The 143,770-nt window shown below is 44.9% G+C and overlaps 5 protein-coding genes, 1 non-coding gene and 1 pseudogene across 14 annotated transcripts in view; 3 read left to right on the forward strand and 4 right to left on the reverse strand.

Moving 5' to 3' along the window:
* Positions 1-5,523: 5,523 nt before the first annotated feature.
* Positions 5,524-95,872, forward strand: mnat1 (MNAT1 component of CDK activating kinase). 5 transcript variants are annotated; one of them, XM_046366968.1, is made up of 10 exons: positions 5,524-6,301; positions 15,945-16,048; positions 37,648-37,738; positions 41,745-41,897; positions 42,189-42,262; positions 42,728-42,831; positions 43,016-43,156; positions 46,499-46,627; positions 55,492-55,613; positions 95,545-95,872. In XM_046366968.1, exons 3-10 carry the CDS (start codon positions 37,650-37,652, stop codon positions 95,663-95,665), a joined length of 933 nt encoding a protein of 310 aa, XP_046222924.1. In that variant the 5' UTR covers positions 5,524-6,301; positions 15,945-16,048; positions 37,648-37,649; the 3' UTR covers positions 95,666-95,872. The 5 variants fall into 5 exon arrangements, with proteins under 5 accessions (XP_046222924.1, XP_046222922.1, XP_046222921.1 ...); XM_046366966.1 differs by lacking the exons at positions 5,524-6,301; positions 15,945-16,048 and adding an exon at positions 34,270-34,406; XM_046366965.1 differs by lacking the exons at positions 5,524-6,301; positions 15,945-16,048 and adding an exon at positions 35,941-35,984.
* On the reverse strand, positions 21,463-23,639 carry six1a (SIX homeobox 1a). The gene is made up of 2 exons (XM_046366969.1): positions 22,846-23,639; positions 21,463-22,130 (listed from the first exon to the last, which is right to left on the reverse strand). Exons 1-2 carry the CDS (start codon positions 23,403-23,405, stop codon positions 21,836-21,838), a joined length of 855 nt encoding a protein of 284 aa, XP_046222925.1. The 5' UTR covers positions 23,406-23,639; the 3' UTR covers positions 21,463-21,835.
* On the reverse strand, positions 31,746-36,993 carry six4a (SIX homeobox 4a). 2 transcript variants are annotated; one of them, XM_046366962.1, is made up of 4 exons: positions 36,074-36,993; positions 34,074-34,269; positions 33,590-33,998; positions 31,746-32,531 (listed from the first exon to the last, which is right to left on the reverse strand). In XM_046366962.1, exons 1-4 carry the CDS (start codon positions 36,799-36,801, stop codon positions 31,903-31,905), a joined length of 1,962 nt encoding a protein of 653 aa, XP_046222918.1. In that variant the 5' UTR covers positions 36,802-36,993; the 3' UTR covers positions 31,746-31,902. The 2 variants fall into 2 exon arrangements, with proteins under 2 accessions (XP_046222918.1, XP_046222917.1); XM_046366961.1 differs by having other exon boundaries at positions 33,590-34,269; positions 36,074-36,991.
* LOC124046937 lies at positions 95,270-98,441 on the reverse strand (annotated as a pseudogene).
* A 280-nt stretch (positions 98,442-98,721) lies between these two features.
* Positions 98,722-111,470, forward strand: slc38a6 (solute carrier family 38 member 6). The gene is made up of 16 exons (XM_046366963.1): positions 98,722-99,040; positions 100,495-100,625; positions 100,739-100,812; positions 101,147-101,199; positions 101,403-101,442; positions 105,410-105,488; positions 107,449-107,534; positions 107,627-107,685; positions 107,769-107,834; positions 108,348-108,398; positions 109,102-109,181; positions 109,634-109,734; positions 109,992-110,116; positions 110,334-110,478; positions 110,719-110,813; positions 111,050-111,470. Exons 1-16 carry the CDS (start codon positions 98,948-98,950, stop codon positions 111,131-111,133), a joined length of 1,362 nt encoding a protein of 453 aa, XP_046222919.1. The 5' UTR covers positions 98,722-98,947; the 3' UTR covers positions 111,134-111,470.
* A 9,857-nt stretch (positions 111,471-121,327) lies between these two features.
* Positions 121,328-121,403, reverse strand: trnat-ugu. Its single transcript has one exon. It is a non-coding gene; the product is annotated as a tRNA-Thr (tRNA).
* A 7,851-nt stretch (positions 121,404-129,254) lies between these two features.
* prkcha (protein kinase C, eta, a) overlaps positions 129,255-143,770 on the forward strand; it is a 62,387-nt gene continuing 47,871 nt past the window's right edge. For 2 of the 4 annotated variants that reach the window (XR_006841024.1, XM_046366972.1), the window contains exon 1: positions 129,255-130,191. Coding sequence is in view for 3 of the 4 variants with exons in the window: in XM_046366972.1 (XP_046222928.1) it covers positions 129,841-130,191 (351 nt within the window). In the remaining variant the exon portion in view is untranslated. The remainder of the gene's footprint in view (positions 130,192-143,770) is intronic. The other 2 variants (XM_046366971.1, XM_046366970.1) reach the window with 2 other exon arrangements.

Raw genomic sequence — 143,770 nt, forward strand, 5'->3', positions numbered from 1 at the left:
TCCAACTACGAGCGCTATCAATGGCTCACAGGCTCAGAGAAGCACTGCAAACTACTGCTGGGAATGCCTATTATTTGCAAGTGATCGATTTTGGTGTTTGGAGCCACACTGGCTTGGAGCAACCAAGGCAGCAACGAGACACCAAAGTATGTCTGGGCACTTACAAGCAATGATGCTGTTGAAAACTTTTGGGGACACCCAAGTTCATCTTCAGCTCAACGAACAAGCGTGCAGGGCAACGGAGCTGCACAATGAAAAGGTGAAGAAAAATAGGGATATATTGAAAAGACTCATTGATTGTGTCATGTTTTTGGGTAAACAGGAACTTTCATTTAGGGAACATGATGAAAGTGCTGACTCTTTTTTTTTGGACATAAAGCTCCAAGTTTGTGGACCAGAAATGGATAGAAGAAGAATATTAATATAACTCTGTTGCACTCGACTATGTTCTTGTCTATTAGTTGAACTGTACTGTATTGTACTCTTCCCCTGCAATTCTCTGAATAAAAATGTAAATTTCAAGGTGACGCAACGCCTGGTTATACTGCATTTCTGTCTAAATGTATAGTGTCTACAGCCATGGCATCATAATGATGGTAATAAGAGGTGGATTAATTCGGGTGGGACTGTGTAGGACCTCACTGAAGGCCCAGGCCCACGGCACGCCACTGGTATATATATGTACTGTATATATATATATATTACAATAAACACATATTTGACAATAAACAGAAACATACATAGACAATAAGAACAGACATTCCAAATGAATTCTACAGAACAGAACACTTTCTCAAGTGTTGTAGAAGTATGTCTTAAAGAATTCAGTTTTCCAAGTCCACCCTTTCATCATGCTGTAAATTGTGCTTTTTACATTGCTCCAGACAGATCAATAGTTTGTGTCTGCCTTGTCCCTCTTGCCTCACTCACAGTCTCACATTTGTTACAAGAAACAATTCAGAAATATGGAGTTATTATCTGACTGGTGCCTATGTAGTGAAGTCAATCAATGTGCATATCATCAAGATTCTCTGTGCACACAAAGGGCCTAATGTGAACTTGGATCTTCTGTCAACTTCCTTGCCTCAAACAATTATTAGAAATAAGTGGATATTGTTTTGACAATCGCTGGTGAGAGTTTTGTTAAATTAATAGGGGTTAAAATGTGTAAAAGGGAAAAAATGGGAAGAACACATGCAGTGTTCTAGTATCAATGGTCAAAACCGGGAAAACTAGGAAACAGGAACTAGAAAAAGACAGGAGCAAGGGGAAAAATGCTGGTAGGCTTGTCGAACAAAACAAACTGTCAACAGACAAACATTGAACACAGGTATAAATACACTGGGGATAATGGGGAAGATGGGCGATACCTGGAGGGGGGGTGGAGACAAACACAAAGACAGGTGAAAGATCAGAGTGGAACAGTACCCCTTCAGGACAGCCTCACTGTGTATGCCGGTTGGCCGGCTGATAACCCAGGGAACACTGATAACCCAGGGAACACTCAAAGGGCGAGAGACCCGCGGAGACGTCAGGCCACCAAAAGCGTTTTCGCACAAAGGCTAGTGTCCGACGGTGGCAGGCAAGCTTGGTGGAGTGGGCCCACTCCAGAACCGAGGAGCGGAGAGCGTCAGGAACAAACATCCGGTTATTTGCGCCCTCCCCCCCAGGGTTCGGCTGGAACCTGCTTCCTTATTACCCAGCTGAGTGCCGTCGCCAGGCATGAGGTGGGAAGGATGGTCTCGGGTTCCGGGGGTGTAGCCACGGGTCTATAGCGCGTGACAGCGCATTCGGCTTAACATTCTTAGATCCCAGTCGGTATGAGAGGCAGAAGTTGAACCGGCTGAAAAGCAGGGCCCACCTAGCTTGCCAGGAATTGAGACGCTTGGTGGTGTGGAGATATTCCAGGGTCTTGTGGTCGGTCCACACAATGAACGGATTATCTGCCCCCTCCAGCCAGTGCCTCCACTCTTCCAACACCACCTTCACCGCGAGAAGCTCACAATTTCCCACATCATAGTTCCTCTCCATGGCATTGAGGCGATGGGAGAAGAAGGCCAGCCTCCATTCCGACATCCGAAGCATCGACCTCCACCAATGACTGGCAGGATGGGTCAGGATGAACCAAGATGGGAGCTGTGGTTAAAAAATGTTTGAGATCCTGGAACGCCCGGTCAGCAGCTGGGGACCATGTGAACGGAACCTTGGGAGAGGTGAGTGCAGACAGAGGTAAGCCAGGGCGCTGTAACCCCAGATAAAGCGGTGATAAAAGCTGACAATGTTGGAAATGTTGCATTTGCACTCTGGAAGTAGGCTGGGGCCAATCCACCACCACTCTTACCTTCCCATAATTAATCTGTACACTCCCTGCAGCAATGATGTAACCCAGAAAGGGATGGTAGAGCGATGAAATTCACGGATAGCAGTTCTTCCTTGTGATGTTGTTGAGGCCCCGGGTAGTTGATGCTGGCGGGGGAGGCAGGAGGACAGATAAACTCTGCAGCTAGGGAGTCCACAATATAGGTCTCCACAACCTTGGTCTCTGGACCCGACAGAGAGTACAGCCGTCCCCGGAGTAGAGTGGTGCCTGGGAGAAGGTCGATCCCGCAGTCATAGGGTTGGTACGGTGGAAGCGAAGTCTCCTGGGCCTTACTGAACACCCCCCGGAGGTCCTGGTACTCCGCGGGAATGGTGGAGCGGTCCGGGGCAACTTCCGAGCCCCCAGGAAGACTTCCTGGGAAGGCTGCGCTGACCTCAGGCAATGAGCGTGGCAGAACGGGCTTCAGGCCACGATGGCACCAGCAGACCAGTCAATAAGGGGATTGTGTCGCTGGAGCCAAGAGGATCCCAATACCACGGGAACCTGAGGAGACTTACTAAGCGTGAATTGGATCATCTCGCTGTGGTTCTCTGACACATGTACAGTAGGTTAATGGGGGTGGTATTGTGGGTGATCCAGCCTATAGAGCCGCCCGTCCAGAGCTCTTAACGGCCATGGGAATGGAGAAGGGCTGAGTGGGGTGCCCAGCTCGGACGCCAGGGTAGTGTCCATAAAGCTCTCATTGGTCACAGAGTCGATAAGTACCCAGAAAGTTTTCAACTGGTTCCCCCACAGCAAGATGGCATAAAAAGGTGTGGGTAAGGGGAGAGGAAAAGTTGTCCGTATGGCCCACCGGAGTACTCGCTCCTACCGATGAGCCTGGTCTTTTAGTGGACAGGTGGCCATGAAATGACCAGTAGTCCCACAATGCAGGCAACTCTTCATGTGAAGCCTGTATAGCCGTTTGCCTGGGGACAGCCTAGCTCTGCCTAGTTGCGTCAACTCAGGAGGAGGTGAAATGGTAGACTTCGGAGACTCTCGGGGGAACTCGGGTAGCCTCGGGTTCTCTCGGCAACGGAGCCATCAGGGACTTCCGGGATGTCTTGGAGACGAGGTGGAAGCCTTGGGCGGGTGAGTGAAATTGAACCTCCTCTCCTTCCTTTGCTTCCGTCAAGGCGATGAGCGAGTCGAGAGCCGTCTGTAGTTCCCGGGCTGCAAGCTCGTAGTTTACTTCCTCCGATACTCCTTGCAGGAACATGTCGAACAACACTTCCGGGTTCCAGGTACTCTCAACTGCCAATGTGCAGAAATCCACTGCATAGTCTGCCACACTACGGGAGTCTTGCCGAATCTGGATTAGCTTCTGGGCAAACTCTCTCCCAAACAATGAAGCATCGAAAATTTTCTTCACCTCCGACACAAACTCCTCCAGACTGAAGCATACTGTTGTTCCCATACTGCCTTAGCCCAGGCTAGAGCCCTCCGGGACATCAGCATGATGAGGTATGCTATCTTAGAGAGCTCTGAGGGGAAGGAGGAGAGCTGCAGCTCAAGGATGAGGGAACACTGAGCAAGGAACGCCCGACAGGTGCCTGACTCTCCATTGAAGCTTTCTGGGGGATGTAAGCGTGGTTCCTGGGAAATCGTGGTGGCCAGAGAGGCGGCGCTGCGTGCAGCCGGGGCTGGAAGGTTACCATCGTGGTAGGCTGCCTAACAGACAAGCTGCAGAATTGTACCAGCAATGTGGTCAACGCTCGGTCATGGCGTTTGGCCAAGGTCTGGAATCCTTCCATAAGACCATGAAGCAACTCCTTGTGCCTTCCAATGGTGGCTCCTTGGGAGGAGATGGCGTTGCGGAGCTGGTCCAAGTCTGCTGGGTCAGTCAAGGCCAGTTTGTACTATCACGTTTCAGGAGAAGACCCAGATGCAGACAGTATTGAAGTAACACAAGTTTATTACTAAAACAGGGTACAGGCAAAACGACATGTCAAGGGCAGGCAGAGGTCAGTAATTCAGGGTAGTGTGACAAGGTACAGAACGTCAGGCAGGCTCAGGGTCAGGGCAGTCAGAATGGTCATAACCAGGAAAACTAGAAAAAAGGAACTAGAAAAAGACAGGAGCAAGGGGAAAAACGCTGGTAGGCTTGTCGAACCAAGCAAACTGGCAACAGACAAACAAACAGAGAACACAGTATAAATACACTGGGGATAATGGGGACGATGGGCGGGGGGTGGAGACAAGCACAAAGACAGGTGAAACAGATCAGGGTGTGACACGCTGGTTGATTGAGGTCAGTTTGCCGACAGCAAAGTCATAGACTTTAATCTGTAAAACATCTCTAAATGTTGATGCATGACTGTTTATTCCAAACCAAGCATGCTGCACATTGTTATGAAAAATGAAGTGTATTTCTTGTGTTAAGTAAAGAATAGGTATTACAGTTTTTTCTTACATACGGTGCATTTGGAAAGTATTCAGACTCCACCCCCTCCCTTGACTTTTTCCACATTTTGTCAGATTACAGCCTTATTCTAAAACTGATTCAATTGTTTCCCCCCTCATCAATCTACACACAATACCCCATAATGACTAAGCAAAAACAGACAGGTCAAGAGTCCTTTAGGTGCCTTTTAGAAAACTCCAAGCGGGCTGTCATGTGCATTTTTACTGAGGAGTGGCTTCTGTCTGGCCACTCCACCATAAAGGCCTGATTGTCCTTGTGGAAGGTTCTCCCATCTCCACAGAGGAACTCTGGAGCTCTGTTAGAGTGATCACCAGGTTCTTTGTCACCTCCCTGACCAAGGCCCTTCTCCCTTGATTGTTCAATTTGGCTGCAGACTTTTTTTGGCACCCTTCCCCAGATCTGTGCCTTGATACAATCATGTCTCGAACTCTACGGACATTTCCTTCAACCTCATGGCTTGGTTTTTGCTCTGACAACTGTGGCACCTTATATAGACTAGGGATGCACGATATATCGGTGAAAATATCGAAATCGGACGATATTAGCTAAAAATGCCAACATCGACGTCGGCCCGTTGTCCAGTTTACCAGCGATGTGCAAAACCGATGTCAAAGCTGACGTGCCTACCTATATGATGTAGTTACATGACGTAATGACGCCACGCAAATGTTGTGCTACACGCGCAACACAGCATCCCTAAAAACACACACACATCATCCCTAACCTAGACCACAATGCCTGCGGTGTGGATCGAGCAGTCAACAAGTTGAGCAGTCATTTGAAAGAGTAAGAACATATCAGTGAGACAACGCAAAGGTGAAATCCATTAACGGCAAGATAATGGAATTCATTGCCCTCGACAATCAACAGTTCTTTGTTGTGGGTGATGTTGGCTTTCGCCGACTGGTTGAGCACCGCTACACATGACCAAGTGCGTATTTTTCAGATGTTGCCCTACCGGAGTTACACAGTAATAGCATCACTGCTATTAGCTTCACGACTGACATTTGGACCAGTGATATCAGCCCCATGAGCATGCTGAGTCTGACAGCATAGTGGGTCGAGGATTTCGTTCTGAGGAAAGTCGTATTTCACGCACATGAATGTGCTGGTTGTCATACCACTTCTGCCATTTCAATGGCATTTGAGAACATGTTTGAAACATGAACACACCAGCTAGCTCCATTCAAACAACTCGAGAAATAATTGAAACGCCTCTCAACAAAACTGCTGACACAGGCTGTGAACAAGCGATTCGGTGGCATTCTCTTTTTACTGTGTCACCACCATGCTCGATGCTAAGTACAAGGACCGCTACTTCGATGCAGGCAAGAAACAGGGTTAACGTGAAATGTTACATACACAGCTGGACAGGATGGAAACAGACAGTGACAGTGGGCACCGAGGAAGAGAGGCCACAGACAGACAGAGCTGAAACTTCACTGCTTGACATGTATGATGAAATCCTGGTTGGGAATGAAATGACTGAACAAATGAACAACAAAACAGCACAGCAAGTAAGTGAAAGAAATAGGTTTTGATTATGTTTTACTGGTAAAGGGGATATACATTACTGTTCAAAAGTTTGGGGTCACTTAGAAATGTCCTTATTTATGAAAGAAAAGCACATCTGAATGTCTAGTTTGAGAAACAGATTCCTCACAAGTCCTCAACTGGCAGCTTCGTTAAATGGTAACCGCAAAACACCAGTCTCAACGTCAACAGTGAAGAGCATCCTGTTTCTCCAGGATGCTGGCATTCTGTTCCTATGTCCAGTATCTGTGTTCTTTTGCCCATCTTAATCTTTTATTGGCCAGTCTGAGATATGGCTTTTTCTTTGCAACTCTGCCTAGAAAGACAGCATCCCGGAGTCGCCTCATCACTGTTGACTTTGATTTTGTTTTGCAGGTACTATTTAATGACGCTGCCATTTTCAGACTTGTGAGGCATCTGTTTCTCAAACTAGACACTTTAATGTACTTTTCCTCTTGCTCAGTTGTGCACCTGGGCCTCCCACTCCTCTTTCTATTTTGGTTAGGGCCAGTTTGCGCTGTTCTGTGAAGGGAATAGTAAACAGCGTTGCACGAGATCGTCAGTTTCTTTGCAATTTCTCGCATGGAATAGCCTTCATTTCTCAGAAAAATAATTGACAAGTTTCAGAAGAAAGGACTTTGTTTCTGGCCCTTTTGAGCCTGTAATCGAACCCACAAATGCTGATGCTCCAGATACTCAACTAGTCTAAAGAAGGCCAGTTTTATTGCTTCTTTAAAAGGAAAAACAGTTTTCAGCTGTGCTAACATAATTGCAAAAGGGTTTTCTAATGATCAATTATCCTTTTAAAATGATAAACTTGGATTAACTAACACAAGTGCCATTGGAACACAGGTGTGATGGTTGCTGATAATGGGCCTCTGTACGCCTATGTAGATGTTCCATAAAAAATCATCCGTTTCCAGCTACAATAGTAGTTACAACATTAACCATGTCTACAATGTATTTCTGATCAATTTGATGTTATTGTAATGGACAGAGAAAAATGTGCTTTTCTTTCAAAAACAAGGAGATTTCTAAGTGACCCCAAACTTTTGAATGGTAGTGTACGTAAATTCCAACAAAATAACTTTTTGGTCAGTGTGGTGTATGTGTGTGTGTAACCTTTATTTAACTAGGCAAGTCAGTTAAGAACAAATTATTATTTACAATGACTGCCTACCCGGACGACCCTGGGTCAATTGTGCGCTGCCCTATGGGACTCCCAATCACGGCCGGATGTGATACAGCCTGGATTCGAACCAGGGACTGTAGTGACGCCTCTTGCAATGGGATGCAGTGCCTTAGACCGATGCGTTTGTGTGTGTTAACTATTTACCTGTACTAGAATGCTTAATTGGCCGCAAAAATGTTAAATATTGGTTATCGGTATCAGGTTTCTTTTGGCATGGAAATCGGTATAGGCCAAAAATGTCATATCGGTGCATCACTACAATAGACGTGTGTGCCTTTCCAAATCATGACCAATCAATTGAATTTACTACAGGTGGACTCCAATAGCTCAAGGATGATCAATGAAAACAGGATGCGCCTGAGCTCAATTTCGAGTCTCGTAGCAAAGGGTCTGAATATTTATGTAAATAAGGTATTTCTGTTTTATATTTTAATACATTTGCTAAAACTTCTATAAACCTGTTTTTGCTTTGTCATTGTGGGTTATTGTGTGTAGATTGAAGAGGGGGAAAAACGATTTAATCTATTTTAAAATAAGGCTGTAACATAACAAAATGTGGAAAAAGTCAAGGGGTTAAGCGAGCAGTGTGTCAAGAAGCAGTGTGGCTTTGCATGGGCGTGTTTCGGAGGACACATGGCTCTTGACCTTCGCCTCTCTCTAGTCCATAGGGGAGTTGCAGCGATGGGACAAGACTGTAACTACCAATTGGATGTCACAAAATTGGGGAGAAAAGGGCTAAAAGGACACACACAAAAAAAGACTTAGACCATGAGGAACAAGATTCTCTGGTCTGATGAAACCAAGATGGAACTCTGGTCTGAATGTCAAGCGTCACGTTTGGAGGAAACCTGGCCCCATCCCTACAGTGAAGCATGGTGGTGGCAGCATCATTCTGTGGGGATGTCAGTGGCAGGGACTGGGAGGCTAGTCAGCATTGAGGGAAAGATGAACAGAGCAAAGTACAGAGAGATCCTTGATGAAAACCTGCTCCAGAGCGATCAGTACCACAGACTGGGGCGAAGGTTCACCTTTCAACAGGACAACGACCCTAAGCTCACAACCAAGACAACACAGGATTGGCTTCGGGACTAATGTTAATGTCCTTGAGTGGCCCAGCCAGAGCCTGGACTTGAACCCAATCAAACATCTCTGCAGAGAGCTGAAAATAGCTGTGCAGTGACTCTCCACATCCAACCTGGCAGAGCTTGAGAGGATCTGCAGAGAAGAATGGGAAAAACTCTCCAAATACATGTGTGCCAAGCTTGTAGCGTCTTACCCAAGAAGACTCAAGGCTGTAATCACTGTCAAATGTACTTCAATAAAGTACTGAGTAAAGGACATTAATACATGTACATGTATTTTATTTGTAATACATTTGCAAACATTTCTAAAAACCTGTTTTTGCTTTGTCATTATGGGGTATTGTGTGTAGTTTGATGAGGGGGGGAAAACAATTTAATCCATTTTAGAATAAGGCTGTAACATAACAAGGGGTCTGAATACTTTCTGAATGCACTGTATAACAGACATGACCTCATCCGTAACTTAAGGCTGGTCTGACGTCCAATCAGGTTATCCTCCTGAAACAATGCTGTTATTTAGATCAAACATACAGTTACGTTGACTTATTACATCTGCTACAGTTCAAAGTTCAAGATCAGGGATTATACTTAATTTTACCAAAAAAACTGCATTTACATATATTTAAAGTGCTCCAGTTTATTATCTCCTACTCTCCACATCCACTAAAATTACCACACACAAGGCATGATAGACATTAATCATTTTGATGATATAACTTGAGTATGTGACATCAAGGTTAGAATTAAGGGCATATATAAACTGCAAAATGGCAGTTTAGATTCCATGATTCATTAAAGAATGCATAAATTTATCCTTTGAAACGAGAGTAGAACAAAGGCTCGTGTGAAATATTATCACCCACTAGATGGAGACTGTGACTATAAATATGCATCAAAGAGAACATGCTTTGTTCCAGTAAATAGCCTAACAGTGACATCACTGATTCAGGTTCAGATTCAGAAAACTTTAATGTCCTTAGAGAGTCAATTTATTTTGCAGCGGTCATAAAACACATCACATATAAACATTTCAAATAAATAGCAGCGGATATTTTCAAGCAAATAGGCAGGGTACGTGCAGTTTCATAGCGCAAGTGTTAAGTGCAATTAGTCCAACATTTTGTTGAATTGCAGAAGTAGGTGTCCTTAACTAATTTCCAGTATTCTCTGTATTACTTATTATTTGTTCCCACTGAGCACAGATGTAATTTCAACGTCAATTATATGTTGGTTCAAGGTCATTTCATTGAAATGACATGGAGACAACGTTGATTCAACCAGTGTGTGCCCAGTGGGTTGTTTTTTTAGCACTTTTTTTCTGTCAATAAAGTCTCTGTCAATAAAGCATGGATTTCAGAAAAAAGGGTGTGTCAATCACTGTGTCATCATGGTGTGTCACTGAGCTCACACTTGTGCACATCTTGATGAGTACACGACTCCACTCATCTTGAATTAAACACTATGTATGGGTATGTTAAGTGTGGGACAGGCCACATGAGCTCTCCATGTTTTAGGTAGTCCACCTCATCTCACATTGTCCAGTAAAAACGTCTTATCTTGCAGTATTCAACATTGCCACATGGTGGCGAAAAAGACCAGTGTTATATGTCCTAACTCAGTCAGGGATGAGGGCTGCAGTGCCTGCTGGTTCTCTCTTCCCCATTACACTTTATTGATCCATTCATGTCACTTATTGTTCAGAAAGTGCACACACATGGTTTTCCAGTCATTGATTTGAAGGAAATAACCAAAACCAGCAGACTCTGTGGCGCCCAAGGATTAGAGTTGCCCAAAATCATAGTTTGAAACTATTTTTACCCCTTTTTCATGATATCCAATTGGTAGTTACAGTCTTGTCCCTTCGCTCAACTCTCCTACTGACTGGGGAGAAGCGAAGGTCAAGAGCCATGCGTCCTCTGAAACACAACCCTGCCAAGCCGCACTTGCTTCTTGACACACTGCTCACTTAACCCGGAAGCCAGCCGCACCAATGTGTTGGAGAAAACACAGTCTAGCTGGCAACCGGATGTCCGCTTGCATGCACCTGGTCTGCCACAAGGAGTGGCTAGAGCGCAATGGGACAAGGAAATCCCAGCTGGCCAAACCCTCCCCTAACCCGGACAATGCTGGGCCAATTGCACGCCACCTCATGAATCTCCCGGTCACAGCCATCTGTGTCACAGCCTGGGATTGAACCCGGGTCTGTAGTGACACCTCAAGCGCTGCGATGCAGTGGCTTAGACCCCTGCACCACTCGAGAGGCCTGCCATTGCAGATTTAGTCTATTTTGTCTATTACCCTCGTGGCGTCAACCAGCTGTGTGGGGCCATATTGGGCATGATTCACATGGCCATATCTCATAAATAATTGGTACATACAGCCCAATGATGGCTTAAAATGTTTGAGGGGGTCTGGAAAACACTGTTTTCATGGCTAGTGTAAACACTCTAAAAGTTATAGAAATGTGGCAGGAATCCTGCCCTGTACACCTCACTTTCTGTGAAATCCCATAGGAATGCATTATGTCCAGCAGAGCGAACAGTAACACATTTTAACCAAATAGTTTTATGATGAGACCTTTCAGCCTTTACACAAAGTAAGTAACATTCAAAATAAAGATGTCAAGCTATAGTGCCATTGCAGATTGAACCTATTGTACTCTAAATGACTAGTTTTCCAAAATGACTTCCAGCTCCATAGGGCCATGTTGGGCAGGATTCACATATCTCCATAAATAGTTGGTACATAGAGCCCAATGAGGGCTTAAAATGTTTGAGGGAGATCTAGAGAACACAATAAAATGGCCCTGGTCAGCCATATGTATGTGTCCTTAAAGATTTGGTAGAAAAGTGGCAAAAAAGTACCCAGAAACCTACCGAAATTCTGATTCTTGAACACACTTTCATCCTAATTTTCAGTATTTTACATTTAAGTACTTTTAGAAAAGAAAGAAAGAAAAAACAACGGTGAAATGGGTGTTCCCTAAAGTCTACTAATTACAATGATATATAATATTATATTCTGTATTTCATCCATTTCTAGAAATATGACAAGAAACCTTCCCTGTACTTACTTCCTTGTACTTAGAATGTTGAAAAAGGAACCACAGACAAAGCCATTCCTATTTATGCAATCATTGGGCTGTATGTACCAATTATTTATGGATATATGGAGCTTCGGATCCTGTACAATTATAACCAATGTAGCTGGTTGATGATGATTTTGAAAAACTGGTCCTTTAGAGTATAATTGGTGAAATCTGCAATGGCGCTAAATCTAGACCTCTGTATTTGGACTTTTACTAACTTTATGTAGCCTGAAAGGTCTCATCATACAATTCTGTCAAAATGGGTTACCTGGAGCCTCCCGAGTGGCACAGCGGTCTAAGGCACTGCATCGCAGTGCTAGAGCCTTCACACAGGCTATGTCGCAGCCGGCCGTGACTTGGAGACCCATGAGGTGGCGCACAATTGGCCCGTCCCCTTCCAGGTTAGGGGAGGGTTTGGCTGGCCGGGATGTCCTTGTCCCATTGTGCTCTAGCGCCTCCTTGTGGTGGGCCAGGCGCATGTACGCTGACTTCAGTCTCCAGCTGTACGGTGTTTCCTCTGACACATTGGTGCGGCTGGCTTCTGGGTTAAACGAGCAGTGTGTCAAGAAGCAGCGTGGCTTGGCGGGGTCGTGTTTCAGAGGACGCATGCCTCTCACGGGAGTTACAGCGATGGGACAAGACTGTACCTACCAATCGGGGAGAAAAATGGGTACAAAGTATTGGGTTACCTGCCTCTCTGCTGAACATAATGCATTCCTATGTGATTTTACAGAAAGTGACGTATACTGGGCAAATTTCCTGTCACATTTCTTAAAATTGGCACAAAACAGAAAATCACGTTATGTATCATTGCAATCAGTAGACACTCATATAATTTCTTAGAGCATTTACATGTAAACTATTGGAAAATTGCCATTAAAACATTTAAGGAAAACAATAATTTGGCACTCATTTTCACCACCGTTCTACTTAACAGGATATGTACATATGGCATATTTTGGCAATTTTGTTGTGTTTTCCAGACCCCCATACAACATTTTAAGCCATTATTGGGTTATATATACCAATTATCTATGGAAATGTGGCCAAGTGAATCGTGTCCAATATGGCCCCATGCCGCTTTTTGGGGGCCATATTGGAAATAGCCACCATAGGGGTAGTGGACAAAAACTGTGAGGGCAATATAGCCACAAATAACGTACGTCTTTAGACATGCCGTAACTGTGTGTGAAATTTGGTGGCTCTATCACAAAGTGCACCATATATTTTACGTAGCAGCTCGACTATGCTCAAAATGATCTCAAGACAAGCCCCATGAAGGTCTTAAGAGTACAGAATTACCGTCTACATTATCTGCTGGGTTTATTTAGTGGGTAGTTAATATTACAGTCATTTTGATATTGTTTGGAATGATTTTACACTATTTTCTTCTCACAGGAAATCCAAATGGCAGCGGTATGATTAAAATGGCCATCCTGGTTGACTGACAGGCTTCCAGACTGCCGCCAAATGTTTGAAATGTTCCTTATAGTATTTCGTATTAGTGTACCAAGATTGATAATTGTATTATAAAATGCATGACTATTTCACCTGCTGGTGGACTAATCCATGTAATCTTATTCATGCACTATAAGATCAGCACGCCTACTCTGAGACGCTTTATTCATATGGGCCCTGCATTTCAAATTTAAAATCTAGTTATGAATATGAGGCAAAAGTACAGAATGTCACCTTTAGCTGGACGTAGTTTTATGCTTTTTTTTCTTAATTGAGCTTTCTTTCATAAGTATTTGGACATCAGTTTAAAATAAATGTATGTACTACAAAGCTTAGTATTTGGTTGCAAATCCCTTGCCAAAATAACTGCACCAAGCCTGGCTGCAACCCATTTACTTTACGGAGGGCTTGTGACGTATATGATCATCATGTCATGATATTAGATCTCGTAGCAACACCTAGCTTCACAAATCATGATGTTGAAAGATGGAACTGTTTCAAGACTACCAGATTGTCCCGAGAAGTACATAACACTAAGGAGCGAGTCAGGGCTACCTCATCTGTGTGTCTCTGTCTTTTGTGTGGATTACTGTGTGGATTACTGTCTGCATGTCTGTATAGGGTAAAGCAGGTGTGTTTGCATATGCCATTGTGTCGATGTCTGAAGTCATGCATCACTGCATGATAGTACTCTATGTCAATAAATATGGTGCTTTACTATCGAGCAGCACACTACAGTAGATTATGATTATTATTGAGTGAATTATTGAGTTTTAATGTATGACTGCTTAGCCTATATCACTGTGTGCACTGTATCATGGTAGTGGGTGTGAATATCAATGTGTAAATAAGTGTGTTGAGAAGTGCAAGTGCTCCAGTTGGGGTTCTATATTTAAACACTTTGGTCTCTAGTTTCTGCAGCTGTCACCAAGTTTAAGCTCAGCACCTTTAGCTTTTCTCAGACTGCTCTTGAGTTAGAGTTATACACCTGCCAAACCTTTAAGAGAGAGTGACAGTGAGGGACTCTCTTACCCTTGAGGCGGTGGCGGTGCCCCCTCAGCAGAACATCCCTGTTGAACATGTCATCCCCCTGTGCACAAGTGACTCCCATCACACACAGCTGCTGCCGCGAACCACCAGTTCTGTCAGCTAGTTGTACCCAGCTTTAAGTCATTGAATAAAGTTGCATTAATACCACTTAGTTACATGCAGTGTGATCGATTAATGAATGTATCTGTCTGCAGAACATGCATGTAAGCCTACTTAATTCTCTGACTCTCAACTACATATTGGAACTGGTTATTGTAAGTAGGTAATTCATTTGACCAGGGACAATAGCTAGACATTCTAGTAAGAGCGGTGTCTAACACATACCGTAGACAACTCTTTCTTACCTGATCACTGTAGTCACCTTTCAGGGAAGGGTAGAATAATGCACCCGGATGAGGATGAGGATGAGGATGAGGAAAAGTGGCGTGGGTGTTTACAGAGCGTTCACATTTGATTGGACTTAAGTTTCTTTAGAATGTGAATGAGACTGTCTTCAGGTGAACACAACATAATCATGCGCACACAATGTGTATTCATTTGTAATCTCTGTTTATTTATGTTGAGATGTTTATTTTCCATTTAAGCCTAATCTAATAGATTTAGCAGCATCCTTCTCAAACTTGGGAGTGGCTTTACTGTCTGGGGCGTTGGTAAAACAAATGTAAACACCGCACCTGTTGTTTGCGCATCAGCATTTGTTTCACAGCCATTAGAAATCTTGACCCAATGCCCGTGCTTGCCTAGGAGTCATATTAACAACACTAGGTGTGCAGGTACGTTTCCTTATTATCTACCCATCAGGGCTGTGTTGTAGGATGTAATTCTGTGTCTGTTTACCCCTCTGTTTCCCCATTGGCACACACACACACACACACACACACATATGTTGATTTTACTATCCAAGTGGAGAACAATTGCTTTTTCATTGAAAATCATATTGTCCCTAACTCTAACATTAACCCTACATCTAACCCTTAACCCTTAACACTAACACTAATCTTAACCCTTAACCCTAACCTTAACCTCAAACCCTAACCCTAAAACTAACCCTAATCCTACACCTAACCCTAATTGTAAACCTAACCCTAATCCTAAAACAGGACTTTTCCTTTTGGAGACACGTGAAATGTCCCCACTTGTCAAATTGACCTTGTTTTCCTAAAAGGATAGTAAAGTTAAACCACATATACACACACACACACACAAAGCCTAGGTCAATTATATTTTCATTCGGTTAGTTTTATGGTTAGGCTTGGCTAGGTCATGATGACAGCAACAGTTCCTTTCTGCTGATCTCCACTGTGTCACAGATATGCTGTAGTGCATACCCAAAGGAGTGACATTGTCTGTTTTTGAGCCTTTGAGCACATAACAAATATCTGCATCTAGTGGTAGACCTATAAACCAATGCTCTGTAAGGGGGGTCTTCAGTCCCTCTGGCTGCTGTAAGTGGGGGGGGGGGGGTAACCCATGGAGAGCACTGTAATTACCCATGGCCACTGTCACAATGCAGCGAATGCACAGGACATCACAACCAGGACATTTTTAACCCCTTCTCATCCCTCTGCCTTTATGTCCTTATCAATGAGGCTGAGCTGTTGGTTACATTGGTGAAGTGTATTATACTCCCAACCGTATACCTAGCCATGCCTGATCATATATGTATCCCTCTACCTAAGGTGGCATGCTGTCAATAGCAATCTAGCAATGTTGTCTGCCTTTAAAGATGCTCATAAGGATTCCGTCTTCTGTTACAGGTTGAGAGGTCCATGTTCCATCTGTGAGGTCAGGGAAGGGTGCAGAGGAGCTTGCCACAGATATCAGGAGAGTAGCAAGACAGATGAGGTGGGAGTGGTCAGAGGTAAGAGGGGAATGCATACATTTATCTCTGTTCTTGAAAGAGGTCTTTCTCTCTCGTGCATGTACACAATCACACACCCACAAACACACACAGAAACACACAGTAGGTTAACATAATATTTTCTCTCTCTCTCTCTCTTCTGGACTCACTTAACTAGAGCATAACCAGTGAACCTCTTATGAATGACGAGCCACAAAGGCATTCCCACAAGAGAGGCTTACTGGTGATATAGGACAGGAATGAGAAGTTTATATTCCTTAGTGCACGCATATCTGCGGCATAGGGGTCCTGTGTCCAAAGTACTGGTAACTGTTTCCATCCCCCTCTATCCCTTTCCTTCCCTCTCCCACACAATATTATTTTCTCTCCTGTCTCTCCTTATTTGTATTATTTCTTACGTCTTCTCACCACCTCTTTCTCTGAATCTTTCTTTCTCTGCACTTCACCTTTTCCTCTGTTTTTGCACTCTGTTTCTGTCCCTCATTCTCTCTTGCTCCCTCCCTCTCTCTCTCTCTCCCTCCCTCTCTCTGTCCCTCCTTCTCTCTGTCTCTCCCTCCCTCCCATTCCGTCTCTCCCTCTGTCATCTGCAAGCTAAAATAGCCTGAGCTGATTTTTTTCTCCCTTTTGTTCCTTCTCAGGGAGATGTTTGGCACACAGACGATCGTGTTCCAACTTTCATTTCCTTAAATATTTTTTGGAGAACCCAACAAGGGTATTTTATCCTGTGCTGGCATATGGGAATGAGGGGCGAGGGGAGCGGGGAACTGGATGGAATCTAGATTTCTGGGACTTGTCTCTCTCATGTCACCAAACAAACACAAACTACATTTTGCACCGGAATCTGGGGGGGAAGGGGTGTGATTTAGGGCTGGGGGGGTCACATAAGCTGTTTGTGAACCTCTGGGGTAGGTGCGTGACGGCCCATGGGACAGTGGGGTATATTTCATTATCCCATATCCCATAACACTTCCTCCTGTTGTGTCTGCCTGTGCCCCTTACGCCCCGGGGCCATTGCATGCAGCCAGGTAACATTAGCTCCATCAGGCCTCTCTAGGGATGGATGGTTTACTAAGGATAGTAATATTTGTAGTATTTTTATTGTGGAATAATGTTATTGCTTTTTAGTTTCATGCTTTTCTTTAGTTTAGTTTAGAATAATGTGTGGTGCATGTGTATATGTACATGTATTTGTATGTGTGTGCGTATACCTTCTCTGAGGCACATCACAGTACTGTGCTCAAACGAGATTTGGCACAGGATAACAAGAGCTGTCAACTTGTGGAAATATTCAGTTCCAACATCCCAGACTGAAGTCACTTTCTTGTGTTCAAAATTCAATATTAGAAAAAAATATCTACGTATCGCTTTTCCTACTAAGGTCCCAAAATACCGATATCTGATTCTGTGAAACCTAGCTTTGTCTCTGTGAGGGTCGGTTACATGAGCCCAGGCCTTCCAGCTATATTTCTCTTTACAAGCTTTTTTCAAAGGCGTCAGAATCGAGTTCCATCTTGTCCTCCACCTTTTCTATTTGTAAAGATATTAAAATTCCCATTCATTGTCTGCTCTACTTGACACATTTCATTTGACACACAACATGCTATCTTACACAATAATAGCTTGGGTTCATAGTCTGTGCTCCTCCTTGTCTTTGAACTCTGGGTCATGCATCACTCAGCATAGTGAGATAGAGATAAATATTTCTTTCACCGACGCTACTAGGAGCTTCCTGTTGTACCAGAGGCTTCCTGCTGGACCACTCTGAGAAGAGACTTTCTATGGCGCTCACTGTTTGCATTGAACAACACACACACAATATTTACCTAGAAACACTACGGAGAACAGCTGTTTAAAGGTTATAGCACTGTATTATAGTACACACTTTCTCTCTCTCTTACACACACACACAAACACACATGTTTGTTCTACTATCCTTGTGGGGACCAAACAATTGATTCACATTCAAAATACCATAACCCCTAACCATAACCTTAACCCCAAACCCCTAAACCCAACCCTAACTCCTAAACCATAATCCCTAACTCTAATTCTAACTCTAACCTGCAATTGTAACCCTAACCCTAAACCTATCTCCTAAGCCTAAAATAGCCTTTTTCCTTGTGTGGAACAGCAAAATGTCCCCACTTTGTCCTTGCTTTACTGTCTTTGTGGAGATGTCTGGTCCCCACAAGGAATGTAAAACCAAAAACACACAAACACACACACACACAGTCTTAGTCTGCCTCTGGGGCAGGCCAGGCCAGGCTGGAGCGTTGTCAGATCCATGCATCATTGGTAAGAAAATCTCCCCACAAGCCCGTCAACCCCCGCCCCACCTCCCTCTCTGCGGCAGACCTGAAAAGATCCTTTTGTCCCTCATCACCCCCCTTCTACCCCCATCTCCCCAAGCCCACACCCCTCATACAGTCTGTGGTTATGGATACCTGGAATTGTCTCACATGATGCTCCCATGTGGGGGTAAGGTTATACCTGCAGGCACTAGACCTGAGAAAGCCAACCCGAGACCAAGTTCCTTACCTTTGGCTTTTGTCCTCATTGCATATGATTGTTTTACTCACTCTGAGTTCTTACCAAAAAAAGACATACCAGACCCCTCTCCCACGCTCTATAGCAGACTGTGTACATACATGTACTCTTCTTGATGTTTATTTACACCTGAAAAGGCCTTTCCTGACATTGATTTAATGAGACTGCAAGTTATATCCATGAAGAACAAAATGCCCTTGTGACTTCTCTACTGTCCATTAGCAGCTGTTGTTACTGACACCAGTCAGCTCACAGTAGACCTGATGCCACATCCCATCCAGGCCTAGTGCAGAAGGAGCCCAGTGGCTAAGGCTGAGGCCAAGGCTACTCCTCCTAGACATGCTGCACTGCTGCACTTGTGGAATTCTCTGTGTGCCAGATAGAGTAGACTGACATTTTCTGTGTGTCTGTCTTAACTGTCCAGTGTAAATGCACAGTGTGTTCAGTTGGAATCGGAAGTGTGGGATTCAGGCGTAATTAAAAGCCTTGTCCGAGTTTCCGCAAGGGATTGAATTGATATTCTATTTATACCCCCTGTAGAGGTGACATTGATGGCTGCATTCCTGTATGGCACATAGTAATCTCCTGTGTATCCGTCCTTTACCGGACATATTGCCCTTAGACTTAACTTGCATGTCTGCTTTGGTCCCTTTGTTATTACCTGTTAGCCAATTACCTGTTAGTTTTTCTCTGCCTGCAGCCACATGGGAGATTTCGTGTAATTTGGTCTGAAGTATCTATTTTGTTAGTCAAAGGTTTGCTGCACATTGCTTGTGGGTGGGAGTTAGTGCAGAATATTCCAAACCTTTTTTTTGAGTCACTTAAACTTTTTTAAGACATAAACTTGTTTATGTGTCTACTGTGAATCAAATACACTGGGGTTCCTTTTTTTGGAGTTCAAACGAGGTCCAAACATTATTTCTTATAAGATTTAAAGGATACATGGGAATCCTGAGGCATTGTGTCAAGTTGCCTTTTGTAGTAGGGTAGACCTAGGGCTAGTATAACATAAAATGGGGCACACTCTTTTCATAGATTATAGATTAGATAGATAGATTAGATTTTTGTAGCAGGTTAAGAGAGCATTTTTGCTAACCCTAATCCTTTTCCTAACCTTAACCTCAAGTCTCCTACCCTGCTACATGATTTTTCCTAACCTGCTGCGTAAAATCTCCTAACCTGCAACAAAAAAGTCTCTTCCATATCGAAGTGGCATGAAAAAGAGTGTTTCTCAACATATTATTGGAAAACTACTCAAAATCTAACAACCGCATCACTTCACAATATGAAATACGTAGCTGCAAGTGGTAAATATTCACTCCACTGTAGAATACATTTGTTAATCATAACTGAGAAACAGTCCCAAATGACAACTTCCTCCGGGATGCAAACTGCCCCGGGCCAGGGTTCCTCATGCTACAGAGGGGCATAGACCTGCAATCTTCACAATCAGGCTCTAAAGCTAGCAACAACTGGTTCAGATTAGGCTCAGGAAATCCTTGGTGCTCTATGTTCAAAACAATTCACCCTGACATAAGCCGAATGGGTAGGGGTTGGGGGACGGAAGAGGTTACCAGAATCTTTTCTAGTGCAAGTGAGAAAATCAGTTTCAAAATATGAGCAGATATTTAGTTCAGGCAGTAGGCTATAAATGTTATTGTCCATTGACGATTGCCATATGGGCTAACTCACGCTACTTTAGGCCCTAGTAATACCCTATACAAATCAGCCTTGCAGCAATAATTCTTAATATTATTCTAGTAGTGTTATTATTAGTATATTATTAGTATTATTGTTAGACAAATATAGTAATATGCTAATAACTAATAACAACAACAAAATTCAGATTAAGCTACTGTTGTTATTCTTGTTGGTGATGGTGGTGTTATAATTAACCATTCAATTTCCACAATTATTATAGGACATTTAGACTTTAACAAGAGTGATACCAGGCTTATACCAGGGTTCAATAGTAATTGTATTGTAATTCTAACATTTGTGCATGATGTTGAACATATCTGTGTAAGAATGAGATATTACAAAAATATACATGTATTTGTTCTTCTTGATAGGCCACAGATTCATGTAAGATCATCGCGTGAGCACGCCTTTCACAGATGGTGTGGCTTTCCCGTGGCCCAGAACCGACAGAACAAACACCTGGAGAGAGCAAAGTAAACACGGCAACACAGACGTAATGATCCGCAGCGCTCATGGACCACGGGCGAGAACTAGGCTTCGCCTTAGGCAAAACATGGCTTTAAATATCCTCAACAAAACTGCTCTGTTGTGCATACCTCATGTCATGGCCCTTTTTACCGATGAGATTTTGGGCCCACATTTTAGACGTTCCCAATCCGGATGTTTTCTAACGTTAGTTATTCTGGATTGCTCATGTGTTTGGTTTCAAAGCCTTTAGCATCTCTGAAATCCCACGACATTGAGTGAAAATTAAAGCAACAATTTCCACGAAATATGAAATATGTAGTTTTGGTGCAGAGAGTTGAACAGAGAACTTCATCCAGAGTGACACACACCAATTCTTCACTATCTCACTCATGTAGTCAGTGATCAGTGACAAGTGACATTGACGCCTAAGTAACAGCATTTGCTTTTCGAATAACTCTGTCTACAAAAGTTTAACATATATAATTTTTTATTGTTTCCTGCCATGGCTGTGCGTAACTGTAGAGGCATCAAGGCTACAAAATGGAAGAAAACCTAACCAATATGTTTTGGTTTATTTTAGCCCATATTTTTTGCATGCCCTAAATATATTTGAGGAATGAATTCATATATAGTATATGAATATATAATACTATTTATTTTATTGAGTGGATATACAAATAACACACATGAAACAAATGTGACGTCTTTTTTGTTTTATTGGAAACTCATTATTATGATTCTAATGAAAACGTTGTTTCTTAGTTTCCATAGCAGGAAGTTGCTATACATTTAATCCGAACAAAAATATCATAAATTAAGCAAAGGGCAGTCCAGTTTAAGTGTCTCGTTGATTTAAGAGTTCGTAAAGGGGGTTGATTGTATATTGACGGGCAGGAGGGTACCTCCTAAATCGGATAAGCGCATAAAGGAATTGCGTTATAGTTGTAACCAAATTTAACGACAGACAAAAGTCAGTCTAGTTATAAGTTACCACAGTTTAATTTCATAATATGTAGGCCTATTCAATCTGGTAGAGTTATCAGTCTTTTCAAAGATAGTATCAGTTTGCCTTTAGGAGCCTAGATCCACAAGGCTCGACGTTAGAGGTCCCAGCAACGAGTCTTGGAGTTGGTGCGGGTGTCCGTGCATTCCATGCAGCGGCTGTGCGCCACCGAGGCCGGTCATAGGGTAAGAGGAGACGCCGGGGTGACTCATATTTCCCTGGAGCAAAAGCAAAGAGTTCTGATCAGGGCTTTGTGGTGGAGAGAACTCATCTTCCGAGCTGGACATGAGCGACTTGCCGCCGTCGAGGGGAGACAGCTGGTTCTGTTTGTTGTTGCCGGAGTTATTGTTTTCGCTGTTCTCTCTGAGAAGGGAAGATATGTCAAAATTAGTGATGAAGGCCTTTTGGACACAGGTTTACAGAATCTATAGTCGTATAGGCTAAAAACAAGCCATACATTTCAATAATAAGACAACAACAATCCAATACAATATTGGTTTAAACTTTAGGAGAAAGCAATTTAGAAAATATTAAATCCGTTTGAATTATTTGTACATTTCAATTGCAAAATGTAAACCTTTGGTCACATATTTTTTATTATTCCATTAGAATAATATATCTTATCGTACTGATTCCATTTATTGACGACTTAAACGCGTGACCTGTAGCTCCAATTGTATATGTAACATTATCTAAATAGCTATAACTTCTTCAGATGCCAGAAATGTTTAGAACACTATCGAAATAATGATAGTCAATAGGCTGTCATTAGTTCCATTTCAAATGTTTGCAGGCCATAGGCTTTGTTTAGGGTTATCACACTAAATGTTGGAAATGTAATTTACTGTGGATAAACTTACAATGGACAAATCATTCAGCATACATTTACTTAGTACTATTATTTGGGCCATCTAAAAAGCAGCATAAGGACATGTCACTGGAAATGAATTAGAAAGTTGGGAGTTTATTCAACGAAATTCCACCTGGGAGATTACGCATGTGATGATGTTCCGTTTATTATATTCTACTATTAACTTAGGCCTATATGGCAACATTTTACTTTTTGATGTAAGCATACCTTTCTTTAGCTTCTGCGGCTCTGTCTCTCTGGCGTCTGTTTTTGAACCAATTGCTGACCTGCGTAGTGGTCAGTCCCGTGGCCTCGGCCAGCTCCCTTTTCTCTCGCGGGGAGGGATAGGGGTTATGCGTGTACCACTCTCTCAGAACACCCCTTGACTTCTCCTTAAAGCAATAACTGGTCTCCTCGCCGTCCCAGATCGTGCGGGGCAGAGGGAATTTCCTGCGGACCCTATACTTCCCCACGGCTCCAAGCGGTCGGCCGCGCAATTTCTCCGCCTCCACGTAGTGCGCTTTCAGCCACAGCTGCTGCAGCTTGGGATGGTTGTGCGGGGAAAACTGGTGGCTCTCCAGGATCTTGTATAGCTCTCTGAAGTTCCCTCGGTGGAAGGCGACCACCGCCTTTGCTTTCAGTACACTTTCATTCTTGTGGAGGTGGTCACACGCTGGGAGAGACCAGAGAAAACGACCGAGCCTCTCCAGATTCCCCCCTTGTTGCAGGACCTCGCAGACGCAGGCTACTTGCTCCTGGGTAAACCCAAACGAAGGTAGTATTGACATGATGTCCGGTCTCCAGCCCAATCCAGAAGGATGATGAGAGTCAAAATATTCTTCACTGTTATTGTGTTCCAGAACCCTGTACAATCCGCCCGGGCAATATCCACTCAACCCCCGATGCGCACGGGAGATTCGGATGTTGATTGTTGGGACAATTTGTTCCTGTTGGAGATATGTCAGGCTTAAAGAGAGCGCTGCGCGATTCGTTGATTGGCTCTTCCACTGCCCTATACCCTGGCAGCCGAGCAGAACTGAGTTTGCAGCTCCGTTTCCTCCCTGGAGGGAATACGTCAGGGGCTGAAATTGGAGCCCCCCCCCCCCCCCCACCCCCACCCTGTACTCCTCTCCAGCGTTAGCGGAGGGAGCAGAGGTACCTAAATGCTAATCAATTATTACAGACCGCTTAAAGGGCATTTTTATCATGTCCTCGCCATGTTTTTGGAGAGTTTCAGACAGGGCTTGAAGTTAAGTAAGAGATCGATGGATATAGCTTAAGTAATTTATTGCATCACCATGCATGATTCATTATTGTCACTGTCAACCCCCCCTCATCTTGCATTCGCGTTCATAGCACGCAGATTGTGTAATTCCCTGCTATTTTTCATAGTCTATTAATTACAAGTAGTTTATTTTATGTGGTGATATAATTTTGGAACTTCTTATACTAGTTATACGTGTCATGAGTGCCTGCCACAAAGGTTGGGGCTTTCAGATAGGAAAGAAAGTTAAAGAAGCATCCCACTGGGCAAAAACTGGTTGAACCAACGTTGTTTCTACGTCATTTAACCCCAAAAAACTTTGTGATGACGTTGAATCAACGTGGAACACTTATTGGACTTATCAACTTACAGGCATTTTAACTTAGATCCAATGACATGGTGAAAGTTTTTTGTTGATTTCAAGTTGAATTCACGTTAGTTAAAAACAGCCAAAATGTACATAATACCTAGACGTTGAAATGGCATCTATGCCCAGTGGGGTGCAACATTGTAAAGATATTGTAAATAAACTGGCATGGGTTTAAAGCACCAATGCTATCCCATTTCAAAAATAACTTAGGATAGTTATTTGAAAGGCCTCTGTATGTAAATATTGCATGATGATCTATTGATTAAAGAAACCTATAGGCATATACCTTATAATGTAGAATAGTAGCCTTCTTACATGTTATTTCACTGAGTTTACAACGGACATTCTCCAAAAATAATAATGTGGTATAGATTATGGAATACATTTCCTCTCCTTTTATTTAACGTCCAAATAATAGCCCTAATAAACCCAACGTTATGCTATTCTGTTTGTACATCAGTATTAAAGTAGGCTATTGCATTATATTTTACTGTTGTGACTCGACTCCTCTCTATGCACCAATGCATAGGCCTACCTGACTGGCTGAACCTAAAAATGTGTTAGCACATTGATGGAAATGTACATTGATACTTTATGTATTTGAGTTTTTTTGCAACTTGTCTAATTCTTTCAATTTCCAAAAGCCTTGCCTACATCATTAGGCTCATATGTAATCATTAGGATATTCTGTTATATCTGGTTTTTAATGTTGTTTCGTTTCAATTCGCATTAGTCAATTTTAGACTGGCCTACTATATTGCACTAATTGTTAATTTATTATGGTGTGAAAACTTTATATTTCTAGGAAATTATGTACATTTATATTCCGGGCTCTCCCAAGGTTATTTTCTTGGAAATCGTCTTTCCCCTGCTGTCCTCAATGTTGTGGCGTGAAACATAACACCTATCCATTAGTACATTAGTGATGTGAGTCACAGGCTCTTGGTCGTTGAGTCGTTATTTTGAAGGATAGATCAAATTCCTTATCTTTCCCAGGTTTTGCAACGTGACTCTCGGGCAACACGTTGAGAACTAGACACCCGAAAGGAGCATTTCGAGGGCAGCCAATATTATTTCTGCTGTCCTTTAGGCTACATATTTAACCAATATGTGATATTGCTAATGAAATATAGTCTAATTTACTGGTAACATATTTGGTATTCCATACACCACTGCCAGTTAAGGTTTAATCGAGCGTTGGTTTTATCAATTGTTTTTGTGGTGGCAGACACCTGCGAAAACAAACTGTAGGCTAACCTCGTGCTTCATCAGTCTGGAAATAATGCCTATTACCATAAAGATTATAATATTGACTTAGGTGCACTTTTTGTAAATTAACCTTCCATCATACAATCTAATTAACAAGGGTATGCAATGAATGAAGTTTAAGACTCAAAGCTTTGCTGAGAACGTTTTATGATCTCAACATAACTGCCTCCTGATGAATTTATGGCCAGATATAATTACTCGACCTTCCCAGTTGTACTGATTATAAAGGAAAACAAAATCAAACGAGCATAACAAGTAGCCTAACGTCGTTTAAGAGATGTGCATTCTGCCATGCAAATCAGACAGTACAATAAGTTATGAATTAATGTGGGATAGGCTACAATCGAAAACAAAGGACCCATCATTTTGCATTTAAAAAAGGTGCATAATGTGCGGTTGGCCTGCCGGTCCTCGACATTAGGCCTACCTATGGGGTGCGCTCCGCTCAGTTCTCTAACCCCATGCACCAGCAAATGAGCCACTCGCAGGTTTCTCTAATATCTCTACCACATTGCGCCGCGCCTCCTCCTTTAACCAGAGAAGCCAGGGGGACGTGCTCGATCTCAGGTCGTGATTATTTCAAGATGTGGACACCCCTCCAATGCCCATGAGAAACGATGACGACTGGCCAAGTCTCTGCACACAACGAGAGGGAGAAAGAAACCGAGCCACAAAAACATAAACCACTTCATAAAAACGTCACCATATTTCATATCAAACCGTCTATATGTGGCGTTTTGTGAGTGAAGCTTTTTCTTCATTAAAAGGGGAGAGAGTAAAATCATGAAAGTCCAGCAAAGCCGGCTTAACACAAACAATAGGCTAGCAGATGGGTTTCGCTAAATCAAAACTGCTATTTCAGCTGTTGAATGGAACAATGCTGATACTGTTCAAATTGGCAGAAAAATATGGAATGTATATAGTCCAGTGGCTTTCCTTAAGATATCCAGCCTACTTGGATAAATCTAAATAGTTCGAGACATAGACCTATAGCCCAGGCCTAATAATTACTGTAAAACGTTTTTCAATTAAAAAGTGGGCCTATAATATTTGCCACCCCGTACAATTCGTTGCATAGGCCTATATATATTCAACCTATGCAAAGTATGCAACAAGCATTCTTCAACAAACATGTCTTTTGTTAGGTTACATCAAATCTGTTTTAGATTGTCTATATTTTTATAACCCAATATAGGCTTAGGCAAATGTCGTGTCTGTATAAACGACAATCTTGTATTATTGTTATTTTTTAAATATATAATTGATCATTTAACTCACTCACCTGTGACTAAAATATGTGATTCATTAATTACCACGACTTGGATTTGATTTATATTCTGTTAGTTTGTAATGGCCTATAGGCTCAGCCCTACATAGGGCCTATATAGTAAAAATACAAGCCTATTCATCACTTTTAGTGCAATACTCCGAATTAGTTACTGCTTTCTCAAAACACAACCGTTGACATGAATGAGTAAATCAAATTGCAGCCAAAATTATCATCGTAACATAGGATCCTATCATGTTAGAAAATGAGGCATTTTATAAGAGCACTGTGGTCACCCCCAATCAAAATCATTACGGCTCACTTTCCTCGCAGGGCCAGCGCATAGGCTACAAAAGGTTATTATACAGCAGGTCAGTAAACAGGCTTGTTAAAATATAATTCGATTAAGAGGCTTAAACCGTAGGCCTGTACGAGTTCTATGTATTAAAATAACCACAATATTTTGTCGTGTTGTCTAAACCATTTGAAACCATTGGTTTCAGACAACGTGTAAGGTTGTTGGCAGGGAGGGGGCGCCAGCTTATAAACGACAATCCAATTGCCTTATGCACAGATCGAGATGTGATATATTCACAATGCCTAAAACGAAGCCCCCGTTGAATTAGGCTACTTGGAGAGTAGCTTATCTTCAGTGTCAATGTGCTAAATTATATTTTAAATGAATTTAAAATGCCTGTGAGTGTTGGAAACACAACTAATAAAACATATATTGGGCAGGTGACATTCGGCATGGCGAAAGAAGCTGTCATGCTTTAATGGCTTTGAGACGAAATCTAACTCCTCAATAGTCATATGAGTCTTATCTGCGTCGCTCCTGTTACAAAGTGGTGTGTTTCCCTGGGAAATACCATCTGACCCGTGTGGTGTGGAGATGATGCGGCCTCTCAGCTGTTGCCTCTCTCTCAACATATTACTGTTCAGTGGCGAACAACGTGTGTGTGTGTGTGTGTGTGTGTGTGTGTGTGTGTGTGTGTGTGTGTGTGTGTGTGTGTGTGTGTGTGTGTGTGTGTGTGTGTGTGTGTGTGTGTGTGTGTGTGTGTGTGTGTGTGTGTGTGAGTGAGTGAGTGAGGGGGAGAAAGAGAGAGATATAGAGATGGATGGAAACACACGGGCACGTGTAATCAGGGGACGTTTACTAGTGCACGTTTGGACCGTTTTCACGCATATGTTATTCGTTGCCCTTATAGTGCAGAACCGACCATTAAATCGCCCCAGGTCGCACCTTTCCCCTTCTCTTTGATTGTGGATGATGGACTGAACATGTGCAGATATTTTCTCACGCCTGATAACTCTATTATCTGAAGTCGAAGTTAAAAACTGCGTTGTCGTTTTGATGGTGAAAACAACTAGCCTAACCTCTGTCATTCCCAATGGATTTTACGCACAGACACATCTCACATCGTAAACGCCGTAGAATGCCCGTTTTTCACCAATGATGCATCATTTTACATATATTTACTAACTTTACTTTCATTTATTTACTTCTCTCTTTCGGAATCAACAAATGAATCTCAGTGGGGAAAGTATTGGTGGTGGGTCTGTTGGAGCTGTGCGGCACCCAGCGACCCCTGGCCTCTCATTAGTGAGTGGGACGTGGATCAGCGCAGTACCGCGCTCCCCAGGTCATGTTACATATGGCTTGCAGTCTGCTGCACCGCATTAAATGTCATCTTTGAAACTATCCAAGAGATCAGAGGTCACCGTTTTTAATAAGGCCTCGGTTCTGGGGGGTTTCCCTTCTTTTACTGCTCGCCCTTGCATGTTTTACAGTGCACGTTTTAAATTGCGGAAAAAATGATAGGCCTACATATTTTTTATTCTACTTTTTGGTAACATTATGTCGTTGGATTGGAGTGTACTTGATCGTAAACGATAGCTGCTGGATGCATTTTATACAAACAAGTGTGTAATTTTAAAAGTGAAATATTTATGGAAAAATAAAATATGCAATACATCTAACAAGGTTGCCTTGTAGGCTACTGTAATTAAAATAAAATAGCAATATTACAAACAGATGTGACATGTTCTTCAAAATAATGATTAGTCTTCCATAAAATGGACTGAATGTGGTGTTCATTTTTTTCCTATTCTACAGGCACAATAAAAATGTGCAATTTCGATCTTTCTGGGGGCCCCACCCCGTGAGACCAACAGAACATGGGCTCCCATTGCCAATGGGACATTGTTCAGGGCTTCAACAAAGCCTTCTTCAATATTACAGGAGGCGTTACCTGATACCTAACAATCAGCTAATCCAATGCCTGTGGCAAGGTCACCTGTGCACCGGTAACCATACACCTGCCTCTCCAGCTCCTTTTCTCCCACTCTCTCCCCCGTCTCTGTCCGGACCTCATCACCATTGAGTGAGCAGAGACAAACACCTTCTGTTTATTTGGGTCATCTGCATAGAACCCATAAAAAGGATCCACAAAGAGCATAAGGCCAATAGTTCGGTCTCTAAACCACTATAATTTGCCCATCTACCCATCCACAACGCCCCCACCCCCACCACCATCTTACTTATCCTTACTTGGGATCCGATGGAGTGAATCAGAATTGGGTGGAAGATCATGTAAAATCCCCCTAAGCCATGTGAGCAGTTCAGGCTTTCTCTGTGCTGACACACAGTGCTTGTGAGTGACAGCACTTCAGACTCATTCGTCCACTTGTGGGTTGACTGAGTGAGCCAGGCAGGGCTTGCTCTGGGCTAGCCCAGGGAGAGGGCCCTGGGACAGGGTGTTTTGGAGCTGTAGACCCCCCACCCCTAAGAGCAGTACCTCTGGAAATCTCATTGCTGTTTATTTGAATTACGGGGGCTGAGATGAGAAAAGGAGGGCTAATGAACTCCAGGTTGCCAGGCATGTGCAAATGATCACTGCAGGTTTGCAGAGCGAGGTTGTAGGCTTGTTGGATTAGGGCACGACTGTTATACCCCTATCCTCACAGAGTTTGGCTTTTTAAGTCTTTTAAATATATAGAAGATATATGCTTCCTGTCTCGAGAATTTAGGTCCACTGTAGACATAACATTAAACACGAACCCAACTCACATGTTTAATCAAAAACCAATCGAGAAAAATTTTTGAAAAAAGTGTAACAGTTTTATATTTTTATAAATATAAACTTTTAATGAAGTATGTAGATTTAAAAAAATACATCCAGATCATTTGAGATTACAAATGTACAGTTCAAGATCAAATAAAAAACAATCTCTTTCTACCATATGCCTATGGCTCATTTTTGGTATGTGACATCAGAGCAAGTAGACAAAGTTGTTCTGTAATGTCATCTTTACGTCAGTTTGCAGTCTGTTCATAGCACTACTCTGAATGGGGGTTTAGGTCATGGAACCTGACAAAGGAAAATGTACGGGCCACTCTATGTACATGGATCTGTGTCTTACTGTTATGTGTAAATGACATCTGCTGGTCATGGCATATAATGATTTTGTGTTGTGTGTCTGTGTGCTCCACATGTATTTGTTGACTGATGATGTCCACTTACTATCTACATTAATATAACAGGATATGTCTTCCTTATGCCCCTATCTGACAAAACCAGGAGGAAATTACCCAAGGTGGAATAGCTAAGCTTTATCAGAAACCCATTAATGCATTGCATGTGTCACACTCTGCACCTGCACATCAATCATAAAGTGTAGAGAACGTGTTAGCCACAGTCAATCGTTTTTACAAATAACAATTAAATGTAAAAGGCACTAGTATTAAGACATTCTAATATTGTTAACTCAGTTTGCCATGCAAAGGGACACAATAGAAATCCCTCTCCATATAAAACACATCAGACTGCATGTGGTTCTCCTCCATCAAACACAATACCCCCCTCCCAGTTTCTCATACAAACACACCAACAGGCACACCGGTCTTACTTTGTAGAAAAATATTTTGGATGTATTTTTTCACAGAGACAGTTTAGGAGACATTTAGAAATGAATGATGGGACATACTGTTGCCAAACAGCATATAGAGATTTTACTATGTTCATTTAGACACAGACTGGACTGTGTAACAGCCCTTTTAGGCCCCCACCCTGTCTCCAATAATGGTTGAAGCTTGAAATATATGAAGCTTGAAATATGTTTTACACATTATAACAAATGTCACAGTATTGATTTGCTAATGTTTCCCCCAGAGGACAAAGTATGTTCTTTGAAGCTACAATCTTATGTTTTGATGCTATAGTGCAAATTGGAAGAGGTCAGTGAATAATAATTTGGGGGGGGGGGGTCTTATATTTGTCCTGTTACACGTGTGTGTAATGGAAATGTGGTTCTTGCATATCCCAACTCCCCAGAGACACCCACAGGGAGTGGGGTCACGACCAGGGTCACCATTGTCCAGCGCCCCTGGGGTTAAGTGCCTTGCTCAAAGGCATAGAGACAGAATTTTCACATTGTCAGCCCCAGGATTCGAACCGGATCGGTTATTTGCCCAACGCTCTAACCTTGAGGCTACCTGCCACCCATTTGAAGTCTGACATTTTACGAGGCAGAAATGTACATTCATTTCTTATTGAAGGACTAAATTGCATGAATCCGCAACTGCTGTGCACAGTGGTTTCCTGTTATTCGTATGTGGTTTCATGTGGGGTTTTCAGTGCAGCGTTAGTGGTTTTAATGAACCTTTTCACAGAGACGCTACCTCTGCCCATACTAAATTACCTTTTTGGTTTCACCCAGATGATGCACTTAGTTTGGAGGAACATCCTGGTCACATGACCAGGGCCATTCCAACACCTGTTCTGCAGATCAAGTCCACTCAACAGGAAGTAGCAGGTGTTGTCTTTTAAAAAATGCACACTTAAAATGTGGTTCAAATGCATGCAAGGGACTTCGAAAATAACAGCTAGTCATGCCTTTCTGCAAGGCATAGAGAAAATATTTAATTAGGATGACTTCATGGTGCCACTCCAAGGGGGTTGTATCTGAATAGAGTTTATTGTAAGGTAAAATGAACACAACATTAGCAAATAATTTAACAGTTAGAGGAAATTAATGGTAAAAAAAGAGTAAAAAGATTCACCACATCACTGCTTGGGCAGATATGAATGCTTATGAAAGGTCATAGGTTACAGGTTAAACGTCAACCATGTCCTCGTCCATCTGCACTGTCTGTAATTTGGCCAGCTCCTTCTCCTCCCCCGGCTCCATTTCCCCACACATGACCCGCACCATCTCATTCACCCCACCGCCCCTCGCATCCACCTTACTCTCCGACACAGACATGTAGTTGTTGTTCATGCCAGGGCCCAGAAGGTGTGAGGTGGGGACAGGTTGTGGGTTGTGGCCCCTGAGGTACTCCCCAGGCTGGAGTTGGTGTCCGTTAGGGTCTGTTTGGGCCATCAGAGGGGTGCTGACGGTGAGGCTGGTGTAGACCTCAGGCTCTGGACTGGAGGAGCTGACGGTGGTTACGTCAGAGGAGGAGCCCCGGCTGGAGGGGACCTCCTCTGACGTTAGTGGGTCTGAGGAGTAGCGGAGCTGCCCACTGGGGTCCAGGTGAAGGCCATGGTGGTAGGAGTACACCCCTCCACCCCCACCACCCTCCTGGGGCTCCTTCTTGATGGAGGTCTGTCCAGCGTTGTCCATGCTGTAGAGCACCGTGCTGGGGTGCATGGGGGCCATGGCCAGCTTGTCCTGATGGTGCTGTTGGTGGTAGGAGTCCTCACTAGAAGAACTGACTGCTACATTGTTCATTTGGATTGTACCTGGGATATTCAAATGACAGATTATTAGACTAAACATTTTATACTTCCTTCATCTAACAGTACTTTATATTCTAATCTCTGAACCACTAGAACATCCTCTCCTCCTTGACTATAACATAGTTCTGTAAATCTTTGGCTTCACTCTTACTGTCCCTCACTCTTACTCTAACTTGCAACAGAATTCCATCTGAAATCTCTGCTGTGTCTCTCTCACAACTCCTGGTTTTGGAAGCTGGCCCTGTGAGACCCAGGAGAGTCGTATTGCTGTAAAAGCCTGCTAGGGGCCAACAAGAAGGCTTTTTTCTTTCCATTTTACTTTCCTGTTGTCCTGGTATGAGTTCTCTGCTTTGTGTCAAATTAAGTGCTGTAATGACTCTCTCCTCGTTAGTATGTTTTTTCAGTCCTGTGATTGTCTTAAACAGATTATCCTCCTCTCTCCCCCTGAGGTCAGGAGTGTGCAGTGATGATGACTGATGATGACTTCAGAACCTGTGTTCCATTCATCTCTATCATTTTCCAGGACCACCATATCACCACACAAGAAAATATGGATGTGTGTGTGTGTGTGTGTGTCTGTGTGTGGCCTTTGCATCCAGCCCCAACTCATTGCAGTGTAGTAAAAAGCATCTGCTAAGACAGCTCAGACGTATTGAATGCATAACAAAGCTGGTGACTACACCCATTTCCATTTCAATCCAGGACTCTATTTTTTTTTAAGGGGAGTGGGGTTAAGTTGCTCTAATATTTTAGATGTTTGAAAGGATAGGGTCAACCACCACCATGTTACTGTAATGCACTCTCTCTTTCTCTATTAGCAGTTGGAAGAGCACCTAAAATGCTATAATACTATATATAGAACAGTCATTAGTTGTCACCAATACCTCGGAAACTGCTACCAGCAAAACTTCAATGTGGATTTTTTGTTTTCAATGTAGAATAGAATAAAATACAACATTGTTGTCCATTGGTTAGAAGGGAAATGTGTCTTCTGCCTTTCCCAACACCCCCTGATACACACACACCACCACATAGACAGATATGAGGTAAAGTCAACCCACCTTGTGAGAGTGATGAAGAGTCAGAGGGGAGCTGCAGAGGAGGAAGACCCAAGTTGCTGTTGAGCAGTGACGTCCCTTCGCCATTGGATACGCCGCTGGGCACGTGGACCAGACTGTAACCGCCCAGCTGGAGCGCCCCTGAAGACGAGCTGAACGTGAGGACAGACGAGCCGCCGTTTTGAGCTGCCATGCTGTAAACCCCCTCCAGCTTCACCTCTGCTCCATTTACACAACCAGAATAAGAGGCGTAGTCCACACTGGAGCCGCCCAGCCCCTTCTCCTGGCCTGCCTGCATCTGCATGTCCACACCAGAGCCCCCCATCAAGACCCCCCCAGAGGGCCGCAGGGAGTTGAAGGCCAAGGGCTGGATGCCCATGTTGAGCCCATTGAACAGGATGTTGCTGGGGGCCTGGAGGTAAGACGAGCCACCGTTATGAAAGACAGTTGAGGGGTTACTTGTCACTAGGTTTCCGTTGAAGAGCACCTCGCTGCTGGATCCAGGGGGTATCTTGATGTCTCCAATCTGTTGGATGATTACACCACTGTCCAGAGACCCTGTCTGCAGGGGGAGGACCCCATGGGTCATCGTCCCGTCAGATGAATTGGAGAGGGGGCGTGGAGAGAGCTCCCCCTGCCCTTTACTAGACTCATCCTCTGTGCTGTGGTTGCCATCAGATTCACTGTGGAAAAAATGCAGGGGGGAGAAGAGAGTGAGACATCGAAAGCAGCTCAGGGACTGTCTGAAGAAAATATATCCTCTTAACTCTTGGTAGACTTTAATGATGGAATTGTGTGAGGAAGATTTGAGCTCAGCGAAGTAAGTTGTCCTACTGGTTTGACTTATGTTGTTGTCATTGGTGAGTGCACAGGTTGAGTCTTACTACTGACTGGGTGAGTGACAGACAGATTTTGAAACTGAAATAAGGATAGAAAGACATGATTTGCATACAAAGAAATATGGCTGATATGTCAAAGCAACTTTGTCCATACCTCAACTCTCTTAGCCTATGAAAACAATGATACAACCACATTGCACAGGCTATATAATTTTATTGGCACACAATATTTGTGGGCAGTGGTGATCAATGGAGATCTCTCAAACATGGCGTTAATGAGGGAAGTCGACTACCAAACGTTTTACCCCATGGAGAGTAAATTGGATTATAGCCCTCCTTTAGTTATACTCATTCAGGTCTACCATTTGGCGTAATAAATTCCGGGGTGACAAATGCAAGCGGTCGCAGCGTGACAACACATGGTCAAATACCTTTATTTTTATTTTCTTATGTGGTCATTTGCATATAACGTCTTTTTATTTTATGTTTACATAGCTTCACTTTTAAGTTAATGTTAGTAAAATATTAGGAAATCGAACAATGCCATCTGAATCGTATTTTTCATCATGAGCGAGTGACTGAAAAAGCTGCATTTGACTTGCTACAAAAAAGACGTGCTCTCTGAACTAAAGAGAAACGTATTCTTCATCGTCCTGAGGCCTGCATGCCAATTAATGAAGAAGCATAAATCCTATTAATCTTCTCCATAAATTAGCTCAGGCTTATAATCACTTATTTTGTCACTCAAAGCACAATAATGTTTAGTCAGTGGCAATATAATTATTGGCCCCCACAAACTGGAATGAAGTGGATTGCAAAAGCAAATGCCTTTGATCAATTTATAGCATTATTTTGGGGAAGTTTGTGGTGAGAGAGAGAGTACCCACTGGGCACAGACCTCAATTCAAAGTCTATTCCACGCTGGTTCAATGTAATTCCGTTGAAATGACGTGAAAACAACGTTGATTCAACCAATGTCTGCAGGGTGGGTAAGAGGTCACCTCCACCAGGTGCGCGCGAGAAGAAAACATCAAAAGAAGGGAATAATATCTCTGTCTATGGGATTTTCTAATGGAGGGAGGTGTTCTAATTCCCCTGGTTTGATAAGAGAGAAAGAAAATTGCCAAAGTGATTTATGTGGTGAGAATTGGATTCAGTTCATTGTGAACCCTAACACACGAACGGAGACTAGTCATATGTATAGGCTACATTTATAAAAGCAACTTATTTATAACACAATTTAGAGTATAAAAGTTATATTTGGAATAGAGTAGGCTTATGTTGGACTGGGGTCCATGCTCTTAGTGCCCTAACACGCAAATGAAACCTGATCTGGATGGCAACAGCCTCATATTTCAAAACATTAGCGGCGTGTAAGCTACCCTGCACCATTTTTTTGTGCCTATATTATACTGTTAATGATTTACGCTGTCAACTCGCACACCAAGCTCTATGAGCGATTACCATGCAATAGTCAGAGGCTTCAGTCAAGTGTGCATGTACCATACAAGGCAAGCCTGCTCGACCTTGCCAGCAATAATCTCTCAAAATGACTCCTGGTAATGCATTTCTGAGTTTAATTTCTTAAGCTATTATGCACACTGTGCCATTTGCGTAAAATCAAGCAATCAACGGATTATTTTCTCACCTTTTTGATTGTGCTTCGGACGGGTTTCTGTCCCTCTGTCTCCTGTTTTTGAACCAGTTGCTGACCTGCGTCAAGGAGAGTCCCGTGATTTTAGCGAGGTTTCTTTTCTCGGCTGGAGAGGGATATCTATTCTGCTTGTATAGATCCTTCAGCGCGTTGCGGGACCTCTCTTTGAAGCAGTATACTGTCTCTTCCCCGTCCCAGATAGTCCGGGGTAGTGGGTACTTTCTCCGCAGGCGATATTTATCCACGGCGCCCAGGGGTCTCCCCCGCGCTTTCTCTGCCTCGGTGTACCGTGCCTTATACCAGAGGTCTTGCAGCGAGGAGTGATTGAATGGACTGAAGTTGTGGTTCTCCAAAACACTGTAGAGCTCCTGGTACCGAGCTTGATGAAAAGCGACAAGAGCTTGGGCTTTCAGGATGCTTTCGTTGCCACGTAGCAGGTCACTCTGTGGTAAGGACCATAAAAACCTGGCCAGCCGGTCCACATTGCCTCCCTGCTGCAAAGCCTCGCAGACACACGCCACTTGCTCCGGGGAGAATGCCAGCGAGGAAGCCGCGCTCACCAGAAGTTCACTGTGGACCGCATCAGTGTTCGAAGTTGCGCGCTCCATAGACAACTCCGCGTTTTCCAGCGCTAGAAGCTTGATGCAATCTCGCCTGTCCGTCTTCACATTTTCCTTCTTGATGTTATTTGAAATTGTGACTTCTCCTGAAGAAGAAGACATTTTTCAAGCCTTCCTTGTAAGTCACTCCTCCCTGGTTTCGGCAAGCCTTCAGCCGATCAGGTTACCCCCTCGCCATGCGAACACGATCGAATGTCTGGCAGCAGCTGTAAATGGATAGCTCTCCCCTTTAGTTCCAATGTGTTTTTTACTCTGCGGGAACTGTAGCAAGAAGAGGCATTGGGGTCTGTCTGAGAGTCACCCAATTGGCTACGGCGGGCTATACCAGGGAGGAGCGACCACGATCCAGAGACGAGTGTTTGGTTTGCATCTGTCACTCAGACATGACGTACAGTATTTCAGAGGCTTACCTGTACAAGGTGAATGTGTTTGGGATTTTGTTATGGGAACGGAAAAGACTATCCATCTTGCCTGCATTATGGCATATTATTTTTTGATTGCACTAACTGAGCTATGTGACAATGAACTGCCCCTTTTAGAGAAAGAAATACATTTTCGATGAGATGAAAGCCTACCCTTGCCATTTTGCCTTCAATTCCACCTTCGATAAAAAAGTGACCTGATGAAAGTTAGGCTCATGAGTTACATTTTTGAAATACCGGTAGGCCTAAATATTGTGGAATTCTGAAATGTTCGTGTGTGTGAGTTTTTTCTTTTAATCATTGGACAATAACAATATTTATCACTATGTTGCATTTGTCCACTTTGTGCGATGCACTTTGAGGAACCATTAACTAGGAAGCGTTCATACCAGCGACGTTCTTATCGGGACTATTTGAAGGTGACACATTTGACCGCTTGAGTGAACTGTCAAGAAAGATTGCTAACTTATTAGCTAGCGGGCTAGTTCATTTTAGTCCTGTTTTCTCTCATTTCTGTGCTTTGTAGAGATGGACGACCAAGGGTGTCCGAGATGCAAGACAACGAAATACAGGAATCCTTCCCTGAAACTGATGGTGAATGTTTGTGGCCACACGCTGTGAGTAACGTTATCCATTCATGCTAACTAGCTAGCAAGCCCAGCAGTGTCCTGAGCGAGCTAGCTTCACAGATATAGCTGCAGGTTTTCAACCCGTTAAATATGTTATTTAGCCAGACCACTACAACAAGCGATATAACATGTAATGTTAGCTAGTAATACTTCTGCTATGTAACGTTAGCTAGTCAAACTCAACTCGTGGAGTTTAATCTGTTGACGTTACCATGTAGCTAGCAAAGCTGAAAGTGAAGGACTATGACCTTTTTAGGTGCACGATGTTTGTTGTTTTTCATCCCTTTCTATCTGTAACATAAACACTTCCCCTTGTCTCAGCGTGTCTTGATTACAAGTTGTACAAAGTAAATGTTTTCGTCTCTGGTTTAACACCCGTGCCAATATATCCTCCAAAAACCGGCTTCTCGGGCATTAATCACTTAAATAGACAACGCTGGCTTGTTTATTTTTATTGCAAGAACATGTGATACTGAAACGTAACCATATAGCTATCAACTCAGGTTGATGTACTGCCTCAGTCTCTATGGAAGTAAAATAAAAATACAGCAAGAAAGCTGTCCTCAATTACATCCCCAGTTTGTAAGCCCAGACATCCTCCCAGTCTCCCTGATGAAGGAGTGGAGACGGGTTGATTTTTATGGGTGTTGTTATGCAGTGACAGTGGGTGAGGAAATTGCTGGTGTCTGTTGGCGCATATGCTTGACCCTGTTTGTTTATTATCCGTACCATCAGGAAGTGGCTGTGCTTCGTCATCAAGTCAGCACACGCATCATAACTCAGGGCTTCTGTTCTATCTGGACGCAGGGTCACACTGGGAGAAAATGTAAATAACTTTGCAATAAAGCAATTTAGAGGATCACCCTTCTAAACTTGACAAAAGTTTCATAGTGAATCATAATCAACACATTGTCTATGTTTGAATGAAATTGAAGAAACAAAAATATCCTGTGCCGACCAGTTTCTTCCTGTCTGTCCGTTGGTCTGACTGACGGTTTGTCAAACTGTGGCAAGGTCTTATCTGCACTGGGGAGAGAGTCTTGCTGACAACGCTATGAAGCCATTCCGGTGTAGGTGAATCCCACACGCTATATGTAACCGCTCCACCCTGTGTCTAAATTTAAATCCCACATTTAGTGTCCCCGTCGCCAGTAACACTGGCTTTATGTTATTTATTACCTACACACCATGATGCAGGGCCTATGTCCTTTGGCATTTGGAAGCAGGGACTGGGCACAGCACAGATGACGGTGGGCCAGGTACATTAGGGTGGGTATGTAGAGATTGAGGAAGGTGTGATAGCCTCCACCTGCAGAAGCGTCCCTATGTTCTTGTGTCTGTCAGTCACCTACCCATTAGAGGGCAGATCGGTGTAGTTTATTCAAAAACTAATTTAGGAAGTTTTACTCTTTCCTATGCTTGATAAGGTACATTATAATTTATGAAATTCCTCTTCCCATTTAGTTTTAAGAGCCAATCAAGTGTCCCAGTGTTTTCTGGCTGTGGCTCTGCAGGTGGTGGGTGTCACAGGCAGGAAAGGGGTGTCACAGCAGCTTAGCAGTGTTTGATGATTACTACAGGTGATTACTACACAAAGGGATCTCCTGTCTGGGCCTAGGCCCAGTCCAGAGCATGGAGAGCGCTTCATGGGAGAAGCGGGTGAACCAGCCCCTATGTGGCTGTGTTGTACTTACCTTCTCTACCGTAGAGGAGGGGGGAGGCAGGCAATGTCACTGGCCCTTGGGTTGTGGGGGGGGGGTGTTTTTGCCCTGCCAGGCCCCTGTTTACCTCCCCCTGACCTGCTGACAGCTGCAGATGGGAGAGATATGAGCCAGGAGCTCTGAACAGGACAGGTGAGGGCTGGGGGTGGAGGGCTCACTCACCACTTTGCTGCAGTGAGAATAGCCTTGGGAGAGAAGGAGAGAGAGCATATGCCAGAGAAACCGTGTGTATGATGCTAGACATATGGTCTCTCCCAAGCCCTTATGCCCAGAAGCAGGAGAACGGCACAATCAGAAAGAGGGTCTTATACAGATGGCTAGCCTAAAGATGGCAAGTTCACTTTGAAAGTCTCCTCCCTTCAATCTTCTCATAGCTTCACCTCTTCGCTCTAGAATTACACAGGATTTCCCCTGTGGAGGGTCTGTTGTGTGGTCCATTTATGGGGCAGGGGGCAAGCTATGCCCCACTCCTGGCCCTGCCTGATGAATGGGCTCTTTGTGGGCCTGTGGAAACAAGCAGCACCCCTCCCCCTTCTACCTCCATATGGCCAGGCCTATACATCTCCTGTAGCCTGGGGCCACAGTGAACATCTGCCCCCACTGGGCTGCACTTGATCAGAAAGCTCTCTCATGGTCCCGGGGACCAACCACGTATAGGATAACTTTTGTTTCATCTATGTTTTTGTGCTAAATCCAGTGGTTGTTGAACACTAGGCCTATTTGTGAATGTTTTGTGAGCTCTGTTCTATACTAGAGGGTGTTTTGGTGCTAATTATCTTTTGGCAGGTTTGCTTTGATTGATCCATATCTGATATGTAAACAGGCAAAGCCCTGTAGTTTCTGCAGTTTCTCCCATAACTGCTTTTTAATTGAGAATCTTGCTGATGTGACAAGGGTTTACTGCAACTTGGCCTGAAGGACTTGCATTCTAAAGAAGTTTTGAAAGCAATGTGACTTTGGAAACAAATAAACATGGAGACACAAGATGATTTCCTCCAGAATTTCATCACATTGAATAAGCAACAACATTTTGGGGTGAAAATGGCAGTAGTCACCCTAGATGTGGCCATTTGGAAACCAGATGTTGGGGCTTGCTTTTGAAGATGGGCAGCTAGGAGCAGGAAGCCTACAGAAGGTGAATTCCAGTGGAATAAAGCTTCTCAGAGACTTAATTAAGAGTGGACTGTGCAAATGTTTATTCAGCCCCCCTGCTCACCTCTCCTGCCGCCTACTTAGGGAAGAATTAAGGCCTTTTCCATTGTCTTCATGGATAAACGACAACCTGCTCAAAGGTGTGATTGATTAGTAAATGTTGCTCGATCCAAAGTTGGCTCTGGTCGTTGCTACGGCTGTGTTGTCCTGATGGTTTGTGGAGGATAGAACCTGCTGCATTGGAATGCTTTCCTTTTGATCTAAATTGACTTGATGAGATGGGATTTGTGTATCATGCAACAATAGTAGTCATGTGGTTAGACTTTCTTTATCGATGCAGTTCATAATGCCTTATTACGTATTCATCTCTAGCCTAATGTAATTTAGCCTAAATCTACTATAACTGTTTTGCAATTGTTTTGATTTAATTCATATTAGGTCAATTGCTAGAGCACTTTCAAGGTCATTTAAAAAATGATTACAATCCTGACAATGTTGAAAGAACCCAGAGCCTTTCAGGGAACTTCAGGATCAGTGGAATTTGAAATGGTTTAGTGATGAGAGGAGCTGTTGGTACATTGCTGTACTAGATTCTATATTCTATGCAACGTGGCATGCTGACTATGAGTTCCTTTGAAATGAAAAAAAAACAACAACCGTTTTTCCAGTGCAGACAGTCAATGGCAGGGGTGCCAGATTAATTTCCGTGTGTGGGGGGTGGTGTGTAAATCAACATTCCATTCATGATTCCTACTGTAAAAATACAAGATGGCCATTATCACGTGCTGTGAGGCTGATAACTCTGACAGACCGACAAAATTGAAATATACCACCAGGCCTTTGCTAAGGAAAAGTGCATTAGACATGCACATACAGTAGGCAGTAGTTGACATGCATGCTCCATATAATATAGTTTCCTCTACAGCTGTGTGTGTTTGCCACAGGGTTTCCCAAACTTGGGACTCCAAGGTGCACGTTTGTTTTTTTGCCCTAGCACTACACAAGCTATTCAAATAATCATTCATCATTAAGCTTTGATCATTTTAATCAGCTGCGTAGTCCTGAGGACCAAGTATGGGGAAAGGCTGGTTTACTATGTCTGTGTCTCTGTCTCCTCTTAGATGTGAGAGCTGTGTGGACATGCTGTTTGTGCGCGGCTCGGGGAACTGTGTGCAGTGCGACACGCCCCTGAGGAAGAGTAACTTCCGTGTGCAGCTCTTTGAAGACCCTGCCGTCGACAAGGAGGTGGAGATCCGTAAGAAGGTGCTCAAGATGTGAGTGAGGGGCACAGGGGAGAAGGGTGTGTCTCTGTGTGTTCAGCCCACTCCTCCTTCTCCTTAAGCTGCCTTTGTCATTGTCATGATGCTGTTTGTTTTGTAGACAATGGGCCCCCCAGGGTTTGCTCGAATAGGAAAGCTCTTTCCCTGCCATACTTTTTCCTCTCAGCCCCTCTTATTCCATCCATCTCTCATCTTTATTTCTTTAGCTCTGCTGTTTCAATGCAATGTCTGTAAACAAGCATTAAGCCTAATGCATATAATAACTCTTCGCTTTCTCCCTCACAGTTACAACAAGAGAGACTTTGACTTCTCCAACTTGAGAGAATACAATGACTACTTGGAGCGAGTGGAGGAGATCGGTGAGAGGAGGTGGGGGGAGAGAGGGAAGGATGTAGCCTGATTGATCTGGCCTTGCCTCTGGATGTTGATGTTTTACAGGCATCAGTGCCAGGGTCAGAGACACACCAGTCTCTCTGTGCCAATTCTCAGAGATTTCTGTCAGATGGTGTTTGCACTGTGACAATGTGTTGGACCTCCTACTGTCCCCTATGCTTACATCGTCAGAAACATGGCTAATTACTTTTAGAGAAATGCACTGGCAAACCCTATGTGTTTCTATTGTTTATTTTACATAGGGATATATACAATTTCAACATTAAACCTTAATTCAATGCGTTTTGATTAAATAAGTATCTAGTCAGATGCTTTGCAACATCATAATTCATCTTGTGCCAAATCTGATTTCCAGTATCAGTCCTAAATCATTTGAAGTGAAGTCCATGCTAGTATGTTGATAGAGGGCTGCCCTGCTCCCTTCTCTCCAGTCTATAACCTGACCAACAACCTTGAGGTGGAGGGGACCAAACAGATCATGGAGGCTTACCAGAGAGAGAATAGAGACATCATTCAGAAGAACAAGGCCAAGCTGGTGGGTACCTGTAACTCCACACTGACTCACTCTGCTTTGCCTGGTGAAACGCATGGCTTATGCATTATTCTGTTGTACTAAATGGTCAAGCTTCCTCTCTCAACCTCTGTCTCCTCCTTTGCAATACTCTGTCTACTATGATATTGATTGTTTTCTCTCCGACTCCTCTCCCTCTTTTTGTCAGACTCGAGAGCAGGAGGAGTTGGAGGAGCTGCTTCTGTTGGAGCAGCAGGGGAATGAGCAGCGCAGGCTGGAGACTCTGCAGGAAGAACAGAGACAGTTACAGGCCAAGAGGAAGAGCAAGCAGGCTCTACTGGATGAACTGGTGAGAGAGACACACACACACACACACACTAATAAACACAGATTGCCACATAGCACCACACAGGCAAATAGAGAAAACAATCAGGTGACATACAGTACCAGTCAAAAGTTTGGACAAACCTACTCATTCAAGGGTTTTTCTTTAAGACATTAAAACTATGAAATAACACACATGGAATCATGTAGTAACCACTTATTTTTTAAAACAATATATTTGAGATTCTTCAAAGTAGCCACCCTTTGCCTTGATGACAGCTTTGCACACGCTTGGCATTTTCTCAACCAGCTTCACCTGGAATGCTTTTCCAACCATCTTGAAGGAGTTCCCACACATGCTGAGCACTTGTTGGCTGCTTTTCCTTCACTCTGCGGTCCAACTAATCCCAAACCATCTCAATTAGGTTGAGGTCGGGTGATTGTAAAGGCCAGGTAATCTGATGCAGCACTCCATCACTTTCCTTCTAGGTCAAATAGCCCTTATACAGTCTGGAGGTGTGTTGGGTCATTGTCCTGTTGAAAAACAAATGATAGAGCAAACCAGATGGGATGGCGTATCGCAGCAGAATCTTGTGGTCGCCTTGCTGGTTAAGTGTGCCTTGAATTCTAAATAAATCACTGACAGTGTCACCAGCAAAGCACCATCACACCTCCTCCATGCTTCCCAGTAGGAAACACACATGCGAAGATCATCCATTCACCTACTCTGCATCTCACAAAGACACGGCGGTTGGAACCAAAAATGGCAAATTTGGACTCATCAGACCAAAGGACAGATTTCCACCGGTCTAATGTCCATTGCTTGCGTTTCTTGGCTCCAAGCAAGTCTCTTCTTATTGGTGTCCTTTACTAGTGTTTCTTTGCAGCAATTTGACCATGAAGGCCTGATTCACAGTCTCCTCTGAACAGTTGATGTTGAGATGGGTCTGTTACTTGAACTCTGAAGCATTTATTTGGGCTGCAATGTGAGGCTGGTAACTCCCTAATGAACTTATCCTCTGCAGCAGAGAACTCTGGGTCCTCCTTTCCTGTGGCGGTCCTCATGAGAGCCAGTTTCATCATACTACGTGGTTTTTGCGACTGCACTTGAAGAAACTTTCAAGAAACAAAATGTTCCATTTTGAATGACCTTCATGTCTTAAAGTTATGATTGACTGTTGTTTCTCTTTGCTTATTTGAGCTGTTCTTGCCATAATATGGACTTGGTCTTTTACGAAATAGGGCTCTTATGTAGAGGTCAACCGATTTTATGATTTTTCGACGCCGATACCAATTATTGGAGGACCAAAAAAAGCCGATACTGATTAATCGGTTGATTTTTATTTATTTATTTATTTGTAATAATGACAATTACAACAATACTGAATGAACACTTATTTTAACTTAATATAATACATCAATAAAATCAATTTAGCCTCAAATAAATAATGAAACATGTTCAATTTGGTTTAAATAATGCAAAAACAAAGTGTTGGAGAAGAAAGTAAAAGTGCAATATGTGCCATGTAAGAAAGCTAATGTTTAAGTTCCTTGCTCAGATCATGAGAACATATGAAAGCTTGTGGTTCCTTTTAACATGAGTCTTCAATATTCCCAGGTAAGAAGTTTTAGGTTGTAGTTATTATAGGAATTATAGGACTATTTCCGACTATACCATTTGTTTCATTAACCTTTGACTATTGGATGTTCTTATAGGCACTTTAGTATTGCCAGTGTAACAGTATAGCTTCCATCCCTCTCCTCGCTCGAACCGGGAACACATCGACAACAGTCACACTCGAAGCAGCGTTACCCATGCAGAGCAAGGGAAACAACCACAGGCTCAGAGCGAGTGACATTTGAAATGCTATTAGCGCGCGCTAACTAGCTAGCCATTTCACATCGGTTACACCAGCCTCATCTCAGGAGTTGATAGGCTTGAAGTCATAAACAGCGCAATGCTTGACGCACAATGAAGAGCTGCTGAAAAAACGCACGAAAGTGCTGTTTGAATGAACGTTTAAGCACCTGTTTCTGCCTACCACCGCTCAGTCAGATACTTGTATGCTCAGTCAGATTATATGCAACGCAGGACACGCTAGAAATTATCTAGTAATATCATCAACCATGTGTAGTTAACTCGTGATTATGATTTTTTTTATAAGATGCTAGCTAGCAACTTACCTTGGCATTCACGTAACAGGCAGTGTCCTTGTGGAGTGCAACGTATTCAGGTGGTTAGAGCGGTGGACTAGTTAACTGTTTGGTTGCAAGATTGAATCCCCCGAGCTGACAAGGTAAAAATCAGTCGTTCTGCCCCTGAACGAGGCAGTTAACTCACCGTTCCTAGGCCGTCATTGAAAATAAGAATGTTTTTAACTGACTTGCCTAGTTAAACAAAACAAAAAAATCCAAATCGGTGTCCAAAAATACCAATTTCCGGTTGTTATGAAAACTTGAAATTGGCCCTAATTAAATCGGCCATTACGATTTAATTGGTCGACCTCTAATCTTATGTATACCACCCCTACCTTGTCACAACACAATTGTTTGGCTCAAACACATTAAGAAGGAAAGCAATTCCACAAAGGAACTCTTAACAAGGCACTCCTGTTAATTGAAATGCATTCAAGGTGACTACCTCAGGAAGCTGGTTGAGAGAATGCCAAGTGTGCAAAGCTGTTATTTAGCAACAGGCTGTGGAAGGGATTGTCCCTGAAGAGCTGCCTGGTAAAGATGAGCAGTCAGCCCCCGGGGACATGCTGCTGTGTGTTGGCATTTACACTAGCAATCTCTGAGGGTCGGGGTCACACACACACAATCATTATAGACTGATAGTGTTTGCAATAGATCCTGATAAGGATACATCGGTTGATCACCTCCAGCTGTTCATTATTCTGCGCCACACACACTTTCCTTCCTGCCTAATGATGAAAACACTCCCAGTTCTGTCCATACCGCCTGTATACCTCTACAATAACGTCCTGCTCCATCTGAACACCATGCATTGTGTTTTTGGAGGTAATGATGGCGCAGAGCGACATACTACTGTTTTTAACTTGGCCTGCATTAATCATTTAATGACTAGCCTCAGAGCACCTTGGTTTCTTAGTTGTGCAGTTATAGGGAGATGTGTGTGATTGATATTGTAAACGCCGAGGTTCCCAAGTCACACATCTCATTTACAGGTGCCAGTCTTTGAAGCTCCTCCCATATTTTACTTGGCTTAAATACAGGTTTTGCTTGAGGCTAGATCATGGCTAGTCAGTGGTTTTTGAAAATGCGCGCACACACACACACAGAAATATGATGATATATATGATCATCAATATGATATTCATACCTGTATTTGTATGTTCCCCTCCAGGAGCGCTCTCATGTCCCCGCCACCATCCTGCTGGCCCAACACAAGGACCGGGCCGCCCAGCTGGAGACCCAGATTGAGAAGCAGAAACAGGTGGTCAAAACCACCATCTTCTCCACTGGCATCCCTATGGTGAGTACCACACGCCACGTGTAAACACGCTGACTGTCCTGACTGAAGGATGCTTTAAGCCTACCACATAGTTAGCATACAAACAGCACCCACACATAAATGCTAATGAATGTCCAGCATGCACCCTGGGTCGGCCTATTTTAGCTAGCTTTAAAGCATGATAAGGTCATACGAACACTCTGCCTGCATGATTTCACTCAATAGTAACGCATGGTTAGCATACTTAAACAGAGCCCAATGCTGGCTAGCTTAATGGGGCACACGCACTGCCATTTAGGTAAATGCTAATTCATTGTTAGCATATTACAGTGGTGGTCAGTTTAGATTTAGGTTCATGCTAATGGTTGAGGAGCCCCTGAAGGAGAGTGTTGCTGCAGTGCACTGTGTCCAATCCCTTAGTGCGCTTCTCTGCCTGGTGTGGGTACAAGCCCTCATCTCATCCATAGTTTCATCACATTCCTACCTGCAGCTCACTGAGACAGAATGAGGGCTCTGGCTAGGTGTTTTGTTGAGTTGTCAGCTTTGTTGTTCATGGTATCTGTTGAGGCCTCCTTCCATTTGGCAACGGTTATGTTTTCCTTCACACTAGTTTATTTTCATTATACCATGACGAGATAAAGCGATATCCCCCCCACCTTTCTCTCCACAAGCTCATATGGGAGGTGTGGCTGACTTCCCAGGGTGCAATGTTGCGTGGGAGAAATCTTGTCTTATTGCTCAACTAGTCCTAAATCTGTGACAGAATTGTGAAGTCTCTCTCTCTGTCCAGCTGTCTTTCTCCACACACACTCTCATACTAATTTACTAGTTTTGCTTGCAGAATCTAGAAACCTTTTATTCTGTCTCATCAGCCCAGCTAGCATGGGTAATCCTCTGGGCAATATATTTGTACCATGAGTTTATTTGATATCCATTTAAACCCAAAGACATGACCACCGTCCAGTCTTCCTCCACCGTTGGAAAAAGAGTTGCTCCAGTATGGCTGGCTTCAGGAGGATGTGGTTCTCTCTAACTGACTGGATATGCAGCATTAAGTGCTACTTGCTGATGGAGAGAAGGTTGTAAGATGCTGTTGCTCTTGGCTCGGACTCTGGCTTTTTCCAGTCACTTTTACCTCTTTCTCCTCCCTCCTCCCTCTTTCTCCTCACTCTGACTCGGGGTGGGGTAGAACAGTTGAGGCTTCAGTTTGGTTTCAGTGTGGTTTTGTTTTCCACTCACCTCAGTCCAGAAGACTGCTGTTTGACTTGGTGGCATTTCAAGATGTCGCAGTTGATTCCTGGAGGACGCCGGCTTATTTATCTCTTCATTTTTGGTGTCCTGTTGAAGTAGGATTCAAAAGAGAGAAGATGCAGAGTCATGTTGCTGTTATTTGAGAGCGAGAGAGCAAGAGAATTAACAGAGAAATTATCTTGCCATTAATCAATTATAGGCACCACATGGTTGTAAGAAGGGCGCTTCTCGCTCCTCTTAACTATCATATCCTCTAGATAGAAGCAGACACCCCTCTGGGGGTGTGGAAGCAGGGGGTTTGGCCTCACACTGAAGAGTCTCTCCTGGCAGGCAGGCAGGCCAAGGTGAGCTGTCAGTATAGATAGGAGAGGAACCCGGTGTGGTCGTCTCTTACAAGGATCGGCGAGTTGTTCATTCCGAAATGTCGTTCTGCACACCACTGTTGTATGGCGCCGTTATTTGACTGTTTGTGTCCCGCCTGTTAGCTTGCAAAATTCTTGACATTCTCCTTCGACCTCCCTCATCAGCGAGCTATCACGCACATGACTGCTGCTGACTGGATGTTTTTGTTTGTTTGTCGCATCATTCTCAGTAAACCCTAGACACTGTCGTAGTTGAAAAGCCAAGGAGAGTGGATGTTTCTGAGGTACTGGATCCAGCGCACTTGGCACCGACGATCATACCACTCTCGAAGTCGCTTAGGTCACTCATTTTGCCCATTCTAACGCTCAATCAAACAGTTACTGAATGGCTCAATGCCTGTCTGCCTGCTTTTATATAGCAAGCCACGGCCACGTGACTCACTCTGTAGGAACTCTGTATTTTCGTGAATGGGGTGTTGTACCTAATAAACTGGCCGAGTGTAGTTCCTCAGTAAGCAATTTAAAAAATATTTACGATAATCACCAATCCTTGGTGTGAAAGAGCAATGGAAGTTATTGGCCTACTGCTGCATTGACCTATAGGCTATGAGTTCCATTTGCTAATTTATTTAGCTGCCAATGGATCACGGTGTGTCCATATGGCAGAGGCTGGTGACTATTGAAATTAAACTGTTTCACAAAAATGCACATGAAAAACATAACTGGCACGCAGAACAGTAGAAATGTCAGGATAAATTGTTAACTTGCACAAACTTGAAACTCACGTGCCGCCTATGAAGTCTTTAGAAAATAATTGCCTCCACGTTTCCATGGTTGGATTTAGCTTTTGTCTACTTTGAAGCAAGGTAATACATTCCTCATAATATGAGAAATACATTCAGATTTCAAACAAGTATGTTTTCAAAATGCATACTGCCTCCAGCGCTGATAGCCTGTTGCCTGCACTTGAATGGTGATTGGGAGGCACGCTTAAATTACCAGTTGAGAAATAAAAATGGTAGCTATTTTCAATCATGCACTAAAACTGTTTTTAACATGCGATTGCCTTTAGAATTGTTGCGCACTGAATGGGTTGATTAAAAGCACGTTTTACTCCAGCAGCAACCAGCAGAGGAGCAGCAGGAGAAATTCCACAATAGATGGGCTCTGTTTGCTCTGCACATGTGATAGTTGTGCGGGATAAAGACCGATAGGCATGACGGTCAAATGTATTTCCATTCACTGGTATTTCCATCAATGAATAAAGAGCCTTTTTTTTGCAACAAAAATCTAAAATATCCCAGTTTGGCCAGCATTATATATATATATTTGCAGCTTAAAAATAAAACCCTGCTTTACACACATGCACCCACACTCAAACAATCATCATACATGCTGCTGCTACTCTGTTCTTATCATACAGTGCATTTGTGAAGTATTCAGACCACTTGACCTTTTCCATATTTTGTTACAGCCTTATTCTAAAATGGATTAAATGGTTGTTTTCACCCTCAATCTACACACACTAACCCAAAATGACAAAGCAAAGACATTTAGGTTTTTTTAATTTGCAAAAATGTCTATCACATTTCCATGAGTATTCAGACCCTTTACTCAGTACTTTGTTGAAGCACCTTTGGCAGTGATTACAGCCTCGAGTCTGGTTGTGTATGATGCTACAAGCTTGGCACACCTGTATTTGGAGAGTTTCTCCCATTATTCTCTGCAGATCCTCTCAAGCTCTGTCAGGTTGGATGGGGAGCGTCTCTGCACAGCTATTTTCAGGTCTCTCCAGAGATGTTCGATCAGGTTCAAGTCCAGGCTCTGGCTGGGCCACTCAAGGACTTTGAGACTTCTCCCGTAGCCACTTTTGCGTTTGTCTTGGCTGTGTGCTTTCGGTCGTTGTCCTGTTGGAAGGTGAATTTTCGCTAGGCAAGTCAGTTAAGAACACATTTTTATTTACAATGACAGCCAAACCTGGACGATGCTGGGCCAGTTGTGCGCTGCCCTATGGGACTCCCAATCACAGCCGGATGTGATGCAGCCCTTCTCCTCCGATTTCTCAGTTTGGCTTGGCGGCCAGCTGTAGGAAGCGTCTTGGTGGTTCCAAACTATTTCCATTTAAGAATGATGGAGGCCACTGTGTTCTTGGGGAGCTTCAATTTGTTCCGTACCCTTCCTCCAGATCTGTGCCTCGACACGATCCTGTCTTGGAGCGCTACGGACAATTCCTTCAACCTCATGGCTTGTTTTTTGTTCTGACATGCACTGTCAACTGTGACAGGTGTGTGCCTTTCCAAATCATGTCCAATCAGTTGAATTTACTACAGGTGGACTCCAATCAAGTTGTAGAAACATCTCAACGATGATCAATTGAAACAGGATGCACCTGAGCTCAATTTCCAGTCTCATAGCAAAGGGTCTGAATACTTATGTAAATAAGGTATTTCTGTTTTTTATTTTTAACAAACTTTCAATTTCTAAAAACCTAAGGCTGTAACATAACAAAGTGGAAAATGTGAAGGGGTCTGAATACTTTCCAAATGCACTGTATATCCTGATGCCTCGTCACTTTACCCCTATACCTACACTGTCTACCTTTATCACTCCAGTATCTTTGTAAACATGGCATTGGAACTGACCCTGTATTTAGCTTACTTCCTCATGTTTATTTCTTGTATGTTTTTGTTCTACCTTATGGTATTTTTAGTATTACATTGTTATTGCTTACTGCATTTTTGGGGTTAGAGCTTGCTAGAAAGGCATTTCACTGTACTTGTGAACTTGAATGGTCCTAAGTCAGTCTGGGTAATCCCTGACTTTGTAGCACTCCACTGAACAAAGAGAGACTCTCACTCCCTGCCTTGATGTCTCTCAAACACACACACATCCGTGTATTATTACCACACGCACACACGTTACCCAGCCTGGGCAAACATCCTTCGAAGACCAAAGTAAAGCGTGTTCTCTTTTTAAAGTAGACATCTGTTGAAATCAAAAGAAATTGGATGTGTGGGAGGTAACCCTTCCATGCTGAAACTAGCTATTGATGATGGCTCTCTCCCTCATTTTGTTGTAGTCTGATAGCTATAGTCTGCCATAGCCAAGCTTGTTTGTAAAATTAAACCTTGGTTAAATTGTGTTACTTTAGTTCAATTATCCACTGGTTCATGGAAGTAGCCTAGGTAACTGTGTGTGTAGATGTCTGTTAAGTGTTGTTGCAGCTGTCTCACACACACACACAGACTGACTAGAACAGTCTTCCATGCCTGCTTCCTGTTGACCTGTAGAGAATCTCCACCTTGGTCCAGCTTTCAGCGCCATCTTAAATAAAACGTCCCACTGCCACAGGGGTGAGATGCAGAGCAGCTGACATGCCTGACAAGGCTGATGTGCGTTCTTGATGAGAGTGCGAGAGCAAAACTAATACTTGGTCAAATGCATGTGGGATGTTTATCCCTTAACACAGATGTGTACCTTGCTAAAATTCTCAGGGTCCTCTTAGGCTCGACACCATAGAATGGAATCTAAGGGCCTTAGTGAACACACATTCGGTGTGTGTTTGCCCTGGCCTGTTTTTCATAGCGGTCCTCTGCCGTGACCTTTGTTGGGTAGTCATGCTCCTCATTCAAGGCCAAGCCAAGCACTGTCTGGCAGACTGGCTCAACCTGTTCTACTGTGGAGGCAGTCTGCTACAGCTACACCACACGGCTGCTTTCCCCTCACTCTTTCACTCTTGAGTCTTAATCATGCACTTCATTTCTTCTCTCAATGCTGTGATATGTTCCTCCTCTTGCTGCTCCACTTAGCCATTGCTCTGATTTCTTCTTTTTCTTTTAAACACTTCACATTGTGTATTAACACGGGTCTCTAAACGTGTGGTTGTATATGTTAGTAGTATGTTTCCCTTTATACCCCACCAACGTGATTGACATTCATTTTGACTAGTGTGTCATTCACATCTCAAAGGGGTTGTGGCTTGTTTTATGTGGGAGAGGGCTCGACCCTTCACCTTTGCACCTTTGCTCTTATATTCCATTGTTGGCACGGAGTCCCATGGCTGCGGGGCGGGGATGTGTGGGCTGGGGGTTTGGGAGATTACTTTTGGGGTAAAGCATAGTAACCCCCCCCCCCCGATTGGCACCATCTGTGGGCATTCATTCACACTTGTGCCCCTGCCTCTGGTTTGGCCTTGTTTTGCTTGGCCCCAGAACCCTACAGGCAGGCAGGCCCAGCCCAGAGGATAGTTGTCAGCTTTAAGGGCTTTGCGCTGGTGCAGCTGCTGCCTGCAGGATGGTTATATTTAACCCTCCGAGGGAAGGGGAGGCACTGCAAAGGCAGGAGCGTTTACACTTGCTACTTGTGCTCAGTGGGCCAGAGGGGGCCACAAAGCTCTTTATCCACACAGAAGCACCATCCGTGACCGGGTAGGGGTGGCAGAGAGGGTGAGGGAGGCAGGAGGATCACACGTGGGAGGATTTGACCCTCTCGCTCGCTGGTGCAGTTCATCCTAACTATGGTCATTAGACTTATCCCCAATACAATTCCACACAGTGGCAGTCTTACTTCCGCCACCTCACTCTGTTGTGATTGCAGCAATTCTCACTGGGCCATTAGTGAATGGAGCACCCTGTGGCTCTGCCTGGGTTACATAGAGCTCAGCTGAAGTTAGGCTACCCATGGGGGTGGGGGGGGTTGCCTCCAGCGATCTTGGGATGTCCCGCAGAGCTCCACAGTTGGAGTGATAGAGAGGGGCTGCTCATGAGAGCAAGTGGACTGTGTGTGGCGTAGGTAGTGGCTCCCTGGGGTGTGTGTGTGTGTGATCAGATCTTGTGCCCGGATGTTAATTAGGCTTGGCCTTGAACACTGACTAAGTAGCTCCCATGTTTGAATGTGGGTTGCTTTTTTTACAATCATATGCTGGCTACAATGGCTGGCTAATTCAGTATCTTGAGAGTTGAATAAAGATGGTGTGATCTTAAACCTCATGTGGACCGTACCGGAGTAGGGATAACTAGAAGGGAGTAGTGCGGGACAAGTTATCCTCCCCTGCTGTTTTATTAAGATGGATGGTCCCAAGAGTTTTACTATAGTGTCACGGGGGACTTTTTGGGAATCTTAAACACACACGCAATTACACACTTTTTCCTTGGGTTTTAAGATTGGTCTCTTAATATTGTTTGCAGATGTTTGTTTTGGCCCTGTGGTAGTGGTTCTCTCGCTCTCGATCTCGGACAGTCTCACGTGGGCCACGGGAGCCTAGATCTCCGAGTTGTTCTGCTGTGTTGACAGTGAGCGCTCGGAAAACAACCATTTACACTGATCCACACAGCTTTTAATAGAACGTGATGAGTTTCTGCCACACATGCGGGAGAGATACGATCATTGAGACTTAACTGTTGATGTTTATTTGTTTTACTCATTTGAATATTTAAATGCAGTTGTGATGCTTCCTGTCATGTATGTGGTCATCATTCTCGATGTCTGGCAGTTGTAAACCAGTCAACATTTCGTTGTTAGGTATTGTTTTTCAATCCCATTGTACAATCTGCAGGCAGCTAGTGAATGAACTGGATGTTGACAATACTGATGTTACAGTGATGCAAACACATTTAACAGACACATTTAAGGGGAGCTCTGTGTGTGGTGTAGGGGTGAGCGATACAGTATGTGTGTGTTCCTGCCAGTTTTCAAGGTGCCTTTGGACAGGAATGCAACAAACTTCTCTGGACTGCTCTAGTTTGTCTGTCTGTCGAATGAGATTTACTGCCCTTTCACCATCTGTGACTCTTTCTCTTCTCACTTTCTGTCTCGCTTTCTCTCTCTCACCCCACCATCACTCTAGGCTGTCTGGGTGATTGGTGCAGGGGAGAGTAGGAGTAATACAGTGCTGAAAGAAAGACTGAAAGAAGATTGATGAAGAGCGGGGAGAGAGAGTGGCCGGTCTGGGTTTGATTAGCTTGTGTTGGGGCTGAAGTGTTGTAGGGATGAATGGGAGGGAAGAGTCTGCCTGGGTCACTGGCCCTACAGGGTTAAAGGTTGAGTGGCAGCAGCAGAGAAATGTGTGCGTGGGAGGAGGAGAGTATTTTTGTTTTGTGGAGTGAATGTTTGACTGTCAATAACCAGATTTCCATCCAACCGTTTCACTCTGTTTCTCTCTCATACTTTTTATCACTCTTTTTCTCTCTCTGTCCCACACCCCCTTCCTATATTTTTGTTTAAACATTATCTATGTTTTTTTTTTTCTCTTTGTTTCATTGTCATCCAAACTCATCCATTACCCTTCTTCCAGTCTAAATGCTTTAAAGCTAGACTGAAACTCAGTAGAGAACATGGCCGACCGGAAAGTCCCTCTGACTAATGTCACAGGCTGAGATCGAACAATTCTGCAACGTCCTGAAGAAGGATCATGTTTCTTGCTCAATGGCCACAGTCAAGGGCATTTTGACTGCGAGGCAAGGCAGACAAATTTGAAACCCCTTTCAACCTTCATGGATTGGAAGAGAATATGCAGATATCAAATCTGTTTCACAGCATATTTTCTGATTGGAGGATACACGACAGATTAATGTGGGTCATCTGGCGTGCCGGAGAGTTTACCAAATGGCAGTGATGTCATTCAGGTCATTTGGTTGGCCACCCACCGTGCCATGATGGTGTTTCTGGATGAATCCACTTAAAGCTCCCGTTGATTGGAGTCACACAGACAGACGGACGGATGCATGGATGGACGGACGGACGGTTACTGCTCTCCTCCATGACTTTGCCTCCCTCCTGTAAAGTTAATTTATCATGAATCACCGGAGCCTTCTGGGCAGTCTGTGTTCTGTATTTCTCATCATTACTTACCTTGTTCTCCACAGGATTTATTCTGGCTATTTATATTATTTACTTTGGTTCAGAACTATTTTTGAGTAGCTCTCTCTTGCTTTGTACAATATGAGCTCTAGCATAAGCACAGGCTTTCACTATCCAAATCACCATCAGAGGGTTTAACTTAGGGTAGGCTATTTTCAGCTATTGAGAAAAATAGCTTTGTTCACTGCTTAACTCTTGCTGTCTACTTTGGGGGCAGTTTTGGACTTGGTCAATGCTGTTCGATCTAGCATGCCTTCTTATGACGACACAGGTTGACGACCACCGGTTGTTTCCTTAAGGATTTGGGTAGCATATTTGTTCTACAACTGCTAAATCTTTTTGTGGTGATTTATTAGTGATGTTCACACTGGCAAACATGTTTGACTGTAATGTGTTGCTTCTCCTGTGCTACAGGGTCAGACTGTGTCGCTGCTGACCGTGAACCGGTTAGAAGAGGTTCTGTACCACTACCAGCCCATCCACATGCACACATACGGACCCCCCGTCCCTGAGCTGGAGCAGCTGGGGCGACTCGGGTAAGAACCCATCCTGTAACACACACAGCTCTGCACAACTGGCAAAGTTAGCTGCTGCACAAAATAATCTGGAGATGCCAGTGGTTTGATAAACAACTACAGGGGAAAGCACCACACTGTAAGGCCTTGCTTATATTGTTCAGTGAACAGTAGTGTAATCAGCAACTCCAAAGGTTGACCAGCTTAGTATAAGACCTGGCCTAGTTTGCACAGCATATCTGATGTGGTACAGGAAGGCATTTAACTGGGAGTGAGGCTGCTCTGGAAGTCTTTTTTTTTTCTTCTCTGAAGTTGCCCTTGATTAGCTGTGAGAGGTGGGGGGAGGGCAAGGTTTAAAGGGGAACAGCCAACCAGTTCCCCTGCACCAGCCCTCTGCCCCTTCCCTCTCACTACTTCTCCTGGACCTTGCTGTCTGTCAGCACACAGGAAGTGATTTCTCAATGCCGTGCCCCCTGGGCCAAACACTCGTCGATGTCATTGGCCCTCTCCTCTCATCACCCAACACAGCCCATCCATCAGACAGTGCCCAGCCGTCTGTCTCCACGGGGACAGGCTGGCACTAGTAAGCATTTCACTGTTAAACTACACCTGTTGTTGACGAAGCATGTGAGAAAAACAATTTGATTTGACTTGACTAAGGCCCTCCCTCCTGCCAAGAGCCCTGATCTAATTGGTGGAGAGTGGCACATGGAGACGAATTAGAGCACTCAGTGGTGTAAGGAGGTGACTGTTATTGTATTTATTTGGACAGTGAAGCTAAAACTTAATTTGGCTCTACTCCAGCATTTTGTATTTGAGATAAAGTTTCTCATATGAGGCGACAGACAGTACAGAATGTCACCTTTTTTATTTGACGTTACACTACCATTCAAAGGTTTGGGGTCACTTAGAAATGTCCTTGTTTTTGAAAGAAAATCACTTTTTTTGTCCCTTTAAAAAAATAAATAACATCAAATTGATCAGAAATAGAGTGTAGACATTGTTAATGTTGTAAATGACTATTGTAGCTGGAGATGGCTGATTTAAAAAAAAATGCGATATCTACATAGGTATACAGAGGCCCATTATCAGCAACCATCACTCCTGTGTTCCAATGGCAAGTTGTGTTAGCTAATCCAAGTTCATGATTTTAAAAGGCTAATTGATCATTAGAAAGCCATTTTGCAATTATGTTAGCACAGCTGAAAACTGTTCTGATTTTTAAAGAAGCAATAAAACTGGCCTTCTTTAGACTAGTTGAGTATCTGGAGCATCTGCATTTGTGGGTTCAATTACAGGCTCAAAATGGCCAGAAACAAAGACTTTTCTTCTGAAACTCGTCAGTCTATTATTTTTCTGAGAAATTAAGGCTATTCCATGCGAGAAAGATCTTGCACAACGCTGTGTACTACTCCCTTCACAGAACAGCGCAAACGGGCTCTAACCAGAATAGAATGAGGAGTGGGAGACCCCGGTGCACAACTGAGCAAGAGGACAAGTACATTAGTGTCTAGTTTGAGAAACCGAAGCCTCAAGTCCTAAACTGGCAGCATCATTACATAGTACACGCAAAACACCAGTCTCAATGTCAACAGTGAAGAGGTGACTCTGGGATTCTGGCCTTAGAATGACCAAAAATGTCAAATTTGGATTCTTCAGACCAAAGAACAGATTTCCACCTGTCTGTCTATTGCCAGTCTCCTTTGAACAGTTGATGTTGAAATGTGTCTGTTACTTGAACTCTGAAGCATTTATTGGGGCTGCAATTTCTGAGGCTGGTAACTCTAATGAACTTATCCTTTGCAGCAGAGAACTCTGGGTCTTCCTTTCCTGTGGCGGTCCTCATGAGAGCATGTTTCATCATAACACTTGATGGTTTGTGCGACTGCACTTGAAGAAACTTTCAAACTTCTTGAAATGTTCCGTATTGACTGACCTTCATGTCTTAAAGTAATGATGGACTTTCGTTTCTCTTTGCTTATTTGAGCTGTTCTTGCTATAATATGGACTTGGTCTTTTACCAAATAGGCTATCTTCTGTATACCACCCCTACCATGTCATAGCACAACTCTTGACAAATGCACACCTGTTAATTGAAATGCATTCCAGGTGACTACCTCATGAAGCTGGTTGAGAGAATGCAAAGGATTGCTATTTTGAAGAATCTCAAATATATACTTATATTTTCATTTGTTTAACACTTTTTGGAGGGATTTCTACATGATTCCATATGTGTTATTTCATAGTTTTGATGTCTTCACTGTTATTCTACAACATAAGAAGAACCCTTGTTTGAGTAGGTGTGTCCAAACTTTTGACTGGTACTGTGTATGTTTTAGAAATGAAAACACTGTGTCTCGTCCCCCCATTTCAAGGTGTCATATTTTTATTAAAAAATAGTGGATTCGTTATTTTCAGTCACACTCGTTGCTGACCGGTGTATAAAATCGAGCACACAGCCATGCAATCGCCATAGACAAACATTGGCAGTAGAGTGGCCTTTACTCAAGAGCTCAGTGACTTTCAACGTGGCACCGTCATGGGATGCCAACTTTCGGCTGTCTGGGTGGCTGGTCTCAGACGATCCCACAGGTGACTGGGGAGCCTGGCCTTACCAATCAGAATGAGTTGTGGAGGTCCTGGGCTATCGGGGTTACACATGGCCTGCGGTTGTGAGGCTGGTTGTACAAACTGATGACAAATTCTCTAAAATTACATTGGAGCTTGCTTATGGTAGAGAAATTGACATTAAATTGTCTAGCAAATGCTCTGGTGAACATTCCTGCAGTCAGCATTCCAATTGCACGCTTCTTTCAACTTCAGACGTGTTGAGGAAGCGTGTCACGTTATTTACCATTACATTTTTATTGCGCAGAACATAATCTGAAATGGAACCAAAAACAAACTGTAAATCCAACAAGTTTGTAGAGTCAGAAGCTTTAAGTAGTCATTGCTTGCTAGGAATATGGGACCAAATACTAAACATCTGACTACTTGAATACACATATACTGAGTGTACAAAACCATTGACACCTTACTAATATTGAGTTGCACCTCACTTTGCCCTCAGAACTGTCTCAATTTGTCAGGGCATGGAGTCTACAAGGTGTCAAGTGTTTTACAAGGATGCAGGCCCATGTTGATTCCAATGCTTCCCACAGTTGTCAAGTTGGTAGGATGTCCTTTGGATGGTGGACCATTCTTTATAGACACGGGAAACTGTTGAGTGTGAGAAACCCAGCCGCGTTGCAGTTCTTGACACAAACCGGTGTGCCTGACACCTACTACCATACCCTGTTCGAAGGCACTTACATTTTTTGCATTTCCTGTTCGCCCTCTGAATGGTACTCACACAATCTGTCTCAATTAATTCAATTAAGGGCTTTATTGGCATGGGAAACATATGCTAAAATTGCCAAAGCAAGTGAAGTAGATAATAAACAAAAATTAACAGTAAACATTACACTCAGACATTCCAAAAGAGTAAAGACATTCAAAATGTCATTATGTCTATATACAGTGTTGTAACGATGTACAAAAGGTAAAATAAATAAACCAAAATATAGGTTGTATTTACAATAGTGTTTGTCACTGGTTTCCCTTTCCTTGTGGCAACAGGTCTCAAATCTTGCTGCTGCGATGGCACACTGTTATTTCACCCAGTATATATGGGAGTTTATCAAAATAGTTTATTTCCCAGTTTGTGGATCTGTGTAATCTGAGGGAAATATGTGTCACTATGGTCATATAGGTTAGGAAGTGCAGCTCAGTTTCCACCTCATTTTGTGGGCTGTGTGCACATAGGCTGACCTGGCTCTCAAGAGAAGACCGGCTATGTCGGTCTTTCTCAATAGCAAGGCTATGTACATAGTCAAAACTTTCTTAAGTTTGGGTCAGTCACAGTGGTCAGGTATCCTGCCACTGTGTACTCTCTGTTTAAAGCCAAATAGCGTTATAGTTTGCTCTGTTTTCTTGTTAATTCTTTCCAATGTGTCAAGTATTTCTCTCTTTGTTTTCTCATGATTTGTTTGGCCTAATTGTGTTGCTTTCCTGGGGCTCTGTGGGGTTTGTTTGTTTGTTTGAACAGAGCCCCAGGACTAGCTTGCTTAGTGGACTCTTCTCCAGGTTCATCTCTCTGTAGGTGATTGCTTTGTTATGGAAGGTTTGGGAGAATCTTCCTTTTTTAGGTAGTTGTAGAATTTAACGTCTCTTTTCTGGATTTTGATAATTAGCGTGTATCTGCCTAATTCTGCTCTGCATGCATTATTTGGTGTTTTACGTTGTACACAGAATATATTTTTGTGGAATTCTACATGCAAAGTTTCAATTTTGTGTTTGTCCAATTTTGTGAATTCTTGGTTGGTGAGCAGACCCCAGACCTCACAACCATAATGGGCGATGGGTTCTGTAACTGATTCAAGTATTTTTAGCCAGATCCTAATTGGTATGTCATATTTTATGTTCCTTTTGATGGCATACAAGGCCCTTGTCTCTCAGCTCATTCACAGCTTTGTGGAAGTTACCTGTGGTGCTGATGTTTAGGCCGAGGTATGTATAGTTTTTTGTGTGTGCTCTAGAGCAACGGTGTCTAGATGGTATTTGTGGTTCTGGCAACTGGACCTTTTTTGGATCATCATTGTTTTTGTCTTACTGATATTTACTGTCAAGGCCCAGGTCTGACAATCTGTGCAGAAGATCTAGGTGCTGCTATAGGCCCTCCTTGCTTGGGGACAGAAGCACCAGATCAGCAAACAGTAGACATTTGACTTCAGAATCTAGTAGGGTGAGGCTGGATGCTGCAGAATGTTCTTGTGCCCTCGCCAATTTGTTGATATATATATATATGTTGAAGAGGGTGGGGCTTAAGCTGTATCCCTGTCTCACCCCACGATGCCAGAGCTGAGGATGATATTAGTTTAAGTATAGCCAATTTAAATTGGCCTTTTTGGTTTGGAGGGTTTGTATTTTGTCCTGTAGTTCACTCAATGTAACTGGAGAATCCAGTGGGTTCTGGTAGTCTTTAATAGTTAAATCTAAGATGTGTATTTGATCATGTATATGGTTTTTCTGTTCTTTGTTATAGGGCCAAAAAGATTGGAGAAGTGGTTTACCCATACATCTCCGTTTTAGATAACTCTGTGTTGTTATCCAATTTTCCCAGAAGTGGTTAGTGTATGGTTTCTTCAATTACACTGAGCTGATTTCTGAGGTGCTGTTATTTATTTTTCCGTCGTGCATTTCTGTATTGTTTTTGTGATTAATTTTAGTGAAGGTGTGGACTAAGGTTTTCTAGGTCTCTGTTTTTGGTTGGATAGGTTTCTCAATGTCGTTCTTAGGTTTTTGCATTCTTCATCAAACCATTTTTTAAAAATTTCACCTTTATTTAACCAGGGAGGCCAGTTGAGAACAAGTTCTCATTTACAACTGTGACCTGGCCAAGATGGAGCAAAGCATTGCGACACAAACAACAGAGTTACACATTTAATAAACAAACGTACAGTCAATAACACAATAGAAAAATCTATATACATTGTGTGCAAATGTAGTAAGATTAGGGAGGTAAGGCAATAACTAGGCAATAGTTGCGAAATTTAATTAGAATTTAGCATTAATACTGGGGTGATAGATGTGCAGAAGATGCTGTGCAAGAAGAGATACAGGGGTGCAAAAAAATAAATAACACTATGGGGATGAGGGAGTTGGGTGGGCTATTTACAGATAGGCTGTGTACAGGTGCAATGATCGGTAAGCTGCTCTGACAGCTGACGCTTAAAGTTAGTGAGGGAGATATAAGTCTCTAGCTTCAGTGATTTTTGTAATTCGTTCCAGTCATTGACAGCAGAGAACTATAAGGAAAGGCAGCCAAAGGAAGAGCTGGCTTTGGGGATGACCAGTGAAATATACCTCCTGGAGCGTGTGTTATGGGTGCGTGTTGCTATTGTGACCAGTGAGCTGAGATTAGGCGGGGCTTTACCAAGCAAAGACTTGTAGATGACCTGGAGCCAGTAGGTTTGGCAACGAATATGAAGCCAACGAGAGCATACAGGTCGCAGTGCTGGGTAGTGTATGGGGCTTTGGTAACAACGGATGGCACTGTGGTAGACACCATCCAATTGCCTGAGTAGAGTGTTGGAGGCTATTTTGTAAATGACATCGCCAAAGTCAAGGATCGGTAGGACAGTCAGTTTTACGAGGGTATGTTCAGAAGCCTAAGTGAAGGAGGCTTTGTTGTGAAATAAAAAGCTGATTCTAGATTTAATTTTGGATTGGAGATGCTTAATGTGAGTCTGGAAGGAGAGTTTACAGTCTAACCAGATGCCTAGGTATTTGTTGTCCACATATTCAATAAGAACTAGCCAAGATAGCAGTAGACAAGGCATATTGACATTAGAGAGGCATAAAGCAATCACAGGCCAGGAGAGCTATGGAAACAGGTATATAGCAATGTATGTGCAGAGTGGGTTGGTTAGGACATACACAACCTGAGTTCGAGGCTTTGGCTGACAGGTAAACAATATGAGGTACTGTGTTATTGAATAGAGCAGCAATAGGTGAGTCAAGGTGCTGTTCGGTAGTCACTACTACGCTAGGCGAACAGGGGACTCAGCATTCAGAAGGCTAGTGGGCCGGGGCTAGCAAATGGTTCATTTGGCAACAGCGTAACAGAATAGCCTGTTGAGACCACATCTGGTGATCACGTCGGCAGTCCAGTCGTGATAAAGGGTCCAGGCCAATTGGCAAACAAGGTATTGTAGACCTAGAATTAGCTGGTATGTGGGCCAAGCTCGAGGCTGGAGTTGTGGATGTGGCTGGTGGTACTGTGGTCTGGATGTAGGTCCTCTCAGAGTGGGTCCTCTATGTGTAGGTCCGGGGGGGGGGGGCTGGGTCGTCCCGCAGGTCTGGGAGTGTCTTGCTGGTCTGTGCGGTGTGTCTATTGATCTGTTGCTCCTGGTTGAAGTGTTGGGGCTGTCCTTTTAGGTTGAAGGTGGGCACTGCTGCCTTGTATAGGTGGACCTGGTCATAAAGACTGTTCAAGTCCAGAGTGGAGTGGTGGGCCAGGTAAACATTTGGTTTTGAGACACAGTCATGGGAAATACTTGCGTTTGCCCGCTCTATGGTAGGCTTAAAAATCTGTCTTTAACCTGTCTCCTCCCCTTCATCTACACTGATTGAAGTGTATTTAACAAGTGACATCCAATAAGTGATCATAGCTTTCACATGGATTCACCTGGTTAGTCTGTCATGGAAAGAGCAGGTGTTCTTAATTTTTTTGTGTACTCAGAGAAATTGAATTTGTCCAAGTACTTATGACACCTTCATATGGACTAGATACAGTTGCCAAATACATTTAAACTCAGTTTTTCACTATTCCTGACATTTAATCCTAGTAAAGATTCCGTGTCTTAGGTCAGTACGGATCACCACTTTATTTTAAGGATGTGAAATGTCAGAATAATAATAATAACAATTTATTTAAACTTTTATTTCTTTCATCACATTCCTAGTGGGTCAGAAGTTTACAAACACTCAATTAGTATTTGGTAGCATTGCCTTTAAATTGTTTAACTTGGGTCAAACGTTTTGGGTAGCCTTCCACAAATTGGGTGAATTTTGTCTCATTCCTCTTGACAGAGCTGGTGTAACTGAGTCAGGTTAGTAGGCCTCCTTGCTTACACAGGCCTTTTCAGTTCTGCCCACAATTTCTATGGGATTGAGGTCAGGGCTTTGTGATGGCCACTCCAATACCTTGACTTTGTTGTCCTTAAGCCATTTTGCAACAACTTTGGAAGTATGCTTGGGGTCGTTGTCCATTTAGAAGACCCATTTGCAACCAAGCTTTAACTTACTGACTGATGTCTTGACATGTTGCTTCATTATATCCACATAATTTCTCCATCATGAAGCCATCTATTTTGTGAAGTGCACCAGTCCTGTTTTACTGTGGATATACAGTGCCTTGCGAAAGTATTCGGCCCCCTTGAACTTTGCAGCCTTTTGCCACATTTCAGGCTTCAAACAAAGATATAAAACTGTATTTTTTTGTGTGAATAATCAACATCAAGTGGGACACAATCATGAAGTGGAACGACATTTATTGGATATTTCAAACTTTAACAAATCAAAAACTGAAAAATTGGGCATGCGAAATTATTCAGCCCCCTTAAGTTAATACTTTGTAGCGCCACCTTTTGCTGCGATTACAGCTGTAAGTCGCTTGGGGTATGTCTCTATCAGTTTTGCACATCGAGAGACTGAATTTTTTTCCCATTCCTCCTTGCAAAACAGCTCGAGCTCAGTGAGGTTGGATGGAGAGCATTTGAACAGCAGTTTTCAGTTCTTTCCACAGATTCTCGATTGGATTCAGGTCTGGACTTTGACTTGGCCATTCTAACACCTGGATATGTTTATTTTTGAACCATTCCATTGTAGATTTTGCTTTATGTTTTGGATCATTGTCTTGTTGGAAGACAAATCTCCGTCCCAGTCTCAGGTCTTTTGCAGACTCCATCAGGTTTTCTTCCAGAATGGTCCTGTATTTGGCTCCATCCATCTTCCCATCAATTTTAACCATCTTCCCTGTCCCTGCTGAAGAAAAGCAGGCCCAAACCATGATGCTGCCACCACCATATTTGACAGTGGGGATGGTGTGTTCAGGGTGATGTGCTGTGTTGCTTTTACGCCAAACATAACGTTTTGCATTGCAGTGGTCTGACCTGAGCCCTAGGACCATGCCCCATGACTACCTGACATGATGACTCCTTGCTGTCCCCAGTCCACCTGGCCATGCTGCTGCTCCAGTTTCAACTCCAGAAGAGGACTGGCCACCCCACATAGCCTGGTTCCTCTCTAGGTTTCTTTCTAGGTTTTGGCCTTTCTAGGGAGTTTTTCCTAGCCACCGTGCTTCTACACCTGCATTGCTTGCTGTTTGGGGTTTTAGGCTGGGTTTCTGTACAGCACTTTGAGATATCAGCTGATGTACGAAGGGCTATATAAATAAAATTTGATTTGATTTGCATTGTTGCCAAAAAGTTCAATTTTGGTTTCATCTGACCAGAGCACCTTCTTCCACATGTTTGTGTCTCCCAGGTGGCTTGTGGCAAACTTTAAACGACACTTTTTATGGATATATTCTTGCCACTCTTCCATAAAGGCCAGATTTGTGCAATATACGACTGATTGTTGTCCTATGGACAGAGTCTCCCACCTCAGGTGTAGATCTCTGCAGTTCATCCAGAGTGATCATGGGCCTCTTGGCTGCATCTCTGATCAGTCTTCTCCTTGTATGAGCTGAAAGTTTAGAGGGACGGCCAGGTCTTGGTAGATTTGCAGTGGTCTGATACTACTTCCATTTCTATATTATCGCTTGCACAGTGCTCCTTTGGATGTTTAAAGCTTGGGAAATCTTTTTGTATCCAAATCCGTCTTTAAACTTCTTCACAACAGTATCTCGGACCTGCCTGGCGTGTTCCTTGTTCTTCATGATGCTCTCTGCGCTTTTAACGGACCTCTGAGACTATCACAGTGCAGGTGCATTTATACGGAGACTTGATTACACACAGGTGGATTGTATTTATCATCATTAGTCATTTAGGTCAACATTGGATCATTCAGAGATCCTCACTGAACTTCTGGATTGAGTTTGCTGCACTGAAAGTAAAGGGGCTGAATAATTTTGCACGCCCAATTTTTCAGTTTTTGATTTGTTAAAAAAGTTTGAAATATCCAATGAATGTTGTTCCACTTCATGATTGTGTCCCACTTGTTGTTGATTCTTCACAGAAAAATACAGTTTTATATCTTTGTTTGAAGCCTGAAATGTGGCAAAAGGTCGCAAAGTTCAAGGGGACCGAATACTTTCGCATGGCACTGTAGATGCTTTTGTATCCGTTTCCTTAAGCATCTTCACAAAGTCCTTTGCTGTTCTGGGATTGATTTGCACTTTTCACCAAAGTACGTTCATCTCTAGGAGACAGACCGCGTCTCCTTCCTGAGCGGTATGACATCTGCTTGGTCCCATGCATACTTGTGTACTATTGTTTGTACAGTTGAATGTGGTACCTTCAGGCATTTGGAAATTGCTCCCAAGGATGTACCAGGCTTGTGGAGGTCTACAATTATTTTCTGATGTCTTGGCTGATTACTTTAGATTTTCCCATGATGTCAAGCAAAGAGGCACTGAGTTTGAAGGTTGACCTTGAAATACAAGTACAGGTACACCTCCAATTGACTCAAATTATGTCAATTAGCCTACCAAAAGCTTCTAAAGCCATGACATAATTTCCCAAGCTGTTTAAAGGCACAGTCAACTTAGTGTATGTAAACTTATGACCCACTGGAATAGTGATTTAAGTGAAATAAGCTGTCTAAACAGTTGTTGGAAAAATGACTTGTGTCATGCACAATGTACATTTTTTACATATCCTAACCGACTTGTCAAAACTATAGTTTGTTAACAAGAAATTTGTGTCTGGGTTGAAAGACAAGTTTTAATGACTCCGACCTAAGTGTATGTAAACTTCCGACTTCAACTCTACTGAAAGTGCTTTCATTTCTAAATGGCAAAACAGATGTGTATGAAAATACCCTCAAATAAAATTACATTTTGTACTGTCGCCTCACATTTAACGTTTGATCTCAAATCCAAAATCCTGGACTTATGGAGTGTATCTACCTCATATTACCATCATTCAGCAGAGATTACATTTCATGTGGCCTCCAGATGATAGTCTTGCAAGGAACAATTTCAGACCCTTGTGAGGGATGATTATCTTGCCGTTTCCATTGAGTTTTTAAATTCTATTATTTTAGTGATGCACCGATATGACATTTTTGGCCGATTCTGATATTTTCCTTACAAAAAAAAGTGGCCTTTTTAAGCTTTCTAGTACAGTTAAATAATTAACACATGGACGCAGCGGTCTAAGGCACTGCATCTCAGTGCAAGAGGCGTCACTTCAGTCTGGTACGAATCCAGGCTGTATCACATCCGACCTTGATTGGTAGTCCCATAGGGTGGTGCACAATTGGCCCAGCGTTGTCCGTGCCGTCATTGTAAATAATAATTTGTTCTTAACTGACTTGCCTAGTTAAATAAAGGTTACACACACACCACACTGACCAAAAGTTATTTCAGGCTGGTTGTATTGGTGATAGTTGGGTACCAAGATAAAGCTAGCTACCCCAGACGTTGTGGTCAAACAAATGATGCTTTATTACCAACGTGGTATTGTAAACACATCGTTCGTGGCCGGTGTTTGCTTGTTTGCAGTCTTTAAAAACAATTCTTTTTACAGCTTTGACAGTGCTACTGTATCTTTTTTTGACACGCAAAGACACAAATGGCGTTCCATAGTATTTATGTCGTGAAGCTAATAGCAGTGATGCTATTACTGTGTAACTCTGGTAGGAGTAGCTGAAAAATAGCACACTTGGTCGTGTGTAGCGGTGCTTGACCAGTCTGTGAAAGCCAACATCACGCACGATAGAGAACGGATGATTTGTCAAGGGCAATGAATTCCATTGTCTTGGCGTTAATGGATTCCGCCTTTTGAGTTGTCTCACTGAAATGTTCTTACTCTTTCAAATGACTGCTCGACTTGTCGACTTGTTGAACTTGTGGACTAGGTTAGGAATGCTTTATTGCAAGTGTAGCGCAACATTTTACTTGGCGTGATGTTATGTACGCACGTTGTTGGCATTTTTAGCTAATATCGGCCGATTCCGATATGGTCAACGATATATCGTGAATCCCTATTTTATATGTAATAAAAATGCCCTATTGATTTTAAGTTCCTCAATCATTTCACATTTCCCTAATGAAGTGCTGAGCCACCTAATTGAAGTGAAACCTTCCTTAAAGGATTACAGGAGGCTTTAGTAGAATAACGGGGACTTTTTTTACACTACCGTTCAAAACTTTGCAGTACTTAGAAATGTCCTTGTTTTTGAAAGAAAATCACTTTTTTCTTAATTTTGTCTATTTTAAAATAACATCAAATTGATCAGAAATACAGTGTAGATATTGCTAATGTTGTAAATGACTATTCTAGCTGGAACCTAGAATGCCAGCATCCCGGAGTCACCTCTTCACTGTTGACGTTGAGACGGGTGTTTTGTGGTTACTATTTAATGAAGCTGCCAGTTGAGGACTTGAGGCGTCTGTTTCTCAAACTAGACACTAATGTACTTGTCCTCTTGCTCCGTTGTGCACCGGGGCCTCCCACTCTTTCTATTCTGGTTTAGGCCAGTAGTAGTACACAGCGTTGTACGAGATCTTCAGTTTCTTGGCATTTTCTCGTGTGGAATGGCCTTCATTTCTCAACATGAATAGACTGATGAGCCTGTAATCAAACCCAGAAATGCTGATGCTCCAGAGACTCAACTAGTCTAAAGAAGGCCAGTTTTATTGCTTCTTTAAATTCAGCACAACAGTTTTCAGCTGTGCTAACATAATTGTAAAAGGGCTTTCTAATAATCAATTAGCCTTTTTAAAATGATCAACTTGGATTAGCTAACACAACGTGCCATTGGAACACAGGAGTGAGGGTTGCTGATATACGGTCTCTGTACGCCTATGTAGATATCCCATTAAAAATCATCAATTTCCAGCTACAATTGCCATTTACAACATTAACAATGTCTACACTGTATTTCTGATCATTTTGATGTTATTTTAAATGGACAAAACTGTGCTTTTCTTTCAAAAACAAGGACATTTCTAAGTGACCCCAAACTTTTGAACGGTAGTGTACAATATATATGCAGTGTAATGCTGAGGTTTTTGTTCTTTTGGCCAGGCTGATCAATATGCAGATGAAACACACCATTAAGAGGGGGGTGTCTGGTGTCAGCAGTTCAGGGGTCCTGCAGGACCAAGGCTGGTGGGGAAGGGCTCTGCCACTGAGATAAATGAGGCTCCTCTCAATGAGGAACCCCAGTCCCTCTGGCGCAGGCAGCCATACAGACTACTGTAGCCCAGTTTGACAAATAAACCACAACTCCCATGATGCAGTGGGCTCTGTTAGCTTGAGCTGGAATGCTGCTGATACTTCTGCATTGTTGGCAGTTTTGTGATTCAGCTAAGTTCAGAGTTTATGCGCCGTGCATGGACACACACACACACACACACACACACACACACACACACACACACACACACACACACACACACACACACACACACACGCCAAAGTCTGACAGACACACCAAAAACTTGCATAGTGACACACACACGTACACGTCCTAGTCTGCATTTCTGGCCACAACAGATATGGTTGAAAGGAGTGTGGAGAACAGTGGGAGTTTATGGAGAGGTTTGAAGGGAGTTCTCCAGTGCAGCGTTGGGCCAGAGCGTCAGTCTTTTGACCTACAATTTGAAGGGGATATGAATAGGGAAGGAGGGACTGTCCTAGGGTGTTATCTTTAACAGGGCTGTTCCTCTTGGTCAGGGCCCATGGTGACAGCATTTACATTTACATTTAAGTAATTTAGCAGACGCTCTTATCCAGAGCGACTTACAAATTGGTGCATTCACCTTATGACATCCAGTGGAACAGTCACTTTACAATAGTGCATCTAAATCTTAAAGGGGGGGTGAGAGGGATTACTTATCCTATCCTAGGTATTCCTTAAAGAGGTGGGGTTTCAGGTGTCTCCGGAAGGTGGTGATTGACTCCGTTGTCCTGGCGTCGTGAGGGAGTTTGTTCCACCATTGGGGGGCCAGAGCAGCGAACAGTTTTGACTGGGCTGAGCGGGAGCTGTACTTCCTCAGTGGTAGGGAGGCGAGCAGGCCAGAGGTGGATGACTGCTGCTAATTTGTCTAGGACAGGGGAATTTTGGGGGGGACAGGAGATTTGGGCGATTAGCCATGCACACCCCTTGTAGCCTCTAGGGCACGGCTCTGCACAGTATGTCCTACACCCACTTGAGGACTGAGTGCGCTCTCTCGCTCTGTCTGCCGCTCGCTCGCTCTCGCTCTGTCTGCCGCTCGCTCGCTCTCGCTCTGTCTGTCTGCCGCTCGCTCGCTCTCGCTCTGTCTGCCGCTCGCTCGCTCTGTCTGCCGCTCGCTCGCTCTCGCTCTGTCTGCCGCTCGCTCGCTCTCGCTCTGTCTGCCGCTCGCTCGCTCTCGCTCTGTCTGCCGCTCGCTCGCTCTCGCTCTGTCTGCCGCTCGCTCGCTCTCGCTCTGTCTGCCGCTCGCTCGCTCTCGCTCTGTCTGCCGCTCGCTCGCTCTCGCTCTGTCTGCCGCTCGCTCGCTCTCGCTCTGTCTGCCGCTCGCTCGCTCTCGCTCTGTCTGCCGCTCGCTCGCTCTCGCTCTGTCTGCCGCTCGCTCGCTCTCGCTCTGTCTGCCGCTCGCTCCCTCTCGCTCTGTCTGTCGCGCTCGCTCAGTCTGTCGCGCTCGCTCAGTCTGTCGCGCTCGCTCTGTCTGTCGCGCTCGCTCTGTCTGTCGCGCTCGCTCTGTCTGTCGCGTTCGCTCTGTCTGTCGCGTTCGCTCTGTCTGTCGCGCTCGCTCTGTCTGTCGCGCTCGCTCTGTCTGTCGCGCTCGCTCTGTCTGTCTGCCGCTCGCTCGCTCTCGCTCTGTCTGTCGCGCTCGCTCTGTCTGTCGCGCTCGCTCTGTCTGTCGCGCTCGCTCTGTCTGTCGCGCTCGCTCTGTCTGTCGCGCTCGCTCTGTCTGTCGCGCTCGCTCTGTCTGTCTGTCGCGCTCGCTCTCGCTCTGTCTGTCTGTCGCGCTCGCTCTCGCTCTGTCTGTCTGTCGCGCTCGCTCTCGCTCTGTCTGTCTGTCGCGCTCGCTCTCGCTCTGTCTGTCTGTCGCGCTCGCTCTCGCTCTGTCTGTCTGTCGCGCTCGCTCTCGCTCTGTCTGTCTGTCGCGCTCGCTCTCGCTCTGTCTGTCTGTCGCGCTCGCTCTCGCTCTGTCTGTCTGTCGCGCTCGCTCTCGCTCTGTCTGTCTGTCGCGCTCGCTCTCGCTCTGTCTGTCTGTCGCGCTCGCTCTCGCTCTGTCTGTCTGTCGCGCTCGCTCTCGCTCTGTCTGTCTGTCGCGCTCGCTCTCGCTCTGTCTGTCTGTCGCGCTCGCTCTCGCTCTGTCTGTCTGTCGCGCTCGCTCTCGCTCTGTCTGTCGCGCTCGCTCGCTCGCTCTCGCTCTGTCTGTCGCGCTCGCTCGCTCTCGCTCTGTCTGTCGCGCTCGCTCGCTCTCGCTCTGTCTGTCGCGCTCGCTCGCTCTCGCTCTGTCTGTCGCGCTCGCTCGCTCTCGCTCTGTCTGTCGCGCACGCTCGCTCTCGCTCTGTCTGTCGCGCTCGCTCGCTCTCGCTCTGTCTGTCGCTCTCGCTCGCTCTCGCTCTGTCTGTCGCGCTCGCTCGCTCTCGCTCTGTCTGTCGCGCTCGCTCGCTCTCGCTCTGTCTGTCGCTCGCTCGCTCTCGCTCTGTCTGTCGCTCTCGCTCGCTCTCGCTCTGTCTGTCGCTCTCGCTCGCTCTCGCTCTGTCTGTCGCTCTCGCTCGCTCTCGCTCTGTCTGTCGCTCTCGCTCGCTCTCGCTCTGTCTGTCGCTCTCGCTCGCTCTCGCTCTCTGTCGCGCTCGCTCGCTCTCGCTCTGTCTGTCGCTCTCGCTCTCGCTCTGTCTGTCGCTCTCGCTCTCGCTCTGTCTGTCGCTCTCGCTCTCGCTCTGTCTGTCGCGCTCGCTCTCGCTCTGTCTGTCGCTCTCGCTCTGTCTGTCGCTCGCTCTCGCTCTGTCTGTCGCTCTCGCTCTGTCTGTCGCTCTCGCTCTGTCTGTCGCGCTCGCTCTCGCTCTGTCTGTCGCTCTCGCTCTGTCTGTCGCTCTCGCTCTCGCTCTGTCTGTCGCTCTCGCTCTGTCTGTCGCGCTCGCTCTCGCTCTGTCTGTCGCGCTCGCTCTCGCTCTGTCTGTCGCTCTCGCTCTGTCTGTCTGTCGCTCTCGCTCTGTCTGTCGCTCTCGCTCTGTCTGTCGCTCTCGCTCTGTCTGTCGCTCTCGCTCTGTCTGTCGCTCTCGCTCTCGCTCTGTCTGTCGCGCTTGCTCTCGCTCTGTCTGTCGCGCTCGCTCGCTCTCGCTCTGTCTGTCGCTCGCTCGCTCTCGCTCTGTCTGTCGCGCTCGCTCGCTCTCGCTCTGTCTGTCGCGCTCGCTCGCTCTCGCTCTGTCTGTCGCGCTCGCTCGCTCTCGCTCTGTCTGTCGCGCTCGCTCGCTCTCGCTCTGTCTGTCGCGCTCGCTCGCTCTCGCTCTGTCTGTCGCTCTCGCTCGCTCTGTCTGTCGCTCTCGCTCGCTCTCGCTCTGTCTGTCGCTCGCTCGCTCTCGCTCTGTCTGTCGCGCTCGCTCGCTCTCGCTCTGTCTGTCGCTCTCGCTCGCTCTCGCTCTGTCTGTCGCTCGCTCGCTCTCGCTCTGTCTGTCGCGCTCGCTCGCTCTCGCTCTGTCTGTCGCTCGCTCGCTCTCGCTCTCTGTCTGTCGCTCGCTCGCTCTCGCTCTGTCTGTCGCTCTCGCTCGCTCTCGCTCTGTCTGTCGCGCTCGCTCGCTCTCGCTCTGTCTGTCGCGCTCGCTCTGTCTGCGCTCTCGCTCTGTCTGTCGCGCTCTGCTGTCGCTCTCGCTCTGTCTGTCGCTCGTCTGTCGCTCTCGCTCTGTCTGTCGCTCGCTCTCGCTCTGTCTCGCTCTCGCTCTGTCTGTCGCTCTCGCTCGCTCTCGCTCTGTCTGTCTGCGCTCGCTCGCTCTCGCTCTGTCTGTCGCTCTCGCTCGCTCTCGCTCTGTCTGTCGCGCTCGCTCGCTCTCGCTCTGTCTGTCGCTCGCTCGCTCTCGCTCTGTCTGTCGCGCTCGCTCGCTCTCGCTCTGTCTGTCGCGCTCGCTCGCTCTCGCTCTGTCTGTCTGTCGCGCTCGCTCGCTCTCGCTCTGTCTGTCGCGCTCGCTCGCTCTCGCTCTGTCTGTCGCGCTCGCTCGCTCTCGCTCTGTCTGTCGCGCTCGCTCGCTCTCGCTCTGTCTGTCGCGCTCGCTCGCTCTCGCTCTGTCTGTCGCTCGCTCGCTCTCGCTCTGTCTGTCGCGCTCGCTCGCTCTCGCTCTGTCTGTCGCGCTCGCTCGCTCTGTCTGTCGCGCTCGCTCGCTCTGTCTGTCGCTCGCTCGCTCGCTCTCTGTCGCTCGCTCGCTCTCTGTCGCGCTCGCTCGCTCTCTGTCGCTCGCTCGCTCTCTCTGTCGCGCTCGCTCGCTCTCTGTCGCGCTCGCTCGCTCTCTGCTCGTCTGTCGCTCGCTCTCTCTGTCTGCGCTCGCTCGCTCTCTGTCTGTCGCTCGCTCGCTCTCGCTCTCTGTCGCGCTCGCTCGCTCTGTCTGTCGCTCGCTCGCTCTCGCTCTCTGTCGCTCTCGCTCTGTCTGTCTCGCTCTCTCGCTCTCTGTCGCGCTCGCTCGTTCTCGCTCTGTCTGTCGCGCTCGCTCGTTCTCGCTCTGTCTGTCTGCTCGCTCGTTCTCGCTCTGTCTGTCGCGCTCGCTCGTTCTCGCTCTGTCTGTCGCGCTCGCTCGTTCTCGCTCTGTCTGTCGCGCTCGCTCGTTCTCGCTCTGTCTGTCGCGCTCGCTCGTTCTCGCTCTGTCTGTCGCGCTCGCTCGTTCTCGCTCTGTCTGTCGCGCTCGCTCGTTCTCTCTCTGTCTGTCGCGCTCGCTCGCTCGTTCTCTCTCTGTCTGTCGCGCTCGCTCGTTCTCTCTCTGTCTGTCGCGCTCGCTCGTTCTCTCTCTGTCTGTCGCGCTCGCTCGCTCGCTCTGTCTGTCTCGCTCGCTCTGTCTGTCGCGCTCGCTCTGTCTGTCGCGCTCGCTCTGTCTGTCGCGCTCGCTCTCGCTCTGTCGCGCTCGCTCGCTCTGTCTGTCTGTCGCGCTCGCTCGCTCTAGCTCTGTCTGTCTGTCGCGCTCGCTCTGTCTGTCTGTCGCGCTCGCTCTCGCTCTGTCTGTCTGTCGCGCTCGCTCGCTCTCGCTCTGTCTGTCTGTCGCGCTCGCTCTCGCTCTGTCTGTCACGCTCGCTCTCGCTCTGTCTGTCTGTCGCGCTCGCTCTGTCTGTCTGTCGCGCTCGCTCTGTCTGTCTGTCGCGCTCGCTCTGTCTGTCTGTCGCGCTCGCTCTCTGTCTGTCTGTCGCGCTCGCTCGCTCTCTGTCTGTCTGTCGCGCTCGCTCGCTCTCGCTCTGTCTGTCGCTCGCTCGCTCTCGCTCTGTCTGTCGCGCTCGCTCGCTCTCGCTCTGTCTGTCGCGCTCGCTCGCTCTCGCTCTGTCTGTCGCGCTCGCTCGCTCTCGCTCTGTCTGTCGCGCTCGCTCTGTCTGTCGCGCTCGCTCTGTCTGTCGCGCTCGCTCTCGCTCTGTATGTCGCTCTCGCTCTGTCTGTCGCGCACGCTCGCTCTCGCTCTGTCTGTCGCGCTCGCTCGCTCTCGCTCTGTCTGTCGCGCTCGCTCGCTCTCGCTCTGTCTGTCGCGCTCGCTCGCTCTCGCTCTGTCTGTCGCTCGCTCGCTCTCGCTCTGTCTGTCGCGCTCGCTCGCTCTCGCTCTGTCTGTCGCTCTCGCTCGCTCTGTCTGTCGCTCTCGCTCGCTCTCGCTCTGTCTGTCGCGCTCGCTCGCTCTCGCTCTGTCTGTCGCGCTCGCTCTCGCTCTGTCTGTCGCGCTCGCTCGCTCTCGCTCTGTCTGTCGCTCTCGCTCTGTCTGTCGCGCTCGCTCGCTCTCGCTCTGTCTGTCGCTCTCGCTCTGTCTGTCGCTCTCGCTCTGTCTGTCGCTCTCGCTCTGTCTGTCGCTCGCTCGCTCTCGCTCTGTCTGTCGCTCTCGCTCTGTCTGTCGCGCTCGCTCGCTCTCGCTCTGTCTGTCGCTCTCGCTCTGTCTGTCGCGCTCGCTCGCTCTCGCTCTGTCTGTCGCTCTCGCTCTGTCTGTCGCGCTCGCTCGCTCTCGCTCTGTCTGTCGCTCTCGCTCTGTCTGTCGCTCTCGCTCTGTCTGTCGCTCTCGCTCTGTCTGTCGCTCTCGCTCTGTCTGTCGCTCTCGCTCTGTCTGTCGCTCTCGCTCGCTCTCGCTCTGTCTGCGCTCGCTCGCTCTCGCTCTGTCTGCTCTCGCTCGCTCGCTCTCGCTCTGTCTGTCGCTCTCGCTCGCTCTCGCTCTGTCTGTCGCTCGCTCTCGCTCTGTCTGTCGCTCGCTCGCTCTCGCTCTGTCTGTCGCTCTCGCTCTGTCTGTCGCTCGCTCGCTCTCGCTCTGTCTGTCGCTCTCGCTCTGTCTGTCGCTCTCGCTCTGTCTGTCGCTCGCTCGCTCTCGCTCTGTCTGTCGCTCTCGCTCTGTCTGTCGCGCTCGCTCGCTCTCGCTCTGTCTGTCGCTCTCGCTCTGTCTGTCGCGCTCGCTCGCTCTCGCTCTGTCTGTCGCTCTCGCTCTGTCTGTCGCTCGCTCGCTTTCGCTCTGTCTGTCGCTCTCGCTCTGTCTGTCGCGCTCGCTCTCGCTCTGTCTGTCGCTCTCGCTCTGTCTGTCGCTCTCGCTCTGTCTGTCGCTCTCGCTCTGTCTGTCGCTCTCGCTCTGTCTGTCGCTCTCGCTCTGTCTGTCGCGCTCGCTCGCTCTCGCTCTGTCTGTCGCGCTCGCTCGCTCTCGCTCTGTCTGTCGCGCTCGCTCGCTCTCGCTCTGTCTGTCGCGCTCGCTCGCTCTCGCTCTGTCTGTCGCTCGCTCGCTCTCGCTCTGTCTGTCGCTCGCTCGCTCTCGCTCTCGCTCTGTCTGTCTGCGCTCGCTCGCTCTCGCTCTGTCTGTCGCTCGCTCGCTCTCGCTCTGTCTGTCGCGCTCGCTCGCTCTCGCTCTGTCTGTCGCGCTCGCTCGCTCTCGCTCTGTCTGTCGCTCGCTCGCTCTCGCTCTGTCTCTGTCGCTCGCTCGCTCGCTCTCGCTCTGTCTGTCGCGCTCGCTCGCTCTCGCTCTGTCTGTCGCGCTCGCTCGCTCTCGCTCTGTCTGTCGCGCTCGCTCGCTCTCGCTCTGTCTGTCGCGCTCGCTCGCTCTCGCTCTGTCTGTCGCTCGCTCGCTCTCGCTCTGTCTGTCGCTCGCTCGCTCTCGCTCTGTCTGTCGCGCTCGCTCGCTCTCGCTCTGTCTGTCGCGCTCGCTCGCTCTCGCTCTGTCTGTCGCTCGCTCGCTCTCTCGCTCTGTCTGTCGCTCGCTCGCTCTCGCTCTGTCTGTCGCGCTCGCTCGCTCTCGCTCTGTCTGTCGCGCTCGCTCGCTCTCGCTCTGTCTGTCGCTCGCTCGCTCGCTCGCTCTGTCTGTCTGTCGCGCTCGCTCGCTCTCGCTCTGTCTGTCGCTCTCTCGCTCGCTCTCGCTCTGTCTGTCGCGCTCGCTCGCTCTCGCTCTGTCTGTCGCGCTCGCTCGCTCTCGCTCTGTCTGTCGCTCGCTCGCTCTCGCTCTGTCTGTCTGTCGCTCGCTCGCTCTCGCTCTGTCTGTCGCTCTGCTCGCTCGCTCTCGCTCTGTCTGTCGCTCGCTCGCTCTCTCGCTCTGTCTGTCGCGCTCGCTCGCTCTCGCTCTGTCTGTCGCGCTCGCTCGCTCTCGCTCTGTCTGTCGCTCGCTCGCTCTCGCTCTGTCTGTCGCTCGCTCGCTCTGTCTGTCGCGCTCGCTCGTCGCGCTCGCTCGCTCTGTCTGCGCGCTCGCTCTCTCTGTCGCTCGCTCTCTGTCGCTCGCTCGCTCTCTGTCGCGCTCGCTCGCTCTCTGTCGCTCGCTCGCTCTCTGTCGCTCGCTCGCTCTCTGCTCTGTCGCGCTCGCTCGCTCTCTGTCGCGCTCGCTCGCTCTCTGTCGCGCTCGCTCGCTCTCTGTCGCGCTCGCTCGCTCTCTGTCGCGCTCGCTCGCTCTCTGTCGCGCTCGCTCTCGCTCTCTGTCGCTCGCTCTCGCTCGCTCTCTCTGTCGCGCTCGCTCGCTCTCGCTCTCTGTCGCGCTCGCTCGCTCTCGCTCTCTGTCGCGCTCGCTCGCTCTCGCTCTCTGTCGCGCTCGCTCGCTCTCGCTCTGTCTGTCGCGCTCGCTCGTTCTCGCTCTGTCTGTCGCGCTCGCTCGTTCTCGCTCTGTCTGTCGCGCTCGCTCGTTCTCGCTCTGTCTGTCGCGCTCGCTCTCTCTGTCTGTCGCGCTCGCTCGTTCTCGCTCTGTCTGTCGCGCTCGCTCGTTCTCGCTCTGTCTGTCGCGCTCGCTCGTTCTCGCTCTGTCTGTCGCGCTCGCTCGTTCTCGCTCTGTCTGTCGCGCTCGCTCGTTCTCGCTCTGTCTGTCGCGCTCGCTCGCTCGTTCTCTCTCTGTCTGTCGCACTCGCTCGTTCTCTCTCTGTCTGTCGCGCTCGCTCGCTCGTTCTCTCTCTGTCTGTCGCGCTCGCTCGTTCGTTCTCTCTCTGTCTGTCGCGCTCGCTCGTTCTCTCTGTCTGTCGCGCTCGCTCGTTCTCTCTCTGTCGCGCTCGCTCGCTCGCTCTGTCTGTCTCGCTCGCTCGCTCGCTCTGTCTGTCGCGCTCGCTCTCGCTCTGTCCGCTCGCTCGCTCTGTCTGTCTGTCGCGCTCGCTCGCTCTAGCTCTGTCTGTCTGTCGCGCTCGCTCTGTCTGTCTGTCGCGCTCGCTCGCTCTCGCTCTGTCTGTCACGCTCGCTCGCTCTCGCTCTGTCTGTCTGTCGCGCTCGCTCTGTCTGTCTGTCGCGCTCGCTCTGTCTGTCTGTCGCGCTCGCTCTGTCTGTCTGTCGCGCTCGCTCTCTGTCTGTCTGTCGCGCTCGCTCGCTCTCTGTCTGTCTGTCGCTCGCTCTGTCTGTCTGTCGCTCTCTGTCTGTCTGTCGCGCTCGCTCGCTCTGTCTGTCGCGCTCGCTCGCTCTGTCTGTCGCGCTCGCTCGCTCTCGCTATGTCTGTCTGTCGCTCGCTCGCTCGCTCTCGCTCTGTCTGTCTGTCGCGCTCGCTTGCTCTGTCTGTCACGCTCGCTTGCTCTGTCTGTCGCGCTCGCTCTGTCTGTCGCGCTCGCTCGCTCTGTCTGTCGCGCTCGCTCGCTCTGTCTGTCGCGCTCGCTCTGTCTGTCGCGCTCGTTCGCTCTGTCGCTCTCGCTCTGTCTGTCGCTCTCTGTCGCGCCCGCTCGCTCGCTCTCGCTTTGTCTGTCGCTCTGTCTGTCGCTCTCGCTCTGTCTGTCGCTCTCGCTCACTCTCGCTCTGTCTGTCACTCTTGCTCTCTGTCGCTCTCGCGCTCTGTCTGTCAGTCTCTCTTGCTGGTGCGTGCCCTGTTGGTCTCTCGGCGCTCTCTCGCACCCAGTACCTGAATAAATATGGGCTGAGCTCTTATTAAAGGCAGCTGCTACACTAATGGGGGAGAGCGAAGGCTGCATGTTCAGGCAACCGGGGCCCCTGAAAGTGTCCATTCAGCTTCCACCCCCCCAACACACATACAATCTCAGAAACGCACTCCGAATGTGCATGTCTGTGTGTGATTTAAAAACCACAGAAGAGAGGAGGCCCCCTATAGTGTGAAGACATTTTATGAAAAGGAAGCATCACACATTCTGTTTCACTGATTGGCACATGCATTAATTTATTCCGCACCGAAAATACCTTTTGCTGTGCATTACCATAACAGATTATAATGTGAATTCTCCTACGCTGATCTGGACCACTGAAGGTGTGGTTTACTGTAGTCTTAGAACTGAGGGTGTTCAGGGCAGGTGTGGCTGGGTCAATACTGGCCTCTCCTGGCACGCCAAGCCGCCTCAGCCCAGGCTGACTTCCAGTGATATGGTTGGGAACTGATTACTGAGGTTTCACTACTTGACTCCACACACCACAGAGTGATGCCATTGTACTATCTGTGCTTCTGCTGCCTGTGGATGAAAAGAGAACCTGAATGATGGTACATTTTGTATATTATGAACATATGTTACTGTTTTGGAAGTCATGTACGGTTTGTGTGTTTGTTAGAGAAGGTTTGTTTTGGTCTTGTTGTGTGTCTTTGAGAAATGGAAAGATGGATCATGTTTATGTATGCTTGTCTTTGATGTGTCTGTCTGTGTCTTCTGTGTCTGTGTGTGTGTGTGTCTGTGTGTGTGTGTGTGTGTGTGTGTGTGTGTGTGTGTGTGTCTGTCTGTGTCTGTGTGTGTGTGTGTGTGTGTGTGTGTGTCTGTGTGTGTGTGTGTGTGTGTGTGTGTGTGTGTGTGTGTGTGTGTGTGTGTGTGTGTGTCTGTGTGTGTGTGTGTGTGTGTGTGTGTGTGTGTGTGTGTGTGTGTGTGTGTGTGTGTGTGTGTGTGTGTGTGTGTGTGTGTGTGTGTGTGTGTGTGTGTGTGTGTGTGTGTGTGTGTGTGTGTGTGTGTGTCTGTGTGTCTGTGTGTCTGTGTGTCTGTGTGTCTGTCTGTCTGTCTGTCTGTCTGTCTGTCTGTCTGTCTGTCTGTCTGTCTGTCTGTGGTGCACTTCCTAAGCTCTGACTGTGTAGGCGATGACAGACCCAAGTTGTCTGCCGCTCTAGAGAGAAAGGGGAGAAAATCTTGGACAATGACTAATCGCGTGGGGGGAAAATAGGGAGAAGGAGAAATTGGCAGCACCACACTCAAACATTCTACTAAAACCTCAAGTGCTGACAATGAAAGCTAGAGAGAGCAGTTGTTTGTGTTGGCACAGGTTGCCCTGAAATTAGTCCATCTCTGTGACAGGGGTTGCTCAACGCGCCACTTTAATTGCCAATGTAGATAATATTTAGACGTTTTACCCCCTGCCCCTCTTCCCTCCCAGCTCTACCTCATTGGTGGAAAAAGTGAGGTTTTCGTCGTGGCGAGGTTGGTTGTCAGGCGGCCGTCTCTCCTCACCTGGTTGGGGTGAAGGGGAGCAGATGAGCAAGGGGGATGGGGGAACTGGATGTTTAGTCTGGAGCTCCTCTCCAGGGGACCCAGAGCTAAGCTGAGCTGCAGACCAGGAAGTAGTGATCCTGAGCCATGAAGGCTCCTGAGACTCACTGGAGTCTGGCTGAAGGGTTCAAGCTCTCTGAGGGATGGATGGAGGGGATTGATTGGTACATATAGAGAAAAGGACACTTTGTTGTTAAGCTACCATAAGCTAATTTTCCATTCACGTTTGTCGACATTTAGAAAGTTTGCATAGAAAATAGATTTGACATTTGCCTGCAAGAGTGTGTGTCCATTTGACATTTTTGTGTCGATTTTAAAAACAGCTGGACATAATGACGTCAAACCAAAAAAAGATATAATTCTGGCAAAAAAATGTATTTGACATTATAGGTTAACTTTTTCCATTACCCATTTTGGAAAATTGCTCATTAATAAGTTGGCAACAGCATGCATGCCCTCAGACTATCCGTTTCATGTCTCAGGTAAGCCGCAAAAGCCAGCATGGACAGCATGCAAGAATTGACAAATATTTGACATTCTAATAATTGTCATGTGCCAATGTATCGCGACGGTTCATGCCACGCTGGCTGGGCCATATGGTCTAAAAATCACATCTCTTTTTTTCAAAGTTATTTCTGATTCATCATATGTATCTGCATTTCAAACAGTCAGAAATAATTTCATGAATTCAGGGCTTGTAAAATTATCCCTAGGCTTAAACAAATAGTAGGCAAATGACAAGACTCTAGACAACGTGTGGAAGCTGTAGGTATTGCAACCTCAGCCCCATTAAATGTGGTTCACCTTTATCAATGGGTTCAAGTCGCGCATGGATATATTTTTAAATTTTCAGTGATCAGATTTTCCTGCACTTTTCGATGAAACGCACGTTCTGTTATAGTCACAGCTGTGATTTAACCAGTTTTATAAACGTCTGAGTGTTTTCTATCCACATACTAATCATATGCATATACTATATTCCTGGCATGAGCAGCAGGGCGCTGAAATGTTGCTCGATTTTTAACAGAATGTTTGAAAAAGTAGGAGGTAGGAGTAACAGGTTAACTTGCTTTTTTTGTTGCAATAATCACTGATCACCCTTTTTGTTGCAAATGTAACCAGAACTATGTACATCCATTAATAATGACCAACGTCTTGTAGCAGACATTCAATAAAATGAACACAGGTCTCATCAGTCTCTCAAGCACAAGCCCACATGCTAGTGAGAAGTCAGCTAATCTATTTGCTTGTGAACAAGGTAGAACAATTGAATTGTTATGCATATACAGTGGGGCAAAAAAGTATTTAGTCAGCCACCAAGTTTTTCCACTTAAAAAGATGAGGCCTATAATTTTCATCATAGGTACACTTCAACTATGACCGACAAAATTAGAAAAAAAATCCAGAAAATCACATTGTAGGATTTTTTATGAATTTATTTGCAAATTATGGTGGAAAATAAGTATTTGGTCAACCGTGAAGCACGGGGGTGGCAGCATCATGTTGTGGGGGTGCTTTGCTGCAGGAGGGACTGGTGCACTTCACAAAATGGATAGCTTCATAAGGAAGGAAAATTGTGTTGCTATATTGAAGCAACATCTCAAGACATCAGTCAGGAAGTTAAAACTTGGTTGTAAAATGGGTCTTCTAAATGGACAATGACCCCAAGCATACTTCCAAAGTTGTGGCAAAATGGCTTAAGGACAACAAAGTCAAGGCATTGGAGTGGCCATCACAAAGCCCTGACCTCAACCCTATAGAACATTTGTGGGCAGAACTGAAAAAGCGTGTGCGAGCAAGGAGGCCTACAAACCTGACTCAGTTACACCAGCTCTGTCAGGAGTAATGGGCCAAAATTCACCTAACTTATTTTGGGAAGCTTGTGGAAGGCTACCCAAAACATTTGACCAAAGTTAAACAATTTAAAGGCAATGCTACCAAATACTAATTCTGTGTATGGAAACGTCTGACCCACTGGGATTGTGATGAAATTAAAATCTTAAATAAATAATTCTCTCAACTATTATTCTGCCATTTCACATTCTTAAAATGAACTTGTGATCCTAACTGACCTAAAACAGGGAATTTTTACTAGGATTACATGTCAGGAATTGTGAAAGTTAACTTCTTAGCACACCCATAATTTTTGTCAACATCTGCTGAATTACAGAGCGCCAAATTCAAATTAAATGACTAAAAATATTTAATTTTCATGAAATCACAAGTGAAATATAGCAAAACACAGCTTGTTGTTAATCCACCTGGCGTGTCAAATTTAAAAAAAGCTTTACACGTAAAGCAAACCAAGCGTTTATGTAAGGACATCTTTCTCAGCAGACAAAACATAACAAACAACTAGCAGCCAAGTAGTTTGGTCAGAAAAGCAGTAAATTAAATCGCTTCCCTTTTGATCTTTGGATGTTTGCACTTCGATGCTGATACTAAGACCGCACTCAACGAGCTGCATAAGGCCATAAGCAAACAAGAAAATGCTCATCCAGAAGCGGCGCTCCTAGTGGTCGGGGACTTTAATGCACGCAAACTTTTATATCTGTTTTTCCTCATTTCTACCAACATATTACAAGTTCAACCAGAGGGAAAAAAACTATAGACCACCTTAACTCCACGCACAGAGATGCATACAAAGCTCGACCTCCTTTTGGCTAATCTGTCCATAATTTTATCCATGATTCCAATTTACAAGCAAAAACTAAAGCCGGAAGCACCAGTGACTCGCTTAATAAGGAATTGTTCAGATGACGTGGATGCTACGCTACAGGACTGTTTTGTTAGCACAGACTGGAATATGTTCCAGGATTCATCCAATGGCATTGGAGTATACTACCTCAGTCAACCGCTTCAACAATAAGTGCATCGACGACGTCATCCCCACAGTGGACCGTACATACATTTCCCAACCAGAAGCCATGGATTACAGGCAACATCCGCACCAAGCTAAAGGCTAGAGCTGCCAGTTTCAAGGAGTGGGAGACTATTCCAGACGCATATAAGAAATCCTGCTATGCCCTCAGACTAACCATCAAACAGGCATAGCGTCAATATAGGACTACTACACCGGCTCTGATGCTCATCGGATGTGTCAGGGCTTGAAAACTATTACCGACTTCAAAGGGAAACGCAGCCGTGAGCTGCCCAGTGACGAGAGCCTACCAGACTAGCTAAATGCCTTTATGTTCGCTTTGAGGAAAGCAACACTGAAAGCATGCATGAGAGCTCCAGCTGTTCCCGACGACTGTGGGATCACGCTCTCCATAGCCGATGTGAGCAAGCCCTTTAAACAGGTCAACATTAACAAAGCCGCGGGTCAGACGGATTACCAGGATGTATACTCAAAGCATGAGCGGACCAACTGGTAAGTGTCTTCACTGACATTTTCAACCTCACTACAGACTCGGTCAGGGAATCTATGTTTTAAGCAGACCACCATAGTCCCTCTGCCCAAGAAAGAGAAGGTAACCTGCCTAAATGATTACCACCCTGTAGCACTCACATCCGTAGCCATGAAGTGCTTTGAAAGGCTGGTTATGTCTCACATCAACACCATCATGCCAGAAACCCTAAATCCACTCCAATTTGCATACCACCCCAACAGATCCTAATGTGAGAATGCTCTTCACTGACTACAGCTCAGCTTTAATACCATAGTGCCCACAAAGCTCATCGCTAAGGACCCTGGGAATAAACACCCACTGTAACTGGATCCTGGACTTCCTGACGGGCTGCCCCCAGGTGGTAAGGGTAGGCAACAACACATCCGCCAAGATGATCCTCAACATGGGCCCCTCAGGGGTGCATGCTCGGTCCCCTCCTACTCCCTGTTCACTCATGACTGCATGGCCAGGCACGACTCCCAACACCAAGTTTGCCGATGACACAACAGTGGTAGATCTGATCACTGACAAGATCTGGCCGTGTGGTGCCAGGACAACCTCTCCCTAAATGTGATCAAGACAAAGGAGATGATTGTGGACTATAGGAAAAGGAGGACTGAGCATGCCCCCATTCTCATCTACAGATCTGCAGTGGAGCAGGTTGAGAACTTCAAGTTCCTTGGTGTCCACGTCACCAACAAACTAACATGGTCCAAGCACACCACGACATGGTGTGCTTGGTGACATGAAGAAGGCACGACAACTTTTCCCCCTCCAGGAGACTGAACAGATTTGGCATGGGTCCTCAGGTTCTACAGCTCCACCATAAAGATAATCCTGACCATTTGCATCACCGCCTGGTATGGCAACTGCTCAGTATTTGATGGTAAGGTGCTACAGAGGGTAGTGCTTACGGCCCAGTACATCCCAGGAGCCAAGCTTCTTGACATCCAAGACTCACCTAAGTCATAGACTATTCTCTCTCTCTGGTACCGGAGCAGCAAGTCTCGGATCAAAAGGCTCCTTAACAGCTTCTACCCCCAAGCCATAAGATCGCTGAACAACTAAGCTAATCAAATGGTCATCAGGACTATTTACATTTGTTTATATTTGTTTTTACACTGCTGCTACTCGTTGTTTATTATCTATGCATAGTCACTTTACAAATTACCTCGACTAACCTGTACCCCCACACATTGACTTGGTACCGGTACCCCCTGTATATAGTCTCGTTATTATGCAAATGTGCGCTACTGTTTGATTTATTGGATTTTTTAAACTTTAGTTTACTTGAACTATTTCTTGAACTGCATTGTGGGTTAAGGGCTTTTAAGTAAGCTGTTCACAGTAAGGTGTACACATGTTGTATTTGGTCATGTGACAAATACAATTTGAATTGATTAGATTTTTAACCACTTATTTTTGTCACTAAACAGTCTCTATATAGTCTTCCATTATTGTGTTCGACTGGTACCAGGGGACCTTCAAACGAGTCAAACTAACCGATATGTATGTGTCCATGAGAGTTTCAACTTTACACAACTTTTCTCTGCTGACAGTCTCATTCGTGGCATTCGGCTGCACCAACTTCAGACGATTTCCAATTACGCTTGCTAGGGTCATAGAGCAAAACGCAGAATACCATCGTGTTCGTGATACGGACGCTATAGACGATTTCGTGAGAAGACTGATTTTTGTGATGTCTCATGGTCTGACAAACACCGCTCTAGCTCTGTCACTTTTCACAGCATTTTCTAGCTTAAACAGAGATTTTTATGGGGATTTTTGTTTTATATACTACTTAGATTTCCGCAGGGGCGCGGACATCGACCTTGGGGGTTAATTGTCCTCCTCTGTGTCTCTCTCTTCATTTTCTTTCTCCCTCCCGCTCTCCGCTTCCCTCAGTAGTAGGAGTCAGTAAATCTTAGTCACTGTGGCTCCTGTGCGTCTCGCTCTCTGAGTGTGTGGAGAGCAGCAGGCGTGTGCTTGGCTGAGGACTACTCCAGAGGGACTGTTTACACAAAATTGCCTGAAATGGCTTTTCCATACGGCCACAGCTCTCTGATCACAGCTGAGATCAAATCCACTTGATGGGCCTGGGGCCTGAGAGGGGGTTGGGAGGGGTTGAGGTCTTCACAGGGTCCTTGGGGGCTGCCTGGGACAGAAGAGAGTGACGACACCTCACAGTGAAGGCCTCGCATACTGGACACACACACACACACACACACACAATGTAGCTTTGATGATTGCGTTATGGGGCTGAACGAAGGTGAGAAAGGCGCTGTCCTAGTATGATCTGATGAACCCAAGCTCTTTCATCTGGTTTTTACTGCAATTACATAACCTTCGTTAATTTATTCAATCTTTTGTGGGGGCGATTTGAAATGTATAACATAACAACAATGAATCATAAAAATGTATGTTATAGGATACTTTTGTGTAATAAATATGGTATACATTCTGTTTCTCAAAAGCTCAGGCTGAAAGTGTCACTTTTGCTGGCAGCTAGCTGGGTAAAGCAAACCATTGCAAGAGACTGCTTCTCTGGATGCTCTATCCACACCCTCTCAGAGCAGTGAGCACGAGTGAAAGCTGTAGCTCACAGATTTGACATTTACATAGCCAAAAGATACTGCAGGAAGTATACGAGAGTATGGGAGCCAGATCTTTAATGCAGGGTTGACTGGCTCAGCTCTGAGTCAGTCAACTCTCATCTCTGATTTTCTATTATAGCTACTCTCGCGTGGCCAGGCACTGTATTTTCGTGGGGCAAGCCTGGAAATAGGGGGAAGGGGAGTGGTGGTGGTTCTCTCCATTACAGGGGTAGCTGTGCTACTCCCAGGGTATTGTGTGAATGTTGTATAGTACAGAATCCACTCATTATCCTGACCTGCACTCGCAGAGAATATTCTCTGTCCTAGGAAACGGAAGCAAAACAAGCATAGCTCTGTATAAACCGGATTTATTGTTGTCTCTTAATGTGATCTGTGCAAATATTGATTGAGTGTGAGTCATTAGGCCAGTGGATTGGAGGAGGAGGCTTCTCTGCTGACAGTAGAAAGCTCTTTAGTTTTATGGGTTTGTTTGTAAAAACAGCAGAAAGCAAGGGAGTCGCCACACCAGTCCTCCACTGGGTGTTCCTGGGATCTGTCTGTAGGTTTGAATGGAGAGAGGGCTGTTTTCTGTTTTTCTTATTTAGGGCCCCTTGCCAGCCTCTTCCCCAGGCAGGCGGGTGGTGTTCCCATACACACAACAGGCCAGCCCCAGTGATAGAGACTAGGGATAGCTAGCTAGCTGTCTGCTGCCTCCTTTGTTTATTTGTGGCGCTGGTTAGAGACTGCAGGGTCAACTCCCAGAAGAACGAGAGAGGGGCGATGTCTCCTTACTATTTATACATTCCCCTAATAAAGTGGGGAGAACAAGTATTTGATACACTGCCGATTTTGCAGGTTTTCCTACTTACAAAGCAGAGCAGAGCCGGAATTCTTACTAGTTGGTAGGTGATCAAATACTTATGTCATGCAATAAAATGCTAATTAATAACTTAAAAATCATAAAATGTGATTTTTCTGGATTTTTGGTTTAGATTCCGTCTCTCACAGTTGAAGTGTACACCTATGATAAAAATTACAGACCTCTACATGCTTTGTAAGTGGGAAAACCTGCAGTGTATCAAATACTTGTTCTCCCCACTGTATATGCAGAGGTGTGTAAGGCAGGCTCCTCTCACCCTAGCTATAGGCATACACACACACACACACACATATTGGCACAGTGGATTGCTGTGTGTCTCCTCCTTCCCTCCCAGGGTTCAGTGATGTACAGGGAGATTAGCTGGCTCATTTTTCCCTCTTAAGAGCTAGGGAAAGAAAACAAACTCCCGTCATCTGGTGCTGTGTTTTGGGGACTTTCCTCACACAGCTAATTGTAGTAGGTACCTTTCCATTATGATGTTTGAATCTCCCCCCACCCTCTAATTGAAGTTATCTGGCCTCTCCCTATAGCTTGAGGGTCCGTGGAAACTGATACCAGTGTTTCAGACCCCAACTGGGAGAAGGTTTTTCTTCTGCAGTGTACCAGTGTTCTATTCACAATTTGCTACATATGACAATCAACACTCTCTTGTGGTGTGTTTTGTGGGTGTGTCCCGCGCTAACAACCATTTGGTAAAGAGCATATGCTCTTCCATTGTTTATCGGCCCATTTGGTTAACGAGGACCCTGATTGTATTCTCCCGGCTCTCCAGGGGATAGATGCTCAGTATCTGCCTGGCATCTCACTGCCCTAATGTGGATTCCTGTGTCAAGTGGCTAGTTAGTGGTGGGTTTCCATGCCATGGCTGAAGTACAGAGTTGGGCTGTCCTGTTGCGCTGTCAGGCAGCCTCTACCGCCCCCATCAGGCCAGACATGGAAAGAACAGGTCTGTGACACAGACAGTCCTGGAGGAGCGGTGACAGGTGACGCTTTGTGAAGGAAGTATAGTTAAGTTTTAGGCTTCTACTTAAGCCTCTGTTCTTTGGAATGCCTTAAAATCACAGACACAAAAATGTCATTCATACTCTTGCTGTGATTAATGTAAACCGGCCTTATAGGTTCTGCTTGCCGGTTGTCAATCACAAATGAGTGTATTTCTATAAGTGTTAATGTCAAGTGTCATACAATGCTTGTGTTAACACCCTGAAAGTGTCCCTCCTTAACTAAGTGTTACTGATGCCCCTTATGGCTCTCTGAGCGAGACCCTTTGTCAGTGGAGTTGACCTGCAAGTGATGATAAGATACGTGATAAAGGATAAGGAGTCGATGACCAAGCGTGCGTGTGTGTGATGTCACAGACCAATTCTCCAGTGTACAACACTGTTTCGGGCCGTGCCATATCATCCAAATGGTTCAGGATATAATCTCACACTCCCAGGTCCTGAAGGAAACTCCATCTCAGGGAGATGAGACTGGCCTCTGGCCCCTGATGATGAAAGGCTGCTGTTGACATATTTAGTTTACCTGTAAAAGTGCTCTATGTTCGTCTCCACTGCAGGGTTTTTTGTTCCTAGGTGGCTGGGTGTGTTTTAGCTAGCATACCTTCTAGTAAATTCTGCAGAGAGGAAGTATATTGCTAGTAAGGTTTTGGGAAAGATATGCAGGTCACTGTACCCTGTAACATAGAGACACACCCACACACAGCGGTGCTCTAGTTTTTAGCGCAGTGTGTGTGTGTGTGTGTGTGTAAGTGGAGCTTTGAGTGTAACTGGAGCTGGCTAAGGAATGCAGGGGTGTTTCTGGAGGAGCAGTTGGGGTGGGGAGGGTGATTAGGGGGTTGACAGCTGAGTGCTGACCCGTCTATAATGACAAATCATCCGGCAGGTGTGTGGCTCTGCACCCCCACCCCCTCATTCCCAGGCCAGGATTTCCAATCCCTGCTGGATCGAAGCGCTAAAGGAAGACTTCCGGACATGAGGCCTGCTGTCCAAGAGGCTCATGACTGGCCTTTCAGAAGTATGAAACAGGTCTTTGTGGAGAGCTCCAGCCAGGACCTCCCAAACACTGACCTTAATAACCCTTTACTGTCACCACACACCTCAGCCCTGATATCTTACACAAAACCCTCCACCACCTTCAACCAGAAGGCTGTAGTCTTGGATAGTTGAAAGTTAATTGAGTTTTGACATTGCTAAATATTTTTCTCTCTCACTGTGTACAGAGTAGAATTGTCCCAGTTTTGTCCCATAGTGCGGTAGTGATGGGAGTTAAGATGCTCCGTCTCTACCATGGCCACGAGTGATGGGAAGTAAACACTTCTTTTTGATCTTTTGTGCTGCAAAAACTACTGCATTCCCAGGATCAGAGAGTGTGGTCTGGGAGCAGACAGGTGCTGAGCTGCAGCCTGGTCTGGGGTCAGTGACCAGACCGTTGTGAAAGTAAAGTGCAGGAGGAGGGAGACTGAGACGTACTGTAACAACAGCTGGCTACCACTACTAGACGCCATGCTTCAGTGATTCATGGTTTTCTGACAGGGGCCTCTTATACATTCGCAGTGGAGTTAATTTCTACTGATACGCTGTTGTATATGAGCACAACCCACTCAGACCTACATACAGGGATGTTTTCATAGAGGAATACAACCAAGCAACCTGCCATAATCCCACAGTGTCAATCAGCAATGTTTTAATAAGGCTGGTCCAAATGAATTAATACATTGTCTCTTGTGTATGTGGTTTGTGAGAGCACCACCAACTGTTGGCCATCTATAGGCAAGTGTGGTTGTGGCAGCATTATATCTGGGTCTCTTTTCTTTACATCATGGCTGGGTTTCCCCACAGCTAACACATGGAGTCTAGACGAGGGCCTCGATCCAGCCACTCTGCCAGTCCCTCACATAAGGTAGCTGCTCCAAAGCAGGCCGTTTTCACTCAGCCTCAGTCCTGCAGCTATTTCACTGAAGTCTAACACCCTCTCTGCCTTCACACACACACTCGCACAACAGAAAGAGAAGCCACACATTTTCAGATGATAACCACGCGGAACCTTCCGGAACATTTCGGCACTTATCTTTTCACTTTGAATTAGAGATGTGCCTCCGTGTAGTTTTCCAGGCAACAGGAGCAGGGAATACTTTTGAGGTTCCAACCGGAAATCCAAGATGATTATTAGCGTTAGCAGGAGACATTTCCCAGGTATTCACCGTTCCATGCCAGAGGAAAAATGCTGTTCGCTCCAACAGTTTGGAGGCATTTGGCTCTCGGAAAGGGTTGGATGGTAGCATGAACACTGAAAACCAAATTCTAGAGTAATATTGTTATTACTCCCTTGTGGTAATACACTGATCCAAGGTGTTCATGTTTTTAGGTTTAACAGATCATTAGTTTTCCATTTCAAGGCTGTGTAAGACCATGTATTCTGAAAAAATATATAAACGCAACATGCAATAATTTAATTTGCTTTTAGTGAGTTACAGTTCATATGAGGGAATCAGTCAATTGGAATACATTAATTAGGCCGAATCTATGGATTTCACATGACTGGGAATAAAGATATGCATCTGGTGACAGATAAGGAAAAAAAATAATGGCCTCAGGATCTCTTCATAGTATTTTCGTGCATTCAAATTGCCATCGATAAAAGGCAATTGGATTTGTTGACCGTAGCTTATACCTGCCCATTCCATAACCCCACCGCCACCATGAGGCACAAAGTTGACATCAGCAAACCGCTCGCCCACACGACGACTTACACATGATTTGTGGTTGTGAAGCGGGTTGGACATCCTACCAAATTCTCTAGAATGACAAGATATGAACATTCAATTCTCTGGAAACAGTGTGACAGAACTCCACATTTTAGAATGGCTTTTTATTGTCCCCAGCACAAGGTGCACCTGTGTAATGACCATGCAATTTAATCAGCTTCTTGATATGCCACACCTGTCAGGTGGGAGGATTTTCTTGGTAAAGGAGAAATGCTGACTAACAGGGATGTAAAACATATTTGTGCACCAAATATGAGAGACATGAGCTTTTTGTGCACATTTTTTAGGTATTTTATTTCAGGTCATGAAACATGGGACCAATACTTCATATTTTTGTTCAGTGTAGTATAACAAAGAGCTGGATGTGCTATATGATCCATACGTTATCATGGGTTTTTGTATGGACTAAAGAACCAACTAAAATCACGCTGACAAATGTCATTCTGTCATCTCTATCGCCTGCATTAGTCTGTTCCCGCCCCCCTAAGCGACATAATGGACCAATCCAAAGTGACCCATATTTACCCAATAACAGGAGGCTTTGAAAAGGCCCAGATCGAGTTGCAGCTAATGCTCCAGTGGGGCCTGGAGAGTGAAAGATGTTACCGGCCGAAACGGCTTGGGTTTCAGGGGCCTGTGAACAAAAGGCAGCCAGTCCTCTGGGAGAAAGAGAATGAGGAGTGGTGGTGGTGGAGAGGTGTAAGCCTAACTTTGTCTCAGAAGGTGAAGTACAGACACAGTATAGTGAAATAGTAGCAGCAAAGCTGGTTCAGTGCACCATGTATACTGTGCACCATGTATACTGAGTGTCTCATTCATTCAGTATATGTCTATTGCTGTGTACCAATTACTAAACTTCATTGTCTGTTTGCAAATGTTTTATGAAGCACCCATGTAAATTATGTCTCTGTCTGGGTGTGTGTGTGTGTGTGTGTGTATAAAGTAGAGCTTTGAGAGGAGATGCACTTACAGGAGGAGAGTTAATGGAGCTGAACTGAACTAACGTGTGGCGTTAGGGGGGAGCAGAAAGCAGACTGACTGGTTTAGTTTAACGGCTTTAGACTAGTGGACTCGCTGGTGATGATACTCTAAGGTGATTTCACTCTACATCCTCCCACTCTCTCTCTCTCTCTCTCTCTCTCCTCTCCCACCATTATTCTCCCTCCCTCCCTCTTTCGCTCTCCCTCCTTAGGGGCAGGCTGGTATAAAGTTACACAGAGCTCTCAGCTTTCTTGGAAGGAATGACCACACGAGTAGCTTGGGGATTAGATTAGCAGGAAGAGCAGACTTAGCCGGGCTGGAAATAGACCACTTTTTCACTGTTAAAAGGGCCCAGTACAATATAATCAATAGTCAGCACTCATCTGCTGTGGGGAGAGGAGCAGGAAGCCATCGGAGAAGGCATCAAGTGCTCTGTGAAGGACAGGCTACAGGAGCTAAGGCTAAATGAAGTTATTATTAATCACTGGGATGCCTGTTTTGGACTTGTGTGTTGTTTCTCTAGTGGGTGAAGAGTGGTCTTTATGTACAAAACCCGATCCGTCCTTCTCTTCTTACGTCTGGAACTTAACCACTGATAGCTAGAATTCATTTTCTGTTCATGTCAATGCATAACGCATTAGTAAATGCCATATTGACCATAATGACCATGCATACGTTATGCTCAGCAGTTGGTTTTTAGACATTAGTATTTTTTTCATGTACTGTGTATCATGTCAAATGTTAAGTACACACAGGTACACATGTAAACTGCCAAAAGGAAATGCTCCATAAACACATACTCCAACACACACCACCTCCCTCCCACTCCTACAGTCTCTCTCTGAGCCTCCCCATGTGTTGGGTTACTCTGTAAAGCAGACTGAACTGGAGCAGAAATCAGAGGGCTGTCTGTGTGCTCACTTCCTATTTCACTTTCCCTGGCTCTCAGGGACAGGAGGCACAGGAGCTTAACTCGTGTGGGGGCTTTAGCCCTCTGTATTTGGGCTGTGAGTATGGTAGAGGGGTGAGTGTGTGCTGTCTGTTGCTTTGGGTCTCAGTGGCTTGAGGACTATGTTAGCTTAGTAGTCAGAGACTGTAGAATCCAGTGAGGGATGCCCAGTCGTGTAGGGGTGGGAGGTCGCTCCCTTGGTGCTGACTGACAGCCTAGGACTGAGTGTGTGAGGAGGGGAGGTAGAGTCAGGAAGAGCACCCCTGTCACCACAGAGACCAGGGTACAAGGTACAGTAGACAGCTCTGCTGTTTTTCCATCTACAGCTCAGAGTGAAATAAAAAGAGTGAAAATGAACAGTGACTCGCCATCCTCTGGTGGGCTAGGGCAACATCTGTATGCACTTAAAAATAAAAGACACCTATAATACTATAATGGGGGCAGGGTGGAGGGGCGCCGAGGCACAAGGTGTTTGTGAGTGTGCACTGTGTGGGGTTGACGGGTGGTTTACTCCTGCCTTCATATGGTGCAGAGGGAATTCTGTAGGGCTAGAAAAACCTTGGGTGCGGGCCAAGTGTCTGAGGAAAAATCAACCAATGCTCAAGAAATGCTTCACATCAACTGCATCAATGCCTTTGCATCCAAGCTTTGGATGTGTTGACTGGGTGATTTGTTTTTTTAAAGGCCTCACCACCTCTAAAGACAGACTGTGAAGATTTTATCTTGGTCCTTCTGTAGCTCAGTTGGTAGAGCATGGTGCTTGTAACGCCAGAGTAGTGGGTTCGATCCCCGGGACCACCCATACGTAGAATGTATGCACACATGACTGTAAGTCGCTTTGGATAAAAGCGTCTGCTAAATGGCATATATATATATATATATATATATCTTCACATCACATATACATCAGTTAGTAGAAGTGATGGTAATATAGGGATGATGAAGGAGAGGGGATAGTAAAATTAATATTCCATGCCTTCTGAAAGTATTCAGACCCCTTGACTTTTTCAACATTTTGTTATGTTACAAGCTTATTCTAAAATGTATTAAATGTTTTTTCCCCTTATCAATCTACATACAATACCCCATAACCACAAAGCAAAAACTGTTTTTTTAGACATTTTTGCAAATCTATTAATATTAAAAATCATCACATTTATAAGTATTCAGACCCTTTACATAGTACTTTGTTGAAGCATATTTGGCAGCGATTACAGCCTCGAGTCTTCTTGTGTATGACGCTACAAGCTTGGCACCCATGGATTTGGGGAGTTTCTCCCATTATTATCTGTAGATCCTTTCAAGCTCTGTCAGGTTGGATGGGGAGTGTCGCTGCACAGCTATTTTCAGGTCTCTCCAGAGATGTTCGATCAGGTTCAAGTCCAGGCTCTGGCTGGGCCAGTCAAGGACATTCAGACTTGTCCCGAAGTCAATCCTGCGTTCTCTTGGCTGTGTGCTTAGGGTCATTGTCCTGATGGAAGGTGAACCTTCACCCTAGTCTGATGTCCTGAGTACTCTGGAAGCAGGTTTTCATCAAGGATATCTCTACTTTTCTCCGTTCATCTTTCCCCCAATCCTGACAAGTCTCCCAGTCCCTGCCGCTGAAAAACATCCCAACAGCATGATGCTGCCACCACCATGCCTGACCAGCATCACCACCCTGGATGGTTCCGACCTTGAATATGTGGACATCTATAAGTACCTAGGTGTCTGGCTAGACTGCAAACTCTCCTTCCAGACTCATATCAAACATCTCCAATCGAAAATCAAATCAAGTCGGCTTTCTATTCCGCAACAAAGCCTCCTTCACTCACGCTGCCAAGCTTACCCTAGTAAAACTGACTATCCTACCGATCCTCGACTTCGGCGATGTCATCTACAAAATTGCTTCCAACACTCTACTCAGCAAACTGGATGCAGTTTATCACAGTGCCATCCGTTTTGTCACTAAAGCACCTTATGCCACCCACCACTGCGACTTGTATGCTCTAGTCGGCTGGCCCTCGCTACATATTCGTCGCCAGACCCACTGGCTCCAGGTCATCTACAAGTCCATGCTAGGTAAAGCTCCGCCTTATCTCAGTTCACTGGTCACGATGACAACACCCATCCGTAGCACGCGCTCCAGCAGGTGTATCTCACTGATCATCCCTAAAGCCAACACCTCATTTTGGCCGCCTTTTGTTCAAGTTCTCTGCTGCCTGTGACTGGAACGAATTGCAAAAATCGCTGAAGTTGGAGACTTTTATCTCCCTCACCAACTTCAAACATCAGCTATCCGAGCAGCTAACCGATCGCTGCAGCTGTACATAGTCTATCGGCAAATAGCCCACCCATTTTTACCTACCTCATCCCCATACTGTTTTTATTTATTTACTTTTCTGCTCTTTTGCACACCAATATCTCTACCTGTACATGATCATCTGATCATTTATCACTCCAGTGTTAATCTGCAAAATTGTAATTATTCGCCTACCTCATGCCTTTTGCACACAATGTATATAGACTCCCCTTTTTTTTCCTACTGTGTTATTGACTTGTTAATTGTTTACTCCATGTGTAACTCTGTTGTCTGTTCACACTGCTATGCTTTATCTTGGCCTAACTGGTTAAATAAACTAGCCTACCTGGTTAAATGAAGGTGAAATAATAAAAATAATAAAACCATGCTTCACTGTAGGGATGGTGCCAGGTTTCCAACAGACGTGACGCTTGGCATTCAGGCCAAAGAGTTTAATCTTGGTTTCATCAGATCTGAGAATCTTGTTTCTCATGGTCAGTCTTTAGGTGCCTTTTGGCAACCTCCAAGCGGGCTGTCGTGTGCCTTTTACTGAGGAGTGGCTTCCATCTGGCCACTCTACTGTAAAAGCTTGATTGGTTGAGTGCTGCAGAGATGCTTGTCCTTCTGGAAGGTTCTCCAATCTCCACAGAGGAACTCTGGAGCTCTATCAGAGTGACCATTGGGTTCTTGGTAAACGCCCTGACCAAGGCCCTCCTCCCCGTTTGCTCAGTTTGGCATGGCAGCCAGCAAGTGTATGGTGGTTCCAAACTTCTTCCATTTAAGAATGATGGAGGCCATTGTACCCTTCCCCAGGTCTGGCCTCGACACAATCCTGTCTCGGAGCTCTACTCTATTCCTTCGACCTGATTACTTGGTTTTTGCTCTGACATACACTGTCAACTGTGGTACCTTTATATAGACAGGTGTGTGCCTTTCCAAATCATGTCCAATCAGTTGAATTTACTACAGGTGGACTCCCAAGTTGTAGAAACATCTCAAGGATGATCAATGGAAACAGGATGCACCTGAGTTCAATTTCGAGTCTCATAGCAAAGGGTCTGAATACTTATGTAAATAAGCTAGATGTTTTTAAAATTTTTAATACATTTGTAAAAATGTCTAAACCTGTTTTCCCTTTGTCATTATGGGTTATTGTGTGTAAAATAATGAGGGGGAAAAATGCATTTAATAAATGTTGGAATCTGACTGTAACGTAACAAAATGTGGAAGAATTCAAGGGGTCTGACTACTTTCCAAATGCATTGTAGGTGCTGACACTGCTTTGTTACAAAATTATATTTTTTACTGGTATGGTTCTTCTCTCTTTCTGTTGGTAGGTATTTGAATCACGTGCGTACTGCCCAGCCCCAAGACATGGCTGGAGGATACAACTCAGGACTGGCGTGTCATCGAGCCATCCAGGATGCCTTCAGTGGGCTCTTCCATCCACTGGGCTGACCCCTCAAAAACAGAGAGGAGCTCAGAAATATGAGGCTGTCAATATAAACTCTTGTCTAAGGACTCAAATCACCACCCTTCTCTACATTGGGGAGGGAGCCATAGACCGCTATGGGATTGTGGTCTAAAGTCAGACCAGGATGTATATGTTGCTATTTTTGTATTATCTTATTTTCATTTTTATTAAAATAAATATTTAAAAAACAAGCCAGTTGTGGTCTGAACCAAGTCGTTTGTTGGATAATAAAGCTTTTGAAACAATGCCTTATTGTTTGACCAGGATAATGGACCAGTCAAGATGTTACCATTATTTAGATCATGACCGCCTCATTGACACTTTAAAATTAAAATGTGAACATCATTCACAGATCAAAAACTAAATGTATAATTTTAATGTCTCAGAATGACTTCCTTGGTCAAATATATTCAATCTTTCGTCTCTCCAGACTTCTGTCTCTTTGGCGCTGGTTCTTCTATGGTTTCTGAGGAGAGGAGAAAGAGTATTTGCATTTTCAGTTTTTCAGAGAGTGAATGAATCATGCATGTGTGAGTACTGTGTGAATGAAAGCTCACCTACCTGTGTGTATTCTTACTGCTGAAGAGCACCTCTTTGGGGATAGTGAAGGTCACAGACATCATCTCCTTATTGGGGGCCACATTCCTCACCAGATGCACAGAGCACCGCCCCTCTAGGGAAAACCCCAGGCTGGCTGAGGCCCTTTCCACCATGTTTCTCTGAGGGTTGTACTCTTTAGAGAACACAGCAGTGCACTTGCGGCAGTTTCACATCACATGTACACTGGCTGTCCCCTTCAGCAGGGCAGCCAGACAAGAGGTTGGCAACAGGAAGATAGCACACGTGTTTCCGAGTAAGTTCTGCAAAATAGAAAAGGGTCTGAGTTGTTTTATCGTGCCTACAGTCATATATCTTAGTGATGTCACTGCCTACGTCATTACCTTCTTCTCATGAGACCAAACCCATGCCCTCATAGCTAAACAAAAGTTTTAGTGTTGTCTAACAGCTTAGCAGTAAATGTCCACGTTGATTTATAGTGGAATGTCTGACTAGTCTCTTATCTCTTACAGTCCCCTGCAGAGTTCTGTCTTCACAGTCACACATTTCTCAGACAGTTTCTTTATAAGAGGCATAAAAGACTGGAACAATATTAAACCTTTATAATGAATATATATATATATATATATATTGTTAATCTGTAGTCTAGGACCCTGTAAATGTAAGGAGGGGGGTCTTATAACCCCTCCCCTTCTATTAATACAACATCAAATCAAATGTATTTATATAACCCTTCTTACATCAGATGAAATATCAAAGTGCTGTACAGAAACCCAGCCTAAAACCCCAAACGGCAAGCAATGCAGGTGTAGAAGCACGGTGGCTAGAAAAAAACTCCCTAAAAAGGCCAAAACCTAGGAAGAAACCAGTCTGAGGGGTGGCCAGTCCTCTTCTGGCTATGCCGGGTGGAGATAACATAAGCATAATCAATTATTATAATACATCAAACATTTGGTACAGCCCTGATCATGACCCCTATGTGAACCCCTGACAGTTCCAATACACACGAGAAATCAAATTCATGTCACACTGTTCTCACGCACCTATAGCAGAGGGAGAGTGAAGATAAGGAATGAATGCAATGTGCATGCCTCTGATTTCATGACAAACTATGTTTAATCAAAATCACAATTTCATTGGACTTACTTTGGCCACCATATTTTCCTCTCCAACCATCACCATCTTGAAGAAGTGGTAGGTGGAGTCGATGGTGTTGGTCTTATTGACCACACAGGTCACCCAAGGGTTCTTATCCATTATGCCTTGGCCTGGAAATTGATTTGCAACAGCAGACAGCATCATGCCAGTAAAACAAAATGAATCAGCACTATTGTTTTCCTCACACACACACTTAATGTATTTCATCGGTAGCTAATTGACCACTCAGGAAACACAATCTTGGGAGGGTGGTCAGGGATTGAAGAAAGCATCACTTGTAAAATACACAATGATCTGTCAACAGCATCTCTGATACCCATGCCTGTGTCTGTCTTCTGACAGATAGTACTACTTATATTGTGATGCAAAACAGTACAGTATGTTTGTGGCACTCTCACCTATGAGGTTTCTGTAGGGAAGCTGGTGCTCCCGCAGGTTCATATGTGCAATGTGACCCACTCGACTAAACCCTGAGTGAAATCCTGTCCCTCTGGAAGCAGAGTGCACAGAACCTCCTCACTCTTCAGGTCATCATAGGTCAGCCGTAGCTTGTTGCAGCTGTAGCTCTTGAGGTACTCCAAATGACCGCAACACCTCGGCCTCTGCGTCGCTGAATGAGTTGGGTGAGTAGACACTGGCAGGGTCCAGCAGCAAGAGCCTGTCGTTATCGCTGCCTTCGACCGCCAAAGACGCTTTAACATGCCTGGGCGCTGGAGGGTTATTTCTTTCGGGCTCTTTACCAATTTATTCAGGACTTATTTTGTCACACACAGGGCTGGAACAACAACTGTCTGGGCAAAGGCTTCTTTATACAAACAAGCCAGACCTCGGACCTCTGGAGGAGCTGTCTATAGGCTGGGGCAGGCATCTGATTATGGAACTCACGGGACAAGTTGATGCTCGGGACCGCAGAACACTGGGTCCGGTATCGATAGCGGGATTGCAAGCTGCTTTACATTTGTAGTAGTGAGAATATTCTAGGAATAATCCTGCAATGACAAATCGTAGAAGAGGTCTCTTTGAAATATTACCTGTCCTAAGCATCTACATTAGGAAAATGAAAAACAGACAATATACGTAAAATAAAAAGCGGATAATTGACACACAACACTGGACGATTACTGTTTGATATTGCATGGAAAGATGAATTTATTCAGTACAAATGTAAACATTGAAACGCATTCATCACCTCAACATCCGCTCTGCATAACGCGCACATGTTTTATGTCATCATTAGTGGACTTGTTTGCAGCCACATGATTCGTCAGATGGAACTGTCGAACTCTGATTTGATAAAAATGATGTGCAACCTATAAAGGCGACGAATACATGCCGTAGCGTTTTCATGTCATATGACCACCTCAAATCAACTGTGAGAAGTTGCAAACACAGCTAAAACGTTTCTAATAGTGGAGCATATTTTGTTGGTTAAAGGAAGCGTTTTCCGTTAACAGCCACCACGATCTGCACAGATGAGGTATCTATTGTATTGGTTGTTGAAAGTAACATTATACTAACGCCTTGCCCAAGAGGGTAAGTCACCTGGAGACATGAGTATCAATGGGGAAGGCACCACCGTCCACTCCGACCATTGGGCCGCTGCGGATGACATGGGCTGCGAGACCAATCCTCTCCTGGGAAATGTAAGTCAGCACTCCGCTCTAGCCGGGAATTAAGAGGCATGCGTTAAATAACCTTGTGCTCACTCCGACAATGGCAGTCTGAGTTTCAGTAACGTTACTTTTGGCAACCTGTTTACAATCCCAATCTAGTTTACTACAACTGGTCTCTAGTAGGGAGTCTATATTATGTTAGAAAGTGAAACGGTTAAATAGAAGGCAGGACCCAGCTAGTGAACATGAATCACATGCTCAATCTGTACAATTCTATCTCACATGACACTTTAGTTCACTTGCATTGTCTCCCTCAGCATTTTGGAAATCATGCACATTCTCTTCTCAGGCTGTTTAGCATTGCAAAGTCCACATCTCACAATGATTTGGCCCCAGGGAGGTACTGAACACATCCCATTAGAATTATTTGTTAAAAGTTATTCTTCTTGAGCCAGCAGATAGTGACTGGTAGGCTACATATTTCTTTGGCATTTTTTGTCTGTGAAATTTGGCATTTTCACACATCCCACTGTAAAGTGAACCTTAGAGGTCATGACAAAGAAAATAATGATCCCTAATAAGTTCAAGCATCGCAACACTAGTCTTTAAAATGATTGATTTGACTGGTTACTCATTATGGTGATTGATTGCTGTGAAACAAATGAACTTACATGGGAATTGGAGCACCTCAGACATGTTACTACGGCTTCTCTGCTAGTCCCTATATCGCCTCATGTTTAGCCCTCTAGTCACTTTTTAATGTGTTCATATTTTGCCTTACTCTTCTCATATGTATATGATGTATTCTGTATTCTACTGTATCTTAGTATATGCCGCTCTGACATTGCTTGTCAAAATATTTATATTTTCTTAATCCCATTCCTTTACTTAGATTTGTGTGTGTTGTATGTTGTGAAATTGTCAGATATTACTTTACTGTCGGAGCTAGAAACTCAAGCATTTCGCTACACCCGCAATAACATTTGCTAAACACGTGACCAGTAACATTTGATTTGATGTAATTATAGTACACTTCCTGTCTACCACTGCTGTAACCTTGGCTATATCAGCTCCAAAAACGTGTATGTTAATCCAGACTCATACTCCTGTTCGCTGTGACACTGACACCAGGGTTGTGGCTGGATCTCTCCAGGGTATTCCCTAATAGAGAGGCCCTGCAGAGCCAGGCATCACCCTTAATATACACAGCTCCGGCAGCTCAAATCCACTCATCCCTCATTCCATTCCCACATCCTACATTTAATTATAGGGCAGTGATCCTCATCACCATTACACCAGTGTATCTCAGAAGGGTTTCCCCCAAGTAGTAGTCAGTCCGTGTGTCCCTTTCTTGATTATGTTTTGTATCAGAAATTGTGCTTTCAAGTAAAGTAAGCTATTGTGTAGTGAGTTGTATATTGATTTGTGATTGACTGACCTCTCCTTATGCCCCCCCCCCTCTCGCTCTTCCGCTACCTCTCCAGAGAGCAGAGGAGCCAAGGGCTAAAGGGGCCTCCTTTACCTCCTCGGTCTTCAACCTGATGAATGCCATCATGGGCAGTGGCATCCTGGGCCTGGCCTACGCTATGGCCAACACGGGCATAGTGGGATTTTGGTGAGTAGGACACATCCAGGCATATTTTTAAGAAGAAATTGCAAGAACAACAAGCTCTACAACTGTATCTCTATGTATGTCACTGTGATGTGAATGTGGCTCCATGTCTGCAGTATCCTCTTGCTGCTAGTGTCCAGTCTGGCAACCTACTCTATACACCTCCTACTGAAGCTGTGTGATCAAACCGGTGAGCTGGCCTTCAGATCTCATGTCAAACATCTGTATGATATAGCACGATTAGGCTGACAATGTAATACTATCAATCTAAATCATTCCATCTTATCTCTTAGACCAGCTAAAATAAACCCACATGATCAGTCAGGTGATGGCACACCTCTAATTCAGTCATCTTGAGTATGTTACTACCAGTATTGTCTCCTGAGAGTTGGTTTAGATGAGATGTCAATGGGAATTAGAATTATAGTACACTTACATATAGTTCCTGTTTAATATTAGGTGTGAACTGTAGAGAATGTACACTGTTTGTTTATGGTGGATTGATGTGTTTCTGTCACCCATAGGTATCACCTCATATGAAGACCTAGGAGGCAGAGCCTTGCAGAAGCCAGGCAAAGTGAGTCCGAATAACAAATCATAAGTCACAAATAAATATTATTCACTGTTTCCATCAAGCAGGAAGTAAGACATGAAGCTTGACTTGTACGCCTAGTATAGTACTACACAGTTGTGGAATGTTATGAACCCTGATATTTCACTTTTGTACCTGCGTAGGAAATAATCTATCATTCAAGTAACGCCCTTTTAAATTATTTGTAGGTTCTTGTTGGAGTCAGTATTCTCATCCAAAACATTGGAGGTAAGGTCAGCTTTTTTTCTTTGCTCTTAAGTTCCTCAATTCTGCATTCTGCAGGTGTAACATTTGAAATGAGGTAGCACCATTGAGAAGTAACATCTTAGGGTGAGGCAGACCTGGTTTAGCCTCAATGATGTCACAGTATCATGTGTCACTGGCGGGAGTGAGGAGGTTGTAAAGCTGGACATGTTTCCTGTAACTGTATGAGGCTCTGGGTTCAATCCCCGGCATCTCCACTCCTTTTAGGGCTCATGAGTGGTGCAGCGGTCTAAGGCACGGCATCTCTACCTGGCCAAGGCTTTCGACTCTGTCAATCACAACATTCTTATTGGCAGACTCTGCAGCCTTGGTTTCTCAAATGATTGCCTCGCCTGGTTTACCAACTACTTCACTGATAGAGTTCAGTGTGTCAAATCGGAGGGCCTGTTGTCTGGACCTCTTACAGTCTCTATGGGTGTGCTACAGGGTTCAATTCTTGGGCCGATTCTCTTTTCTGTATACATCAATGATGTTGCTCTTGCTGCTGGTGATTCTCTGCTCCACCTCTACGCAGACGACACCATTCTGTATACTTCTGGCCCTTCTTTGGACACTGTGTTAACAACCCTCCAGGCAAGCTTCAATGCCATACAACTCTCCTTCCGTTGCCTCCAACTGCTCTGAAACGCAAGTAAAACTAAATGCATGCTTTTCAATCGATCGCTGCCCGCACCTGCTCGCCCGTCCAGCATCACTACTCAGGACGGCTCTGACTTAGAATACGTGGACAACTACAAATACCTGGGTGTCTGGTTAGACTGTTAACTCTCCTTCCAGACTCCCATTAAGCATCTCCGATCCAAAATTAAATCTAGAATCCGCTTCCTATTTCGCAACAAAGCATCCTTCACTCATGCTGCCAAACATACCCTCGTAAAACTGACCATCCTACCGATCCTCGACTTCGGTGATGTCATCTATAAAATAGCCTCCAATACCCTACTCAATAAATTGGATGCATTCTATCACAGTGCCATCCGTTTTGTCACCAAAGCCCCATACACTACCCACCATTGCGACCTGTACGCTCTCGTTGGTTGGCCCTCGCTTCATACTCGTCGCCAAACCCACTGGCTACAGGTAATCTACAAGTTTCTACTAGGTAAAGCCCCGCCTTATGTCAGCTCACTGGTCACCATAGCAGCACCCACTCGTAGCACGCGCTCCAGCAGGTATATCTCACTGGTCACCCCCAAAGTCAATTCCTCCTTTGGTCGTCTTTCCTTCCAGTTCTCTGCTGCCCATGACTGGAACGAATTGCAAAAATCTCCGAAGTAGGCGACTCACATCTCCCTCACTAGCTTTTAGCACCAGCTGTCAGGCTAAGTACAGGTGCAGTGATCTGTAAACAGCCCATCTATCTACCTACCTCATCCCTATACTGGTATTTATTTATTTATTTTGTTCCTTTGCACCCCAGTATCTCTACCTGCACATTAATCTTCTGCCGATCTACCATTCCAGTGTTTAATTGCTATATTGTAATTACTTCGCCACCATGGCCTATTTATTTCCTTAATTTACTTCACTTGCACTAACTGTATATAGACTTTTTGTTTTCTTTTGTTCTACTGTATTATTGACTGTATGTTTTGTTTATTCCATGTGTAACTCTGTGTTGTATGTGTCGAATTGCTACGCTTTATCTTGGCCAGGTCACAGTTGCAAATGAGAACTTGTTCTCAACTAGCCTACCTGGTTAAATAAAGCTGAAATAAAATAAATAAAATCTCGGTGCAAGAGGCATCATTGACAGTCATTGTAAATAAGAATTTGTTCTTAACGGACTTGCCTAGTTCAGTAAATGTCAAATGAAATAATAGTAGATAATAAACTGTTCATTTGACTCGTTTTTACTGCAGTCTTACTGGGCCTCCTGCTGGAAACCAAAGGGCCCTGCACCACAACTCTTCCTGGTGTGGCCATTGGCCCAAGTCCCTGATAACCTTTAACCTCAAGGCACTGTCTCCTCTGGTCCCTTCCATGTGGGTCTGAAACGCACTAATTGATCTCAGATGGTGACCATCATAGGTCTCATCACTGAGGGATGGGACTAACGGGAGCCCCCACTTATACCCCCACCCCCCTCCCTTCCTCAGCACTACTTTTCACACAGATGGGAGCCTAGGTGCTCTCTCTTGCCCAGTCATTAGCAGCAGGGCTGAGTGGATTATTATTGCAGTGCCCTTTAAAATGTTTGTGGTTGTCCCAGCATGGGGCAGTCCTTGAGAGGGGGCCTATGCACTGCCATGCCCCCCTGTGTCCGTCCTTTTGTAAGGGGTGCAATTAGCTCACTCTGGGTAAACACTTATCTACCCTGCCAAAAGCTGATGGGCCTATCGACCTTAATTACTACATGGCCTACGGCAGTGGCTCCCAACTATGGGTACTTGGCCTATCCACGGGGGTACTTGAGAAGGCTCGTGAGATCATAGGCCTACTGGTAAAATGCACATGAGGGGGTACTTCAGGGGTACTCCAGGCAGAGTAAAATTCAGTTGGTGGTACAGTAACTGAAAGGGTTGGGAACCACTGGCCTAGGACTCTCTCAGACCCCCGCCCACTAGCTTAATGAAATGAAAGTGTTTCTGTCTTGTGCTAAATACACCTTCCCACTGTGTCCACAGGGTACATACTGTACATACACCAATAAATTACACCAACTCTCCTTTTTTTGTTGAGAAAGACTATAATTCAACAGCTTTTGATTGAAAGAATATCATTTTTATGCTCATGGCCTTATGTTTAGAGATGAAAGTATATTCCCCACTACCAATGTGTCTGGCTTGTGGAAGACGTTGTCTACTTACCGTAAATGACTGCATGACTCTAAACAATTCCATCATGTTCCCCATGTTTGTATGGACATGCAAATCCATAAAAAGGTCGGGGTTCTGAGGTCCATACGTCAGACTAAACTCCAGACTAGGTGTTATGTACTGAATTTACCATAGTGTCTGTGAGCTGAACTGAGCGTGTGAGCAAGGAATATCCCACACTGTAGCCATACCACTGGGCTATTATGTCTGAGGAAGGGAGATTCCTGGCACCCCCATAGTAAAGCATGCCAACACTGTAACTGCACTTCATCAAGGCCAGGGCAGAGACAAGTTGGCATCTGATGCTGGGGTTACCTCAAATCCTATGAGAAAATACACTGTTAAAGGCAGTGTTCATTTCATCTGTTCGAGTCCAAGATAGGCGCCTAATGATTATCTGTACGTGTGGCTGTGTGGGCAGTAGTGTTGGAAACGTTTTCTAATGAGTGGATTAGTAGGGATAAGGGTACAGGTTAGTTTAGTTTAAAGGAGACAGGAAGTCCAGCCCCAGGGCAGTCTGGTCCAGGCAGCTGGCCCTGGCCCTCCCTCGTTCCCCAATCTAATACCCATAACGCTGCCTCCCTTAACCATAGCAACTGACTAACACTCTCACTTACCCTGACCTAAGCACTTCTCACCTCACGTCATTTGCTCCCTCTGTCCCGCTCTCTCATATTAGGGGTGGGCAGTCTGACCCACAGGAAGTGACCTAAAGCCTGGCCTATGATTGGCTGTCAGAAGAGTTTGGGTGAGAGGGAGGGGGCGGCTCATGAGACTCATACAATATCCTGTTTCCTAGGAAGCAGGAGGGAGGAGGAGAAATACCTGGATTAGTGTCAGGGATCATTATTGTTAGTATTCCTTCCCTCTCCATTCTTGCTGCCCTGACAGGGCTTCTGCAGTGGAAACATCTGCATAGTATCTGCAATTTGGGCTTAGCTGGGTGATACCCGGAGTCTGCTGCCCCACCTCTGTCAGCTTGGAGAGATGTGGACTAATATTCTTAACCTTTGTCTGACCTGTGTTTGGTTGGAACAGCATATTTGACTATTTGCTCGTGTGTGAACAATGTGGTTTTAACTATAATGAGCGTCTCTGATATTCCTCCCCAGCCATGTCGTCATACATGTTCATCTTGAAAACAGAGCTTCCTGCAGCCATTGCCAGCTTCCTGAGCCCAGAGACCTCTGGGTATGCATACACTTCCTGCATTTTCAACTCAAATGAGCTTTTATTCAAACAATTAAGAAACTAGTTACCAAGACATTCCTCGTGTGGTTTTATCTGCCTTATCACTAACAGTTATTTCTGTCCATATGGTGCATTAATCACATGACTGACACAGGTAAAATGCCATTTAGAGCAGGTTTGGATCAAATAACTGACATAAGACTAAGGATTCTAACCACAAGGCAGCTAAACCTGGAATGAACTACTCATACCTAGCCAGGCATCAGATTCAGCTTAGATCACATGAAGAATGTGGAGGAAATATGTCACCAAACCACAAAACACTGTCTAGCAGGGCTTGGAGGAAAGCCTCAGTGGTGTTGTGTAACGTGGAGCAGCAGTGAAGGAACTGTACGACTGACTGACTGAGAACCATTCCTCAGACTCCATCAGTGTCCTGTCCTTCATTTAGGCCTGGCTTGCCTGGAAGACGTACCCCTTCCCCTCCCTACCTCCTGAGAACAGCCCACAGAGAAGTCCAAGGCCTAGAATGTAACTTCTATCACTTTATTATCAGCCACACTGAGCTGAGCGATAGCTGTGGCTGGTCTCGGCCCAATCCGTCAACATCTGACTCTTCCCCTCACAGCTGCTTTGTATTAGAGGCACTGCCTCGCCCCAAATCTCTTGCATATGTTCCCTGGAATCAGAGCGATACAACGGGATATCAGTTTTGCCATTTTAATTACGGCCGTGCTGAGGGAAACAACTGTGCTGTTGATGAGTGGCTTTGGGATGTTAACACGCTCATATTGAAGCCCATTAAATGCTAAATACTCCAGTTGATTTATATTAAAATAGCATTTCCATTTATCTTGGTATCCCAGAGTGAAAGGCAGTCAGTTGTAGTCTATTTTGGAGCTTTCGAGTAGTGTCTGTAGTGAATTATGTACTGCCTACAGTAAGTCAATGAGCCCTTGTTAAAGGCCACTGACGAAGCCAAGCACGGTCATGGACAGCTGGGATGGGTTTCTGCTGCATTGACCAGATTTATGGTAATCTCCAACACTGGCAGAGCTAGTCAAAACTCAGTCCCATCCTGCAGCTTGTTATAGCACATTTCACGGGCATTTCAACAATCTTTTTCTTTCCCTCCATTGAGTAATCTAACCAGGGTTGATCCACATCCTCCAGATAGCCAGTGGCGATATGGGCTTCCCTTTGGTAGAAGCAGAGGAAAGGTTCTGAACTGAACAGTAGTGTAACCTGATTGTCCTAGGAAGGGTTTAGGTTTGAGCTGAGACAGGCGTTTGGGTCTGAGTGGTTGTTTACATAGCATCCTGTTAAAGAATGTCCACCCCGTGCAGACAGAGAAGACTGGGCCACTATGGTAACCCAGGAGCCGTGAAACTGCCAAACGAGTCACTTGGTGTTGATGTGGTCAGAGCAGGTGCTGCTGATACTGGGAGCCCCATAAACAGCCCTGGAGCCAGTCCCCCATGACCCCACACTGCGTCTCTTCCCTCCCAACACACACAGCAGCCAGAGCCACCGCCCACTCCCATCCCGATCGACCCCAGCGGAGCCAGCATGCCTTCCACATGTCACCCTTTCGCCCCCCCCCTCGCTCTCCCACCTCCCGCTTTCTGAATAAATTGCCAAGGCTATCCCTCAGCAAAGGAAAATATTATTCGCCCTCAGAAAAAAAACAGATTGAAATCATGCCCCATCTGACAGAACGTTTGCATGTGAATTACATAATTGTTATGGTTTGTGAGAGTTAAAGCCTTTAATGTATACCACATGATGACTGTCTCGCTATATTTGAGCATGAAATGGAGACAATTTTTTTGTTCAGGGTTCCAGGGGAGAGGGAGATTCCCCATTAGTGTCTTCATCATAAGACTGGTGGGGGGGGGGGGGTTCTGAAGATATCAACTATCAATATTCTCTTTCCCCCTCTCTGACCATCTCTCTGTAGGGGGGCCTGGTATGAAGATGGCAAAACGTTGCTGATTCTGATGACGGTGTGTGTGGTTCTACCTCTGGCTCTGCTGCCCAAGATTGGTGAGTGGCCTGGTTTGGTTCCGTCATCTGGCACTCTTGCCCCTGAATCTTTGATGGCTGTGTATCACCATTCCTCTCCTTCCAACCTCTAGGTTTCTTGGGCTACACCAGTAGCCTTGCATTCCTCTTCATTCTCTTCTTTACAGTTGTGGTGAGTTCAGTTCAAATCTTATGCTTGTAAAATACTTGTTTCTTTTCCTCCATAATCCATCTGACCTGTTGCCTCTTTCCCAGGTTGTGGTCAAGAAATGGGCCATCCCTTGCCCCCTCCCAAGCAATGTGACCCTGAGCATCAACCAGGTAACAACCACAATGCAAACTGCCCTGGCCCCACACACCAAATACTGTCGGTCACATTGACCTGAAGGCTGTGAGCTTTACTGCAGGCCTGGTTCAGGGCCATAGGATTAGGCCATAAGACACAATCCTGGAGATTGAATTTCTGAATGGGAGGCTTTGGTGGCTGACTGAGCTAGTTATGTATGACGAAGACCAGTGAACACTGCACTGTGATTGGTGCCAGTCCTGGAGCGGAGGAAGTACCTATGACCTCTCCAGTGCAAGGAAGTGACTGTTGACCTTGTTGGGTATAAGCGCAGCACTATTGCTTCCTTGTACACAGTCATGGCTTTGGGTCCATTTTTAAATGGCTGCTATTTACCATTCTCCACAGCCATGACTGGAATTTAATCTACCGCAACAACGCTCACATGTTTAGCCACCTTCTACAACTGGTCTCATTTTTAAAAAGTTTAAAAAGAATGGAATAGCTTTAACCTTGCTCCATTTTCTCTGTTCATAACATTTTTCCAGGTATCCAATTCCTCGGAATGTATGCCCAAACTCTTCATCATCTCCAGTAAGGTATGTATGCATTGGTTTAAAAGTTGTCTTCATCAACCATGGATATGTAGTCCATAAAACACACAGAAGCTATATAATAATTGGTAAGCTGCAATAAGTAGTGCAGTATAATGATGACAGTTGCAGAAGCAGTCCTATGGCTCTTTTAGCGCTTCAGTAAATGGCACTGTGTCTCCAGTTCTTAGTTGGTCGCTGGTGACATTTCCCAGTCATTAAGAGTGCAGGATTGTGCAGTGTATGGAATAACACGTGTCACATTACCACACTTCAGTTTAGCTGGTAATGTCTACTATTATTGCTTCAACTACTCGATCCGCACACACACACTGCCGCTCCCCCTCCCTGGGTTACCGTATAAACTGCTCCCCCTCCCTGGGTTACCGTATAAACTGCTCCCCCTCCCCAGGTTACTGTATAAACTGCTCCCCCTCCCCAGGTTACTGTATAAACTGCTCCCCCTCCCCGGGTTACTGTATAAACTGCTCCCCCTCCCCGGGTTACTGTATAAACTGCTCCCCCTCCCGGGTTACTGTATAAACTGCTCCCCCTCCCGGGTTACTGTATAAACTGCTCCCCCTCCCGGGTTACTGTATAAACTGCTCCCCCTCCCCGGGTTACTGTATAAACTGCTCCCCCTCCCCGGGTTACCGTATAAACTGCTCTATATGACTGCAGTGTGGTGAATGACTGGTGTGTGTTTCAGAGTGCTTACACCATCCCCACCCTGGCTTTCTCCTTCCTCTGCCACACTGCCGTGTTGCCCATCTACAGTGAGATGGACCGGTCAGTACCCTGCCTGACACATCCCATACACATCATACTGTATATACCTGTGTATTCGATGTCCTTACGACAACCCTCGGCCTGCATGGGGTCGCTCTCTGTCTTGTTGTTAATCGAGCATAATAACCTCAGCCGCAGTTTATCCCCATCCTTCCTCACTAAATGTATATATTTCTGGTCATTTTTATTTATGAATGTATGTAGATGAATTTACTTCTACCAGATGCATTTTAGGAAGTTTTTGCCCTTGAATACCATTGTGCCATGTTTCTGTCTATTGAAGAGCATTCCGACAAACTACGAGGCTGAGTGGGCAGTCATTTCCTGTTTACGTTCACAGCATATTGCTATGGAAATGATCATGGCCTTTGCAGTTATCATGTGTGTATTGTGGGGCCTTTTTAAATGTATGTATACTGAAATAATGAATCACTTTCCTGATGTGTGTTTAGGCCCAGTAAGAAGAGGATGCAGAATGTGACCAATGTTAGCATCTCTCTGAGCTTCCTGCTCTACCTGATCTCTGCTTTGTTTGGCTACCTCACCTTCTACAGTAAGCGGACAGTGATACCTCACAGAGAGAGCGCTGGTTGAAACTATTCAATCCATGGTGTCTCCCCCTCCTTCCAAAATGTTGGACCAGTCCTTCACTCAAATCAAATGTTATTGGTTGCATACACACATTTAGCAGATGTTATTGCGGGTGTTGCACAATGCTTGTTTTCCTAGCAGTAATATCTAACAATACACCCATCTAAAAAGTTATGGAATTAAGAAATATTAGGACAAGCTCTGCTATATCTCTGACAGGCCATGTAGACTCAGAGCTCTTGATAAGCTATGACACGTACCTGCCGCGTGATGTCTTGGTGATGGCTGTGCGTCTGGCCATCCTGCTGGCTGTCCTGCTTACTGTACCCCTCATCCATTTCCCTGTAAGTACTGTACCCCTTTTAGACTACTGCTCTGCGTCTGCTTGTTTGCTTACATTCTCATGCTTCCATATGAGTAGTTGGGACATTCTATCTGCTAAATGACCAAGAATGTACATGTCTGTCCCATAGAAAGTTACGACTTGCCTCCAATCACAGTACCATATTTTAATGAGTCCAGTTGTATGACTGCTCTAAACCTGTGCTGTCTGCCCTAAAGGCCCGGAAGGCAATGTCAGTGCTGTTTTGTGGAGATAGGCCTCTCTCCTGGATGTATCATATCTTCTCCACTCTCCTGATCCTGACTGTGGTGATGCTGCTGGCCATCCTTGTCCCTGACATCAGGAATGTGTTCGGGGTTGTGGGTAGGTGTTTAGTCATTGGGTTTTCTTTGAGGGGAGAGGGGATTATTATTGTACCATTTGCATTCATACGTTAGGTCCTTATCAGATAAATGGGGTTCAAATGGTTGGTTAATGTTCTCTTGTTTAGAGTGACGGTCTTTTAATCTATAGTTAGATTTGGGTGTTAAGTATATATTGTGTGTGTACTGTATGTTCTGTGCTGTTGAGATGTTTTACCGCCTGTGCCTCTGCATTCTCCAGGCTCGACCACGTCGACCTGCCTGTTGTTTGTGTACCCGGGGATCTTCTACCTCCGGCTCAGCAACCAGCCGCTCAAGTCTCTGGAGTCTGTGGGGGTAAGTGCACACTTCCCCAATTCATCCTCATACTGGAGTTGTTTAGCCTCAACTCATAGAAAATAGGAATTTGTAATGGCTGGAAACTCAAGAAAACATCACTATTGAATTTATATAGCCATCTACTCATAGTTATTCTACAATAACATCTGGCAATGTAATGATTATGACTACTTGTGGTTGTTTGTATATAATACTGTATTTAATACTAAAGTGATGTCACCCCCCCTCCCCAGGCTGTATGTCTGCTGATCTTCGGCCTGTTTGTGGGACTGCTCAGTCTGTGTGTCATCGTGGTCACCTGGGCACAGAACCCCTGAACAGGACCGCAGAACTAGACCACCCACAGCTCTGCTCCATAGAGCCTAAAGGGATAATTATGCCAAATAAATACTATTAGGCAGCACAACAGAACTCCATGACCACAAAAGACTGTATGACCACAACACAGGTCAGTGGCATGACCACAAGATCACTGCATCACTTCACCCAGACTCTGAAAGCATTTGACTGCCCACCACCCCCATACAATCAGTGCTGCTCTTGTGTTTGTATGTTTGACTGTACCTTTTAGCTATGGTGCTTCCAAAGCTTCAGTTGCCTTTTTTACTTCTGGACAATGTGTACACTTGACAATACATCTTGAATGTGGGATGACGTATTGGTGTCTGTGAAGTTCTTCTATTCATACTGTTATTTTTAAACTGCTTCTAAACTCCCTCATTATTGACAAGATTAAGAAATTGTTCATAATGCTTTAGCGAGCCAAGCTCTTTTATTGGGGCTGACCATGCTGAAGACCGGCCAATCACCAGACAACAGAGGTGTCATGCTCATAGGGGGCACAAGGACATGTGCAGATATGTCAAATTTTTCAGATGTTAGGTTAATGACAACTTCATTTTTAAGCCCATGTTTTACCTTAATTCTTTAAAAAAAAATCTGTCAGTAGTATTTCACAGAGGGGGCACACTGAGTGGACCAGGCCAAGAGGCACTCCAATTCTCCCTAGTAAGTGGTTCCTTCCAAGGTGAACCATGGAGCAAAGTATAGAGCCAATGATGGGTGGGACTTGCAGGTGGTATGTTAATAAGTTAATTTGACAAGTGATGTAGCCTATTGACTCCTTGACGAAGAAATAAATACATTTTGTTTCTGCTGTAATACTAGCCACAACAATTTTATGAAGTTAGCTTAAACTAGCAAGCTAGATGGGTTCCCAATCTACCAACCACAGCCTGAATTCGCTTGGTAGCTAGTTATCAGTCAAATTAGAGTATCTTAATCTAACCATTTTAGCTGGCATGCCTGCTGGCAAGGTTGCTAGACTTTCTAAATGTACTGAATAAGACTCACATTCCTTTCAATCTTTTACCCAGATTTTGGCAAAGATGCAGAGAAGCATATTTAGTTTCTTTAAAAAAAGCACAAGGTCAGGAGGATACAGACAGCTAGAGACCGATAAATACTTGGTTTAAATGTAATCTGGCACCTTGTGATAATATGTGCTTATATGATCGTATGTACTGGTGTAATATCCTAGGCGTGTTAGTGCAGCATATCGAGATGTGTGATATACAACAGTCAGAAGGACACACATCAAAATTACAATCAACAACTGCTAAATGACACCAGGTAAAGAGGTATGCTTACATAAGCCATGCAGAAAAATAGGCATATCCTCATGTACTTTGTGCCCCCTCTAAAATGATGGGTGCATGACACCCCTGGACCGTTGTAACTCTACATTACTAGTAGCATCACTTGAAACTGGAAGACCATGAACTGCCAGATCCCTAAATTAGTTTTTGCGTTCAGTCAGATTCTTGTTTGTAAATGAAAGTGCTGTAGAAAATAAATACACTGCTCAAAAAGGGAACACTAAAATAACACATCCTAGATCTGAATGAATGAAATATTCTCATGAAATACTTCTTCACATAGTTGAATATGCTGACAAAATCACACACAAATTATCAATGGAAATCAAATTTATCAACCCATGGAGGTCTAGATTTGGAGTCACACTCAAAATTAAAGTGGAAAACCACACTACAGGCTGATCCAACTTTGATGTCTGATGTAATGTCCTTAAAACAAGTCAAAATGAGGCCCAGTAGTGTGTGTGGCCTCCACGTGCCTGTATGACCTCCCTATAACACCTGGGCATGCTCCTGATGAGGTGGCAGATGGTCTCCTGAGGGATCTCCTCCCAGACCTGGACTGAAGCATCCAACAACTCCTGGACAGTCTGTGGTGCAACGTGGCGTTGGTGGATGGAGCGAGACATGATGTCCCAGATGTGCTCAATTGGATTCAGGTCTGGGGAACGGGCGGGCCAGTCCATAGCATCAATGCCTTCCTCTTGCAGGAACTGCTGACACACTCCAGCCACATGAGGTCTAGCATTGTCTTGCATTAGGAGGAACCCAGGGCCAACCGCACCAGCATATGGTCTCACAAGGGGTCTGAGGATCTCATCTTGGTACCTAATGGCAGTCAGACTACCTCTGGCGAGCACATGGAGGGCTGTGCGGCCCCCCAAAGAAATGCCACCCCTCACCATGACTGACCCACCGCCAAACCGGTCATGCTGGAGTATGTTGCAGGCAGCAGAACGTTCTCGCTCGCATTGATGTGCCATCCTGGATGAGCTGCACTACCTGAGCCATTTGTGTGGGTTGTAGACTCCGTCTCATGCTACCACTAGAGTGAAAGCACCGCCAGCATTCAAAAGTGACCAAAACATCAGCCAGGAAGCATAGGAACTGAGAAGTGGTCACCACCTGCAGAACCACTCCTTTATTGGGGGTGTCTTGCTAATTGCCTATAATTCCCACCTGTTGTCTATTCCATTTGCACCACAGAATGTGAAATGTATTGTCAATCAGTGTTGCTTCCTAAGTGGACAGTCCTAAGTGGACAGTTTGATTTCACAGAAGTGTGATTGACTTGGCGTTACATTGTGTTTAAGTGTTCCCTTTATTTTTTTGAGTAGTGTATATTAGTAGTTTACATGGTCTCTCTGACAAAGTCATTTTCAGTTACTTAATGCTCTGATGTGTTGAGTGAATATACACTCCTTGACTGCACCTCAGGTATCAGTCATAGAAAAGTTATCCTGCTGTCTTACTTCGACCTGGTTTTAAAACAAAAAATGCTAATCATGGTTTATCATCTGTTGTATTACATGATACATTTATTGTAAAATAAAAGGGAAACATTGTGACTTGTAATTGACTTTGGAATTTTAATTGAGTACTGCTGCGATCTCCTTTACTGTGGAATAATAATCACTCTACCATGTATTTGCATGCAATGTATTGACGTTGGGACAGTCTGCAGTGTTGCGCTTAGGGTCTGTAGCTAATGAAAGCCAAATGCCCAGTACTTTTCCAATCATGATGCTGTTTAGATTGTCTCTCGGCACCCTCTGGCCGCTGCACTGCTGCTTCTAATCTGAGGAATGGAGTACTCTGGTCCTCAGGCCTAGCAGGAGTCCGCCCACTCCTCACACATATGGGAGATCTGCTATTGTCAGGGGAGGGAGGACATGGTGTGTCTTTGCTGGAGTATTCTGGTAGAGATTTGCTAGTTTAGCTCACGTGGTTTAGTTCTGGTCTCCTCAGCAGTGAGGAGTCCAGTGTCTTTCCTATGACAGGCTTTGCACCCCAGAGGAAGGATCTCCTAGTTTGGTTTAATAGAAACCAAGGGCAGAATCTCAATTGCATACACCTTACCACCGCCTCAAAACTCATTGGAGAAGGTAAGAGTGGCGGGACCCCTGGCTTTCTCATCCATTGGGTTTTGAGAAGGAAGTGAGTACGCAATTGAGATCTTTTCATCTCTCATCTGCCCCATAACTACACATATTTCCACAGTGAACTGATCAAGCAAAAGCTATCCTTTGTCTGCTTGTCTGACGACTTTGGTTGCAAAGAGAGGCTCTTCTGTAACGCTTTGCAGCAGAAACACAGGCTTGTTAAACAGTAACAGATATGAGTTGTACAGATCATAGCTATCTGTCACCACTGTTGTCTGTTGGTCAGGACACAGGTTTTCACAGAAATGGTGATAATCAGGAACATCACTACACTGATGGCCATGTCTTATGTTCCCAAAGGAACCCGTATAGAGTAAGTTGTCAATATTCCTCAATCACTGAACAGAAGCACCATCTAGTGTTTGACCAAGCTCACAGCAACCTCGACTCCACCTCTACCACTGCTTGTTGACATTGTGTGCTTTGTATACTAGACTTTGGTAGAGAGATGTAACCAAATGAGGCAGTTTTCTCCAAGCGTTTCCCTGAGTTTGAGCTGTATGTTAATGCAGACCAGAGCTGTTGAGATGGAGGGTTCATGCATGTGTCCTCAGTGTTTTTGTTTTGCTTAATGGACTTAATGGAGGAGAGTTGGAGTGGGGAGGAGGGAACACGGGGCTTAAATTAAACCTCTGTTGGCAGCCGCAGCTTGCCCCATAATTTTTAGAGCTGTCAGTTTTATTTTTTCATGTTTTTTCTTCTGTTGTTGGAGATCGGGACGTGAGGTACCACCACCAATTCTTATTCCATGTCCCTACTCAAATAAAATACAATTTCATTTGTCACATACACATGGTTGGCAGATGTTAATGCGAGTGAAGCGAAATGCTTGTGCTTCTAGTTCCGACAACGCAGTAATAACCAACGAGTAATCTAACCTAACAATTTCACAACTACCTTATACACACAAGTGTAAAGGGATGAAAAATATGTACATAAAGATATTTGAATGAGTGATGGTACAGAACGGCGTAGACAAGATGCAGTAGATGGTATAGAGTACAGTATATACATATGAGATGAGTAATGTAGGGTATGTAAACGTTATATAAAGTGGCTAGTGATACATTTTTTACATACATTTTTCCAATATTAAAGTGGCTGGAGTTGTGTAAGTATGTTGGCAGCCACCACTCAATGTTAGAGGTGGCTGTTTAACAGTGTGATGGCCTTGAGATAGAAGCTGTTTTTCAGTCTCTCGGTCCCTGCTTTGATGCACCTGTACTGACCTCGCCTTCTGGATGATAGCGGGGTGAACAGGCAGTGGCTCGGGTGGTTGTTGTCCTTGATGATCTTTATGGCCTTCCTGTGACATTGGGTGGTGTAGGTGTCCTGGAGGGCAGGTAGTTTGCCCCCGGTGATGCGTTGTGCAGATCTCACTACCCTCTGGAGAGCCTTACGGTTGTGGGCGGAGCAGTTGCCGTACCAGGCGGTGATACAGCCCGACAGGATGCTCTCGATTGTGCATCTGTAAAAGTTTGAGTGCTTTTGGTGACAAGCCGAATTTCTTCAGCCTCCTGAGGTTGAAGAGGCATTGCTGCGCCTTCTTCACCATGCTGTCTGTGTGGGTGGACCAATTCAGTTGGTCCGTGATGTGTACGCTGAGGAACTTATAACTTACGACCCTCTCCACTACTGTCCCGTCGATGTGGATAGGGGCTCCCTCTGCTGTCTCCTGAAGTCCAAGATCATCTCCTTTGTTTTGTTGATGTTGAGTGAAGTTATTTTCCTGACACCACACTCCGAGGGCCTTCACCTCCTCCCTGTAGGCCGTCTCGTCGTTGTTGGTAATCAAGCCTACCACTGTAGTGTTGTTTGCAAACTTGATTGAGTTGGAGGTGTGCATGGCCACGCAGTGGTGGGTGAACAGTGAGAACAGGAGAGGGCTCAGAACAAACCCTTGTGGGGCCCCAGTGTTGAGGATCAGTGGGGTGGAGATGTTGTTATACCTACCCTCACCACCTAGGGGCGGACCGTCAGGAAGTCCAGTACCCAGTTGCACAGGGCGGGGTCGAGACCTAGGGTCTCGAGCTTGATGACGAGTTTGATGACGAGTTTGGATGGTACTATGGTGTGAAATGCTGAGCTGTAGTCGATGAACAGCATTCTCACATAGGTATTCCTCTTGTCCAGATGGGTTAGGGCAGTGTGGTTGTGTTTGCGTCGTCTGTGGACCTATTGGGGCAGTAAGCAAATTGGAGTGGGTCTAGGGTGTCGGGTAGGGTGTCGGTGGAGGTGATATGGTCCTTGACTAGTCTCTCAAAGCACTTCATGATGACCAAAATAGAGTCGTGGTCAGCTTTTCCGAAAGGAGGACGGGGGAGAGCCTTATATGCGTAACAATGATCCGGGGTTCTACCAGCCCTGGTAGCACAATCGATATGCTGATAAAATTTAGGGAGTCTTGTTTTCAGATTAGCCTTGTTAAAAGCCCCAGCTACAATGAATGCAGCCTTAGGATATGTGGTTTCCAGTTTACATAGAGTCAAATAAAGTTAGTTCAGGGCCATCGATGTGTCTGCTTGTGGAGGGAATATATGCGGCTGTGACTAATCGAAGAGAATTCTCTTGGTAGATAATGCGGCTGACATTTGATTGTGAGTAATTCTAAGTCAGGTGAACAGAAGGACTTGATGTATGTTGTTATGATCACACCCTTCTGTTTGTGGGTGTGTGTGCACATTTTAAATACATATTTTCAAAAGTCTAAGAATTCCAGTTCAATGTATTCCTATTCTGAGAACTGAGTAACGATACAGAGTAAACCCACAGGGACCCAGTATAATGTCCTGTCGTCCTCCCAGTAGGAAGAGACAGGTCCTGGCCAGACAGATGAATGTTCAGACAGTCCAGGTTTCCTTAGGTAATCCTGGTGTAAAGGGTGTGTGGTAGTAGCCAGGATGATCAGTGGTTGGCTCTGAGAGCGTGGACATGAGGGAGAGCAGAACCTCTGCTTGAGTGCCACACTTCCTGGTCATTCCTGCAACAGATGAGGAGCGGTCACTATAGGCTCACTGCAGTGGCTTAGTTACAGTGCCAGATCTACTACATCTGGCACTGTAGTAGATCTAAGTCCTGTGAGACATCTGCTTACTGTTCACCTTTACAACCTATTCAAAGCCAGCACTGAGAAGAAGTCTTGTAATACTTTCTGATATTAGACTCTCTCCTAGTGGCTGTGTGAGTTTTCATTATTCTAACATTATGGTTGTGGAATGTCACGCAGACATGAGAACAGTCTGAATCTACTTGTAAATACTATAATAGATCTCTACAAAATGTAATTTGACAGTGTCACCACAGATTGTGTTTTCGTAACCACTGTGTCATCCTGCTGCCTCTAACTCCTCCTCCTTGCTTCTCTCCATCCCCCAGACCATCTTCAACCCCAATCGATTTACATGGTATATCACTAACCATGCTTTTCACGTCAAACTAAGAACATTCCTCACTCTGAGGACTCTTTTAAGTCCACAGATGTCCCCTCATTCACACCACTCCAGTCATATTAGGTCATTTCCATGTAAAAAGACCCATGCGCACCAACATGTGAAGTTCATAGCAGCATATGAAATTGGCTGTCAAATGAAAGCTAAGAGTCTATATTTTTTAGACTTCCACATTTTGTTGTGTTATAAAGTGGGATTAACATGGATGTAACTGTCATTTTTTGTCAACGATCTACACAAAATACTCTAATGTCAAAGTGGAAGAAAATGTTAACATAGTGTTTTAGTTTTCATTAATTTAAAAACAATCCTGATTAGATAAGTATTCAACCCCCTGAGTCAATACATGTTACAATCTCCTTTGGCAGTGATTACAGCTGAGTCTTTTTGGGGTAAATCTCTAAGAGCTTTACACACCTGGATTGTACAATATTTGCCCATTATTATTTTTTTTCATTCTACAAGTTGGTTGTTGATCATTGGCTGACAGCCATTTCAAGTCTTGCCATATATTTTCAAGCCGATAACTGTAACTAAGCCACTCAGGAATATTCAATGATAGTCTTGGTAAGCAACTCCACTGTATATGTGGCCTTGTGTTTTAGGTTATTATCCTGCTGAAAGGTGAATTTGTCTCCCAGTGTCTGATGGATAGCAGACTGAACCAGGTTTTCCTCTAGTATTTTGCCTGTGCTTAGCTCTATTCTGTTTCTTTTTATCCCCAAAAAACTCCTTTCTCCTTACATCATGTTATGAATATGCTTGTCATCAGTATCATGCTGCCACCACCATACTTGAAAAGAGTGGTACTCAGCAGTGACATCATTTCACCTAAACCTAGGGTAATACAATTTGAAGAACAGCAAAAATAAGATAAATTTACTCCAGCCATTATCAACTTGGCTACTGTAGCTTCAGTCACCTCAGTTGATAGGTGACTTAAAATTCTACAAACACATGCCATACAGCAATTAGCTGGTAGATACTAGCTCAGCACCGGGATGAAAAACTGTAGTTTAGTTTCATGTCATGTCAAACAGCCGACGTTACCTAACTTCCACCTCTGCACAGTGCAGTTGCGTCGATGCGTCAGCGGTGGCATAATGGAATTTCTCGGTGCTCGCAAGGTCTGAGAAATCTCATGCTATTTTTACACATTTTTGCTATGAGTCTGAGAGAAAATGTTGCTGTTTTAGAGCTCAGAGATTCTTGAAAGATGGGACAATCAACTTTTTTCAACAAATATTTGTCTTAATATTAACAACATTTGAAATATATATTTTGATAGACCAAAGTATCAGCTATCACACCATGTGTAGGAACAACCTTATTTTTCATAAAATGCAACTAACTGGAGTTATGTCAACTCCATCAGACACCATAAAGGCATTACATTTGTACAATTATTGTCCAACAAGTGTTTAAAGGCCTTGATTGTTTAATTCTAACATTAGATTATTCAAATATGTAATACAATTCTCCAAATGTATTTTTGTTTCATTTTATAGCACTATTAAATGGCCCAGGGCTAATTATGTTAATATTTTGGCATGTTTTTTTTACATTTAGGACATTAAACAACATTTATAAAGCAAACATGATCCCTTGAGTCTAGCTCAGCAAATACTTCAATTGTTTACGCATATGTTGCAGAACAGTGATTGCGAAAAAAAAAATAGTTAGGCATCAGACATGGAGTTGACAAGTCACTGACAGGGGTTGACAACATACTCAAAACAGACATATTTTTGCCTCCAAATGAAAGTTCAATACAAACATTTGTAAAATATGGAAAATTATTCATTTGAAAATCCCCAATAAAAACAATCATTCTGTCAAATCTTTCAGCAATCTGAAGGAGTTGAAGACAAAAAAAAAAAATACTCAGTTTCTTTATGATTCTAAAACCTTATTAAATGTAACATATTTGAACCTAAATTAATTTTCTATTTGAATCTATCAGGCAGATTGAGTTGACAGTTTAGGCTTGTGACCATGGTGATTCCAATATTGTTTGTTAATTTAAAAAACAATCCAAAGTAGAGAACTTTACAGACCATGAGTGGTCTTGTTGCACTACATGTAATGTGGACATGAATAAGGGGTATAGCTGACCCTTCTTATACCTGATTCATTTAGGATTTTAGACAAATCTGATGGACTTGACCAAATCCCCTGAAACATCTTTTAGGAATCAAAGTTGAGAAAAATATTCTTAAGTATTTAGAGAATTTCCCACTTATCCCCTGTTTGTTAAGTCAACCGGCGTTTTGTTTCTCAGCTCCTGCTTTTCCCCAGTCTCTCTTTGCTCACCCTCCTGGTTTTGACCATTGCCTGTCCTGACTCTGAGCCCGCCTGCCTGACAACTCTGCATGGCCCTGGGCCTGCATGCCATCTGGTGCCTTTGCCCCTACTCCAGATTACCGACCCCTGCCTGCCTTGACCTGTCGTTTGCATGCCCTGTTGTTGTAATACACATTATTACATTACATTTACATTTAAGTCATTTAGCAGACACTCTTATCCAGAGCGACTTACAAATTACTTCAACACAGTCTGCACTTGGGTCTTACCTGAAACATGATAGTACAAACTGGCCATGACTGACCCAGCAGACTTGGACCAGTTCCGCAACGCCATCTCATCCCATGGAGCCCTCATTGGTAGACACAAGGAGTTGCTTCGTGGTCTGATGGAAAGGTTCCAGGTTGTGACCGAAAGTCATGACCTAGCATTGGACGCCTTGCGGGGGCAATTCCATGGGTTGTTTACCAGGCAGCCTACCATGACGGCAACCTCCCAGCCCCTCAGTAACCCGGCTGGTTGCAGCGCCGTCACACCGGTTTCCCAGGAACCCGCTTATCTCCCCCGGAGCGCTGTGATGGAGATTTCAGAACCTGCCGGGCCTTTCTCTACCAGTGCTCCCTCGTTTTCGAGCTGCAGCCATCTACGTTCCCCTCGGACCGCTCAAAGATAGTATACATTATGATGTCCGGGAGGGCACTTGCCTGGGTCACAGCGGTGTGGGAGCAACAATCCGCCGTCTGCCTCAGTCTGGAGGTATTCGTGACGAAGGTGAGAAGGGTGTTTGAGGCTCCGGTGTCCGGGAGAGAGGCTGACCAGAAGTTACTCCAGCTTTGGCAGGACTCCCTCTCTCTTATATATGCCATTTAGCAGACGCTTTTATCCAAAGCGACTTACAGTCATGTGTGCATACATTCTACGTATGGGTGGTCTGGGTGGTCCCGTGGTCCCGGGGATCGAACCCACTACCCTGGCGTTACAAGCGCCATGCTCTACCAACTGAGCTACACAGGACCACAGGACCACTTCTCACCCTCCTGGTTTTGACCATTGCCTGTCCTGACTCTGAGCCCACCTGTCTGACCACTCTGCCTGCCTGCCGTCTGGTGCCTTTGCCCCTACTCTGGATTACCAACCCCTGCCTGCCTTGACCTGTCTTTTGCCTGTGCTGTTGTTGTAATAAACACTGTTACTTCAACACCTCAACACAGAATTACCTGGATTTCTGCATGAATTTGACATGATCTTCATCTCAGTCACAACAATAGACAAACTCAGTGTGCTTAAACTAATACTACACAAATTATTGTATTTTTATTGTCTATATTGAATACAACATTTAAACATTCACAGTGTAGGTTGAAAAAAATATGTGAACCCCTCGGCTAATTCTCCAAAAGCTAATTGGAATCAGGAGTCAACAAACCTGGAGTCGAATCAATGAGACGAGATTGGAGATTTTGGTTAGAGCTGCTCTACTCAATAAAAAACACTCACAAAATGTGAGTTTGCTATTCACAAGAAGCATTGCCGAATGTGAACCATGCCTCGAACGAACTGCAAAAATCACTGAAGCTGGAGATTCCCATCTCCCTCACTAGCTTTAAGAACCAGCTGTCAGAGCAGCTCACAGATCACTGCATCTGTTCATAGCCCATCTGTATACAGCCCATCTATCTACCTCATCCCCATACTCTATTTATTTATTTTTCTCCTTTTGCACCACAGTATCTCTACTTGCACATCCATATTTTGCACATCAACCATTCCAGGGTTTAATTGCCATATTGTAATTACTTCGCCACCATGGCCTATTTATTTCCTTATTTGACCTAATTTGCACTAACTGTATATAGACTTTTCTTTTTTTCTACTGTATTATTGACTGTATGTTTTGTTTATTCCATGTGTAACTCTGTTGTATGTGTCAAACTGCTATGCTTTATCTTGACCAGGTCGCAGTTGCAAATGAGAACTTGTTCTCAACTAGCTTACCTGGTTAAATAAAGGTGAAAAAAACAAAACATCTCATAAAACGTAAGATTAAGAATTGTTGCCTTGCATATAGCTGGAAAGGGTTACAAAAGTATCTCTAAAAGAAAGTCCACGGTAAGACAAATTGTCTATAAATTGAGAAAGATGACTGCAAGAGCACAGCGCAGAATGCTCAATGAGGTCAAGAAGAATCCTAGAGTGTCAGCTAAAGACTTACTGAAATCTCTGGAAGATGCTAACATCTCTGTTGAAGAGTCTACAATACGTAAAACACTAAAGAAGAATGGTGTTCATGGGAGGACACCATGGAAGAAGCCACTGCTGTCCCCCCAAAATATTTTCAGGTCTCTCCAGAAATGTTTGATTTGAGTCTTTGTCCTGTTGGAAGGTGAACCTTCGCCCCAGTCTGAGGTCCTGAGTGCTCTGGAGCAGGTTTTCATCAAGGATCTCTCTATGGCCTCCCGGGTGGCGCAGTGGTTAAGGGTGCTGTACTGCAGCGCTAGCTGTGCCATCAGAGTCCCTGGGTTCGCGCCCAGTCTCTGTCGTAACCGGCCGCGACCGGGAGGTCCGTGGGGCGAAGCACAATTGGCCTAGCGTCATCCGGGTTAGGGAGGGCTTGGTCGGTAGGGATGTCCTTGTCTCATCGCGCACCAGCGACTCCTGTGGCGGGCTGGGCGCAGTGTGCGCTAACCAAGGTTGCCAGGTGCAGGTGTACCCTCCGACACATTGGTGTGGCTGGCTTCCGGGTTGGATGTGTTAAGAAGCAGTACGGCTGGTTGGGTTGTGTATCAGAGGACTTTCAACCTTCGTCTTTTCCGAGGCCGTACGGGAGTTGTAGCGATGAGACAAGATAGTAACTACTACAACAATTGGATACCACGAAATTTGGGAGAAAAAAGGGGTACAAATTCACAAAAAAAAGGATCTCTCTATACTTTGCTTCGTTCATCTTTCCCTCGATCCTGACCAGTCTCCCAGTCCCTGACGCTGAAAAACTTCCCCACAGCATGATGCTGCCACCACCATGCTTCACCGTATGGATGGTGCCAGGTTTCCTCCAGGCGTGATGATTGGCTTTCAGGCCAAATAATTCAGTCTTTCATCTGTTTTCTCACCATGTTTCTCATGGTCTGAGTCCTTTAGGAGCTCTGTGACCATCGGGTTCTTAGCCACCTCCTTGACCAAGGCCCTTCTCCCCGATTATTCAGTTTGGCCGTGCAGCCAGCTCTAGGAAGAGTCTTGGTGGTTCCAAACTTCTTCCATTTAAGAATGATGGAGGCCACTGTGTTCTTGGTGACCTTCAATGCTGCAGAAATGTTTTGATACCCTTCCCCAGGTCTGTGCCCTGACACAATCCTGTCTTGGAGCTCGACGGACAATTCCTTCGACCTCATGGCTTAATTTCTAAAAACCTGTTTTCTCTTTGTCGTTATGGGGTATTGTGTAGATTGATGAGGATTTTTTATTTATTTAATCAATTTTAGAATAAGGCTGAATAAGGCTGCAATTTTAGAATAGGCTGTAACATAACAAAATGTGGAAAAAGTCAAGGGGTCTGCATACTTTTTGAATGTACTGAAGCCTGCCAGTCAGCTCTTCGCCACTCACGTGGTCCTAAAGCCAGCCACTAATCCCGCTAAACTGCAATTGCCTTATTAAATTGGAATTGGAATGATTTTAGTAGCCTATTTTAAATTGTTGGTGTTGAGCTAGTGTATGGCGACTGCCATACTCTGACATACCCAATTTACACTCCTGGTACTCAGTGATATGTTGTTGTTTTGAATTTGCCACAAGCAACGCTTTTTAGGCTATTCAGGACAAAAGTTAATTTCTTTGCCACGTTTTTTGCATTGTTATTTTAGTGCCTTATTGCAAACAGGATGTATGTTTTCTAATATTTTCATTCTGTATCTGCTCCTTCTTGTCACTGTCATTTAGCTTAGTTTTGTGGAGTAATCCATCCTCAGTTTTAACAAATGTGTTTATTAATTATTAAAGCTGCAATATGTAACTTTTGCAAGACCCGACGGAATTCGCATAGAAATGGTCAGTTATAGATCTTTCATTCTCATTAAAGGCAAGTCTAAGAAGCCTGTTCTATGCGCGCCATTTCTATGCTTCCCGTTCTTAAGTTTTGTTTTTGCTTCTTTTGTTTTTGTACACCAGCTTCAAACAGCTGAAAATTTGTTCGCGTCCATATTTGCAGAACAAAAAGACTAAATGACTGGGTCGCGTCTCTGCCAACTGAACCGATAGAACGAATGACCAGCTGGCTTGGGTAGCAACCCTAGATTTGTGTCATGACTATATCTTGTGGAAGTGTGAAATAGTATGAATACATTAATGAAAATATGTCAATCATTATTTGAATATGTTGGTAACCCGTTGTATAAATGTGATAATGCCTTGAAGCTGGTGTTTGAAGGATATATCTTCCAAACACTTGAGTACAGTTTAATTAACTGTATGTACTGTACATATCTACTTGACTGTACTCTACTGTTCTGTACAGTACTGAACTCTACTTGTGAAACATTTGGTTAAAATAGAAGTCTATGATTGGTTCAGATTTGGTCCGGTATGGACCAATCAAATTTGGTCACACACGCACATTACTATACTCCTGATGACTTTTTGAGAACCACCAATTAATTCCCATTCAAAATCCTATGTTCCTTAACCCCTAACCCATAAGCCTAAAATAGCCTTTTTACAAGTGAGGATTGGCTAAATGTCCTCACTTCTCTGAAATGTTGTTGGTTTACTATTCTTGTGAGAGCTTCTGGTACTCACAAGTATAGTAAAACGTGTATACACACTCTCTCTCTCTGGGTTGAAGAGTTAACACTCAGTTAAATGTATGTAAAGCTGGCAGCAGGCTCCCGCAGTGTAATTGACAGAAGATTCAGGGCCACAGACCTTTTCAAAACAGCCTCTTTGTCAAATGAGTGACATATACCGATCACAAAAGCATACGTGAAAGGTTAAGCTGAAAGAAGCTAAGATTACTTTTTCACATTGCAACAAGCAGTTTCTTGTAAAGATCTTGAAAACACACCATTGTATTATCTTTGTGGCTGACGGGCTGTGTGTATAACCCTTATTATAATGACAAGAATGGAGCAGGGCCTTCTCTTTACTGGGTGTCAGGGGTCTGCTCGATAAAGTGCCCTCCAGTTCCACTTCCCCTAGTTGTCCTCTCAAGTGCTTCATCAATCCCTGCAACAGAAAGACAACGCTGAGTTCATCGCTCAACACCAACCAAATGTCAACAGAATGCATTTGTGAAGCCTTGGCAGTAGAATTGGGTTCCATGCTGATCACTATTCTCTTTCTCACTACAATCATAGTTGACACAATTGCAGAAAAATAATGTTGAATAGACTGATTCAAGCAATGCTGTCACCATAGAAAAATAGGACCAGTTTAAAGACGTCAAGATAATTCCACATAACTGCACAGAAACATTAGAAGAGGAGAACACAATGAGCTGTTTACTACATTTAGAGCAGAATGGTTGTCTCCAACAGCCCTTAGCTGACTTGGACAGAGAGGGCTGGGGAGGTGGGGAAGTTCGTCTGGAAAGGGAGCCACAATAGTGAGCAGCACAGTATGGGGCTTTGAGCAGGCTCTGTTTTTGGGAAGTGGGGGATGCATTTGCCTTTCCCCCGATCCCCTTAGCACTTCGCTGAGCCCTTAACGCGGCCCTGACGTCTCACTGGCAGAAGCCACGCTGCCCCACATCTGGAGCCAATTACCCAGGAGGGGCTTTGACATAGCCCCCCACCCTCCCACACTGGATGGCCCAGTCTCACACACACATTCCTCTGCTTTTCACAACATTCTCTAACTCGCTCTCATTTTTCCCTTCATTCCCTTCCTCTAAGTCTCTCTGTCTCCCAGTCTATATGTCTATATCCTGTCTTCTCTCACCCCCTAATTTATCTTTTTACATCTACTATGGTACTATTCACACACAATCCGCGTGTCTCTCTATATTAAACTTGAAATAGGAAAAACAGAACTCACTCTCTGTCCCTACTCCAAAAAGGGTGAAAGTAGTGGTAAAGTGAGCTAGTGAGGTCTCATGCACCCTGACTGGCACAAACGTTCTCTTTCTCACTGTCTCTATCTCTCCATGCCTTTTTCCCTTGCCCTCAACCTGTACCAATTAAGGTGTCACATTTCCCAGCGGCAGAGTGCTGGTATGAAATATGGACGTGTGAATAAAAGGGACACTTCGCACCAAATCAGCTTTTACGACTGTGATTTATGGCCTGCTGGTTCTCCCCTCATTTCATCTAAAGGACTGTGGTTTTTATTTTGCTGGGGGAGAGGTAAACTGAGGGGCTCAAAAGCTAGTGGAGGGCAAACATACATTGACTTAGTTCTGCAAAGAATAAATAGTACATTCTCACAATAACAAATAAGTGGTTACTGTCATTCAACATTGACCTGCCCCAAATTGCATTCAACCATCTTGGCTTATCATTTTGCAATTGTTTGGCACAATGCCACTGGTAATGATGACACATATAACCTACATATAAGCTCTCTTTTGAAGGGTTCACTCTGGTTTATCATGTACCTTTTGATATCTCTGTTTATAGCCCTGTGAGGACAGTCACTAGGAAAGAAAGATATTGGTGGATTACACATAATCAGCTCATTTGGCCTAGTTCAGTATTCAGTGTGTAGGAGTCTCTAGTCGTACCCAACCTGAAGGAGACGAGAGGTCCAATGTGGCATTAGGTGAGGGGGATAGTGTTGGGGCACTGCCCCTGTGAGGGATGGAGGTAATTGGGTTGGGTCTGAGGGGGGTGATGGGGAGGGGGTTGATGTGGGAGGCATGGTGTTTATATACTAGCCACATGGGCCTTCCCTTACCGGGGTCACACACAGAGGGCTGGGAATGGAGCTCACCATACCTGGCCCAAATTACCAATATTCCCTGTTGTCCCATTTGGCACCAATGCTATGGTTCATTAGCTGCAGCTATAGAGTGTACCTGGGCAGGGAGCCAGAGAATAGAGCTGTCCAGGGTTACAGGAGCATAAATCGTAATGTGGACGGTGAAGGGAATGTGGAAACACTACAGGTGGCAGTTACTTTAGTCGTACCAATGAATAACCTGGACTGTTACAGCCTGGTTGAGGTAGCTGCTTCTGTGTTAATGTGTACAAGAACGTTAACATGCAATTTTAGAGTTTACACCAGAGGTGTGTCCTTGCAAAGAAATGTGTGATTATATGTATGAGAAAGTGTGGTCATGTGTGTTTGTGGAGTACACACCAGAACACGCGTTTGAGTTCAGATGTGTGTAAGGGTGTGATCATAACTCTTGATTTGGGCATGGCAACAGCTGTAGGGAGGAGAGTATAAAAATGGATGAAAAACGGGAGAGAGTTGGAGAAGTAGAGAGATGGGGACAGTTGGGAAAACAGAGAGACCAAACAAATCCCCCTCCATGATCGTATAAACGCCAGCCAGTGAAACGACTGCTGTGGAGAAAAATGTCTGCGGTAGCCTAAGAAAAAAAAGACCACTGTCAAGATGAGGAAGTAGGGCATGTAAAAGTAAAGATGGAAAAAAACAAAAGATTGATGATGCGGTATGAAGGAGGAAGATGGCTATCAAATGAACTTTCTTGAGTTCAACAGCAGTCTCAGCCTGCCCTCTGCTGGATTGTATGGTGTAATGCTCCACAAAACTGGCAATGAAAACCAATGTACAGTATTCCTTGGGAATATTCAAAGTGAGGAATGGATACTCACAGACCATGGATGATGGATCAATTTAATGTGTTTTTACTGGTAATGAAAGTTGTCTCAGGAGGTTGTCTTAGACCACTTTTGATGTATTACGGGCACATGTTTGTCTCGGAATTCTATTAGTGACAGGTCAAATCCCTGACTCAACACACTGACATACACATACATCTGTAGTATTCAGGTTATTCATTCTGGGGTGATAATTGTGAAAAACATATGAAACCACACTACCCTATCTATCTGTCATTTTTATCTCATTGCTGTCTTCTTTTTATAAGGGCAGGTAAAAGCCGTTGTTTATAAGACAGGCTCTATCCCTGAGATCTGTAAGAGCCGTGTTAAAAGCTTTGTTTTTTAAGACCATCTCTGTTCCCTGGGATGTGGCCCCTTTATTGGAAGCAGCTGGAAGCGAGAGATGTGGGGAGGCAACGTTTGGCAGAGAAGGCTGAGAGGTCAACGCTAACACTAATAACAGCCAGACTTTGATCGTGAGAGAGAGAGAGAGAAATATTTACTGACCTCAAAGATTGACAGTGTGGCACCGAATATGACCTTTTCTTTTGCCAAAAAGATTGGGGTCAAGGGAGTTTGGAAATGAGGGCAGAGAGAGAGAGTGTGTCAGAGGAAGATATTCAGAGACAGAGAGGGGTTAAGATTGGAGGGGAGTTAGAACTAACCCATGAGTTAAGGTCATCATTAGCGCTTTCTGGTTACTTTCATAGGTCCTCTGAGGCACTCTTTCAGAAGAGAATTATTGCCTTAAATGTCCTTCTTTTTAGATTCTGGTGTTATTAGCATTCAGCATAAATCAACTCCACAGCGCCCATCCTTACAACTCAGATTAAAAGCCCACTTGTTTCTACCATGTCTTGCAGCTCATGGCCATGTGCCTTTAATTACATATTCACAGCTGTGCCAGGTGATATTCTTCACACAAAAACTGTACAATAGACCTCTGGAGGCTAAATAGCTGTAGTCACACTTTCTGTATATCACAAGGGGGTGCTATTTCCTTATTTATCTGCCGAGGACAGGAGAATCATTTCGATAGCCTACCCCCATGCTCTGAGGCAACCCTAAGCGCTGCAAGTGCACTAAGGTAGTTATAGTCTTCATGCTACTTTTTCCACATTATTATATCAATCCTTGATAATAACCGATGAGACGAATATTGACTATACCTTTTACAGTTAGTTGTAGCATGCCGATTAGTCAGAACAAAATGTAAACCCGTGCATTGAGAAAGAAGAAACTCTATAGAAAGCATTATCGTGCATGGTCGCTACTTCTGTTACTTCCTTTTTACGGAACTTGCCTTGTGCTTCCTTGAAGTAGACCTAGGTCGTTCTCAGAACGTGCGCGCTTTCTGTATAGCCTACATCAGCAGTGTTGTTTTGGGAGGCAAGATCACCGCTCACGACCGAGGGTCAAGAGCACGGTGCGAACGCGTCACCTGCAAATGCCTATTGACGAGCAATGTCTTCGAATTGCTCTAGGATGCAACATTGGACTCCAATTCACAGTCAAATATATTGATTTATATTATTTTGAAATTAGGTCAGTATGTAGGAATGCTTTACATGACTATCGCAATAGCGTAGTTTTAATTTGAGTTTAAGTCTTTTTAGATTTTTTTTACAACTTTGAACTTGTTACTTTTTTTCTTTCTGTAGAGGAACAATATGAAGTTCAACGGGTATCTGAAGCTTAGAATTGGTGAGGCGCTGGACCTCAAACCAACTACTTTTTCTCTTCGTCACTCTGTTATGTTCAACAAAACGGCTCCCACTCTAGACCCTTACCTTGTGATAAAGGTGGACGAGTACAAAATTGGACAAACACATACAAAACAGAAAACCAACATGCCAACTTACAACGAAGAGTTTTGCCTCAATGTCAACGACGGCAAGCATATAGAGTTGGCTGTATTTCATGATGCACCCATAGGGTATGACGACTTTGTTGCCAACTGCATTATTCAATTTGAGGACTTGATCAAAACCTCGAACACAGAAGATACTTTTGAAGGATGGGTGAGTAGCTTTAAAGCGGCAATCATTAGTTAAAACAGTAATAAAGCCGAATCCCTGCCCTGTTCCTATAAAAAGCTGAGAGATTGGGCTGGAGAAATGTAAAAAAAAAATGTTTTGCTCGTGGTTACAACAAAACAAAACGCACTATTTTCACATTTGTTCGGGTGGTGCTGAAAATGATGAATACGAAGTTGAACGTTTTGGAAATTACACTGTGAGGATGAATAGGGACTGATTTGGCTGTCATGACACAATTGTATCCTCTTGGCAATTCACTCAAATAGCCTTTATGTTAAAGCAGAATGAATATAGCCAGACTGTCAGTAAAAAATACCCGGATCATATTTTCCTTTACCGCTCTGAAAAGTTCCCTTTGAGAACTTTTGGGGAATTTGCATATACACATTCCATACTGTACTGTTGGGTGATAAACTAATGCCAAGGGCCAGACACAAGGTAATAGGCACTTCTAAATACATCCCCATCAGTAGTGCTACTTGTAGACCTGAGATGCATAGTTTACACTCATTTTGCCATTCCCTTTCCAGTCCTTTCTTTACAGGGCAAGAGCCGATAGTGTCCTTTCCCCATATAGAGCCGCTAATTATAGGCAGCATCGTAGTGAATAGTGTGTTTAGCTTACGCCTAGTCTCAAACCCAGACCCACATGAGTACATTATAGGAAGCAACACGTCTGTCTAGAGACTAGCTTGAGCCTGTCGGAAAGGCAGAAGCGACATCAGCAAAGGGCCATAACCACACATGCCGTTCTAATGTGGTAATTGTGCTCCCTGCTAGCAGTATGTCAAGCATGGCATTGTAAAGTGTGCTGGAAACCAGAACCAGCAGAGACTTTGCATCTGGGGTCGGTGCCTTGCATGCACAAACAAGCTGAAGTGTGATAATACCCTGTCTTACTGCATCTCATACCGCCACTCTCGTACAGTCACTCAAATACAGCCATTGATAGATGTTAAAGTGACAGTATCAAAAGAATGACCTGTTATGACTTTCTACATTTCTCTCTCTGGTTGATGTGCATTGCTTTAGGGGCTACATGGATACCTCTTTATAGCATTGTAGGCTACTATTGGTTTGGGTTATGTTTGTCACTGGAACTGCCCTCTATAACAGTTTCACTCGTCTGGTTTACTTTTGGTCCATTTTAATCATGTGTAACCTGAACCTGTGCGAACTGGGATCGTCAGTGTGCCTTGAGACCCACCGTCCTCCAGTGGCTGTCTGGGCTTCTTATTATCTCTTATGGTCACACAGTCCAATTTTTAAAATCAAACCTTTATTTAATTAGGCAAGTCAGTTAAGAACAAACTCTTATTTACAAACTCTTATTTACAATGAAGGCCAAACCCAGACAAATTGTGCACCACCCTATGGGACTCCCAATCACAGCCAGAAGGGATGCAGCCTTGATTTGAACCAGGGACTGCAGTGACACATCTTAGAGTGCCTTAGACCGCTGCGCCACTCGGGAGCAATGGGCTGACATACTCAACCACCTCTCTCATGGTGACAAAAAGCTATTAAGCAATACTTCACAATGTTGGCTATGAAGCCCAGAGTCAGATGAAGTGGTGGATACCATTTTTATGTCTACGCGTGCAGTTTGAAGGAAGTTGCTAAATAGCGTTAGCGCAAAGGCTGGTTAGCATTGGCTCTTAAAACTACCTCTAACTTCCCTCATACTGGATGCAAAGACATAAAAATGGTATCCATGAGTTCATTTGACTCTGGGGATGTATTCTCTTTAACCTCTTGAAAAGTCAAATCTGAGGTTTTTTTTTTGCGCAAAGCTTCCACCAGGGGCCAATCGCTGAAGACCAGAGTCAGTGCAGTGGGTGTGTCTGTGAGGTTTTATTGACCAAGACGTGGGCATAGCCTGCCCTCACACTTTAGGACATGCACTCTTGACAGCACTTATCTCATAGATCTGAACTGTGAAACTATCTTTTTGCTTTGTTAGCTTTCTCAGATGAAGTGCTTGGGGCCCTATATGTATGACAAAGAGTAGAGACTAAAAAGTAGGGCACAGGCCTCCACATGCCAACACCGCTGTTATTGCTGCTTTCCCAACGTCTGCTTGACGCTCCAAGTCCCTCTCAATCCCATCCCATCTCATCTCCCTCATTTTATAACCTCTCTTGGCTCAGAGCCAATAACATCACTTTCTCTCTCACTTGTGTTCCTCTCTAACCAGCAGGGCAATTCCACGACAACAGAATGATGCTGAGACTCAGATTTCTCACTTTAAAATGTATGTCAAACAAAATAAAATGATTGCAAAGTTAAACATACCATACAACTATGCACAAGGACTACTTTTTAACAATTTCCACTGAACATTTTACCAAATCACATTTACCTGGAAGAACAGCACAAACTGTCATTCTGTTCCAAAATGTGCATCTGCACTGCTTAAAAAAAAAGTAAATGTGTTTTTGGACAATGTTAAAAGTAGTCATTATGCATAGTTGTACGGCAGGTAGCCTAGTGGTTAGAGCGTTTGGCCAGTAACCAAAAGGTAGCTGTGTTGAATCCCCGAGCTGACTAGGTAAAAACCTGTCATTCCGCCCCTGAACAAGGCAGTTAACCCACTGTTCCCCAGTAGGCCAGTAGGCTTGCCTAGTTCAATTTAAAACAATGTTCCCTCAAAAGATTATTGCAAACGTTTAAAGTGTTACTTTGGAATTGCTCAGTACAGTGTTGCATATTAAACACAAACAGACTTTACAGAGTGTCTTAAATCTTAGGGGGGCTATCGGGACACACACATACAATAACTTTACTTCTTATTGCACTGTTACACAGAACCATGACCAGCACCATAACACTGTGTGCCTCCACCCCCATGTCAAAGTACAGAGGAGCAGAGCGAGAGTCTATGTTGTGTGTCAGGACAAGCAGCAGTTTGAGGTGTTAACCTAAAAAATAGCAACTCAAAATAGAAGCATGCAGTCATATCTGTGTCTCGTCAGCCTGTGGCTCAGCCTCATGTGCCACCCACCCACTCCTCTCACACCCCACTCACATCCTCAACACTGGGGGACAGTTTCCATTAAGACCCATAACTTAAACCTGTGACAACTTCAAATAGTGGCCTGTGTTGAACCATTTCAGGTTCAACGAAATGTTGTCTCTTCTAGAAAGGGTTGGGGACTGAATACACTAGACTCAGTTTAACTCTAAATGTCTGTCAGCAGCTTCCACTGCCTGAAAAAAACACTTCCTCAATTGCTGTGGCTCAGCCAGGCAAAGTTCCTGCTTTTTAAATTTGGTTTGGTCCTGTTTGCATCAGAGCTTGATTTAGTCTGAACACTTCTGTCTTTATCTGTCTCTGGAGTCCTGACTGCATCAGCTGCTTCGCATAGTGCACAGACCCAGGGCTCTCAGAGAAAGAGAGAACTGGAGCTAACAGTAATGGGTGACAGTAGGCTAATAGTTTGTGTGTGCTCAGCTGAACACAAAGGAAACATGTGTGGAGGGTGATGTCTTGTCAAGGTCAATATTTAAGGAATGAGAGAGGTGGAATTATCATAACATCTACATCTGATGTCGTTTTCTGTCTGGGATTTCCGTTTCCAATGTTTCAGCCTCAGTATTAGATCATGTGTGATGTTAGATATATTCCCTCCTTACAGTGATTACAGAACTATCTAACTGACCAAGTATATTGAATGGTGAGACCAGCTGGTAGAGATGACTAAATCAGGATAGAGATGACCCTGCAGTATCAGTCCAATCATGTCACATGTTGTGGGTTGTCAAGGTTTCCCATTGGGGCATCTGTCTGACATGAACCCTCTCTGTAGTTTGTGCTGTAAGCAAGGGCATAACTTTTTGTTGGATGGTTCGGGTCAGGGTCAACGGGTTCCGGTGTCAACACCCCTCTAGGGGGGTCTGGGGGCATGTCTCCACGGGAGATGTTTTGTTTTAAAAATGTCTGAAATGATTGTTTCTGGTGAATTTGGTCAATATACCCCAATAACAACTGAAACACAAATATTTCTTTAAACTGTGTTCTTACTCGTAACAGTTCAGAAAGTCACCACCACACCCCTTTAACTACATTTAAATGTTAAAACCCATTATTCTATTTGTGTAACCTTCACCACGCTTGGTGAGTACATGGTCATGAATAACTCATTTCTTATACCAAATTAACTTAAAATCTGACTCCAGAAACATCTTACTTAGTTACACAATTGAATTGTAGTATTAATTCATAAAATAATTCAGTGATATTCAAAAAATATAACTCTTTGATATGGATCTAACGATAGACTTCAAAATTAACCAATCAGTGTAGCATCATGCTCAAGCAATAGACTTCTAAATTAACCAATCAGTGTAGCATCATGCTCAAGCAATATATTTCAAAATTAACCAATCAGTGTAGCATCATGCTCAAGCAATATATTTCAAAATTAACCAATCAGTGTAGCATCATGCTCAAGCAATAGACTTCAAAAATAGATAGCAACAATTAATTGTCATTCACCAAGTACAAAACAAACACATTCAATTACCTGTTGCAATCTTATATAAAGGTGGGCATATAGTGGTACAGAGAGGGGTCAGATGTTTAGTCTAAATTCTCTAAAATGTACTAAATACCTGTTTACGCCCGTCACTGACAGAAATACAATGTTGGCATATTGTTTTAATTTCTATGGTATCCAGCTTCTCCTGGTGAATGACAGATGGCAACATGGTTCAATCTGCTTTGTGTCGTTGTTGAGAGCAGCCACGTCTTCAATCTCCATGATAACCAAATTAAATCAGCAGGCAACAACATTTGTTATAGCACTTGGGCTACAGTCAGCAAAGATGAGAAGTTGAACCGATCTGTGTTCAATGTAAATTTCTGTGCAACATGCTGTACCAGACTCTTATAACTCAAATTCCAAATTCTCACCTGATGACCTGATCGCCCTCTCCCTGTGCCTCAACATGGGCAGTGCTTTCCCTCTTTCTACTGACTGTCTCTGACCCCTACCATGACAACCAAATGAAATCAGAATGAAGGCATCAACTGTTTTGTTGTAGCATTGGGCAACAGTCAGAAAAGATGAGGAATTGAACATATAGTGCCTTCCTTAACTCAAATTCTCACCTGATGACCTGTTTGTCCTCTCCCTGCCTCAACATGGGCAGTACACTCTCACTATTGCCTGTCTTTGTACCCTCCCATAATCATATGATCAAATACCATTATCATATGAAAAAAATGTCTGGCCGTAACAATGATGGGGTTAGCTTATTAACATAAATTATATTCTGCTTTTATTAGCAACATTTTTTTTTTTACTGTTTGGCAATAGGTGTAGCTAGCTAGCTAGCTGACAACAAAAGTCCCAGTCTATTATGAATTGTACAGTGTACTGTAGTTAGCTAGCTTTGTAGCCATTAATTAATTTGGTACCTCCATTAAGGGCACTACTTTTTCACTAGGGTGAACAGTGACTCACGAAGTGCTGCTCATCTGGAGCTGCAGTTGAAAAGGGGAAGATACTGTGCTAGCGAGCTAAAATAGCCAACCAAGCATAGCATCACCCACTATAAAACTATTTTTACACAATTATCTCATCACCAGTAAATAGTTCACTAGTTACTCAGGAACATAGGAATAGATTTATGAAATGTTCATGAACTTTTACTTGTTTTAACATTTTAAAACATTAATTCATTGGATTGCTCGTGAATGTCCTTGCATTAGCGTAGCCTCTTCTGTAGCCTGTCAACTATGTGTCTGTCTATCCCTGTTCTCTCCTCTCTGCACAGACCATACAAACGCTCCACACCGCGTGGCCGCTGCCAACCTAATCTGGTGGTCCCAGCGCGCACGACCCACGTGGAGTTCCAGGTCTCCGGTAGCCTCTGGAACTGCCGATCTGCAGCCAACAAGGCAGAGTTCATCTCAGCCTATGCCTCCCTCCAGTCCCTCGACTTCTTGGCACTGACAGAAACATGGATCACCACAGATAACACTGCTACTCCTACTGCTCTCTCTTCGTCCGCCCACGTGTTCTCGCACACCCCGAGAGCTTCTGGTCAGCGGGGTGGTGGCATAGGGATCCTTCTCTCTCCCATGTGGTCATTCTCTCTTTCTCCCCTTACCCATCTGTCTATCGCCTCCTTTGAATTTCATGCTGTCACAGTTACCAGCCCTTTCAAGCTTAACATCCTTATCATTTATCGCCCTCCAGGTCCCCTCGGAGAGTTCATCAATGAGCTTGATGCCTTGATAAGCTCCTTTCCTGAGGACGGCTCACCTCTCACAGTTCTGGGCGACTTTAACCTCCCCACGTCTACCTTTGACTCATTCCTCTCTGCCTCCTTCTTTCCACTCCTCTCCTCTTTTGACCTCACCCTCTCACCTTCCCCCCTACTCACAAGGCAGGCAATACGCTCGACCTCATCTTTACTAGATGCTGTTCTTCCACTAACCTCATTGCAACTCCCCTCCAAGTCTCCGACCACTACCTTGTATCCTTTTCCCTCTCGCTCTCATCCAACACTTCCCACACTGCCCCTACTCGGATGGTATCGCGCCGTCCCAACCTTCGCTCTCTCTCCCCCGCTACTCTCTCCTCTTCCATCCTATCATCTCTTCCCTCTGCTCAAACCTTCTCCAACCTATCTCCTGATTCTGCCTCCTCAACCCTCCTCTCCTCCCTTTCTGCATCCTTTGACTCTCTATGTCCCCTATCTTCCAGGCCGGCTCGGTCCTCCCCTCCCGCTCCGTGGCTTGACGACTCAATGCGAGCTCACAGAACAGGGCTCCGGAAGGCCGAGCGGAAATGGAGGAAAACTCGCCTCCCTGCGGACCTGGCATCCTTTCACTCCCTCCTCTCTACATTTTCCTCCTCTGTCTCTGCTGCTAAAGCCACTTTCTACCACTCTAAATTCCAAGCATCTGCCTCTAACCCTAGGAAGCTCTTTGCCACATTCTCCTCCCTCCTGAATCCTCCTCCCCCTCCCCCCTCCTCCCTCTCTGCAGATGACTTCGTCAACCATTTTGAAAAGAAGATCGACGACATCCGATCCTCGTTTGCTAAGTCAAACAACACCGCTGGTTCTGCTCACACTGCCCTACCCTGTGCTCTGACCTCTTTCTCCCCTCTCTCTCCAGATGAAATCTCGCGTCTTGTGACGGCCGGCCGCCCAACAACCTGCCCGCTCGACCCTATCCCCTCCTCTCTTCTCCAGACCATTTCCGGAGACCTTCTCCCTTACCTCACCACGCTCATCAACTTATCCCTGACCGCTGGCTACGTCCCTTCCGTCTTCAAGAGAGCGAGAGTTGCACCCCTTCTGAAAAAACCTACACTCGATCCCTCCGATGTCAACAACTACAGACCAGTATCCCTTCTTTCTTTTCTCTCCAAAACTCTTGAACGTGCCGTCCTTGGTCAGCTCTCCCGCTATCTCTCTCAGAATGACCTTCTTGATCCAAATCAGTCAGGTTTCAAGACTAGTCATTCAACTGAGACTGCTCTTCTCTGTATCACGGAGGCGCTCCGCACCGCTAAAGCTAACTCTCTCTCCTCTGCTCTCATCCTTCTAGACCTATCGGCTGCCTTCGATACTGTGAACCATCAGATCCTCCTCTCCACCCTCTCCGAGTTGGGCATCTCCGGCGCGGCCCACGCTTGGATTGCGTCCTACCTGACAGGTCGCTCCTACCAGGTGGCGTGGCGAGAATCTGTCTCCTCACCACGCGCTCTCACCACTGGTGTCCCCCAGGGCTCTGTTCTAGGCCCTCTCCTATTCTCGCTATACACCAAGTCACTTGGCTCTGTCATAACCTCACATGGTCTCTCCTATCATTGCTATGCAGACGACACACAATTAATCTTCTCCTTTCCCCCTTCTGATGACCAGGTGGCGAATCGCATCTCTGCATGTCTGGCAGACATATCAGTGTGGATGACGGATCACCACCTCAAGCTGAACTTCGGCAAGACGGAGCTGCTCTTCCTCCCGGGGAAGGACTGCCCGTTCCATGATCTCGCCATCACGGTTGACAACTCCATTGTGTCCTCCTCCCAGAGCGCTAAGAACCTTGGCGTGATCCTGGACAACAAACTGTCGTTCTCAACTAACATCAAGGCGGTGGCCCGTTCCTGTAGGTTCATGCTCTACAACATCCGCAGAGTACGACCCTGCCTCACACAGGAAGCGGCGCAGGTCCTAATCCAGGCACTTGTCATCTCCCGTCTGGATTACTGCAACTCGCTGTTGGCTGGGCTCCCTGCCTGTGCCATTAAACCCCTACAACTCATCCAGAACGCCGCAGCCCGTCTAGTGTTCAACCTTCCCAAGTTCTCTCACGTCACCCCGCTCCTCCGCTCTCTCCACTGGCTTCCAGTTGAAGCTCGCATCCGCTACAAGACCATGGTGCTTGCCTACGGAGCTGTGAGGGGAACGGCACCTCAGTACCTCCAGGCTCTGATCAGGCCCTACACCCAAATAAGGGCACTGCGTTCATCCACCTCTGGCCTGCTCGCCTCCCTACCACTGAGGAAGTACAGTTCCCGCTCAGCTCAGTCAAAACTGTTCGCTGCTCTGGCTCCCCAATGGTGGAACAAACTCCCTCACGACGCCAGGACAGCGGAGTCAATCACCACCTTCCGGAGACACCTGAAACCCCACCTCTTTAAGGAACACCTAGGATAGGATAAAGTAATCCTTCTCACCCCCCCCCCCCCCCTTAAAATATTTAGATGCACTATTGTAAAGTGGTTGTTCCACTGGATGTCATAAGGTGAATGCACCAATTTGTAAGTCGCTCTGGATAAGAGCGTCTGCTAAATGACTTAAATGTAAATGTAAATGAATGTAACTACCCAAGCAGGGCTCAAAAATAACTTTTTTTTATCACCGGGACAGAATCTTCCCAAAGTGCAACTTTTAACATCCCGAACTCTAGATGACCATCCCACATTAAAATACACTATACATACAAAAGTATGTGGACTGTCCTCCAAATTAGTGGATTCAGCTATTTCAGCCACACCCGTTGCTGACAGGTTTATAAAACTGAGTACACAGCCATGCAATCTCCATAAACAAACATTGGTAGTAGAGTTGCCCCGGTGAACTGTAAGTGCTGTAAATGGGAAGTGGAAATATCTAGGAGCAACAACGGCTTAGTCACAAAGTGGTAGGCCACACAGGCTCACAGAACGGGACCGCCGAGTGCTGAAGCACATAGTGAGTAAAAACCTGTCCTTGGTTGCAACACTCACTAGAAAGTTCCAAACTGCCTCTGGAAGCAACTTCAGCAACATTACTGTTCATTGGGTGCTTCATGAAATGGATTTCCATGGCCGAGCAGCCGCACACAAGCCTAGATCACCATGTGCAATGCCAAGCGTCAGCTGGAGTGGTGTAAAGCTTGCTGCCGTTGTGCTCTGGAGCAGTGGAAACATGTTCTCTGGAGTGGTGAATCACACTTCACCATCTGGCAGTCCGACAGATGAATCTGCATTTGGCGGATGCCTGGAGAACGCTACCAGCCCGAATGTGTAGTGCCAACTGTAAAATTTGGAGGAATAATGGTCTGGGGATTTTTTTCATGGTTCGGGCGAGGCCCCTCTGTTCCAGTGAAGGGAAATCTTAATGCTACAGCATACAATGGCATTCTAGATGATTCTGTGTTTCCAACTTTGTGGCAACAGTTTGGGGAAGACCCTTTTCTGTTTCAACATAATGCCCCCGTGTACAAAGCGATGTCCATACAGAAATAGTTTGTTGAAATTTGTGTGGAAGAACTTGACTGGCCTGCAAAAAGCCCTGATCTCAACCCCCATCAAACACCTTTGGGACAAATTGGAACGCCAACTGTGAGCAGGACTAATCGCCCAACATCCGTGCCTGACCTCACTAAAGCTCTTGTGGCTGAATGGAAGCAAGTCCTCGCAGCAATCTAGTGGAAAGCCTTCCCAGAAGAATGTTCGACGAGCGTCCACATACTTTTGGTAATGTTGTGTACTTCGTAAAAGTCGGGGGGAGAGACACACGACGATATGGGTTTACTCTAGGACAGGTCATTCACAGTGATTTAGAAGGCTAATAAGAGTACTACTGAAATAGATAAATGGGACTGTCAACTGATCCAGAAATGTGACTAAAAAGCAGTGCTGGAAAAAGTACCCAATTGTCATACTTGAGTGTAAGTACAGATAATAGAAAATGACTCAAGTAAAAGTGAAAGTAACCCAGCAAAATACTACTTGATTAAAAGTCTAAAAGTATTTGGTTTGAAATATACTTAAGTATCAAAAGTAAAAGTATAAATAATTTAAAATTCTTTACTAAGCAAACCAGAGGGCACCATTTTCTTGTTTTTTAAATGTATGGATAGCCAGGGGCACACTCCAATACTCAAACATCATTTACAAAAAAGCATTTGTGTTTAGTGAGTCCACCAGATCAGAGGCAGTAGGGATGACCAGGGATGTTCTCTTGATAAGTGTGTGAATTGGACCATTTTCCTATCCCGCTAAGCATTCAAAATATAATGAGTACTTTTGGGTGTCAGGGAAAATGTTTTGAGTAAAAAGTATAATATTTTCTTCAAAGAACGTAGTGAAGTAAAAATTATTTTAAAAAAAATAGTTAAATAAATTACAGATACCCCCCCAAAACTACTTAAGTAGTACTTTAAAGTATTTTTACTTCAGTACTTTACACCACTGCTTAAAAGGCCAACACTGGAATAATATTCTAATCTATTTTGCCTAAATGTATGGGTAACTGACAAAATAAAAGAAACACTTGAGTAAATGAGGGATACAAAGTATGTTGAAAACAGGTACTTCCACACAGGTATAGTTCCTGAGTTTATTAAGCAACTTCATGCTTCGGGTCATGTAAGATATAATAATGCCCAGTTGCCCATCATTTTGGCTACCATGGCTAGAATAAATAATCTCATGGAGTTTAAAGTGTGTGTGTGTCAGTCACCTGATCTCAAACCAATTGAAGATTTATGGAAGATTCTGGAGCTGTGCCTGAGACAGCATTTCCCACCACCATCACCAAAACAACAAAAAAATATATTTTTATTTTTTATTTCACCTTTATTTAACCAGGTAGGCTAGTTGAGAACAAGTTCTCATTTGCAACTGCGACCTGGCCAAGATAAAGCATAGCAGTGTGAACAGACAACACAGAGTTACACATGGAATAAACAATTAACAAGTCAATAACACAGTAGAAAAATTGGGCAGTCTATATACAATGTGTGCAAAAGGCATGAGGAGGTAGGCGAATAATACAGTTTTGCAGATTAACACTGGAGTGATAAATGATCAGATGGTCATGTACAGGTAGAGATATTGGTGTGCAAAAGAGCAGAAAAATAAATAAATAAAAACAGTATAAAAAACAGTATGGGAATGAGGTAGGTGAAAATGGGTGGGCTATTTTCCTATAGACTATGTACAGCTGCAGCGATCGGTTAGCTGCTCGGATAGCTGATGTTTGAAGTTGGTGAGGGAGATAAAAGTCTCCAACTTCAGCGATTTTTGCAATTCGTTCCAGTCACAGGCAGCAGAGTACTGGAACGAAAGGCGGCCAAATGATGTGTTGGCTTTAGGGATGATCAGTGAGATACACCTGCTGGAGCGCGTGCTACGGATGGGTGTTGCCATCGTGACCAGTGAACTGAGATAAGGCGGAGCTTTACCTATCATGGACTTGTAGATGACCTGGAGCCAGTGGGTCTGGCGACGAATATGTAGTGAGGGCCAGCTGACTAGAGCATACAAGTCGCAGTGGTGGGTGGTATAAGGTGCTTTAGTGACAAAACGGATGGCACTGTGATAGACTGCATCCAGTTTGCTGAGTAGAGTGTTGGAAGCCATTTTGTAGATGACATCGCCGAAGTCGAGGATCGGTAGGATAGTCAGTTTTACTAGGGTAAGCTTGGCAGCGTGAGTGAAGGAGGCTTTGTTGCGGAATAGAAAGCCGACTCTTGATTTGATTTTCGATTGGAGATGTTTGATGTGGGTCTGGAAGGAGAGTTTGCAGTCTAGCCAGACACCTAGGTACTTATAGATGTCCACATATTCAAGGTCGGAACCATCCAGGGTGGTGATGCTAGTCGGGCATGCGGGTGCAGGCAGCGATCGGTTGAAAAGCATGCATTTGGTTTTACTCGCGTTTAAGAGCAGTTGGAGGCCACGGAAGGAGTGCTGTATGGCATTGAAGCTCGTTTGGAGGTTAGATAGCACAGTGTCCAATGACGGGCCGAAAGTATATAGAATGGTGTCGTCTGCGTAGAGGTGGATCAGGGAATCGCCCGCAGCAAGAGCAACATCATTGATATACACAGAGAAAAGAGTCGGCCCGAGAATTGAACCCTGTGGCACCCCCATAGAGACTGCCAGAGGACCGGACAGCAAAAATTATGGAATTTCTCCTTGGAGAATGGTGTTGCATCCCTTAGAGTTCCAGACACTTGTAGAATCTATGCCAAGGCGAATTGAAGCTGTTCTGTCGGCTCATTGTGGCCCAACGCACTAAAACACTTTATGTTGGTGTTTCCTTTGTTTTGGCAGTTACTTGTACATAAATAATTAGCCTACATCTCAAAGTGTAGCCTAGGTGATATGTCCACACTGATGCTGACATGAGGGAGGCGCCAGAAAATGTAGCCAAACTTTTAAGTACCTAAATATAGGCTATATGCCACTCATGTTTGACAAATATAATGTAGGATAACATTAACGTCTAAAAGCTTGATTCTGTTGACATACTCGAGGCACGGTTTGTTCAGATCAAATGGGTGTGTTCCCGCTAATTGCATTTTGGAACATTCGCATGGAGCCTATACTGCAGTATGCGCGTTGCTGTGCTTACTCGGAATGGGCCGGCTGGGGGGGATCCAATCATGGAATGAGGAACATAAAGCCAGTAGCTGCCTGGGGACATGTTTTCTAATCAATCAATCAAACTAATCATGGAAAGATATTAACGGGTTCAAATTGACCTGTTTCTAATATTGGGGCAGTCATGACTCCCCGTCCCCATGCCCCCGGCAAGTTACTCACCTGGCTGTAAGTCACCTCCGTTTCCATTTTAGTGGTTTGTGCATGGCCTCCGCAGCACTGTGGAGATCCTTCAGGTTCTCACTGTGGGCCTAATACAAACCTTTCGACCTCAGTCAGTCTCATTATGTCTGTCTATGTGTGTAGGTCTTCTTTATACTTACAGTGTATTTAGAAAGTATTCAGACCCCTTGACTTTTTCCACATTTTATTATGTTACAGCCTTTTTCTAAAATTGATTTTTGTCATCAATCTACACAACCTCACGCTGACAAGGCAAAAGCAGTTTTTTTTGGCAAATGTATGAAAAATTAAAACTTAAATATTACATTTACATAAGTATTCAGACCCTGTACTTTGTCTAAGCAACTTTGGCAGCGATTACAGCCTCGAGTCTACTTGGGTATGACGCTACAAGCTTGGCACGCCTGTATTTGGGGAGATCCTCTCAAGCTCTGTCAGGTTGGATGGGAAGCATTGCTGCACAGCTATTTTCAGGCCTC

This window comes from Oncorhynchus gorbuscha, linkage group LG10 (assembly GCF_021184085.1).
Source record: "Oncorhynchus gorbuscha isolate QuinsamMale2020 ecotype Even-year linkage group LG10, OgorEven_v1.0, whole genome shotgun sequence".
Lineage (NCBI taxonomy): Eukaryota > Metazoa > Chordata > Actinopteri > Salmoniformes > Salmonidae > Oncorhynchus > Oncorhynchus gorbuscha.

Coding starts and splice junctions, on each gene's coding strand:
- six4a (XM_046366961.1), bottom strand. CDS start 36,801: ATGTCTTCTTCTTCAGGAGAAGTCACAATTTCAAATAACATCAAGAAG. Junction 34,270..36,073: donor TCCGAAGCACAATCAAAAAG/GTGAGAAAATAA, acceptor TTTTTTCCACAG/TGAATCTGATGGCAACCACA. Junction 32,532..33,589: donor CTCTTCATCACTCTCACAAG/GTGGGTTGACTT, acceptor TGAATATCCCAG/GTACAATCCAAATGAACAAT.
- six1a (XM_046366969.1), bottom strand. CDS start 23,405: ATGTCAATACTACCTTCGTTTGGGTTTACCCAGGAGCAAGTAGCCTGC. Junction 22,131..22,845: donor GCCGCAGAAGCTAAAGAAAG/GTATGCTTACAT, acceptor TTCCCTTCTCAG/AGAGAACAGCGAAAACAATA.
- slc38a6 (XM_046366963.1), top strand. CDS start 98,948: ATGAGTATCAATGGGGAAGGCACCACCGTCCACTCCGACCATTGGGCC. Junction 108,399..109,101: donor TCTTCATCATCTCCAGTAAG/GTATGTATGCAT, acceptor TGTGTGTTTCAG/AGTGCTTACACCATCCCCAC. Junction 109,735..109,991: donor TGGCTACCTCACCTTCTACA/GTAAGCGGACAG, acceptor TATCTCTGACAG/GCCATGTAGACTCAGAGCTC.
- mnat1 (XM_046366965.1), top strand. Junction 37,739..41,744: donor AATGTTTGTGGCCACACGCT/GTGAGTAACGTT, acceptor GTCTCCTCTTAG/ATGTGAGAGCTGTGTGGACA. Junction 55,614..95,544: donor GAGCAGCTGGGGCGACTCGG/GTAAGAACCCAT, acceptor TTCTGTTGGTAG/GTATTTGAATCACGTGCGTA.